Source organism: Mustela nigripes, chromosome 13, assembly GCF_022355385.1.
Source record: "Mustela nigripes isolate SB6536 chromosome 13, MUSNIG.SB6536, whole genome shotgun sequence".
Classification (NCBI taxonomy): domain Eukaryota; kingdom Metazoa; phylum Chordata; class Mammalia; order Carnivora; family Mustelidae; genus Mustela; species Mustela nigripes.
Genome location: NC_081569.1, coordinates 1,457,036 through 1,567,045, shown reverse-complemented (window position 1 = coordinate 1,567,045; position 110,010 = coordinate 1,457,036). Strand labels below are relative to the sequence as shown.

Below are 110,010 nucleotides of genomic sequence, written 5' to 3'. Positions count from 1 at the left end.
GTGGCCTCCTCGTGGTCCCGCGTGCTGGGGACCCGTGACGCTCCGGTTCTGTGGAGCCTCCGCGTGGCCTCCTCGTGGTCCCGCGTGCTGGGGACCCGTGACGCTCCGGTTCTGTGGAGCCTCCGCGTGGCCTCCTCGTGGTCCCGCGTGCTGGGGACCCTTGCATTCCCACAGGTGAGGGGACCCGGAGGTACTGAGTCGAGGCTCCCAGGCTCCTAGGGGTGGAGGATGAGTGGCTCAAGGAGCAAGGCGCATTGAACAAAGCCTCCAAACCAGGGCCCCAGATCTCAGCGACAATCCAGGCCTTCCAAAACTGCCTTCAAGTTCACCGGCCAGGTGACCACACAGCCACTCAGGATGGAGAGACAGGGATCCCGTTGCATGATGTGCAAGGATCCCAGGGACCCTGTCCCTCATCAGCCCCCCCCACCCAGACACCTCCCTGAAGAGGGGGTGGCGGGATACAGGCCTCGGGAGGACCCTGCATCCCGTCTGAAGGAGACCACCGTCTGCGCAGGAGATCCTGTCCATGTCAAGGTGAGAGTCTAGTTGGTTCAAGGAGTCTGGGATGAGTGGATTTCTGCCCCCACACGTGGCACAAAGGGACATTCCGAAGTCAGAACATGACGGACACACACGTCTACGGTGAAAATGCCCACAGGCGCGAACTTCCTCCCTGGAGAATCCATCCCCGGGAGCTGCTCTCGGGCGAGAAGAACCCGGCATCCTACGACCTGGGCTTCTTCAGGCATGGGTGTGGCAGGTGCCTGTCCCAGGCGGGGTCTCAGGCTTTCTCGGTCGCCGGCGGCATGCCGGTGGCCTTCTCGACCGCGTGGAGCTCTGTAAACCGCACTCTCAGATCGTGGCCTCGGGAGCCACACGGCCCGTGTGCGAACACTGTGTTCACCTGCCGCGTGGCTCCATCTCTGTGCCTCAGTTTCCTCGTCTGTGAAACAGGGAGAAAACAGTACTCACCCCACAGGGGTTTTGTGAGAACTAAGGGAGCTAACGTTCGAGAAAGGCTTCGAACACGATTTCGCATGTGGTTGGCAAGATGTATTTGCTGATACTGGCTGTTATCCAAGAGGGAAGGTTCAGGAGCCAAGGATGAAAGGGAGCACATTTGGGGAGAAAAAAGGAATCCAAACCCACCGCGACTGACAGTTGGGAAAATAGCGTCGAGACGACCGCACCTCAGAAGCTATCCCCAGAGAAACCGTCACAGCCGCAAATACTTTTATTAAACAGGCATCGATGCAAACAAGTGAGCCCCGTTCCGGTTAAAATGGCAGAGGCTGTCGGTAAGGACTTACCGCTTTGCGCCTGAGAACGCTGCAGCTCAATGCGGTGCCCACAGAAGACTCCTAAGAGTGAAGGACACAAACACAGTCACACTTCAGGAGAACTGAACCCTGCCTCTGAGCGTCGCCAGGGCTCACTGCGCCTGTCTTCTCTCCTAGTCACCCCCACCACCTGCCTCCACGTGGGGAAGACCCAGCTCCGGACAAGGAGAGTCGGCACAGTCTCTGGCTCCCACGTGTGGAGAGGGGCTCTGTCTCTTCTTGCAGTAGAGTTCAAGGCTGGGGCTGCCCTGGCTTCGATGCCCACCCCCGGGATCAACCGTCCCATGGGTCAGTGACCACGTCCCCTCTCGGGATGGGAGACGCAGTCATATAAGAAGAAAGCGCCTCCCGGTGGGAGCCTGTGGCTCCAGAGAACAGGGACAGTGTCCTATTCTTTAACGTAAGGCTGTTTCCACAGATGGCCACTACGACCAGGGGAAAAAATGATCCGAGATAAATGCGGAGACTGACATCGCAAGAAGTCAGAAATGTTTATTAGAAATAAAAAGAAGCACCTGTGAGTTAGTCCAAGGGCGGGTCTTTGGAAAGGAGCGCCACGTACCCACCAGCCCCCGCCCTCCCCACCAGCCACGGCGCTCTAATAAAGTCCAGCTCTGTCGTCTCCGACACACGAGGCACACCGCGGTACCTCCTTTCCCCAAGATGCCCTTCTCCCCGTGGGCTTCTGCTTCCTCAGGAACCGTCCATCGCCGATTGCCTCCTCTCTTCCGGCGGAAACTGGGGAGCTTCCCCTATGAAGGGGCTCTGTGTCCCCGCTGTCCCCTTACTCTGCCACGTGCCCACTGTGCTGGGATCTGTTTCCTGTGTATGCGCATTTCATGAAGTTGTGAGCTTGGGCTTTCATATTTGTGTCTCCTCCCTGGTGCCCAGCTCCTATCCCGAGCCACAGGAGATATTCTAGTGTGATGGAGTGAGTGGGGGGCGGGATGCGGGGAAGGCGACCGTCTCACCGGACCACAGTGCTCGCAGGGCCCACCGCGCCTCTGGCCCGTGTCCTCCGCGGTAGGACACACAGTGAACGCTGCCGAGGGTGCGTCCCCGCACGTCCCTCACAACACCTCCTGGCTGGGCTTTCATTGTCTTTCCTGCTATCATCCGGATCGTGTTATAGTAAAAGCTGCATCAGTCTCTCTTGGGGAACAAGAGGGAAGGAGCATGAGTAAGGGCCACTCCGAGCTTGGCGCCCTCCTCGGGGGGCAGTCCTCCTGCTCCCCCGGTGAGTGAGGAGGAGCTCCGTGGCTCTGTCTCCAGCGGCGACCGCATCCCCCGCTCCCCGACGCTCAGCTCTCTAGGACTTCCAGTCGCCTCACTCTGTAGCTTCCTGGCTTGGGCATTTTTGAGTTGGCCTTGTTCGTGGCGAAATGCCACCGTGTGCATTTACTCAGATTTCTTAGGTAGCCACGTTCCCGTTTTATTAATCCATTTTGGAAACTACCCTCACCGATGGCAATCTTTTTTTTTTCCAGCTTAATAAGATTGTCTAACCGTCTTAGAGGGTGATTCTAAAGAGGTGCCTTTGGGCTCATGTTGTTCGTAAAGAGTCGTTACTGCTTAAAAATGCCGCACGAGTAATGGCGCTGGTGAACGATCACTGTCTGCGGGTGATCCTCAGCATTCCGCTGGCGCCCACACGGCGCTCCCAGAGCGCATGCCCAGGCCGAGCTCGTTATCCAGACAGCTCGTCTGCGACTGCTCCGTCATTAGCCCGCGTGTGGCCACACACGGGACGGGTGACGAGGGCTCCCTCCCCGCAGGTCACACTGACGGGGGAGATAAGCGCGTTTCTGTCGAAGAACGTTTAGTTTGAGCCCACGGAGTCGAGCTCCTGGAGGGCTGAGATTTTGGTCTTCGGAATATCTCCCTATTTTAAACACAGTCTTGGGACTTTAGAATTGAACTTTAAAAAAAAACCCATCTCAAACGTAAGTTAGAGGCGAACCTTAGAAACTCGCCAGCTGTCCCTGCTTGCGTCTCCATCAGGGACCGAAGTTAGAGGGGGACCAGCTCTGGGCTGCGCCGTCAGCATCCCTGGTGAGGTGGGGGTTGCTGGGGAGGCGGGTCCATTTCCGTGGCTCCATTGCTGTGTCTCAGAGGGTGACATGAACACCGCCTCTCCCCATTAGCAGGGGATCTAGTCTTCCACAAGGTTTCCAGCCCCCCCGGTGCCTCCTGGGGCTCTCCAGGGATCTGAACGTCCCACGGGCCTCACCACTGCAGCCGGCCGCCTCTTCGTGTCAGCCGCTCCAGACCTCTCTTCTGCTCGGCACCTGTGTCTCCTGGGGATCCCGTTAGGAGGATCTGCTCTTCTGGGCACCGTTGCCCATAGCAGGGCTGCCGTCTGGGCCGACCCGAGGGCCTCTGCTCTCATCCCCAAAGGGCGTTTCTCTTCTTCTCAGCACCTGTGAGCAGGACCAGAACCCCCCCGGGGTCTGCAGCTGCGGGGCCAGGTGCTGACGGCCCCAGAAACTGGCCACTCCACGTGCTGCTGACCCATCTGCCTCTTGCACTCAAAACCCACTTGTTGTCATCGGAACACGGAGCCACACCACGGAACAGGCTGTGTCAGTGCCACCGGCCTGCTGCTCCCGTGCCCCACCCCCACCCCATGTGCTCTAGCCTCCCCTGATTCTTCAAGTCCAGAGCCCTGGTTTGCTCGAGCTCCCAGAGAGAGGGGAGATCCCTCCCTTGGCTAACTAGTTTACGGTCACCAACTCCCTGAGAGTATGGAAAGGAGGGACCCGCCTTTCCTTCATGCCCCAACCGGCATGAAGGGTCTCTGCCCCTGCGGTCTCTGCCTTCCGCTCTCTGCCCCTGCGGTCTCGACAAGACGGTGGTGAGGCTGGCAGTGGTACCCTTCCCTACGCCTGGGCTCCTCGAGCTTAACGTATGATTACAAAGCAAATTTCCCGTTATATAGAAAGATCAGTGCAGGTTGGGGAAGGGGGTGGCCAGCATGGGGTTATTCCGTCATTCCCATCACCTTTCGGTGAGCTGTAACCAACGGCATCACTGAGCGGAGACGAGCGAGAAAATGCTCGGGAGAAAGCACAGATCTTCGCGTGTCTCTGTGTCATCTCTCAAGCTTCTAAACTTGTGACTTGGGGCGCCTGGGGGGGCTCCGTGGGTTAAAGCCTCTGCGTTCAGCTCTGGTCATGATCTATGGGTCCTGGGATCAAGTCCCGAGTTGGGCTCTCTGTTCAGCAGGGAGCCTGCTTCCCCTTATCTCTCTCTGCCTACTTGTCATCTCTGTCTGTCAAATAAATAAATAAAATCTATAAATAGATAGATAAATAAATAAATAAATAAAATTGTGATTTAAGCAGAAGGTTCGTTGACCAAATCATCTTTGGTTTTATGATCTTGAAGGGAAACGTAATAATAGTCAAAGTAATCATAACTTTTATTATTTAATCATTAATAGATTTAATTTAATAATGAAAATATTTGCTGCGAGAACCGTCTGCCTGACCGCCCCCACACCCCCCGAGGCTTGCTTTGGTCACACACCTCACAAGGATTTGCTCAGACGGGGACCCCGCCCGCGAGACCCCAGCCGCCTGGCCGGGGGTGACGCATCCCAGACGCTGTTAGTGGAAGGTGTCCTGAAACCCTCATGATCTCTTCTTTCCCGGGGATGGGTGTGTTCCTCGTTGGGAGATGCCCTCGTAACTCTCTCGGTGCCCACAGAGAAGAGCCCTTCGCCGGGTTGGCGCGGCTGTTTCTGAGCGACTGAAAATTGAAGTCAGGACCCTGGGTTGGGACTGAGCTCAGGGCTCAGCTCGGAGGCGGGAAGCCAACCCGAAAGCAACAGACACGTCCAAGACAGATGTCGACTCGAAAGCTCTTTCTTCCCTCACAAGCAGAAAGAACCGGAACCGAGAATCTGAGTATTGCCCTGAAGATCAATATATATTTGACGAAAGAGGAGGAGGTCGGGAGGAGGAGGAAGAGAAGTTGCAACTGACAGTCAAAACAGAAACCCAGGACGCCTGGGTGGCTCAATGGGTTAAGCTGCTGACTTCGGCTCGGGTCATGATTCCAGCGTCCTGGGATCGAGTCCCGCATCGGGCTCCTTGCTCTGCAGGAAGTCTGCTCCTCCCTCTGCCTCTGCCTGCCTCTCTGTCTGCCTGTGCTCGCTCTCTCTGACAAATAAATAAATAAAATCTTTATAAAAAGAAACAGAAAACCAAACAGAAAATGGATATAATCAATGACTCCTTTGTGGATAGGAAGCCGTGGTCTGTGTCAAGGAAGCAACGTGTGTCCAGGGCTCCCGTGGAACCCGTCCACGTGGCTGGCTCCTCCCCTCGGCGGGGGATGCATTTGTCTATCGTGACTTAGTGACACTGGCCACGAGGCCAGCTGTCCCGTCTGCCGTCACCCCCCACACACCCCTCTCCTTCCCTGGTATCATCCGGTTACTGAAGGAGGTTTGCTGTGAGGAGGTCATGAGCTGGTCAGCCCACAGGAGCTGTTGTACTTTCTATTTTTGTTCCCATTAAAAATAAATTGGCATTTGGTCAGTTCAGTCCGTCTCTCAAGGTCTGATAAGTCTGCTTGTGGTTAAAAAAAAAAAAAAAAAAAAAAGAATGTTCCAGACCATGCACGAAGGTCACACCCCAGGCTGGTGCTGAGAACCTCGTGGCTGCCCTGGAGGGCACTGTGGTCTTGCTGGTTTCCAGCTTTAATCAAAATGATCTAAATAACGACTTTATCACGTGTGTAATTATGTGAATATGCAGGCTTGTATCTATACATATATTATATCTACATAAAATGCCTGAAAGATTCAAAATTATTTTTGTATGTATTTTATTTAACCCTTTGTAACTTTTAAAAAATATTTTATTTTATTCTATTTATTTATTTAAGAGACAGAGAACACGAGCAGGGGGAGGAGCAGAGGCAGAGGAACAAGCAGACTCTGTGCCGAGCACAGACCCCGACTCAGGGTTCAACCCCACAACGCTGAGATCGGGACCTGATCTGAAATGAAAAGTCAGACGCTGAACCGACTTGAGTCACCCAGGTGTCCCACCCTTTGTAACTCTTTAGTTCACTTATTCTCTTTCTCATTTCACAGGTCTGGTGAGTGATATTCAGAGAGGTTGAGTGACTTGCCCAAGGTCACACAGCGAATGAGTTCCAGAGCTAAGTATATGAACCCAGACTGGTCTGTATCCAAAGTGTTTGTTTCCTCAATCTCCGAGTATTAATTAATGCAAAAAAAAGAAAAAAAAGAGGCAGCCCACTGATAGACGCTATCTCATTTTAACACGCACACTTGAAATGTAGCTTCCTGGATTAACTTCATGAGGTAACTTGAAATACGATGTAGGAGGCTAGAAACTGTGGAAACAAGTAGTGTGAGCAAGTGTGAGAAGATACAATGGTTCTCGTGCCCGGGGTGAGGTCAGGCCCCTGTGGCGGGAGCCTGGAGGCTGAGTGCTCTGAGGGCTGGTCGCCTGGTCCCGCTGGTCACCTGGTCAACATACCCTGTGAGGAGCGTGTTGTTCCTGGTGCTGCTGGTGGTTTTGGTTGTCCAGACACGTCCCCCAGCTGTGCTGGATGTTTGGGTGAAATCGGAAGCAAACTGACCTAACTTCTCTAAAGCATAAAGTTGTGTTTCCAGAGGTCTGTGCCTGCACATCCTGTTTGTAGCATCAGCGACAGGGTGAGGAGGTCTTCTCTTGGTGGTGGCTGAGTCCCCAAACACAGAGATGCAGGGGGAGACGCGGGGGAGAGCTAGAACGTAGGGCCTCTTCAGAATGAGTTTCATACCTCTTAGGTTCCTTTTAGTTCATTTAAAGTGGTTTACTTCCCCACTCTTCTATTTCAAAATAATTTCAGACTCCCAGTAACGTTGTAAAAATAATAGAAAGAATGATCATACGCATTTCACCCCAACTGCTAACATTGTACAACACTGGCTTTACTGCTTCCTCTCCAGGGATCTTCACGTTATCTTTTTTCTGAACATCTGAGAATATCAGAGACACCGTAGCCCTTTCTGCCACACTCCAGTGTGCGTGTCCTAAGAGTAAGGGCTCACTTTTACGTCACCACAGTATCACGATTACAATCAAGAAATTATCAAAAAAAGAAGTGATCAGGATGCAGTGTAATTATCTAAGCTGCAAATATTATTCATTTTTCCCAATTATCCAAAAAAAATGTTCTTTATGGAAAAAAGGAATTCTGGTTCAAGAGCCTGATCCCAAATTATACATACTCATGTCTCTAGAGTCTTCTTTAATCTAGAAATGTTGCTACTTTTCCCCTTAGAGCACCTTATTTTTGTAGAACACTTTAAGGGTCACAGAAAAATCCCAAATGTCCCCTGCACCTACATGCACCATCTCCCCCTCCACCAACGTCCTGCACGACAGTGGGACATTTGTTCCATCGATGAATGGGTGATGTTGACACATTATAATCCCTCCATAGTCCATAGTTTACACCTGGGTTCACTTTGGGTGTTGTACATTCTGTGGGTTTTGACAAATGTTTAATGACTCTTATCCACCAGGTATACAAATCGTTTCACTGCCCTCAAGATACCCCGTTCTCACCTGCCCGTCTCTGCCCTGCTCTGAACCCCTGGCAAGCCCTCATCTTTCTACTGCTTCCACATCTTCGCCTCTTGCAGAAGGTCATCACGTCGGAATCCTACAGTAGGTGGCCTTTTCAGACTGGCTTCTCTAAGTGAGGTCCCTCCAGTCTTCGCATGGCTAGACCGCTCACTTGTTTTTAGTGCTGAATGGTAATCCCGTTGTCTGGGTGGACCACAGTGTGCTTATCCCCTCCCCTCCAGAAGGACGTCTGGGTTGCTTCCTCGTTTGGGTGATGATGAACAAAACTGCTGCTAGAGACATCCACGGGCAGATTTTGCACGGGCACGGGTGCCATTCCGAGATTCCATTGCTGGTTTTCTCAGAAGAGTCTGGGGAGGAAATTTCTAGAGCGGTACTTCGTGGGTTCTGGACGCATACGTCCCAAAACAGGGTTTGCCTTAGAGTCACTGGGCTTCACAACCATTGTCATGTAGATGCCATAGGGATTCCCTTTCCATGCGAAACTTGGACAAAAAAACCTTTTGTTGGTCCTTTCTAGGAAGAGCCAGAAAGTACAGCATCGAGACTTGCAGAATGTCCTGAAGACACCAGTGAACGCTTGTGTAAGAAATGCTGCCCTTTTCCAGCATCTTGATGGTCCAGAGGACAACAGCACAAGGAGACACAGGGGCGCTGACAAGTCTGAGTTGAACATGATTCCGAAGAAGAGCTCTGAACGTTTCCAACTTTTAGGACAAGAGGAACTAATGTGTGCATAACAGAGATACACGAATGCAAACCACAACGGTGATGAGATCCCACTGCACACCCGTCAGAAGGGCTAAAATCAACAACACAGGGAACAACAGACCTTGGCGAGGAGGCAGAGGAAGGAGAGCCCCGTGCACGGTGGGTGGGAACGCGAGCTATGCATAACTCTGCAAAACAGTATGGAGGCTCCTCAAAAAGTTAAAAATAGAATTACCATGTGATGCAGGAATTCTACCCGCGGGTATTTACCTAAAGCATAAAAAATACTAAGTCAAAGGGCTATAGGCCCCCCAATATTTATAGCAGCGATGTCCACAAGAGCCAAATTATGGAAAGAGCCCAATGTCCATCAACTGATGAGTGGATAAAGAAGATGTGGTAGACACACACACACGCGCGCGCACACACACACACCTCACACACTGGAATACTACACAGCCATCAAAAGAATGAAATTTTGCCTTTTGCAATGAAGCGGATGGAGCCAGAGGGTATTATGCTGAGCGAAATAAGCCCTTCAGAGAAACTCAAAGACCCCGTGATTTCCCTCCCATGTGGAATTTAGGAAACAAAATAAATGACAGAGACAAACCAAGAACCAGACTGTTAACCATGGATCACACAGGAATGGTGACCGGAGGGGAGCTGTGGGGAAACGGTGGGCAGAGGGGCCGGGCTGGGGAGTGCGCTGATGCTGGGCGCGGAGCACTGCACGGAAGCGTTGAGTCGCACACGGCACACCTACAACTAAAATCTCACCGTCTGTGAACTATGCTGGAATTTCTTTAAAAGAATGGTGTATGATGAAAAAAGCTCTCCAGATACATCTAGATACATCTAAAAGAACTCTTCCAATAATATGAAAGAAAGATTTAGGTATGAAGGACGTACGTCAGTGCTGTTTTTCCTTTTGTTTTGCTGCCTAGGCCAGCGACGGACGGCATAGTCGTCGGTGTCTCTGAGACACACGTTTGTTCCCCTGCCCGGACGTGAGGCAGAGACAGAGGCGAGGTATTCACTCAGGCTGGTCCGACTCCACACCCCGGCTCTTAGCACTTTTCAAAGCGGCATTTCCGACGGGACGGCAGCGGCTCCATCTGCCGTGGGAGCCCCCCGGAGCGCCGAGTGTGAGCGCAGGGATGCGGGGAGGCTGCGGGAGCTCCCGGCAGGCCCTCGGGCCTCTCCCTGTGATCTGGGGGTCGGGGAACCAGCATTCCTGGGGCCATTTGCAAATTGAAAATGCCCTGCGCGGGCCTTCTGGAGCTGCACAGCGACCTCAGAAGCGGTTATGACGGGCAGGACGGTGAAAATCTCTGCGTAAGTCGGGTCAGGGAATAAAGAGAACAGGATATAGCTTCGAGTCAAACGTGGCGTTGGGGGCAACCTAAGGGGGGGTAGCCTGTGCTCTTCCTCCCCGCAGCGCACCCCCAACACCGAGACCCCCGTACCAGCAGGGCCGCCGTGGCCGTGGCGCCAGTGGGCCGGGCCGGGCACCTGCACCGTGTGAGTCCTCCTTTATTTGCTTCCAGTGCCTCATAAATACGGGGGGTTGTTCCCACTAACTTGTACCGGAGCCCGCTCAGCCTCCCGGGTGAACGTTTCCGGCTCCCACAGGGCCTTTTCGCTCTTCGTCCCAGAGCGCGTCCAAGGAGAGCGCAGTCCAGGACATCGGTCTTCCTTTGCTGAAAGCAGAGCGTACAACACAGGACCTCACGCTTAATTAGCGCATTAACATAATCACATCAAGGACAGGCAGAGCGCTGACAATAGGAAATTGGATACATCGATGCAAATGACTCCAGCCTCTGCTTTATAATTAGACCAAAAAAAAAAAAAAAACAGTCTGGCGTAGACGCTGTTGGACGCACTTCCTGTAGCTGTTTCCCATACGCGACGCGAGAGTCGTTGACACCAAAGACCGCTGATCTGTCTTCGCAATTAAAGGAGCCGAAAGTGTGAGCACGTGTTTTCCGACGCGCCGGCTCCTTTTTGACCTCCTGCACGAAACGTAGATGCTCTTTTGCTTTCCACACGGCTGCCAAAGCTCTCGCGCTTCTCTGAGGAATTTTGCAAACGAAAACGGGGAACCCGGCCGATTTCAAGGGCTCGGGATGCAAAAAGGCCTAAAGCGGGCAGAGGCATAGCCAGAACGAGGTCAAGGCGGTCCCCCAGGGCCCCGAGGAGCTCCGCCCGGCCGGCCCGTGTGGAGGGTCGCACCATCACCGGCGTAGAACCTCCGAAGCGGTCGTTCCCAGAGCGTGTTCTGAGCCGCCTGCCTCCGGTCATCCCTGCCCCCACATCCTGTTTCTGGAACCCGAGGGTGCTGCGATGACCCAAGCCTTCCCCTGCTCCTCGGGTGTGGCTTCCTTTCAGTCTCTAGCGGCTGAAGCGTCCCTTCAGTTCCCGCCGTATCTCCATGTCTCCTGTCCCTTCCCGACCGGCTGTCACACCTTCTCCGGGCGGGACCCCCCACCACACTTGGTCTATACCGCCCTTGCCATGCGAGTTACATTTTGACGTTTCCACCGCTGTCCGTGCAATGTGTGTGCCTCTCGCTGGACGGTCAGCTTCCTCAAGGCAAAGGCCGCATCCCCGCTCGTGTCCCAGCCTAGTGGTTACCCAGCGACTCCCCTTCGCCAAGGACGCTGCTCGCCGGCTGAGGGCCCGGTCCCTGCCCTGTTGTTCTAGAAGCTCCGCTAGGCTGCTACCGTGGTTTCCATTCAGAAAGACCCTTAACCGCTATGGGCAGCCGTCTTCCGCCTGTGCCTGGGAAGGCGGACAGGAGAAAGACAGGAGAGAGGCGGCCACTCCGGGAGGGAGGTTGGGGAGAGCTGTTTGGGGGGCTGAGGGCAGGGGGCTTTGGGATCCTCACGTGCTCCCCCAGGTGCTCTAGAAGCCGTCCCGAGCCACGTCCGCTGCTAGGCCTGAACTCATTTTCAGTTTCCCTTCTGTTGTCCCCCTTCCCGCAGCCCAACAGGGTGACTGTGACGCGTACACACTCCGCAGAAGTTTGGACTGCTTCGTGCAAGAGCTACGCCTGAGTCACGAAATCAGATGTGAGTGCTGGGACACGACGGTGCCGTGCCGAGACCGGGTCTTCTCCCGGCATTGCCCAAGCTCGTCTTTTACGCTCGGTGGCGTCCCTCCTGCTCTGCCGTGTGTTCAGTGTTCACGTGCCCGTGGACCCCAGCCGGCAGAGGGTTCTGGGAGACAGGAGCCCTGCTGACTCCTCGCTACAACCTGGATGTCGGTGGAGGGCGATGGGGGGGGGGGTCCACTTCTCGGCCCACCCGTGCCTGCCAAATGGGCAGCTTTGGGGTCCGCACACTTGGAGGTTTGATGTGTCTGATGCTGCCCAGATCGTCTTCGGAGGGCACGTGCCGGCTACGGAAGAGAAGGCTGTTCTCTGAAACAGCATCGAAAGAGGGGACGGGGTCTGCTTTCCCATTATTTTAGGGTTTTGGGGAATTCCCCAGCACTGTCTGCCTTGCAAAGGGCGAGAGCATGGCAATCTTCAATGAGTGATAACTGATGATTTAAAAACCCTTACCATCACTGCTGTGGAATGAGAGACCATACCGGTCCACGACAAGAGACCAGATTCCCGTTCACCCTGGGTGGGGCACAGCGCAAGCTCCCCGTGCTTTCGTTTCAGGGCAAATGTGGACAGAAAACATAACTTTCCCAGCACAGTCTAAAATAGGTTCTAAAACACGGATGCTGGACGCTGAGGACATACGCAGGCTCTGACCAAAGTTTCACATATAGCGTTCTGGGGGGATCCCGAGAACAAGCGTACACGTGTACGGGGCGTCCACTCTGCTCCCGGGACTTGATATGATAAGTGCAAACACTCCCAAACCCAGAGGAAGGGTTTTGTTACCACCCTTCAGTGTCTGGCGGATGGAAGCCTGCACGAGGTAGCACAGCTGCAGCATGAAATCGCCTCCAATGTATGTACACCACAGGGACCGGTAACGCACCACATCCGGGTGTCCCCCAGACGTCTCCTCATTAGCCCTCTGCCGACCCTTCCGCCGCACACCTCTGGCTGCCAAGCCCCTCGGCTCCAGCAGCTTGAAATCCCAATGGCCTGAAAGGTCCAACCCACACGTCAGCTAAACCGCCGAGCCCCCGCCCACCCGCTGTGCTCTGCAGGTGCTGCTGTGTGAGAGCATCTTGGAGGAAACACCGTCTGCCCCACAGCCCCGAGGTGAGGGCTCCCTGTGAGAGAGAAGCCTGGACAAGCCTTCTCCAAGGACATCCCAAATCGGAAGCATCAACATCACTTGGGAATGTGCTAGAATTTCAAACTCTGGGGTGTCCGGGAGGCTCAGTCGGTTAAGCATCCAGCTCTTGATTTCGGCTCGGGCCGTGATCATGGGGTCATGGGATCGAGCCCCGCATCGGGCTCCATGCTCCACACGGGGTCTGCGTGGGATTCTCTCTCCCTCTGCCTCTCACACTCACGCTCTCGCTCCGTCTAAAATAAACATATACATCTTCAAAAGAAATCCAAATCCTCGAGCTCTTCCCCAGACCATCTGAATAAGACGTTCTCGGTGGGTGAGACCCAGAAATGCGCGTTTGAACCAGCCCTCTAGGGGATCCTAATGCTTGCTGGACTCTGACCACCACCAGGCTGGGCAGTGGTCACGACGGCTGTGTCCAGTCTGTGACAAGAGACACAGCCTGAATCAGGAGACGCTGTGTCGGGGGGGGGGGGCAGGGCGGCTGCGACTGGAGCACAGGATATGGCAGAGCCTTGAGCTCTGGGCAGCCCCGGCTGGCTCCGTGATGGCGATGGAGGAGCAGATTACATTCTCGCCCACTGGTCTACACCACGTGGCAGTGGGCACGCAACTCTCCCTCTACCCGCCATGTTCCGACACGGTCATGCCTCCACGGTCATCTGGAGGTGGACGGAAGTCAGTCACCACCCCAAATCCTAAACAGCTCCTGCTTTTGTCGGGGAACAGTGACCTGAGGCACGTGTGAGCAAGCGTCACCTGAACCCGGAAGAGGCAGGGAGCCCCTCGCCTCCCTGTGCTGGCCAGGCGAGCTTTCCTTGAAATGACACCGTTCGCTTCTTGCAAGCAACCCGACGGGCCACGATTCTCTCCATTATCTGGAGAAGGAAATAAAAGCTCGGGGAGGTGGAATGACGCTTCCGAAGACACACAGCCTTTAACCAAAGAGCAGGGCCAGGCGTGGGTCCAGGCTTCCCAGAGCTGATCGCGATTCCCTGCACCCCGCCCCCCGCCGCCCCGTGCAGCTGGGCCTTTGCCTGGTGTGCTGTGGCTTGTGGCATTAATATTAATAGACAGCCCAGAAGACCGTGCCCGGCCTTTCATTTCTGTTTGAGCTTCCCTTAGGAGAACAGCACTGTTTCTCCCGAAAGCAGCAGTCCGCTTTTTGGAAAAATACAAAGAGAGGATGAGACTTGCTTTTCCAAATTAAATCCGCACTTTGTAATAAGTCATCATAAATTCCCTCCTCTGACCCGTGGGTAGCCTGGCGCTCGTTCCCAGGGCCTGGCTTCTCTGCGAAGCCGTGGGCGGCCTCCTGCCTGTGTTTCTTGGTGATGAGCCCGGCTTCCAAGACCCAGGGAAACTTATCACTACACAATGGCACTCTCGAATGGTAGAATTTTGTATTCTACCATTCTATCAAATGTAGGAGAGATTTTGTTCCATTAGAACTTTTCTTTCTTTCTTTCTTTTTAGATTTTATTTATTTATATGCCAGAGAGAGAGAGAGCACAAGCAGGGGTAGCGGCGAGCTTGATGGGCTTGGTGCTGGACAGCTCCTCGCCCCACCGTGGCGACGGCCGCCCGGCCTGCTCAGTCGAACGAGTGTGCGACTCTCGATCTCGGGGTCATGAGTTCAAGCTGTAGAGATGATGTAAGGCTAAAAATCTTAAAAAACAAGAGAAAGAGTTTCTGCGGCTAATCCGTTGCCAGTAAGAGGCCCCGGCTAGATCGCAGAGACCCTGAGGGAGACCGGACTCGAAGGAGTTCATGCAAAATCAACATCTTCAGCTGTTTGCTGGCCCAGGTGTGTGTCGGGCACGACCGGGGATGGCCTGCGCGTGAGTCCCAGCTTGAACCTCCGTCCAGCCGGGTCATCTTGGGCCCGCAAAGTGGACGGGCTCACGGCAGTCCTGGGAATTTCCCGGCGGGCTCGCAGGACTCACTGTGGGTAGAGCTGGGCTCACACTCGCTTGGCACCGGGCCTCCCGGCAGGCCTCTCCTCCGTCAGGGCCTCGTCCCCTTCTTACAGGTTTGTGGAAATGCCTGGGACTGGACCCTCCACAGACCCTGCTCTGCCCCCTGCCCCGGCCTCCCCCGCTGGCGTCTTCCAACCCACCCCCCGGCTTCCCCGCTTTCTCCTGCGCAGACACACCGCACTCGGCTGCGGCCATGCCGGGGAATGTGGCTCCGCAAGAAATGAGTGAAATCAGAACCCTTCCGGTGCTGGGTTTCAGAGACCCTCCTTGTTGTTTGCAGACTGAAAGGGTAGATACCGGTTGATCTATCGGATCGACGGGGCACTGGGAAGGGGCCGTGGACTCGGCACAAAGACCAGCCGGGCCAGTGTGGTCGGGAAGCTGACCGTTCCTCTTCCTTAACTACAGAGAGACAGGCCCGATCGATGCCCAAACCCCAGGGGCAGGGGAGAGGACACAGCGTATGCTTCTGTGTCACAGAGAAACGTGATTAAGCTTTCTGAGTGAGAACTTAATAAAAATGCCTTTGCTGTCGGTCTCCATGGTTGTGGGATGGGGGGAGCGAATACATTTCCAGGCGCACAAAAGGCCGTCTGGGAGCTGGGCATCATGGAGGCCGTATTCTTCCTACTATCCCCTCCTACGACCGTCCTGCGGTGGAGTCCGGGAGGTGCTGGGGGAGCGTTGGCTTTCCAGGTCCTGAGCAGGTGGGAGCTTCTTCCCGAGCAAGGAGGAGACCTGACCTCGAGGAAGACTGGATTCCGGTCGACCCTGTTTACTGCGGCTTCCGGGACAGCTGGCCTGGGGGACGGGACAGAGGCTGTCCCAGCTCCCAGCTCTTAGGAGCCCTTCTCATTCCAGAGGTCTGTGGCCCCGGGAAAGCCCCACGCTGATCCCACTTCTCTTTCCGCGTCCAGGTAGACAGGTGTCGCCCACGCCCCGCAGCGGAGGAGGACACGGCAGAAGGGGTAGAACCCGTGGCAGGTGAGGCAGCCACGTGGCTCCAGGAAAAGGTGGAGCCGTGGGACCCGAACGCAAGGTCCACCTGTGACTCGGGTCCCAGGGCCACTTCTGTGATCCGGCCGACGTCTCCAGCGACTGGCCGCGGACAACTTTCCTACTCCCACCTGCTCCGTGGTGAGTCACCTCCCCTTGTCCTGAGAGGTGCCCGGCTCAGAGTTCCTGCTCACATGGCCTCTCCCTGCCTGTTTCCCCATCTGTAAAACGGGTATAGAGTCCGCTCTGTGGGGTGTCATCAGGGCTAACCGTTAATACGTTGATATTAACCCGAGACCTCCAGCGCCATGTGACGTCTTCACTATAATCCAAAAGCCTTCGTCACCGGTGACCCCTCCTCCCAAATCCGCCCCGTCCCAGCAGGTCCTCCTGTGGCCCAGTGGCGGCTGGGCTCCCCCCAGCCGGCGTGGAGACCCTGCCTCCTGTCTCGTGCTCACACCCCACCTCCGGCCCCTCAGTCACGGCTCCTGTCGCGACCGCCGTCCGTGCTCCAGGCCACCAGCACGCGTCACCTGCACCGCCACAAGTCCCCTTCCCGCCTCCCGGCCTTCATCACAGCCTCTTCATGACAAGCAGAGGGACACTTCCAAGTTAAAAGTGGTCTCATGGGGCCAGGCTGTCACCTTCCCAGGGGCAGGAGCCGTCATCCTCACACCACCCCAAATCCTGCCTGTCTGGCCTCGGACCGCCACGCCGCCCCCGTGCTCCCTCTCTTGCTTGCTCTGCCTCCCCCATCCGGGCCCCAAATGCCCCCCGACCCCCGCCCAGCACAGAAGGCCCCTGGCACCCCACAGTGCCACAGGGTCCCAGCCCCTCGCGGCTCTGGCCCCCAGCACGCCCTCCTGCAAAGCGGCCCCCCGCCTCGCCGCCCCGTGTTGTTTTCCTCTTCTCTCTGGACCCAGCGTTTGCTGCTCGTCTTGCGCACGAGGCCGGCAGGGCGTGAGGGCAGTGCTCGCGTCCTATTCTCTGGTCTGCCTGTAACTCCCAACTAAAGCCCTAACACACGGCAGGGGCGGAGGGACCCCGACTCCCGCGCGGGGAGCGCTAGCTGCCATCACCAGTAGGAGTCGCAGGTGCATCTTGGGTTTCCCGGGGAGTGGGGAATGCCCTTGCTCCTTGTCACAGACTGTCCCTCACTGAGTGGGCAGCGTATCGGCAGCCTGAACCTCCACTCCCCGGCCTTGTGAGGAAGTTTGGGGGTCCCGCTTTGCAGGTGCAGGAATGCTAGGCGGACGTCCAATTCCCGCCCGGCCCAGGGCTCTGGTGATGGGACGGAGGCACACCTTGCAGCCCTAGATCCGTGCTCCACCCCCCCACGCCCTGGAGGCGGCTCGGGGCTCTCCCTTCTCAGGATGCCTGGGCTCCCTGCAGCACATTTGAGGGAAGGCTCGATGCATCCCCGAGGCTGGCAGCCCGAGTCCCAGAAAGTCGGGGGTGGGGGTGGGGGTACAATGGAAAGTTTCCTAAGGGGGAACCAAGATGAAGAGCTTATACCATGAACAAGGGCCGTCCTCTGGTTTATGATGTCTCTGGGTCTGGAATATCAGTAGAAATTAGGATCCAATTAAAGATTTCCACTATGATCGCTCAGCATTAAGTGGTTTTTGTATTGAAGCCCACCAGCTTCTCTCCGATATTAACACGGGGTTAAAAACTTGCCGTGTTTTCCATCTGGGGCTGTCACTGTGGCCTCGCGGCCCCTCCACTACTTGCTTCTGGTATTAGAAAAGATCATTGTATTAATTATTTTATTTCTTTATATCCTTATGTTATTGCGTTAATTAAAGGTATTTAATTAAATATGATTTTGCTTCTGACCATGATAGTTGTATCACTCAGTTTCACAAAACCTGAAACTCGTTGTCGGTGGGATCGCCGTTTTGCTGTACGTGGACTGGAGCTACTCACAGAGTGGTCAGAAGTGAAGCCCGTTCAGAGAAAGAGAAAGGTGATTTTCAGGTATATTTGCTCGTCAGCTTTCAAACAGCACCTGCACGTTGTCTGAGGGTTTGAGTTTTACGAATTAGTTGGGTAACGATATCAGTTTGATATTTTAATATTTCTGCCTGTTTTCCTTCGATAAGGGACCATTTCAGCATCACAAAATTCTCTGCATTTTTTTAAGGTTTACCTTGTCCACCTAACCGTGTCGGAATCTCTCCTGTCCGCTTGGAATCTTACTAGAAGTATCTTTGTTTCCTTCACGCTATCAAATGCAGGCTAGGACGGCGCGACTTCTCAACTCTGTCACGAGCAGCGTCTGCTCCCTGTTTGCTATGTGTGCTACCGTGTACGGCAACCACAGTTTGTTGTTTTTTTTTAAATTGCATCACAGAGTACAAAGGATGATGTGGTATAGGTAGGTTTAAATGCTTTCAAAATGATGTCACAGTTTACTGTGCAGAATGATATACAGTTTAGGGGCGCCTGGGTGGCTCAGTGGGTTAAGCCTCTGCCTTCGACTTAGGTCATGATCCCAGGGTCCTGGGATCGAGCCCCGCATCGAGCTCTCTGCTCAGCAGGGAGCCTGCTTCCTCCTCTCTCTCTGCCTGCTGCTCTGCCTACTTGTGATCTCTGTCCAATAATTTTTTTTTAAATCTTAAAAAAAGAATGATATACACTTTATGTGGGTATGTTTAATTTTAACAGAAGGAAATGTTAATTTAAATGTAGGTTAGCATCCAGTGCACATAGAGCTACAGAGAACGACTGAAGCACACTCTGGAGAATCCCCGCACACTGCCTCAGAGTCAGACACCCCCGGCAGGAATAGCTATAAAGGCTGCAGAGAGGTTGGGTACAATCGACAAATTCATTTTCACTAATAAATGCGGATTCTCACGCCCTTTGAAGAAGGGCTGGTTTTACCATCAACACACATATCCCCACAGGAAAGGATGGTTTCCTGTTTTCTTTCCATTTTGTTTTTTAAGTAAATTGTTTTATGTACTGCAGCTCACGTTTGCCCTTCACTTTTGGACTTGAACTGGTTCGCCATCGGACGTCTATTAATGGCAATGAAGAATGCTCTGTTCACTGTTGCTCTATGACAAATCACCCCAACTTAGTCGCATCCAAGAAAAAAGAAACTCTGTTACGCTTACAGACTCTGCGGGTCAGACGTTTGGAAAAGGCACAGCAAGCCTTGCTGCTCTCTGGCCCCTGCTAACCGCTGGCTGGAAGAGCTGGCTGGGGGGACCCTCTCTGCTTCACTCGCTCTGGGGTGGGCTGGGCTGGCCATGGGTGGGATGCCTGGGGGGGGGCTTCTCGTGAGGTTTGGGGGGTGTTGGGTTATGAGACAGAACATCCGGGGAGCACAGCTTCAGAAAATGAGCTTTCCAAGGAAACCAGGAGGAAGCTGCTGGCCTTTTCTAACTTGGCCATGGAAGTCACACCTGTCACTTCTGCCCTAATGGACTGGCTACGAGCAAATTCTAAAGCTGTCCCAGAGTCAAGGGGAGCGAGCCGCCCCCTTACAGCCAGAGGCGTGGGGAGGAATTCGTGCCACAAAGAATAAATATCACTTTTTTTTTTTTTAAGTAGGCTCCATGTCCAGTGGGGAGCCCAGCACAGGACTTGAACTCACGACCCTGAGATCAAGACGTGAGCTGAGATCAAGAGTCAGACACGTAATTGACTGAGCCACCCAGGAACCCCAACAAATAGACCTTGGAAGAAAGTTTGACTCACAATGGCAAACTCACTAAAGATGTTTGAGATCTTCTAGAAAAGGACTTAAATCTTTCTTGGAAAATATAAGGTCACCCTTGGTAAACGGAGAATTAGATCATGTTCTTGAATGGAAAAATTTCAGTTACTTAAAGATGACAGTTTTGCCAAAATTAATCTACAAACTCAATGCTGTGCCGATCTGAAGCCCAGAAGAACTCCTTGGGGACCTAAGAAGCTGACTCCTGTGTATAAGTGAGAAAAACAAAAGACCAAAAGACGCTAGGAAAATGTTACCAAAAAACAAAAACAACAACAAAAAAAATGTTTGAGGGGCGCCTGGGTAGCTCAGTGGGTTAAGCCTCTGCCTTTGGCTTGGGTCATGATCTCAGGGTCCTGGGATCAAGCCCTGCATGGGGCTCTCTGCTCAGCAGGGAGCCTGCTTCCTCCTCTCTCTCTCTGCCTGCCTCTCTGCCTACTTGTGATCTCTCTCTGTCAAATAAATAAATAAAATCTTTAAAAAACAAACAAACAAACAAACAAACAAACCCCTTTGATTTGCCCAACTAGAAGCCAACGTTTTTTAAAGCTGTAATAACTAAGAAGTAAGATTGGCAGAGGAATAGACAAACAAAGGAAACAGAAGAGAAAGCTGACGCATGCAGGACGGACAGTCTACTCTATGGTACGGGGGTCAGTACCCGGCGGGGGTGGGGAGCAGACAGGGATTGACGTATTGATGGTGGGATTACTGGCTATCCCGTTATCTTCTCCATCTCACTCCGTACTCAAAGATCACTTCCAGGTGGATTGAAAACGAATAACATGATAAGCAAGCAAAAAAAAAAAAAAAAAAAAAAAAAAAGGACACAAATACAGAAGAATATGCTCGCATCCCAGGAATGACCAAGGCTTTTTTGCTTTGTTTTGTTTTGGGTTTTGAGAAGACCAGAAAGTGTAAACCTTTAAGGAAGATTCTGATAAATTTGATTGTATTAAAACTTTAGCCCCATCACAGCCCTCCAGGAGCAAAAAAAAAAAAAAAAAGAAAGAAAGAAAAAGAAAATCCTGAAATCCATGAGTAAATGTTCCTATCTGTGTAACTAACCAAGGGTAAGTATCGAGACTCTATGAGAGCATTCTTACTCATCAATCAGATTAAAAACATCAACCCAATAAAAATAATGGATAAATAGTGTAAGAAGCATTTTATGGAAGAAAAAGGAGTTCCATCAACATGAAAATATTCTGAACATCTCTAATTATCAGTGACACATATGTTTTTGAAATATTGTGTTACTGTTTTATACCTATCATATTAAAAAAGATTTTGAAGTTTGACAATCCCAGGTCTTAGGTGGAAGTATGATTTAGTAAGACCACTTGAAGACCGTCTGATGATATCTGTACCAGGGTAACATCTGGAATAAGTGATGGGTAAGCCTGTTCCTCCCTTCCTTTCTTCCTTCCTTCCTAAGATTTCATCCATTTATTTGACAGAGGGAGAATGAGAGAACACAAGCAGGGAGAGCGGCAGAGGGAGAGGGAGAGACAGGGAGTCCGATGCGGGGCTCCATCTCAGGACCCAGGATCATGACCTGAGCCAAAGGCAGATGCTTAACGGATTGAGCCACCCGGGTGCCCCAAACCTGTCTTTTCCAAAATGGGAAAGAGCCATGGGGAATGCAGGAGCTCTCTTGGGCAGAGGAGTCTTAGGTGAGAAAGGGAACGGGAAGCAGGGAAGTGTAGCACCTTTAGAAGATCCACACCCGCACTCTGGCCAGAAGGACTTTCCTCCCCAACAAACAGTTAGAAGCGCAGTGCTCCACGATTGTTTATTGGGTCAGAATGTGTCGTTCAGGACAACGTGAGCATCTTGTCTGCCCAGATCTATTTGCCACGTAAGTCCCTAATCAGACTCTGGTCGGTCCCTGTGTGTCCCCGGTGACCTCTGTTCCATGTATGTCCTTCTGTCTGTCTGTCTGTGTCTGAGCCAGCAGGACGGGAGTCAGACTAGGAACATGAGTGTGTCGCTGAAACAGTATTGTTATTTTGTCACTTGTGGTCATTCCGTCTCTCACGGGGAGCCTCGGAGCTGACAGGACGCGGAGAAGGGCTGCGCGACGAGGGAGGGAGAGGAGCTGCCCACAGAAGGACAAGGACTGTCAGACTTGGGGACCCGGAGATGAACGCAATTCCCAGAGGCTCAGCTTGTGGAAAGAAATGTGTGTTTCTGTTCGTAAACAGAATTATTTTGTTCATACACTTATTCTCATCATTTAAGGTAAACCCATTTATTTGAATGCACAGCCCATGTACACGATTCAGACTCAAACAGCGTAAATTCGAGGTCGAATGCCCTCCTCCGCTCTTTGTCCGGGTTCTCCAGAGGAGCGGGAACTAGTGGGACACAAACTAGACACTGGACACTACTGGGAGGAGCCCGCTCACGTGGTCATGGAGCTGAGAAGTCCCAGTCCGCAAGCCGGGGTCCCGGGAGGGCCAGTGGTTGGCTCCGGTCCAAGTCCGAGGAGAAGCAGGAGATTGAGTCTGGATCGGAGGCAGGAGCCGACCGGGATCCCAGCTGGACGACAGGTGGGCAGGGAAAGGGGGGGTCTCTCTTACTCAGCCTTTTGTTAGTTAGTGTATGAGGGCCACCCAGGGTGGGGGAGGCCAACCTGCTCTCCCCGGGTGACCCCCTCACGGGTCACTGTCATCCGGAAACGGCCTCCCAGCCGCACAGAGAGAGTGTGGAACCCCATATCTGGGTGCCCCACGTCCCAGTCAAGGGGGCACATAAGGTTAATCACTGCAGCTCCCAGTCCACTCCCCGGAGGACATCCAGGAGAGACGCTCCTATGCGCGCCCCCCAAGGACGCACACCGGTTCCTCCTTATTCCTCTTCCTTCCAGAACGGAATCGCACCGCGCACGCGTCTACACCGAGCCTCCCTCACTTAGCGAAATAGCAAGGAGACCTTCCCATACAAGCACGTGAAGACGCCCTCGGCCCGTCTCGCGGCTGCCTTGTACCCTACTCGCCGTCGACACCGTGTGTCACCAGCCTCTTTGACCGCTGCCAGCCCACCGGGAGCCGCGCTCTGCATTTCTGAGATTATGGGGGAGGCTGAGCGCCTGCCCAGCCAATCACCCTCTTTTTTTTTTTTTTTTTTTTTTTTTTGTAAATTGTTTCTATCTTTTGCCCGTTTACTAAAACCTACTTTTTGCTTTGTCAAAGCGACATACGCACTCAGTTTGAAGGTAAATCGGCTGAGTCCGCAGGGCTTGCTGAGGAAAACAGAAGTTCCGTCCCCACGTGATTTTTCCCGCTTCTAGATGCCGGCAACTCCCAACGCCTTTGTGGGCTTCTCTCCTCAACCACCTCTATCTCCAAGTACTTAGAGCAGCGCGCTGGAGGAAGAGAGTCCTTCAACACACGGGGCTGGGAAGGTGAGACCTCCACACGCAGAAGAGTGAACCCAACACAGACCTCAGGCCCTTCACAGAAGCTAGAAGATGGATTCCACACCCAAATGTAAAATACAAACAGTGAAATTCTCAGAAGACAATATAAGAAAAATATATAAGAAAAAATCATTAAGAACATAAGTAACTTTCAGATACAACACCAAAGACACAGTCTATGAAAAAAATACTCGATATGCTGGACTTCACTAAAATAAAAATGTATTTTTAAAAAAAACTTCTCTGTAAAAGACAATGTCAAGAGAATGATAAGAAAAAGCCACAGACTGGGAGAAAGTATTTGCAAAAGACACATCTGATAAAGAACTGTTACCAAAATATACAAAGAGCTCTGAAGATTCAACAATAAGAGAACAAACCGGCCCAATTAAAATGGGACAAAGACCTTAGCAGATCACCTCGTCGAAGAAGATATCACAGATCCCAAATAACCCCATGACAAGATGTCAAGGATACTTTGAGATGTGGACGGAACTCGAGGGTGTTGTGCTAAGAGAAATAAGTCAGAGAAAGACAAATACCACATGATTTCACTCGTATGTGGAACTTAAGAAAACAGATGAACATAGGGGAAGGGAAGGAAAAATTTCGTCCGATGAAAACAGAAGGAGACAAACCAGAAGAGACTCTGAATCACAGGAAACACACTGAGGGTCGCTGGAGGGCGGTGGGGGATGGGGCCGTTGGGGGATGGGCACCAAGGAAGGCGCGTGAGGTGATGAGCACTTGGCGTTGTCTACGACTGATGAACCACCTCTGAAGCTGATAATAGAGTAAATGTTCATTAAATGGAATTAAATAAGAATTTAAAAAGCAGCAACAACACAGAGACACGACTACAGCCGTGTTAGTGCGGCTAAAATCCAGAGCACGGAAAACACCAAGCGCTGGTGAGGTGGTGGGACATTAGCTCGTTGGCTGCTGCGGGGAGTGCCCCGTGGTGTGGCCACGTCAGAGCACAGCCTGCAGTCCTCGCAGACCTGAAATACCCTTACCAGCGACGTCGTCCCCACGGAAACCAGCACGTCCGGCGCACTCATCCTCCCCCAAACGTGGGAGCCGGCGACACGTCCTTCGGCGGGGTGATGGGTCATTCAGTTGTGGTGTGCGCCCAGACAATGGGATATTTCCAACACGGAAAGTATGAAGGAGCTATGGAGCCATGAAAAGACATGAAGAACTCTTAAAAAGCTGTTGCTAAGGGGAGGGACACACACTGAAAAGGCCACATGATGTGTGGTTGCAGCTACAGGACGTTCTGGGAACCCTCGCAGATGGAGCGCCGGCCTCTGCAGCCGAGCTGCCGTGCCGAGAGTGCATCCCGCTCTCTCCCCCTGCTGAGCCGAGTCTTGAGTCCGGGGAGTCCTGCAGACCAAGCCTCTCTCTGCAGACACAGGAGCCCGTGCAGCGGAGGGCCGCTGGCCCTGGCCCGGACCAGGAGAACCCAAACTGCCACACGCTAAGCCCTGAGCTCAGCAAACGGTGGTGATTTGACACATTCCATTTCGTCGCTGCTTGTTATGCAGCAGGTACGTGTGTCCACAGGCAGACCGCGAGGAACCTTTCAATCTTTTCTAAATTCAAGCGGTTCTGGAGTGTCGGACACACAGCCACAATGTAGTGCATCCAGGCGGCCGAACAGTGACTGGAGCCAGGCTACACACAGACGAACCCGCAGGGCGTGAGCTCCCCACGAAGGCACACACATGAGTGTGTCTCTCCGCGGGGTCAGCTGTCTTTGCTCGTCTTGCAAAGTTCACTGCAATTGTACAGCAGGTTCAGGATTCCAAACGCAATGACGGTTCCCCACGGGGTGAAATGTGGCTTCTCACACAGCCCATGGAGCAGGACAGAAGACAAGCCACACAGCAGACGAGGCAACGGAAGGGGGCGGGAGGCACCGAACCAAAAGTCAAATCGGTCTCCGGCACGTGGCTGAGATGCTCTCGGCCCTGACGGCTTCTGGCGTCCACACAGGGAAGGATCCCGGTCTTGTTCAGAGACCCATCGGGCAGAGCCTGGGGGGCAGTTACCTCTCTGAAGGGGTCAGACAGAGAAGGGTCAGGTCTGCAGACTCTGACAGTTTGCTGCCCCAATCCCCCCCTTTTTAAAGGGATTTAATTGGTCCCGGAGCCCCACAGACCTGCTCTGGTTCTGCGGGTTCCCGGTTCTTGGGTGTCTGCTGACGTTGGTCCCGGCCATGTCTCCCAGCCGTGGTACCCCTGCTTGCGTCACGGCTTGGCCTGGGCTCCTGCTTGACCCGAGAAGCTCCTTCTGGCTGTTGACACTGCGTGGACATGTTAGAAAGGCATTATTTCAGGTATTTCTTTATATAAACTCAATCTTCCTCAGACACTGCGCCTCCCAAGTTGATGATGATGACCCCCACGCTGTGTCAGGTGCCCCTCTATGAGTTGTGCAGTGGTCTGTAGGGTCCAATGAGGAGCCCCGGGGCATGGGAGAGGGGCCTCAGTACACCCGAGGTCCAGCCCGCGTGGTGTCTTGAGACGGGCTGGGTGGCCTCCGCCCCCCACCGGGGTGTGGCTCCCAGCACCCTGAGCTGGGAGCCCCTCGACGGGCTTTGTCCCCTGCTACAACACACTCCGTTTGCAGCGTTGGCTTAAGAGAAAACTTTCAAAGTGAAACAAGTTCCCTTGAGCCTCGTGGAATGAAAAATCATGGGGACTGTGTGTATTTGACAACATTCGCTGGTAAGAGTGTATGCGCCCCAAGAAATCTATACTCACGAAAGTCATTTCATGGCAAGCGTGCGGGGGAACCGGGGACCCCATCCAGTGCTGGTGTGAACGGAAAACGGCAAAACCACCTCGGCAAATGGTTTGGCCCTTTATAAAATTGTTAAGCCGGCATCTGCCGTAAAACCCACCAATCACACGGCTAAGTATTTACCCAAAATAAGTAAAAGCATAATTCTACGAAGCCCATTCATGCAGACGTTTACAGCAGGTCCATTTAGGGCCAAAAGCTAAAACGAGCCCCACACTCAGCAACAGGGGAACGGACGCACGAATCTGCCGCATTCGTACTGTGGCCCGGTACCAGCGGTGGGAAGGCGTAAGCCCTCGGTCAGAGTCCAGACAACGAAGAGTTCGTGTTGGATAACTCCGTTTGTGAAAAATCCGGAAAATGCAAACCAATCTGTGGTGCGCGGAAAGCAAGTCAGAGGTCGCCCGGATGGTAGGAGGGAGGGGCTGAGGGTCACAGGAAGGAGGAATCCAAAGGTGCAAAGAAGAGCCCTTGGCGGGGCCGTCCGTTCATTATCTTGATGGTGCGACGGTTTCACGCGTGGGCGCGTGTCAGACTCCTCTGACTCTGTGCTTGAAAACGTGCCGCTTGGTGTTAGTCAGTTGCGCGTCGCCAAAGCGGCCACAGTTTAAGTCCAATAACAAACAGTGACCCTACGCCTTTGGTGGCGCTCACGGGTCCGGCACTGTGAGCCCCAAGAAAACACACATTCGTGAAAATCACGACCGTGCCTTCTCAGCCTCTGACTGCTCTTGTTCTAGTAAATCGCCCTCGACCTCCCCCCCACCCCCGCACAGCGGTGCTTATCTGATGCGTAAACCACTAGCCTGAGCATACAGGTGGATACGCTCTGGAAGTGACTTAAAATAGCGTGGTTGGTTTCCGTAAACGAAGGCTACTTCTGATGATTAAAAATTTCTCACCATGTGTTTTACACATCTTTTAGTTTGCCGCCAAAGACAGCACAGGCCACCCCAAATATGGACATTTTCCTACTGTTTGGTTCTCCGGGCGGCTTCCCAATAGCAAATTATCCATTTATTATACCTCCAGCAAGTAAGCAGAGACAAGTACGCACGGCTAAACAAAATCATAAAAACAGAGTAATTCCCTTCCGTTTTAGTTTTGTGGTTCCAGGGAACTAATTTCCAAGAAAACACTGGTGTGAGTCTGATCTCGGGTTCACGGGTGCCCGGTGAAATCCCAGGTCTCCGCGCCGATTGCTAAGCTGGGTTTTCATTTAATGTCGTTCGCACACGGCTAAAGCCTTTCTTCCTGAGATCAAAATGTAAAAAGTCAGTGTATCGGTTTCAAAAGGCACATCAAGCCACATCTGCGTAATGAAAGGAGAGAGAAAGTGCACTTATGGGTTCTCCGTTCACTAAATCCTAAGCAGCTTAATTAGACAATAAAGAGGCGTTTGTAACGGGTGAGATGGGCTTTGCTGAGCACGGCCGCATTGGAAAGGTAACTTCTGGCTGGAACAGCACTGAGAGGTTTGAAAACCAGAGGAAACTTCCAGTCCAGTGGCTCCCCAACTCAGCCTTTGCACTGGTATGTGCCTTTGGAGATACAGATATTAGTCCCTAAAGAGAGAGTGAAAAGACAATGCAGTACTATTTCATAAAAGTAAATGATTCAGTTTAAAGTCAAAGGTCAAACCAATACATAACACAAAATTGGGCATAAGGCACTCCTTTAGGACGTGTGCTTATGATCTCTGTCACTGGCACAGACAGATTGCCAAGACGGTGCCCAGGGCCCCCACTCCTGGAGTCACACAGTGATGGGATCCCTTCCCCAGAGTGGGGGCTGCACTTAGTGACCTGTTTCTGGTGAATAGAGTAGAAGAGGCAGTGACGTGTGGCTCCTCGCAGATTCAAGCGTGAACGGCCATGACCTCCCCCTTGGCCAGCACTCCTTCTCGCCTCATGGAGAGGCCTGTGAGGCAAGGACCTGAGGCAGCCCTGCGAGCGTGTAGCAGACCCTGTCCCGTCCACCAGGCGGTCACGGGAGCGCAGCCAACAGCAGGATCACAGCCTTGGGGGAGACCCAGAACCCAGGCACCCAGCAAAGCCACACCGAGAGCCCCGTCCCACACAAAAAAACAGGGTCACTGTTACTTAAGCCACAGAAAATCTTTCCTGCTGCTCTGAGCGCAGCTCATCGCTTCTGTGCGTGTCGTTGTGCCAAGACAATAAATCAGAAGTGAGAAGAGGCAGGATAAACACTTTCGTTTTCAAGATAATTCTGTTTTAATTTTACACGGCGCGCGATACAGAATTCAAAACAACCCGCTTGTATTTCGCAGAGGAAACTGTATATTATAAATTCAGCAGACAAACGGTAGACTGGGAAAAAATTCAACTCCTAGGGAAGAGAAAAGAATCAGTTATCTGTAACGTCCAAATTAATTTTAAAAGGATAAGAATCGGCAATTAACAGAGAAGAGCCTGGTGTCCAAAAAGCCCGTGAACAGACACTCGACGTCCTCTGAAGTCTGCAAACTGCCAAATAAATAATGCATCGAGTCGGGCCCATCAGACTGACAGAATGAAAATAAATGGTAAACTCTCCCTCTGGTAAGCTTTCAGGAAGAAGAAGCTGCTGACATCCAGGATGGAAATGGGAAAGTTTTCAGAGCATTGGGAGACAGTCTGGCAGGGAGTTCTTCAGTGAAAATCACAGTCCTTGATGCTCTGGTCTCTCTCCTGGGACCAGAGGGGAGAAAGGACCAAACACCCAAGACGTCATGTGCAAGGGTGTTTACTACCACAAAGAGTGACCCGACCCGGGAACCAGGGGCGTGTGTGTCCGGAAAGGAGACGGTGACAAGGCAGGACACCCTGCCCTCCTGGCAGGTGTGCACCTAACAGGGAGCTGTGCGCCCGAGCCCGCGGACCCAGGACAGGGGGGGCACGGAGGCGTGCGTGAGGCGGTCTCATCACCCAAATCAAGCCCCCCCAGTCCAAGTCTGCTTGCAGATAGGCAGGGGGACGGTAGGTCGATAGATGGACGGATGGACGGATGGATGGCAGACAGACAGATGGTAGGGGGCCGGGCGTAGGAATGGAGAGAGAGGAATGGAAAACACCCATTAGGTTCTTCCCATATGCGGGGACAGGGTTAGACAGGGAGGCAGAGCAGACGGGAGAAGAGGAGGAGCAGGCGGAACAAACGGAGAACTTCAGAAAGCACTTGAAAGGGCGTCTTCGGTAAATGCAGTGTAATTGAGTGTGTGAGAGTGTGTGAGAGTGTGTGTGAGTGTGTGTGTGTGTGTAGGTGTGGAGCTGGACACAAGGATGATGACAGAGAAGGCGACAGTGACTCTCAGGCCTGATTTCAGGGACTTCCATCCTCTGCACCTGAGGCTGTGGCAGAAGGGGCTTCTTCCATCTGGTTGGAAGAAGGAAACATGGCCTCTTTGGGGCTCCGTTCTTCCTGGGAGAAGCCCTGTGAATCCTCAGGCTTCCTCTCTCCTCCGGTTGCTTCCTAGTGTTGCCTTAAAAAACACCCGGAGGCGGTGGGGTGGACAGCAGGTGCATTCCTGCCGGTTCCCAGGGTCCAAGCCACCACCTCCAGGCAGTCCTAAGCAATCCTGCGACGCGGGGTGAGGTCGGTCATACCTGCACCGTGGGGCAAAGCGAACAACAAAGGCACTGAGGACGCCTCTCTGGACTCTCTGACCGTTTAGAACGGGGCGAGCCGTGGGGCTCTCCCAGGGCTGGGCGAGCAGTGGGGCGCACGGACAGACAGACAGTTCACAGAGTTCCCAGGAAAAGGCCTTCCGGGGCTGGGCGGGCGGATTCACCGGAGGCATTCCGATCCGAAACGGTGTCAGACCGAGAGGCAGGAGCCCGCGGGGCTGAAGACTACGGAGAGACTCGTCCAAAGACCAGAAATGCGGGCCCACCCCGAGGGCCAAGAGCACAAGGAAAGATGCTCCCCCACCGCATGGCGGGGACAGACCAGGGACCCGCGGGTGCATGAGTAATGGATCCTTGTGCCACGGGCCAGGCTGACGAGGATTTCGCTTAGCTCACAATTTTTCAATCAACTCCGAGAACCGGCGGCGGAATAATTCCCGACGGCACGGTGCCCGGCAGACTGTAATATCCTCCGTGTGCTTCGAGCGTCCCCGGAGCTATTTGTCTCAGGGTAAAGACACTAAATCCATGCTTGAGGGCATCCAAGGAAGACAAACGGCCTCGGGGGACAAGCGACGCTGAAAGGGAGATTCATCTTGAATCGCCGAAACGTCGCATCTTCCAACCGTCTCCGGGGTGGGGTGACAGCCCCGTTCCGGGGAGACGCTTGTCGCTTCTGTTGGAGCGCCTGACCTGCGTCTCCTGTTCGCGCCGGCCCCGGAGAGCGGGGTCGCCTGCGCGTCTCCCCCGGGCCCCATCTTTGGTCGCCGCGTGACGCGTCTCAGCCGCGCGTTTGCAGATCATTGATCCGGAATTGGCGAGGAAGGCGGGAGCCCCCGCAGGTGTGCCCTGCCCCGCCCGACGCCGAGCCCGGCCGGCTGATTTAAAGAAGGAGACGCTTTAGCTCAAGAGAATGCATCCAAGCTCTCCCTTCACGTGATTAAAAGATAAATGTCACCGTCTGAGTTCTCTTAAATTCGGTTTATTAAGCTGCAGACCACGCGCCGGGTGCATACTAATGTGTCCCCTTCGGTTTTGTTTAATATCACGAGGAATGAATGTCCTATCAGTTCACGGCCCGGGAATGAGATTAGGTGAGCTCGCTGGAAATTAAAAACGAAACAGCAGCCCATGAATCCCTCCTATGTGGACACAAATCGTTGCTCCTGAATTTCCCATTTTCCTGCTCAACCACTTTGCGTGTATCACTCTGATTCGGAAGTCGCTGCTCTAGAAGACTGCGGCTTCTTAGCCCACAGCCTCTGGCCTGCCGTCATCTGTCACTCTGTGCCTATAGAAGCTGCCTTCCCCGGCCGTGGAAGTAGGGAGCTCCGTGGGGAGGTGCACTGTCTGGGGACATAGCTGGGCCTGTCCTCGTCGGGAGGGCCTGTCTCTGGAAGGGCACGTGGTTGAGACCCACAGCGAGACACGGGTCCAACTTGCGTAACTGCCGGGTTTTTTTGTGTCACTCACGCATGGATTCATTGACGATACAGAAGACCCGCTCCCCCTGGGCTCCGTGAACTCCAAGATGAGGACGGGTCCCTGCCTTCGAGGGCCAGAGGCCAGTGGAACTCCATCCTGCAGGGGAGACCTCCTTTCCCGTTGCTCTGGTCCCCGTGGTTCTCTGTTCCTGCCGCGACAGAACTTCGAGAACTTTAGTTTCCCCCTCTGCCTTCCCCTTGGGTGATGCCACCTGCCAGCCTGCCCCCGGGTGCCCTCAAGCTACGGTACCTGCTCAAGGTCCCCCACCACCAAGATAGTGCTGCACACGTCGAAGGCCTCGCTACGTATCTGTTGGTTATTTCTGGGCTAGACGACGTGACTGCGTGACTGCCAAGGTTATACTCGCGGCCGGGGCATGGCACAGAGTCAGGTGACCCTGTGGTTGGAGGCGCAGCGTTCAGGTCACAGAGACCCTTGATGACGGGTGCCCGGTGCGGGTCCGGGGAGATGCTATTTAATCCGGTGGGTCAAACCCACAGCCGCAGGTGTAACAGTCGGGAAATGAGACACGGAACGGCGACACACAGCATTGGAACACAACATTTTGGGATACGAAGAGGCTCGAAAATCTTGCACGTTGCCTAAATCAGAGTGGGTGCTTGAAACATGTATCACGAGGGCCTTCTCAGCAGATTTCCAGAATCCCGGCTGGGCTTGTAGTCCACTTGGCGTGGCTGTAGCTGCGGCTCTCGGTGGGAGAGCGGGCCCAGGACACTGGTTTTGAGAGCACAGGCACGCAGCCAGGTGGGTTTTTACGTCGCGGGTGCGTGTCTCCGGAAGGTGCTGGGAGCTGCTGGCTGATCTCGGTCTCGGTGCAGAAACGGACGCCTCTTCCACGTTCGCCTGCGCTGCCCTTGGGACTGAGAGACTGAACCCAGCGCTCTCTTGCACAGCCGGTAAACAAGTAACCTGGAAACCTTGTTTGAATAAAGACTGAACCAGTAGAATCGTGGGTGTATTATGACTCTGTGTGTGCGTGCGTGTGTGTGTGTGTGTGTGTACACACTAATACATACGAAACCCTGGGCCCCGCAGGAAACTGTACCATCAAGTCACAGTTCATCATTTAGAAACACAGATCTTCAACTTGATCTGAAAGTAGGGGTCTGAGGAGCCACTGCCCGCGCTCGGGAGTCCCTGAACAACGAGCGGCAAAGCCAAAGCAGGGACCAGGTCGGCGGCGAGGCGCCTCCTCCGAAGCTGCCAGACGTGTCCCCCAGAGCTGCGTCCTCTCCGACATGGGACCAGGTAGAGCAGGGAGACCCAGCCGCGTCACAGCTCCGCAGGACGCCTCAGCTGTCGTCACAGCCGCAAGGTCTCACGGGCGGGAAACACACAGCCGTGCGCGACGGAACAACACGTGCACAATTTGAGACGTTCTAGCAGCCGGGTACCACCGGGGGAAACAATGCGACGTAGCCCAGCGTGTCAAAAGTACTAATTCAACAGGTAATCGATACGGATGACTATTAAGGAGATTTTTGCATTTTACGTTTTCCATGCTGAGTCTTCAACCTCCCGGGTGAGATTATACCGGGGACACGTCTCTGTCCGGACAAGCGCACATCCAAGGGCTCAGCCCCCCGGGGCAGGGAGCTACTCTGTTTTAGCACAGATACGTTTCCTAAAGACGACCCTAAGATGTTGTGTCTTCTCGGGAAGGAGAATCTCATTTTTTCTTTCATGATTTCCTTAATCTTCTAAATTTCCCAGGATGAGCATATATTTCTTCCTAAATAATGATAAAACAGCAAGAAGCGTGTCACGGCGGCTCCTCCAGGAGCGTGTTCCGTACGTGATAATGGAGGGGGATGGGAGACCCTGCCTTGTCCGCCACAGAGATCTGGCTTTGACATTCGCTGCTCCATGATGTGGGATTTGGGGATGTGTGTGTGTGTGTGTGTGTGTGTGTGTGTGTGTGTGTGTGACCAGAATCGGGACCTGTGGTTCTGACTATTCACATCTGCCATCATGGTGATACCGAAAGCCTTGAGAGCTACGCAGGTGCCAACGGCAGAAGCCAAAATAATGTCCGCAGCCTGGAATGATGGCTCGAATCTAACAGAACGAAACGTGCCCTTGAAACAAGGTACTGTGTCCTTGCGTGGAGAATTGTGGGTGTGGTAGATCAGTGAGGTCGTTCCTCAAAGGAACGGAAGGTTAGACTGACCCCAAACATAACAGCGTCAGTAGTTGGGGAGGCGTTCAAAAGTGGATGGGGTCGGGCACAGGGGGCTCAGCCCTTCAGCGTCTGCCTTCGGCTCAGGTCACGATCTCAGGGTCCCGGGATCCAGCCCCGCGTCGGACTCTGCTCAGGGGACGTCTGCGTCTCCCTCTGCCCCTCGTCCCACGTGTTCTCTCTCTCTCTCAAATACATAAATAACATCTTTTTTTCAAACAAATGGATGCTGAGGTGGTGTTCACGGAAGCAGAGGGTCCAGACCAGGGAGAAGCTGGTCTTGGGCTTCGCTCCTGGCTCGGCCGTGGGAGCGCATCACCGGGGGGAGAGATGTATCGGGTGAGGCTCCCCTGGAAGGAAGCCAGCAGCGGGGACGACTAGAAGAACGGAGGGACCGGGCCGGGGCCGGAGAGCGAGCAGAAGCGTGAGGGGCTCTTCTGCACAGAAATGCTCAGCCTCACGGGGGACGAGACGGGCGCGATGTAAGCCCGCACTGAGGCACCACGGCCAGGGGCTGGCGAGGCCGCGTGCTACGGTGCGGTGACAGAGCCCACCGTGAGCTTTCCGGGGTCCCCGTACACGGGGGTGGGGTGGTGGCGGAGGAAACAGCAGAGGCGCACAGACACCCAGAGCAGACCGTACTCCACAGCCCTCCCCTCGCGAGGAGTTATTCTCAGGGAATGAGAACAAACACGGAGTTATCATGTCCAGAAAGAAACGCAGTCATTTTTTCTTTTCTTGGACTTGCCACACATAATACATCACCAGCAAAAAAAAACAGAAAAAAACAGCAAAAAGACCAAAAGGCACATAAAATAACATGACCACTGCAGTTTTAAAAAAATGACCTAATGCTTCTTTATGTCATTAACTTTTTTTTTTTAAATCTACATATTGGTCTGTACCAGTAACAAATAATAATACGCACTTACTTTTTTTTTTTTAAGATTTTGTTTATTGATTTGACAGGCAGAGATCACAGGTAGGCAGAGAGGCAGGCAGAGAGAGAGGAAGCAGGCTCCCTGCTGAGCAGAGAGCCCGATGTGGGGCTCAAACCCAGGACCCTGAGATCATGACCTGAGCTGAAGGCAGAGGCTTTAACCCACTGAGCCACCCAGGTGCCCCAGTAATATGCAGTTACTTTTGAGTTTTAAGACTAAATTCTGCAAATTTGTAAGGTTTAAATGCAAATAGCAGATTTAAGGGATCACACAGAAAGATCGATTTGAAGTAACTCCAGTCCATGTGCAGGCATGTGCAGGGCGGGGGCAGTGGGCAGGGCTATACTGGTAGTGAGCCTCCCGACACGCTCCCGCTGCCTCCAGGAACATTCTCTCTCAATCCCTGTAGACAGGAGGCCAGGATCACATGTAGGGGCGCCTGTGGGGCTCAGTCAGTGAAGCCTCTGCCTTCAGCTCGGGTCGTGATCCCAGGGTCCTGGGATGGAGTCCCGCGTCGGGCTCCCTGCACGGCGGGGAGCCTGCTTCTCCCTCTGCTGCTCCCCCTGCTTGTGTTCTCTTGCTCTCTCTGTCAAGTGAATAAATATCTTAAAAAAAAAAAAATCTCTTGTAGATGTTGAATACCCAGCAGTCACTGCAATGATCCTGAAGAAGTTAGAGCAACCGAAGATCTTTGCAGGGAGGATTTTATCACTGACTGTAGACCTTCCAAGTCATGGTGTCAAAACATAGCACACCAATTCTTACTTGGTTTTATGATCGGTTTTTAAGTTTTGTACAGACAATGCATCCCTTGCTGCCTTCATGGGGGGGAGGGAAGACGCTGCCCCCTCCCTGCCTCAGTGTGGCACTGGGGGGGGCAGAGATTGGCCAACGCCCCCCGGCCCCCGGTGGGGGAGGATGTACGGCTCTCTACCCCGATTACGCTGCCTTTGCTCCGTCATCCGCCAATTCCACGCTTCTGCGAGAGGTCCCCGTAGCACACCTACAAAACAACGTACGCGCCACATTAGTCATTGTGGCCTTAAGTTTAAAAGATTAAAAAATGACCCAAATATCCATCAGAGGAAAACTGGTGAATGGACTTGTCTCTCCTGATGAGTTCAGGGGAGGGGACTCTGTTTTCTCGCAAAATCAGAGCGTCATGAAGCTAACAACGGTGTGCAGAACAGTGCGACTGTGTGCCGCCTTCTACTTCGAGCAGAGAGGACGTGAGCTTAAATTCGTGTTTGGAGAGACAGGTAGGTCAGGAATGGATGACTGTGGGTGTGGGGGTGAGGGGACCGGGGGCTGGAGGGACGGACAGAAAAGGGAGGAGGGGGATCGAAAAAAGGGCGTCTCAGAGGGGACAGGAGGAGCCCTCACATCCGTGCAAGGCTATTCATGTCCCAGCTGCCCCCGGTGTCTCCAGGGCCTGGAGGGGGCCCCTGGAGTTAGAAGAGCCATGGTGATGGCCCTTGGCTCCCTGTCTGGAAGGAGCATGGGGAGGAGGGCAGGGGGAAGGTGAGAGTCAATTTGAGTAGGAGTTTGGACGCTCAGGGGATGGAGCTCCAAGCTGGAGCTTTCTAGAGGGGGTGCACTAGGCTTCCCCCCACACACCAGCACCCCACCCAGCTCCCCAGGCCGGAAGTCAAGTAACAACCCCCATCCGGGCTTCCTCTGTGCAAAACTTGACAAGGTCCACGTGAGCACATGACCACTTTGCTAGAAGGCTCGCCTGCTCAGGAACGTGTCTCTGAGCGCCCTTTTCCAGCGAGTTTATAACTTTAGTGAATAACCCATTCTGTTGGTCTCTCTAAGTGTCTTGCCATAAGCTTGGCGAGGTCTCTGGGGACCTCCCAGAAATCATTTCTGATGAGCTGCGTCCCGACGCTGAAAGGGGAGAGGGGAAGTTCCTTCTTGACACCTCACTTGACACCAGAAATCGCTCCTCGGGACGCGGGAGCATCAGTATTCTCCTCAGACCGGGGGCACGGGTGGGCATCCATTACGGGTAATTCACGCTGGTGTTGTCTCCCGGCCCGTCCAGCTGGCCGAGGCTAATTGCGTCTCATCTGTCCATCTGCACACGCCGCACGCGCACCCGACGTTGCCAGAAAGAGAAGCAGGCGCGCGGGGGTGGGAGACGAGCCCGTGGCAGTTCACGCGCCCGGCTATGCCCACATGCAGCTGAAGGAAAATGCAGCATCTCGCCTCTCTGCCCGGAGGACAGAGACAGTCCTTGGACGGGAAGAGTCCAGAGGCTGCAAATTTATTATTAGAATCTTTGGAGAGTGTCCACCAGTAGGACATGCACTGAAAGTAGAGGAACCTGGTCTCCCCGCTGAGTACGGTGGCGATTTCAGAACGGTCTATTATTCAGTTCGTAGTAACTGCTCCCTTATCCTGTAAAGGAACATTTCGTTGGAATGAAAAGCACCGTGGCTTTTGCTTCTGCATTTTCTTCCAAGGGTCTTTCTTCAAATGCATGAATTTGGGGGGCAGGGGGTCACAGATATTTAGAGCACAGCGTAAGACAGCCATGATCGGACGCGGCCGGTAAGTTCTGACTTGCGTCTCTGCTACAGCAGAGTGGATTTGACTGGAAAGTAAAGTCTATTTTTTTTTTTCTAGAGAAATCGTAGAGGAAGACTGTGAGAAGGGATCTCATCCTAGCAGACAAAGTAAACTGGGGGAAAGGAGCACGAGATCGTACACACAAGCCCTCTCCATGCGTAAAATTCTATCGTATTTCTGCACCCTGGCGCTCAGAAATGAAACCGAGAAACCGCTCCGGTCACAGGAACACTAAAAAGACTCGAATACGTAGGAATACATGCAACCAAGGTACAGAGCTTGGACGCTGAAACCCACAAAGCAATGCTGAAGTGCACCGAAGGAGATTCGCATAGACGGGAAGACAATCCCCGCTGATGCCCGGAAGACCGACGGCCGTCGTTAAAATGGCCGCCCACCCCCGCACGGTCACCACCAAACCTCCAACTGACTTCTCTGCACACGTGGACAAGTTCATCCCTAAATGTCTACGAAATTGCAAGGGGTCCTGAGCGGCCAAAGCAGCCCTGAGGAACAAGAACAGTCCGAAGATCCGCACTTCCTAACTGTGACACTCCCCGCGGAGCTACGGCGATGGCGACAGTGCGGCACGGGCACAGAGGTCCAGATCCGCGGAACAGAGATGGAAGTCCAGAAATAAGCCTCCCGTTCACATCAGCCAGTCTTGGGCAAGCACTTTTAATGAGGAGAGGACAGTCTTTCCCACCACGTGCTGGGACCACTGCATGTTCCCCTGCAGAAGAAGGAAGCCAGGCCTCTTCCCCGCACCATCTAGAAAACAAGTCAAAGACCTCAGTGTCAGGCTGATGTACAGCTCTGCAGCAGGATGGCGCAAGCACTCTTCTTTGTGACTCAGATTAGCAGGGGATTTCTGACTCTCATCCCCTCTGTCATCTGTGCACACGGGTCCCCAGATATCCCCTCTTCTGGATTCCTGACTTGCTTATGGAACCGCCAACCCAACATGCCCCCGTGGAGATGCCCTGGGTCTCTCGTGCCACACACGCCCAAACCTGAACTCAAGATCCGTGCCCACACTTCCACCTGCCCCCTCGTCTCTCTGCCCGGGGTCAGTGCCAGCCTAGGAGACCCAGCCATGAGCACATCACGTCCTCCGCCACGCGATATAACTGAAAGTCACCAGAGAGATGGAGAGCATATCTAATTTACACCTGCCTGTCCCACATCCTGCACTGGTGGGGCTTGTTTTATGCAGAACATAAAAGTGGAGAAGACACAGAAATAAAGGCCGTGGCCGCGAGACCCCTATTATGAGTGACAGAGCCTTGACACATCAAGATTGTCAACGTGACACATGGGAATCAGATGGAGTTTAGGATAACAGAGACAGAGGAAGGTCTTTCTTCTGTCCAGCGCGCGCACACACACACACACACACACACTTTCCAAAAATGGAATCCTGTTGTGAAGGATATCATCACGTGTAGGTATTTAAAGAAACATAGAAGCAATATTTTCCTTTTGTTCTAGAAACCATAAGACCGCGCCACCAACGGGGAAATAAGAAGGAAGGCCAGTGAAAGGGGAGGCCTGAGCCCAGGTCTTGATGTCTTGGGACCCCCAGGTCACTTCTTCCCAGTGAGCGCCTTAGGGGGCTGGATGGTGTGGGGCAGGGGGCGGTTGCTGACACCATACGTGCAATGATGCAAAGTCATATGGAACCCAGCACTGGGGGTGGGGGGGCTTGTCATCTGGTTCCCCCGGCATCGCAGGGAAGGTCTCTCGTGGGAGGAGAGAAGCCACGGTGCCCAGCCGCTGCGTTCACGTGTGGGGAAACAGGCTGCTGGGACCCCAGAGCCTACGAGCGCCTGCAGAAGGACGAAAGCGCTGGGCGGAAGGGGCGGGAGCACGGGAAGACAGCGCAGAAAACCTGGCCCGCGGTCGCACGGGGAGGACGAAGTGAACCCAAGCCTTGGGGCTTCAACATCCGTCTCTGTCGAGCGGGCACAGAGGGTGGGAGCGGGGCCAAGTGGTTCTCGGATGCCCTCCAGCACACGGGTGCAGGGAAGGTCCAGCAGAAACCTCAATCCCCACTGCTCTTCCAGAAAGAATGTCCCCAGTGTCCATCACGACGGTGCCCCCCGTCGCCCAGCTATGGAAAGAGCCCAGACGTCTGTCGACGGATGAACGGATAAAGATGAAGATGGATGTATCCATACATCATAATGGAATACTACGCAGCCATCCAAAAGAATAAAACTTTACCTTTTGCAGTGACGCGGATGGAACTAGAGGGTATTATGCGAAGAGAAATAAGTCAGCCAGAGAAAGACAATCATCATATGATCTCCCTCATATGCGGGATTGAAGACACGAGATAGAGGATCCTAGGGGAAGGGAGGGGAAATAAAATAAGACAGAAACATAGAGGGAGAAAACCGTGAGACTTTTAAATCTAGGAACTAGACTGAGGGTTGCTGGAGGAGAGAGGCGTGGGGGATGGGGTAGCTGGGGGTTGGGCACGGAGGAGGGCATGTGACGTCGTGAGCACTGGGTGTTACATGCAACTGATGAATCACTAAACTCTACCCCTGAAACTAATAAAAAAAAAAAAAAAAAAAAAGGAGGGAAGGAAGGAAAAAACAGCATTAAAGAAGTTTATTCAAGACCAATACTGTCAGAGGCAGAAAGGGAGAACCAGTCAAATCTACAATGGGGGGGCGCCTGGGTGGCTCAGTGGGTTAAAGCCGCTGCCTTCGGCTCAGGTCATGATCCCAGGGTCCTGGGATCGAGCCCCGCATCGGGCTCTCTGCTCAGCAGGGAGCCTGCTTCCTCCTCTCTCTCTGCCTGCCTCTCTGCCTGCTTGTGATCTCTGTCTGTCAAATAAATAAATAAAAAATCTTTAAAAAAAAGAATCTACAATGGGAAGAGAATCTGTGACGTGGTACATCCCTTAATTCTCTTGCTACTGACAAGTTTATTCTCATTTTAAAAGTAGGAGTCGAGGAATAACTCAGCGTGGCATGAAGTTAAACCGGTCCCTGGGGCCAGGAGTCCTCAGGCAGGAGGAATGATATGGGGGTTGGACAAGAATGTTCTGGAGAACTAGCCTGGTTCCCGCCCTGGGGTCTCTTGTAAACAGGCTTGGGGGGAGGCAGGTGAAGGAGGTAGCAGGTCGGGTCCCCACTCCTCAGGGAGACTTGGGTGGGGAAGCCTCAGCCCTTCTCCTGACAGCCCCGGGCACTTGCGCCCCAGGACGGCCCGTCCAGACGGCTCCCAGGCCCCTGGAAGCTTCTTCAGTGTCCGTCTCTCCTTCTCTTCCTTAGATGAGGAACAGCTCTGGCAGCTCTGGCAGGTCCATCCAATTCTTTCTTTTCATCCCAGAACTGTTTTTCCTAATCACACGCATTTTATTGCATAAATCATAGGCAATTTAGAAATTTACAGGAAAGCAAACAGAAGACGAACATCATTCCTAATTCCACTGTGCAGAGAGAAGGCTCCTTCCTGTCCAATCTATCTGAATACTTTATCAATTTAATTTTTACAAAAGCGGAATAGGATTCAGCATGGGCATTGAGTTCCCTTTATACTGAAAGAGTTGTCTTGGCCATTTTTCTGGAGCAGTACGTGTCTGCGATGCAAGTTTACCGCAGTGTATATCATCAATAAACGTAGGGGCCTTTGGTGACCCGTTTCCTCCCGTGCTGACCGTTAGCTCTTCGGGCACAGCCACGAGTAGGTAAACTGCAAAGAGAGTGCTGGCTGAGATGATTTGCACAAGGACACATCTCGGTGGCCTTTTATAGACCACAGGGTCGCTGTCCAGGACGGGGGTCTCCCCCTCCGGCCGGCGCCTGAGATCCCGAGGCCCGGGGACTCCAGTAACGCTTGTTACCTTCAGCACCGCTGGTGCCACCCTCATTCCGTTTGTGTCCAAGAACGGTGCGCGCCCTCGCCCGTCAACCACCACCTCCACACTTCTTCGAGAACTGCTGCTTTTTCCCCAGGGAGGACCGGTGATTTCCAAATGTTCGTCCGACATGGAAAAATACTGTTCCTTCACTGCACGTGCGGCAAATCCCTTTTCCCGTGGGCACTGGAATTTTTAGGTTTTGTTGTTTTGTTGTTTTAAAAGCGGCGGAAGCTGCAGGGCCGCGTGCGGTGAGGCGTTCCCATCGATCCTGCCCGCAAGCACAGCTGGGCTGGAGCCGCGGGGCCAGGGCGCCGGCCGAGGACCCTGCATTCCAGAGGCCGTCCTGCACACAGCAGCCCCTCCCCACTGTGTCTGGGGCTTTGTTCCTAACCCTCTTATTACTCTCACGTGTAAGTACTTCGTCCGCCTGGCGTTAACTTCGGGATAAATACCCGAGGTTCCCACTTTTTATTTTTATTTAAATCTGCACATCCCTTTTTGACCCTTCCTAAGTATCCCTTATTACTATGATCAAGTTAAATGCATGTTTGAGGGGTTTTTTTGCATTTGGGGGGGATAATCGGACTCTCAGCCTGCGTCCTTGGGCTGATCATGGAAACAAGCCGACTTACAGCAGAATTCCACGGAGCCGCACTTGAGGCCCACAGCCACGTTCATTCATTTGTTCGTTCATTGATTCGGCATGTGCTTGCGTGCACCCGCTCTGTGCCGGGGACTCCGTGGCACCTGTCACCCACAGACGAACTGCCAGGAGCCCAAGGCCCGTCCAGGCGGCCCCACCAGGAAGATGCCGCCGGAGGCCCCCCCATTCCCACAGCTCGTATCTGAGGCTTCAGCCGTTTCCCCCATACCCGAGCCTTTCTGCAGCTTCTTCCTGTCCATTGACTTTGACCCCCTCCATCCTCCCCCTCCCCAACCTCCGGTGTGCTCTCCGGGCCGGTGAGCTTGGCTTCCGTGTGCTGGTTCCGAGATCCCAATGCAAGTGAGCTCACGGGACGTCTGTCGTGCTCGGATCTACCTCACCAAGCATGATGCCTGGAGGTCCGTCCGTGCGGTCACACACAGCAGGATTTCATCTCCTGAGGCGGAGAAATATTCCCTTGTGTACACACCCCGCGTCTTCCTCGTCCTCCATCAGTCCACGGACACGGCTGCTTCCACATCCTGGCTGCTCCAAATAGGGCTGTAACGGACACTGGCGCGCTCAGGCCTTTCTGAGTTAGTGCTTTCATTTTTTCGGGTGAACACCTAAGATCGATATTCCTGGATGATACAATAATTCTATTTTTTAATTTGGCGGGGAGCTCTGCACTGTTTCCCACAGTGGCCACACCCATCTGCATTCCGGCCAACAGTCAGATATTTTACTGTAAAAAATGAATATTAAAAAGAGGGGCCTGGCTCTCTGCCCTGGAGGAGCGCGCAGCTCTTGATCTCCGTCAAGGTCACGGGTTCGAGCCCACGTCGGGTGTGGAGATGACGGAAATACATGAATAAACTTTAAAAAAAAGAACATTATTTCACCCAGTGCTACAAAGTGCCATCTTCACCATATCTCAATTTTTTAAAAAAATATTTGGTTTCTTTTCTCCCCATCTGGTTATTCCTGAACCGGACGGTTCGCACCGTCATTGCTTTCAGCCAACACTCGGAGCACAACACGGACGTCAGTAATTCTACTTCCTCCAGCGACGTCGTGGCGTCTGTGAGCACCTCTCCTTTCCGTGAACTGAGAATCCACTTGACACGTTCGAAAATGACCTCCTCGCGTCCCCGTTAGAATCACATTCAATGTATGAATTAGTTTCCGGAGAGCCGCCGCCTTGGCGACGGCCCTTCCTTGCATAGATTTTCTCTGCATTTATTCACGTCGACGTTTACGTGCCCCAGTTAAGAAAAATGCTTAAAAATAAAGACCCAGCCAGTTTCTTATTAAGTTTACTCCTAAGTAGTTTATAAACTATCTCGCGCTCTGCTCGTGGAGCCCTGGACCTTTGCCGTGTAATTATTTCAAGGACGATCGAGGACTCGACTATTTACTTTGTGTCCACTTGTCTTGAATTCTGAAGCGATAGGGTTTCTTCCCTCAGCTTTCCAGGTGGGCACATCTTACCCATACGTCTGTCATACTTCCTCCTCTCTTTCCTCACGATGACACTTCCTTCCGGAACCTTCCAGAAGACGCTGCGTGGGTAGCAGTGTGTAACCACCACCTTCATTTGGCTCCCGGCTCAGAGGGACAAGCCTCTCTGGCTGGTCAGGCAACGGTGCCTCACGGGGCCCCAGAGACAGGAAGGAGCTGGGTGGAGGCTGCCTTTTTCGGGGGCCTGTGCTTCTTGAAGGAGCGCCTGGTGATGTCTTCTCAGTCTGACCCCATCTGTCCCCACGCACCCTCAGTGTCCCCACTGCGCCATCTACATGACTGTGTTCATGGGTTGGGTCCTCCTCAGGGGGTCTGCAGACCCCAGGGCATCAGACCTCCGTGGTCACCCCCCCTTCCAACCCGCGTCCCAGGGAGAGCTGACCATGACCCCCTCTCCGGGCCAGCGGCGCATCCTTCCCTCCTCGGTGCTCCGATCCACACGAAGGACCAGCCCCGTCCTCGGCTCCCGAAAGCGTAGCCCGCCTGCCCGCGTGCGCGCATAGCAGACTTCCCGTGAAGATGTGGGGTGCGGAGGGAAGACCCAGCAAGCCCACTGCGGGGTGTGCACGCTGCAGGGTTGACACCGGGATCTCGAAGATGTAGGAGGACCCCCACGTGCGTCCCTGGTCACTCCCAACCGCCAAACGGGGAGACAGTCCATCCATCAGTCAACAGGTGTGCGGATGGAAGAAACGTGGTAAATGCGTACAATGGAATGGGATCTCATTCAGCCTTTCAAGAGACAGAAATCCTGCTCTTCGTGACAACGCGGATTAACCCGGAGGACGTCCGCTGGGTAAAATAAGGCGGGAGCCGAAGGGAAAATTCTACACAATTCCCCTTCTGCGAGGCAGCTAAACTATGAGGGGCAGACAGTAGTGGGGGGTCTGGGGGGCCCCGTGCGTTCCGAGTCTGACTCTTGATTTCGGCTCAGGTCATGATCTCAGAGTCAGGAGATCTAGTCCGGCCTCAGGCTCCGTGCTGGGCGTGGAGCCTGCTGGGGATTCTCTCTCTCTCTCTCCCTCTCATTCTCTCTCTTCCTCTGCTCCCTCCTTTAAAAAAAGGAAGAAAGAAAGAAAGAAAGAAAACGCAGGAGTAGAGTCGGGTTGCCAGGGCTGGGGGGGGAGGCGGAAATAAAGACGAGCTAACCAAGGGGCACACAATTAGTCCTTTAGAGGAAGGAACTGTCGTGCGGGCAGGGGACAGCACTGGGCTCTGCCCTTCAAAATCTGCTGAGAGGGCGGGTGTCCCCCCACGTGTTCCATCCACAACCTAAGTTTTTAAGAAGATGACTTCCTACGAAGAGCAAACACCTGGAACTGAACATTAGCACACTCGCGCTCTTTCCTCCATTAGAATCCCTCCCAGCCTCAGAAGAGCCTCCTCCCACCGCCCCAGGAGCCAGGCGTCCTCAAGCACCTGTTATTTTTTTATTATTATTTTTCGAGTTCGACGTCATCCCTGCTGCTGTACTGGTCAACGCTGGGGATCCTCTGAGGCTTGAGAAGCGGCGGTCCCTCTGCCCGTCTGAGGGTGCGCCCCCGCCCCCGCTCCCTGTCTGGGTTTCTTGGGCAACTCAAGAGAGGCACCCTCTTGAGTCGGACATCAGGAACCAAATTCGGTCCTCGAGTCCCGTTTGCCGACCGAGGAACCGAGGGCTGTTTCAGCCTGGGAGGGCGCCTGCCTCCTGCCCTCGCCTGGCTCGGGGTCCCGGCAAACCTCTGCATGGGCTGCGTGACCTTCTCAGGGATACAAGCCACCGCATCGACTCCAGGGTGCTACTATTTACAAAAGATTTCGTGGCATGGCATGGCCGAGGCGGGTCCCCCGGTATTTGCTCCCTCTTTCCTGGTAGAGTCTGGAGGCTAATATTCCTCAGCCTCGGTGCATGGGCTGGGCTCTGCGGGCTCGTCCCCGGGTGTGCGTCGGGGCGGCTCCGCGGGCTCGTAGCTGATCTGATGCCTTCCCTGGGGCGGCTGGAACGAGTGGGGCTGGCATGGCCTTTCTCTGTCCCCAAGGGAGGCTAGACCCCAGGATAGGGCAGAGGACGCTGCCAGGCCTCCGAAGGGCCGGCTGAGAAATCGCACTAGATTCTACTCGTTAATACAAGTCACAGCCCAAGAGGGTCCGTCTCTTGATAAAACTGAAGAATTCCTATGCATCGGTCACCTACGATTTCCTGACAAATGACCTGGTCAGGTTTGGCTGATCTGGGGGGGATGTGGGCGGACGGCACTGCGTCCTGCTGTAGGTCCATGGGCTGGCGGGGTATTCTGCCTGGGACCAGCGGATGGGCGAGGGCTTCTCGCGCCTGGGGTGGTGGGGCACAGGAGGACTAGCAGAAAAGAGCAAGGACGTTTGAAGGTCAAACTCAGAACTGATATCTTTTTATGTCAGACAACGTACTCCTAGCCAAGACAAGTCACACGACCACCTCCAAAGTCAAGGGCGGGAGAAGGGCACCCCAACCCGGAAGAGTCATGGCACAGTTGTGGGCACGGGGAGGCGTGCTACGGTACCCAGCTCACTCCGTTCCCCCCGACCACCAAAGAAACCAGTCCTGTTAAAATTAGGACTCTAGGAAGAGCAGAGACCAATAATAAAACACGTGATAATAAACCTATGAAATGGGTAGTTAGGTTTAAAAAAATCCCATTAACGTGGGCATTAAGTTAATGCAAACATTACGTACCCACCCCCGCAAGGAGGTTGTAGGAAGAAAAGCTGTTAAGGCTACCGCCATCTAAAAGCCCAGATTATTCCAAGAAAATAGAGTGTTGAATGGGGACAGGAGGAGAGATTTAAAGGCATATTAAATTTCTTGCTTTACTTAGGGAGAGGAGAGTTATTTTTCATTTCAGTAGAGAAACAATTTCAAATTTATGTTTTTTCCTTAAAGGTAATAACTAGTGTAGTCGAGCAAGACCTATAGCTTCTAAAACACGGAAGGGAAGAAGCAGCAGGAGGAAGATTCGCAGCATCACATAGAATGATGGGGGAAAGTTGGGGAAGCGTAAGGACCTAAGCCCAGAGAGTCCCCGCAAGCGCACGCGGAGGGTGGCCCGCTCGGGGCTCAGGGCGCCAACCCCCCAGGTCTAGCACTGCCTCCCTGACCAGGTGCTGCTCTGGGGACCCCAAGGTGTCAGAGTAATGAGTCTGCAAGTTACGGACTAATTAATTCTGCAGCGAGAAAGAGGCAGAGGTGGGACCTGACGTCTCAGCCCTTACGAAAGCGCCGTTTGGAATCGCAGACTTGGGACCCTTGTACGAACTAACCCTGGGCCTGCTTCTCGGGCGCTGTGAGGAAACAGACTCCCAGGTGCCTGGGGGCTCGTCGGTGAAGCCTCTGCCTTCGGCTCAGGCCATGATCCCGGGGTCCTGGGATTAAGTCCCACATAGGGCTCCCTGCCCAGTAGGGAGCCTGCTTCCGCCTCTACTCCCCGCTTGTGCCTTCTCCTGCTCTGTCTCTCTCTTTGTCAAATAAATAAATAAAATCTAAAAGAAAAAGGAAAACAGACTCCCAGGGCCGGTTATAAACAATGACAAATGGTAACAACCAGCCCAGCTCCGGTGTTAACGCGAGACCTTCTCCATCCCTGGGTCCCGTGTACTTTACATCATGGAGACTTCCCGGGGGTCCCCTCTGGCCCATCTGCCCACTGCCAGCCCCCAGCCCCAGTAAACTCCAAATTCCCGGAAGGCAGGGTCACCGATGACTGTATTCGTTCACTGTTGCATCTCCAGACGTAGACACGGAGCCTGGCCCGTGACAGGCACCAGACGCACGTGTGTGTGGGCTCCATGGACGACCTTGCCTGGTGGGGACAGGGGAGAGGAAGACATTCTCCAACCAGCAGGGGTTTGGAAGTGGGAGACGGGCTCCAGAGCAGAGGTGGGGGGCCAGGAGCAGGAGGAGGACACTCAGCCCCTCCTGTGAGGCAGGAGAGCAGAGCACGTGGGTGCCCTGCAGGTTGGTGTTTGCAAGGGGAGGCTGTCCCCGGGAAGCTCCGTATGACCTTCAGAATAATACTTGGACCTCAGCATCTGCAAGTGACATGGGACTCGGGTCCCCAGCGGTCGGAGGACCGCAGTCCGGAGGGACTCACCCGACCCACTGAGCACGCGCACAAGGACTCCTGCGGACGCACAAGCGTCTGGGAGTCCAGCGCCCAGCGTGTCCCCCGCTTGCCCCCACCCCAGCCGCAGGTCACACTCCACAAGCCCTCACGGGACGAGTTAAGACAGGGCATCGCTCTGTGCCAAACCCCTCCTCCCCCTGCCAGGACGAGAGACTGCTGGTCCTGTTTGTGCGCGGAGGTGAGAGCGCAGCCTGGGGCCCCCGCCGGGCCCCCCGGGGCTGCCGTGGCCCACGGAGCAGGGCACAGTGGGAGAGGCTGGAGACGCATCGTGTCCCGGATCTGAGACTTGAAACAACGGGGCCCATATGGGCAGGAAATTATTTTTTAAATGGCTGAAATGTCTAATTTCCATAACCTGCATTTCTTATTCACATTTGCGCGCGGGGGCGTTGGATGAGCCCGGGAAGAGTTGGCGACTCATTCATGAAAGGCGCTCAGGCCTCCCGCTGAGAAGGGTTCCACCCAGGCGTCCAATAAAATATTTTTTAAAAAGAGTTTTGCTTCCTGGCGCATCACAGAGCTGGTTTTACTAACCAAACCTTCGGACCAACCATGTCTCCCTCTGCCCCCCGCGACGGCCTCTCGCCGTGTCTGTGGGGGGTCCTGTGCGGGTGCCGGCAGCTCCCCGCAGGCGCTGATTCCTGGGGGAGGGGAGACGGAGGAGGTGTTCGGCCTCCGTGCACCCCAGCCCCTGAGACAGTCCGACTCCCCTGCCCCCCGCCCCAGCACCAAGCCGCGGGTGTCTACTGGATCGTCTCTGGAGGAGGCAGGAAGGGCTTGCACGGTCCCCAGCCACGTGGCCTCACCGTGGGCAAAGATCACCAAAAGTAAACTTGGCCAAAACGTGACCATACACGCTCCTGCGTTTGAAAACTCACTGGAGTGACTCGCGTGTACAAAGACAAGCCTCTCCCTTCACGCTCGCTGGGGTGTCCACGGCCCGCACAGCCCCGTGCCCTGACGAAGGGGACTTCCCGGCTTGGAGCCCCTCTGCCCCTCCTGCTCCCCACGGCCGGTCGGTGGTCTCCGCAGCCGGGCAGAGCACCCCGTGGACTGGGTCAGAGGACATGCGTCGGGTTTGTGCCGCTTCCCCAGCAGCCGCGCAGATGACCGTGGGACAGAAGTGTGGCAGCCTGTGTCCCTGTGCCGTGTGCCGGACGCGGGCTCCCCAGAAGCAGACTTGGGGCAGGGGTGTGTGTGTGTGACATGTAGCAGGGGAGACTGGACTGCGGGCCTGATGGGCCTCTGGGGCAGCAGGGGGGGGTCTGAGGCGCATCCCCGTGCTAGGGACAGTCCCCACGTGCCCCTGACAGACACAGAGGTGCCTTGTTACAATGTCCTCTCTCCAAGCCAAGTCCCTTCCTCAGCAAGGTGGTCTCACCCCGGCCCTCCCCGGGCGGAGGGAGAGTCTGACGGATCTTCCAGAATGTGCTCTTTGTCCCACGCTCCTTCACCGAGGGCCAAGCCAACTCCTCGGGCCTCGGTCCCCAAGACTGGGGACAGAGCGTGTCCCACGGGACACACAGGGCTTGCCTGTGCCATTGGGTAGTGGAGAGGGGTCTGGTGGGCAGCACCTCCGAAACCCCTCCAGCCCACGGAGCATAAGGGAGTACAGAGGGAGACGAGGCCGGGGATCAGTTCACAGCATCCGTAGGCTTAGCTGAACCCCCAGGCCTCAGGAAGGGCAGAGCCACCTCGATGTCAATGGCCTTGGCCCCGGAAGCCTGTGATCCTCTCAATGTCACTGCCATGGACAGACCCTGCCTGCATGTCTCTGAGCCTCAAAGTCCCAGACGCTCCCACGGAGGGTCAGGGGTGACCAACACACCCATCCATGGGTGGCCGGGACTGGTCGTGGACCCACAGAGCCCTGGGATGTTTCTCCAGGGAGAAGGGCCATGAGCCAGGCCACCTGCCAGACGGTGTCGACGAGTGAAGGGGCAGTGATGACTCGTCTCTGGGACCACGGAGGTTGAATCAGGTTTCATTGCCCGGGAGGCCTTGCCAGCTGGGCCATGGCGGGTGGTGGGAAGCCTGAGACCAGGAAGTTACTCCACTGCCTGAACACAGATGCCGCTAGAACCTCAGCTCGGCTTCCTGCCAATACGTGTCCTTGGTCACCGACGGAATGTCCCCCACCTCCTCCTGCTCCAAATCCACCCTCGGCATCCTGGCTGAGAGCCTCCGGCCCGGGAGGGCACGACTGTCCTGTGTCACCCGTGTCCTCAGGACACTCCCCAGGCCCCCCACATGCCCCTGTCCTCTGTGATGGTCGCCGGTCCCACCGCACACCGTGTCAGCCACACTGTCCTGCTTGCAGTTTCTGTTTGTCTCCATAGCCCTATCAAGACGGAATCTGGGGGCGCCTGGGTGGCTCAGTGGGTTAAAGTCTCTGCCTTCGGCTCGGGTCATGGTCTCGGGGTCCTGGGATCGAGTCCCGCTTCAGGCTCTCTGCTCAGCGGGGAGCCTGCTTCCTCCTCTCTCTCTGCCTGCCTCTCTGCCTACTTGTGATCTCTGTCTGTCAAATAAATAAATAAAATCTTAAAAAAAAAAAAAAAAAGACGGACTCCGCCCGCCACCGCACTCACTTTTTCTTCGAGGTATAAAATCCGGTGTTCGTGTTCACGGAGCTGCACCCACCACCGGGTTTAAGTTCCGCGCAGCCTCATGGCCCCAGAGAGATCCCAGCCCTAGCGGCAGCCACTCCCAGCTCCCCCGTGCCCCCGGCTTCTGGAAACGACTCCTCCACTCCTGCCCCCACGACTCTCCTGCTCCGGATGTCTCCGCTCAGCGGACTCCTCGCATCTTCAGTGCGGCAGGACGTTTCCAGCGTTTCCGTGTGTCGCCGTGTGCATCGGGGTCGGCTTCCTTCCTGCGGCGGGATCCCGCGTCATCGTTCTCCGGCCGGGGGCGGACAGCGCTGCTCTGGACGCCCGTGCGTGAGTTTTGCACGGACTTGTGTTTCCTGCGCTCCCTGGAGTGGAGCTCCCCGCTGCACGTCACCCCTGTGAACCACCTTGTGAGGAGCTGCCCAGGTGTTCATCGAAGTCCCTCCCGCAGTGCCAGGGCCCCCGTTTCGCCCCATCCTCCTGACCCTCCGCACCAGCTCCTTCTCCCGGGAGCCGTCCTGGTGGCTGTGGGGCCTCAGGTTTGCATTTCCCCCACGACGGATGCTGTCAAGCATCTCTTCACATGCTTATCGTCCATCTGAAATACTGTCTTCAGAGACACCTGTTGCCCATTCTTTAATGGGGTTGTTTGTCCTTTTATTGTTGGGTCATGAGAGCTCTTTACATATTCTGGATACAAGTTCCTTATCCAGTGTAGGACTGGCAGAAAGGCCTGAAACTCTTCCTGAGAGACCGTGGCCAGCCGTGTGGCCAGCCCCCCCCCCCCCCCCCCCCCCCCCCCCCCGGGCGCCCCCGGCCCCCCGCGGCCCCCCCCCCCCCCCCCCCCCCGCCCCAGAGACCTGGTCCTCTCTCTGACACCTGCCGCTAACCCTGGTGTCTCTCACATGAAACAAAAGGCCTTGCAGATGGCGCTGCTGAAGAGAGAGTGGTGTGTTCGCCTGTCCGAGGGAAGGATGAGCTCAGACATCAGCAGAGCGTGTACGCGGGGCTTGCGAGAATGTGGCGGGCAGCTGGTCTGGCCCGGCACAGCTCCCCACCCTCCACCCCTCAGCCCGTACTGAGCCCACGGCCTGGGATGGACGGGAGGGATCGTCGCATCCCAGCATCCGCGAGCGATGCCTCCGGAGGGAATGAAGGGATTAGAGCGTCAGCCTTCCCGACGGCTGCAGGTAAAACCCTCCGGGTGCGATCACCCCCTTCAAAGTAATAATAATAATAATAATAATAATAGTGTCCAGAACTCCTCGGGCTACAAGCAAACACCATTCCAAAGGCTGAAACCAGGGAGGCTGCCATCAGAACGGCCTGAGGTCACTTTGGGGACGGGGGTGGGGGATGGGGGGGGCGGGCAGCAAAACCCTTTCTCTGGTCTCCCGTCCGTGTCTTAAAATTCCCTCCAATTAGTTCTGGGACAAAGAAAGGACACAATGGATTTCAGTGGGGTCCCGACGTGCCCCCTGCCCCCCTGCTGTGGCTCAAGCCCGGGGGGGCGGGGGGGGACCGTCTCGAAGCTTCCCGCAGGAGAAAGACGAGCTCTGAGGTGCCTTCTCAGAAGGTCACATCAACCACGCGCTGAAGAGCAGAACGAGGACGGGCGCCCGCAAATAACAAAGGCCGAGGCGAGGGGCTGTGCCGGCGAGGGTGACGGGGCGGAGGGCAGGTCCCGGGGCCGGGAGTCAGGTCTGTGGCGTGAGGACGCAGCGGGCCTCCCGAGCGACTCCCACATCGGACTGGGAAACCGGTGGGACGAGGAGGAGACACACGGGGAGGGGAGTGCGGAGGAGGGAGGCGGTGGGCTGGGCCCCGACGGCGGAGGCCGAGCCGCCCCGTGACGGGAGAGGGGGGCCCGCTGGTCAGGAGGGGCACGGTGATCCCGGAGGAGGGGGACACACCAGCCAACGTGTCACGTGTCTTGCAGGGCAGAGAATGTGGAGGCAGGGGAGGAGGGAGGGCCTGCGGACCCAACGTCTGTGTCTCCCCCAAATTCACGCGTTGCACCCCCATTCCCAATATGGCGGGACGGAGAGGTGGGACCTTGGGGGGTGACTCGGTTCGGATGAGGTCACGAGGGGGAGCCCTGCGCTGGGGTTTGTGCCCTCACGGGAGCAGGAGGAGACAGGAAAGCTTCCTCCTTCCGGCGCGCAAGAGCGGGGCGGCGAAGGGGCGGCCTGAAGCCAGATCGAGGTCCTCCCCGACCCCTGGAGGCCTCCGTCTCGGCCTGCAGCCTGCTTCCCGTGACAGATCCGCCTGGTCTCTGGGCTCCAGCTGTGGCATTGGGTACAGCAGCCCGAGCAGCCCAGGACAGAGGCCGCGCGGCCTGAGCCGAACGCAGGCATCAGGCAGGGAGGGGAAGGATATGTCCAGAGGCGCCCTTGGCATCCGGGGTCCCTCGGAGTCACCTCACCCTCGGGAGCTTTGTGGGGCTCTCGGGGCCCTGTGGAGGGGAAGCCCGACTCGACAAACAGGGGAGCGAGGGCAGCCTGCGACGGCCAGCGGAGACACGTTTGAAGGCCGGGGCAGGGCGGGAGAGAGGTCGCCGGAACCCGTCCAGGAGCTGGCAACGCCCTGCCTTGGGCTCCGCTTCTTGGCTGTCCAGAATTCCGTGCTTGGCTGTTAAACTTGACTTGATTCCGCGTCTGCCTCCCCGAGTGGCCCTTAGACGCCCATCAAACAGGGACAGCCGGCGTCCCTTCTGTGGGCGCCGCGTGGGGGAACTCATCCTGCTCTCTGCCATGTGGCCTGGCGCCGTGATGGCGAGCTCCCTGCAGCCCCAGGATGTACAGGACGTGGGGCAAGTGGGGACAGGAACGCAGCGGGGCAGAGAGGGCCTGGCACCTTGCTCGGCGCGGCCGTGCTTCAGTGGCCCCAGCGGTCCTCCTGCCATTCCCAGGGATGCACTTGCCTCCTTGCCGGTCGAGGTGGTGGGACCTGAGGTCCTGTTCCACCGGCCCAGAACGTCCTTGGAAATGGCACCAGGTCCCTTTGCACCACCACCAGTGACCTTCACGGTCCCCAGGGCAGCAAAGACCATGACCCATCGCCACGTTCTTCTCCTTGGCAGCCGGCAGGACAGAGGACGGCGCCCCGGGTCCGGGAGGGAGACAGACTTGACTCAGCCCTGACTCTGAGCTCGGGTCACACCCAGATGGAGTGGTCACTGGGGGACGGGTTCTCGGTGGACTGGAAGGACATGGCTCCACGCCACGTGTCGGTGCTAACCCTCCCCTGCCCCTCCCCACTCCCTGCTGAACCGGCAGCCGACACACACCACTCTGGCCTCCGAGACCGCCGGTCCCTGACATCAGAGGGTACCATCGGGAGACGGGAGAAGCCTGGAGTCTCCCACGTTGTGAATCTTGGAGCGTACGACAGTCTACCTATTAGAAGGGTAAGTCAAAAGCAAATAGGTTGTGAGGGCAAGGGTTCTAGTAACGTGTTGCAGTTTTTAAGGAAAAGTCAAGGCCAATGTGGCAAAATGTCTGTGTTCATTCAACAAGTGGCAGGGGCTCAGGGTCTGTGATACCAAGCTCTGTACTTGCCTGAGATTGTTTTAAATGTTCTGATGCAGAAGGAAGAGGGTAGCGCAGTGCCAGATGGCAAGGAAGGGGGTAGGCGAGCCGAGGTATGAACTAACTGCCCTTGGTGGCTGGTTGCAGTCGGGAGGTCAGGGAGGCGTGAGTCAGGCTGTAGACCAGCCATGGTGTAGACCGTAGAAATCCGCCTTTGGTACAAGGATTGAGATGAGGAACCTGGGGGAAGTGGGCATGGGAGGGCGAACCTGTGGCTCATGGAGCCTCATTACCCGCCAAACCTTGCTGCTATTCCAAAGGCAAAGCTCAGACAACCACCTCTCAGGGGTAATGTGTCTTCTCTCTTCTGAACCCTGACCACCCCCTCCCTCCTCACTCTGGAGCTTACCCTGGCCTCACTCTTCACAGAGAAGATAGAAAGCAGCAGAAGGCGCCCTCCTCGGCATTCACAAAGTGGCCCTTCTCGGCAGCCAGGCGGCACCTTTCCTCTGACAGGATAGGGGAGGTCAGCCCTCCTCCTGGACCCCACTCTCAGCGTCCCCAGGGCTCGAGAATCGGCCCTTATCCACACCAGCCCCGCTTCTCCCTGCTGTCCTACGAGCATCCAAACCGCTCAAGTCCCTTCCCTCTGGAAAACAATCACAAGCAGTAACAAAGTCCGGCAACGGCCAAAAGCGCGTCTGCCAACCCCACGTGCCGCATGCACCCCCGCCTTCTCTCCTCGCAAGTCCTCTGACCTTGGTCTGACCTCGGTCTCCCCCTCTCGTCCCCTCCTGCCTCCTCCTCGGCCAGTCTGAATCCCCTCCGTGCCCTCGGCCACCCACGTTCCCAGGAAGGTTACCCCAACCCTTGACACGGCCAAGTCCCAGGCTTGCTTTTCAGCCCTCATGGACGTGGTTTCTCGGCTTTCGATATGGGCTTCCATCCAGGAAGGAGCTTCCCTGGGTCAGGAAGCCACTTCTTCCCAGAGGCCCCGCCCCCTCACACGTCTGCGACTGCACTTCCCTCTTCCCAGCGGGGCCGTCCCCGTCTTGCGGGAGGTGAGAGCTGGTAGCCGCGGGTGGGTCCTCCGTCCTCCCGCCTCTGCTTTCTCCCAGGCAGTCCCAGATGCTGTACGACTTCCACTACCCACACATTTCGCGTTTCTTCGTCTGAGCTGGATTCCGCGTACCCAACCGTACTGCAAAATCTCCACTCGAACATCCCCAGACATCCCAGATTCGACACATGAAGTCCCGACCGATGATCGAGTGCCCCCCCACCAATCTGCTTCTCCCCTCAGCAAGTCCCTCACCCTCCAGCCCTACGCTGCCTCGTCCCGCGGCTCATCCTGAGCAACGTCCTGGACAGGGCTCTCTCCCCAGAGTCCTAAAACTAGCAAACTGCCAAGTCCCGTTAGCTCTACCCCCAAATGCGTCTAGCAGTCCCCCTCCCTCTGCGTCATGGGTCCCCACCCTGCCCTGGCCAGGCCCTGGTGGGCATTCACGCACCTGGAGGCCTTCCCCCCACGCTACTCTAAGATGCAAATCTGACCACATCCCTCCCTCCTGAGAACCATCCTCAGGCCAAACATCGCCTCTGAGGTCCTTCACATGCGACCTCTGCCCACCACTCTGGCCTCGCTTCCCGCCAGGCCCGGCCCTCCCCGGCTCTCTTCCGGTTCCTCCTCAGCATCCAGTTCCGTGTTACTTCAGGGACTTTGCACGTAGGCCCTCTTGGTCGGCTTCCCATTCTCCCGCCTTCCCCACCCCTGCTCCTGCTCTAAACCACAGCCCGTGCATCCCCTCCTGCAGGGAGCCTCCCCACTGCCCAGATCCACTCGGGTCTCCTCTCCTCGGGGACTTTGGCCTGATGTTTCCGGACTCTGGGCCTCCGTGTCCTGCATCATTTCCCACCCGCTCTGCTCGGCCCGGAAGTGGGGTGACCAGCGTGGCCGCCACGTGAGAACGGGCTGTGGACACCCCCAGCTGGGCCGGCCCACAGGCCCCGCCCCTCCCCTTGAGCCTCTGCTCTCAGGACTCGGTCGCCCCTCAGCCCTCCCCAAAATGCTAAAGGGGGATGGGCTGTCGCCGAAGTCTGCCCCCGCCCGCTGCCTTCCCGGCTCACCGAGAGCACGAATGAGCCCGGAGGTCCCGGCCCCGAGGAGCGGGGTGAGCGGGGGAGAAGGATGAGCTGCCCCGCAGTCGTGCTGCGTCATCTGGCAGGAGGCCGGGAGCCCGGAGCACACGCGTCAGCAGCGCCACAAGAGCCCAGAGCTCGATGCAGATGACAGCCAACAGCTGGGGATTTTCCAACAAGCTTTCCCTCAAAAGCCGCCTTGAAGCCCATCCAGGGACGGAGCGGGCAGTGCCAGGGCAGACAGGGTGCCCCGAGCACCACATGCCCAGACCCGGTGGGGAAAAGGAGGCCAGGAAGAGAGAAGGCCGGGTCCAAGGTCATGGGCAGAACCCTGTCCAGGGCCTTCCACCCAGCCCGCCCCTGAGCCGGCCCCCTCGGGCTTTTCTGAGGGTCGTTGGGGGTCTCCTTCCTGGGTCTCCAAGGCAGTGAGCTGGGCTGGACTGGGATGTGGCCCATCAGGCAGAAGCTCCAGCTGCGCTTCCCCACAGTGGAGAACCATCCTGGGAGCCAGCGCCCCACGCCCAGCGCACGCAGCCGAGGCCACAGGCTCCCCTGCTCCGCAAGCCATCCGAGCATCCGTGTCCTAGACTTGGGCCGGTCGTTAAAGACGCAGGATCTAACCAAACCAAGCCCGGCCCACATGGACGGGCACCCCAGTGGAGAGAGACCACGGACATCCCAGTAGGCGTGTGCTCTGGCCGTGGGAGTGAACTGTAGCGGAGACAGAGGCAGAGGGACAGAGTTTCTCCTTTGCCCAGAATGATCACAGAAGTTAGCTGACATTTGAGCCAAAGAAGGAGAGAGAGAGAGAAGCTACTCGTGTTCAGATCTGGAGGAGAGCAGTTAGAAAGTACAGAGACGCAGGGACAGGGGTGACCGGGGATGTCGGGGCTGGAGAAGCCTGGGGGGTGGGGAGCGGGAAGGACTCTGGAGAGGGACCAGCTGATCTCCTGGCACTTGTCACTCATCAAAAGACCTTGGGTTTCACGCTGAGCGAAATGGAAAACCACTGGAGATGTTCAGGCAAAGCAGGAGTCAGGTTTTAAAGGGACAGCTCCGGCCGCCGTGGGGAGGAGTGGTCCAAGGGTTCAGTCACGTTCTTTACAGATGGGGCAACTTCATGAAGCAGGAGTTGTACATGGAGACTCCCAGAAAGAGCCTTAAAACGGACTGCAGGACAGGGGGCGCCTGGGTGGCTCCGTGGGTTAAGCGACTTTGGCTCAGGTCCTGATCTCAGGGTCCTGGGATCGAGCCCTGCATCGGGCTCCATGCTGGTGTGGAGTCTGCTTGAGGTTCCCTCTGCCCCTCCTCCTCCCCCCCCCCCACCCCCCGATGGACACATGCTCTCTCCCTTAAAAAAACAAATAAGTAAAAATTTTTAAAAACTGCAAGCTCGAAATGGAGTTGAAGCCCGCGGCTGACACCTCCCCACATGGGGCAGGGCTGGCCTCTGTAGGTGGGCTCCCTCGGGGGCTCAAGAGAAGGCCGTGGCGGACCCAGGAACCTGCCTGGGACTCTGACCAGCATGACCTCAAGACGCGGCCTCCCCAGCGCGGGGCTGAAAACACTCTGGGGTGCTCACGCTACCAATGGCTTAAGGACTGAAAAAATAAAAAAAAAATTAAACTGGCTCTTGTACTCCGGGGTCCTCTTGGTGAATATCCCCCTGACAGAAAGTGCCCCCTGTTCAGCCAGCACCCACCCCAAGCCGGGTTAGAGCCAGAGACTCTGGAAATATTTTCCCTGAGCTGTCCCTTTGCGAACTTCACCCCTGAAGTAAAGGATCCCTGGACCACCAGCGGGAACTGGGGGTCAGGGAGCTATATGGCCGCTTTGTGATGCCATCGGAGATGTGCGGCAAGCCCCTGGGGACAGATTCTAGGCCCCTGGTGGCATCCCTGGGGCACCAGCTGGTGCCAATGGGGACATCTCCAAGCAGGGAAGAGAGAACAGAGGTAGGGTCGGTGCACCCGCACCTTCCGTCCCTATCACCGAGAAAGCAGGCTGCCCCGTTTGTTGGCAGCAGGGTTCAATGTCCAAGTCGGGTGCAAGTGAGTGACGCTTAACTAATTCTGTTGAAATCAACCTGTTTGGAAGTTTCAAAGTGAGAGGGGAGGTTCCACCATTACAAACTCTGACCGCAGTCGGACCCCCTTCCCCGGGCTCTGCACGGCTTTGCTCCCAGCAGACACGGAGCAGGAGCGGGTGGGCAACGTCCTCTCTTCAAGGGTTAACAGCAGGGCTGAGCCCCCGAGAGACGCTGTGCTGCGTGGCTCACATTTTATGCTGCGCTGGCCCCTGTCACAGCCCCGCGAGGACTGTCCTCTGTGCCACGATGGGGAAGACGTCCCACGCTGCGACTCGGCCACGGCGGAGTAAAAATCCGAACTCAGGGCTTGTCTGACTCCGAGCCCAGCGTTCCCTCCTGTGCCCCCCAGCAGCCCCCAGTGGCCCCTTAAGCCCTTTTCCGGCATCACACGGTCCTCACGCAAGGACCGCTGGGGTCAAGATGGGTGCAGCTCTCTGCTTAGTGTTCCTGTGCCTTCTTCTTTGGGGGGAGACGTGGCAGAACATGTCACCCCTGCCCGTGCCATCAGTGGCTGGGGGGATCGATCCCATATCTGGCTAGGACACCCCATGCGCTGGTGGTGGGGGCGGGATCCCTGCTCTGGGGGAGCTTCCTCCCCACTGACCCCGGGCTCGGCCGTGTGACTTTGCCTGGCAAAGCCCAAGGCTTGCTGTCCTCGCCTTCCCGCTGCCACTAGGACCAAAACGCTCCATCCAGAAACTGCTTCTTCAGCCCCAAATGGGATTCGTGACCTGGAGCCGAGCCACAGCCTGTCCACGATGCGTGCACGGGGACGACACTTGTCCCCAGCTGAGCCGATGAAGCCCTGACTTCATCTTCAAGCTAAGGACCAAGAAAATGAATCTCTTTGGGTGACCAAAGCTGTTACGTGACGCTCAGGAGGCTGCCGTGTTTCTGCGGAGCGAGGAGCAGAGGAAGCCCGTGCCGCAGGGGAGAGGCGGGCACGGATGCCCCGAGAGGAGCAGAGGCAGGGAGGAGAGAGAAGTCTTGGACGCAATGCTCCCCGCAGCTGTGTAGGCTCACACGCGTCTCCGTCCCTTACGCGGCGCTGGTGGCCCTCCTCTGCTGGGATTCCTGGATTCTCTGACCCTTCTGGAGAATACGCCTTACTTCTCAAGCTGGCTTCGCTTGGATTTCTGTCCTCTGCAATGATAACGCTAACTTACCCATGTCATGGTGCAGCAGAGACACCGGGGCCCAGTAGGTGCACAGCATGTCCCCGGGCTCTCCGAGTCCTTTGTGACGGCACCTAGATTTGACCGGAGAGGTCCAAGGTCCACAGTGCCGCCCTCCTCGCTCAGCTAGGGGCCAGGCAGCCGGTGCCGGAGGGACGCCTGGGATTTTCCTGGCGGAGAACTGAGTCCTCAGCCAGGATCCGAGCTCCCAGAATTCTGACGGAGAGACAATGAGCTTGGGAAAACCCTAGAACTTCAAGATCCTGAAGGACTGAATCATAAGACAGGAAGACTTTGTTTTCTGGCTCTTCTCCCCCCACCCCGGATATTTCAGTCATACACGTTCATAATTTAAAAACCTGAGTCATTTAGAAAAGTATCAAGACGAAAGTAAAACATCACCAGAACGCCCATCAGTCAGAAAGAAAGCCGGCTAATACGTCAGTGACCATTCCTCCAGGCTTCCCTCTATGCCTCTACACAGCCATAAGTAAGTATTTTCTATTTTACATAAGTGGGATCATACTAAACCTGATACAACAGATTCCATCAGCTGGGGCGGGGGTGGGGCTTATAAACAGCAGACATTGATTTCTCACTGCTCTGGAGGCTGGAAGGTCCGAGATCAATGTGCCGGGCAAATTCTGTGTCTGGGGAAGACCAGCTTCCGGCTCACAGACGCATCCTCACGTGGCAGGAGGGTGACTGAGCTGTCCGGGGTCCCTTTCCTAAGGGCACAAATCCCACTCAGGAGGTCTCCACCCTCATGACCTGATCCCCTCCCAAAGGCCTCCCCTTCCAGTACCTTCCCATGATGGACTAGGTTTCAGCACAGGAACGTAGGGGGACACAGATATTCAGCCTGTAGCAATGTGTTTTTGGAAACTTCCTTTTTCACTTAACACTGTGCCATGAACGTTTTCTGCGCCAACACCTACAAAGCCGTGTTGTCATTTTGAGGGACCATACAGTCTCCGATCCCATGGATGAGGTCACCGCGGCATGCCGTCCCTGGAGATCCCATCAGGTACCCGGCAGAGAACAGAGCTGACCTTGTGTTCCCTGATGACCAACTACTCCGTTGAAGTCCCCGTCCCCCGCTTCCAGCTGTGGGACCTCAGGCAAGTTGCCTCCCTTCTGTCCTGTCTTCCTGTAACACGGGGACACTCACAGTACCTTCCCACTCGGGGGAAGTGGGGCGTGGGACGGGTCTGTTTTGCTTTTGTGTCTGCAAGAGGTGCTTAGACCAATGCTTGAATCACAGTAAGTTTAGTCATTACGTCATTAGCCTCTCCCCCCATATGGATGTTTGGGTCCTTACGGACTTCTCCCTCTTCTACATCTTTGTGCAAAGTAAAAGCATTGACTTTATGCCTTCCGTCCACTCGTAACATTGTATCTTCAGATAAATTCATGATCGTGGATTTGTTGGGTGGATCTCTCAGCACATAGGGGCTCAGTTGCATGCTTGTTTTCAAACTGCTTTCTGGAAACACTGTGCTAACTGCCACGTTCATCAACAGCGGGAGACAACGCCTGTTTCCCCCGCAAGCCCATACCCGCACCGAACTTTCTCAGTATCTTCAAATTTGCAGTCTAGTGGGGAAAAGCATCGCTTTCTGAGTGTCTTCTCAGCAGCAGGATGGTTCTTTTGTTCGTCTTTTGGACATTAGCATTTCCAGTTGCCTGCATCTCTGTTATTCCTTGCTCTAACGGGAAGGTCATATTTTATAATGATTATAAGCGATCTTTGTGAACTTTCTACCTTCAAATGTTTCTGTAATATCAGGGGTACCAGGGTACCGGTTTCCCTCCTACTCTTAGCTGCGTCCCCCAGTTAAACTTGACTCTCCTATAAATAAGGAACGGGACGTACTTACACTAAAAAAAATTATTTGTTGTCTACCTGAAATTCGAATTCAACGGGTGTTTGTATTTTCATTGGCTGAACTTAGCAATCCCATGTCATATACACAGTTTTTTTTTTTCAGTTTGTCACTTTTTAACTCTGCTCATGTTTCTTTTTTAAACAAAGACGTTTGTTCATGTATTTTATAATCCCAATAATCCTATTGCTCTTCTCCTTTATGGTTTCACAATATACACTAGAGAGTGTCTCACGATCCCGGCTTTGTGACAAATACTTACATCTATTTTTTGGCTTCAGTTTTTTTGCATTCGCTCTTTGATGGATTTGGGGATTTATTTTGCTCCAGAGACCCGGGTAGAAAATCGGCCCCTGCTAATCACCATCTAGTTATTGTTACTGGTTTGTTTTTTGTTTTTTGTTTTTTGATAATAATGTTTTTTTGACATATTCAACCATCCCATCTGCTTGAAGTGTCCCCACAAACACCACTGCTGACTGGTCTCTTCCCCCTTCTGCGCTGAACTCTTGTTGGGCCGAGAACAGGCTGTTTTCAATACCGCTGCTTTGTGAGAAGGCCGTGTGGGGGACAGAGGGCTGGCACAGATGCCGGCTCTGGAAGCAGGGTCCCTCGGGTCCCTGGTCCTCTACGGCTGGCTGCATGACGTCCCTGTGACTTTTACCCTCGGGGCCTGCACTTCCTTACCTGAAAGTGGGAGCAAGACGCAGACGGCCTCACAGGGTTTCCGGGCACCCCTGGCAGGGGTGCGTGTGCTCGTGCTGGAGCAGTAAGACCGAGGGGCTCTGTGCTATTTATTAATCTCTCCATGCCTGCGTGTTCTCCCATCATCTCATCCAGCCCGGCCGGTTTCCCTCCTACTCTTAGCCTCGTCCCCCTGACTGTTGTCTACACTTCACCAGAGACCTAGAATCATCACCGCAAGTCGGAAAGAAAACCCCACTTGGCATCTGAAGGAGGTTGGGCCGAATGCATCAGGACCATGTGATAGGATGATGACGTTCACTTCTTCTGGGCCATGAGTAAGGACTGTGCCCTGGTAGACTCAAGTCTCCTCTAGTCCCCCAGTCAGGAGCAGGTGCTTTGTCTTACAGACTAGACCGTATTCCCTCATCCGACTGCGTCCCAGAGACAGCGGGATTCTCCAGCTCCTCTCCCCACTGGCTGGCGAGCCCCCGAGCGCACTGCTACTGTGACACGTTCCCCTGACCGCGGGCCAGTTCCTTGGAAAGGCTACTGTTTCCATCTGCACTTTGGATTTTCCAGACGAACCATCCCATGCATTGCAAATACCGATCCCTTACCCTGCTTTCCAATTTTTAAAAAGGCAAAAAAAAAAGGGGGGGGGGGAGTTGGCTTTGCAAAGGCAGGATCTGAGATTTTCACACCGTTTTTCTTCCCTTGTCTGATCGCATTGACCGGACTTCTCAAACCGGCCCGGTCTCGCTTCCAACTTCGATGAAAACGTTCGTCTCGCTCTTAAGCATAATGCAGGGGGAGGCTGCGAGAGGCCCCCGCGTCCCCGCCCAGCGAACACCCAAGGCAGCGCGTTGGAGGAGCCCTGAGATCGCCCGGCTCCGCGCACCTGCCAGGGACCCGCCGCCTGCTCCCCACCTCGGGCCCCCTCCCCGCGCCCTCGCCTGGACGCCCCCCACCCTGGCGGGAGCCCGGCGGGAGCCCGCCGACCCCCCGCGCCCCCCGACCTCCCGCCGCCTGCCACCCCCTCGCCTCGACGCCCCCTCCCCGGCGGGAGCCCTCTGCCACCCCCGCGCGCCCCCGTCTGCGCCCCCCGTCCCCGCCGGCCGCCCGCTCCCGCGCCCCCTCCCCGCGCGCCGGCGCCCCGCCCCCACCTCCCCCGGCGCCCCCCGCGGGCCAAGTTTCGCCCTGCGTTTCCGCTTGAACGGCATCCAGCTGCCTCGCCTTTAAAATGCCGGGGCTGCCGCGACTCCGCTCTCAGCCCCTGTCGGCGGCCGGGCCGGGCTCGCCGGCTCCTCCCGGGCGCTGACTCAGCCGCAGCCGCCCGCCGCCCCCGGAGCCGGGCCTGGACTGCGCCCCGCGCCCCCGCCCCGCAGCGGGCGCCCCGCCGGCCCGGGACCCGCGAGCGCACGGGACGGCTTCGCCAGGTAAGGAGCGCGGGGCTCCCCGGGACCCGCCGCAGCGGCGTCCGCGCCGCCGGCCGGGCCGTCCCCGCCGGGCCCCAAAGCCAGCCCGCCGGCCGCGAGCGCGGGTCCGCCCGCCGGGGTCCAGCCGCCGCCGCCGGAGCTGCCCGGGACCCCTCGCGCGGCCTCTGCGCCCGGGGCGCGCCGCGGTCGGCGGGCAGGGCGGGCCCGGGGCGCGGAGGCGGTGGAGCCGCGGCCGGCGAGGAGGCTGCGGGCTCGGGGCTCCTGAGTCGGGAGCTCGCGCGGAGCCGGGGCGCGCCCCCCACCCCCGGACCGAGCCGCCCCTTCCTCTGCATCCGGGCCTCGGCCCTCCGTTCCGGGGGTGGGGAGCCGGAGGGGGTGTGCGTGGAGCTGGATCGAAGTTACAGACGCCTTCGCGTCAAGTTCTGTGTCCCTGCTCGGGGCTGACAGTCACAGCAAACAGACATTTCTCAGTGTGGCTGATGAAGGTCACAACTGATGTAACTTCGGGGAAAAGTTCTGTTGGTGGCAGCTTTTCTGAAATGCCAGGTCTCAGTCGGATTTTGTCCCGATCTACAACGAAAAGCCTGAGGCAATCTCTCAGATCTGTCCCGGGATCCGTGTGCAGAATGCCTCCGGGAGGTGTTTTGGGGAATGTAATATGGAACCGAATTCTGTAAGAGACTCTCTGTTGCCCACTGGGAAAGTTCTGGAAGGGAAAGACTGTCAGGAAGGACCAAAGGGACGCACCTTCTCCCTAGATTCTCAGGTCACGGTGTGGCTTCGGACCCAGAGAGAAGCCCCCCATGCAGGCCTGGCTGGGAACGGTTCTGCTCCCGCCCAGGTCTGCATCAGCGCCTTCCTTCTGTGGGTCTCCCTGGGCCTCCCTGGAGCCCAGCAGAGGACCCGAGTATCCGGCTCGGCCGGGCCATGCCCTCGAACTCTTTTATGTCACGCCTGCGTCCAGGGTCCGGTACTACACCTAGGGGCTGGGGGGCTCAAGCCTGCAAATCCTTCTGCCTCCTGAAGGCTCCCTGGAGAGGAACAGTACGAACCTGACGGTGGCCCTTGCCAGCCTGCAGAAAGACATCATAAAGCCACACATCCGAGCCTGTAAAATGTGACTTACAAACTGGATTCGGGGCCAGGTTCCATGCTGGGGCGACTCCGCAGAAGACCCACTTTGAGGACCCACTAGGAGGGAGGTTGTGCGAGCAAACGCTTATCTCTGGGAACCTGCTCTGAAACCCGTAGCTTCACATTTGTCCAGAAAAGAAATCGAGGGCCAGCTGTTCATTTCTGAAGCGTAAATCTTTGCATGAATGTGCTCTTGTCCTGAACAATTAATTCCCAGTCATTTTTTTCTGGCCGTATTTATTATTTATGAACAATATGCAGGCAACGAATGCATGAGGTATAATGGGTCTCTGAAGTCAGATGAATTTGGAAGATTGTAGAGAACTTCTGCCCGTTACATATTTAAAGTATAAATTTACATTGAGCAAGGTCATGGTGAAATAGAAGCCTTTTTTTTCAATAGGAAGAACCTTAATTAGCCTGGAAAAAAAAAAAAAAGTAACTTGTCTGGATGTTCAGTGACTGCTTGTAAGTTGTGATGTAGAGAAAGGCTCATCTTTCCTGTTTGTTTCCTTCCTGGGCTAATGAGCGAGGCAGCCATTCCGAGTACACTGACTTGCTAGTTAATCTTTCTCCAACAAATATTTACACAACCAGATTGCACTATCATGGCACAGACTGAAAGGCTGTCGTCCTACAGTGGTTTGTGCACGGTATCTTTGAAATTCAACAGTGCTGCCATGATTGGAGTGGAAAATAAAGTGATAGCAAGGAAAGTGTCCTTAAATTCTCCTGTCCGGCCACGCTAGAAAGAACAGTGTTTATAAAATTGACAAGGTTCCAAGACTCTGAGACTAATACTTCCAGTAAGTTCTGGATTGAAGGAAGACCGTAATGGCTCTGAATGTTGGTGTCGAAGGCTCTGGAACGGGTCCATGTCAATGAATTGTTTAGATCACTGAGGTCCACGTGGGAACGTTAGAAGTGACGCTTCCAACTATTTTAATTGTTTGGGGAGAAAATATTCCTCAAGTGCATCCCATGTTCCTACAGTCAGAGAGCTGGCTCACGGGCATTCAGACATTTCCTGACGACTCCGAGTGGGCCCTGGCTCTGGGCTTCGTTCTCCAGGGTCTGCAGGGAAGGATTCTTGAGCTCAGCACTTGCTCCCGGCTCTGCCTTGGTCAGATGACCGTGACAAGTTGCTCTAAAGCCCAGGAGGTCCAGTTTTGCAAGCGCTCGCCGCGGGCTGAGGGCTGTCAGGATGCTGCCGAGTTCCCGGGGCCGCAGTTCTTACCCTTGCTTTCCTGGGAGCAGAGAAGCAACTTCTCTGGGTAAGAAGTCGCCCAAGGTCGGCTCAGGGTAGGGGAGCTGGTATTCCTGACGGAGCTCCTGGGATTGTGAAGTCTGGGTCCTTCTCGCCTGTGCTGCCCCTGTCCTGGGGGAGGACATCCGTGACCGAGAGTCCGCACTCAACACCACCGAGTGCGTTCGCCCGGAGCCGTGATTACCAGTTGCGCTTGGGAGGGGGATGTGTACAGAGGCTGCAGGCAGGGTCCCTCTCTAATCGTCTCTATCATGGCTGGCTGGTGCACGGGAGCTTCTAATTCCTTCTGAGACTCGGATTTCCCATTTGTAAACTGAGAACCCATTTGACTTCTTGGCCACGCTGTGGTGGGAAACATGGCTGAGGACATAGCACATAGTAGGCGTTTGATAAAGGAAGTCCCGTGAGCCGTCCCGTCCGCAGTCGGCCGCATCTTCGCCGTGGACATCAGAGCTCAGGGCAGGGTTCTCTGCATGCTCTTGAACACGTGCCCCGATGGCTGGACATTTCTGGACGGATCCTTGCTGTGCTCCCAAGATCAAGGATGTTTCAAGCCCTTCCAGGCAGAGCCCCTTCGGGGAACTTATTTCAAGGGAAACCTGGAAGGATACTGTCCTTGAGGGGAGGAGATGAGGTTGGGATTCCTAATCCCAGCATCCCCAGCCCACCGCTCACCCCCGGGGCCACACGCTTCCGCGGGGCCCCCGTGGCACAGAGGGGCTTGCACACCAACGAGCTCCCCGGAGGGCACCGGCTGCGCAGCCTCACCCCTGCAGTCCGGTCCTGGCCGGACGCCGCCCAGAACAGCTCTTGCCTCTCGCTTACGGTCCAGTCTGAAAACAGTACATGTGCCTCCCTGGCCCTCTCCTCGGGGCCCACACCGTCACCTTGACCTTCAAGTGTTCACCATCCCGAAGGCAAGGACAGGTGCAGCCGGTGCGTTCCTACTCAGACTAGAGCTCCTTCCGCTTCCCTGCTGAAAACCACTAAAGACCCCCTAAAGGAGTGTGCCCTGGGGCCTCAGTAGAAGGTCTCAAGGCACACATTTCATGTTTGGTTCATAGGACTACACTCTATTTTTATGTTCAACGTTTTAAAAAATCACTTATTTTTTAATTAAAAATTTGTGTTGTTCTACTCCAGAATTTGTCTTGGCTTAATATAAAGCAAGGCAGCCCAGGGACGCCTGGGTGGCTCAGCGGGTTAAACATCCAACTCTTGATTTTGGCCCAGGTCGGGATCTCAGGGTTGTGAGAGGGAGCCCGGCGTCTGGGTCTGTGTTGGGTGTGGAGCTCGCTTAAGATTCTCTCTCCCTCCGCCCCTCCCCAACCAGTGAAGGAAGGGGGGAGGAAAGAGGGAGGAAGCAGGGAGGGAAGCCCAGTAGCCCTCTGAGAGGCATGCCCTTGGCCCCTGGGCCACACTGCTGTCCCCTCAGTGGAGGCGTGCCCCAGGCAGGGAGGCCCAGCCCTTGGCCATCGGTCTTTCTTCTAAAAGATCCGCCTCCTTGTCCCTTGGCCCCACGGAACTCATGGACCCCAAAATGGCATTTCGTCCGTGTCCTTGGGATGGTGTGATGGCAGAGGTCCCCGAGCTCCCCGGAGACTGCGACAGGCTCAGAGAGACAGGAAGTTGTGCCTCTACCCCCACGGTCCAGGCCCGGGGCAGTGGGGACTGAACTGCGTTCTTTCCATGGGCATAAATCGTGCCATGCTCGAGTGGCCACAGTGAGTTGACCGGAGGTCGCAGTCACGCTGACATCTGTTTGCCGTCCAGCGGTTGGCACCGTTGGCCGGGAAGTGGCCCGGGGACTGTTCGGCCTTTAAACCGTGCCCAGCACGCTCTGGCTCCCCTGACTTCTCCTTGGCGCGCGTGGGGCTCCCTGTGTTCTAGAAGACGGCAGATTGATGGTACCCATCTGTCACGCCTCCTTCCCTTGCCCGGAACAGCCTCTGCTCATCAATCATGAGGTTCTTTCCCACGGAGCCGGGATGGGGCCTCAGGGTCTTTCGCAACAATTGCCTGGAGTCGGCTTGTGACCTGGCTTTGAGCTGGGACTGGGGACCATGGGATGACGAGGGGACAGGTGCCCGCCTCTCACCTTTCCCCTTGGCCCCTCCGATAGCCATTGACGACGGTGCAGCTCTGACAACCGGGACACCGTATCAGCTTCCGGGTCCGCCCTAGCCCCGCACCCCAGGCTGGGGGCTGACACACAGGGACGGACCTGGTGACGGCGCTGGCAGCTACACGTCCAGGATCGAGGGGTGGGCAGGGCCGGTTTCTTCTGAGCCCCCTCCTCGGTCTCTCTCTCCTGTCCTCACATGTCCCTCCTCGGGGCCCATCTGTGCCCGCCTCTCTTCTTAGGGACCCCAGTCGGCCGTATGGGGTTGGGACTCGCCCGTCTGACTTCATGTTACCCTACTCACCTCTTTAAAAGACCCTTCTCCCAGGGGCGCCTCGGGGGCTCTGTCGGTGAAGCGTCTGACTCTTGATCTCGGCTCAGGTCTCCGTCTCAGGGTCATGAGTTCAAGCCGTGCGTCGGGCTCTAGGCTGGACGTGAGGCCGACTTAAAAAAAAAAACAATCAAAAACAGCAAACGGCCAGGCCCGTTTGGAGAGTGTGTTCTCCAGTACAGCCGCGCTCTGAGGTATGGGGTGGGGTCGAGCACCCCAGTACAGGGGGCGGGGGGACACCGTTAAGTCCGTGACAACAGCAGATGGAGAAGAACTTGAGCCTGGCCTGCTGGTTGCTGAGAGGGTGTGGTCCAGGCTGACACAGCAGTGAAGCCCCATGCCTGGGGACAGCCTGGGGACAGCTTGGGGACGGCCATAGTACCAAGTCCCTGGAAGGGACATCTATCAGTGGTTTGCCTCAGTAGTGTGGCCGTGCGGCTTCCAAGACGACCGTCCTCTCCTCCTGGAACAGTCCGTTCCCCATCCTATGAACGGATGCTTGAGAGACGCCCTTCCAGCCGTGGGCTGGACAGACGGACATCTGGACTCAACCCCCAGCGTGTGACCCAGGTCCCAGGGCGGTCACAGCGAGGGTCCCCCTTCCCTGCACGCCGGGTCAAAGGCTGCTGCATTCCTTCTTGGTGTCCACAAAAGAATAGAGAACCGTGGCCACTTTTGGTGGACTGAGCTTTGAAAATCCTGCTCTTCCCAGAGCCACATCTGCGGCAGAGCAGGGCCATTGCTGTCCGTGAGTGGGCACGCGCAGGGACAGCTGACTCTCCTAAAATTGTCTTTGTGCTCGACAACGTGTCTGATTCGGAGAACGCTCCTCAGATGCTGGGAGTCTGCGTCCGTGTGGGGAGAGTGGATTTGCACAGTCTCGGGGCCAGACCGCCGCCCAGAACCGACTTCCTCCTCCTGCCGCTCGCAACCCCACCCCCAAGACCACCCCCTTCGGAGCAGGTGTCCCCCACTGTGACTCTGAGGAGAGAGCCTCTCGCTGCTCCGAACACAAAGGCGCCCCTCTTGGAGGAGTCTCAGAAGCAGAGGTGGTGGGAGATGAGGTCTTCCCACATGTGGCATGGGGCCGGGTGGTCAAGAATGACAGTGACCGGGAATCAGTACCTCAGCTGGCTGGAGTCACAGGTTACGGAAGCCTGGAGATACTCTGCCAGGGGCCACGAGGGCCTCTGCCTCCGGATCTTCACTGAGCCGCTCACGGCCATGGGACCCCCGAGAACCAGGCGATGGACGTCCGAGTGCTAACCCCCTAAACCAGGGGGAGAGCTCACGGAGAATAGAGCCCGACGGGACGAGGCACCCTGAACTCGAGAGGCCGAGGCTGGGGAATGGCCAGCCCTGCCTGGAGAGAGGAGGCAGCCGGCGCACTTGCCGGGTTTAAAGGACGCCTCCCTGGACGGCCCCGCCAGCAGGACCCTGTCCCTCCGCGGCTCCGGAGGACGCACGTTAACCCCCCGCTTCCTCCCCCACGGGCCTCCTGGGACACGAGTAGTTCATCAGTTTGCCACGAGAGTCACGACGCAGCGGCCAGAGCCTCGCCGGCCTGTCTGCGCCGGCCCTGCGGCATCACAGGAGGACACACTGTGACCCTGGGGACGGAGAGAAACCCGCTTCTGCGTGTGCTGCGATGGCATCTTTTAATGCTTCTTGTTTCCCCACCAGAAGCCCAGGATTGCTCCATTTTCCGCCAGTGCAGCGCAAGGTCCTCTCCATCCGCCTTTGATCTGTCGTGCGGTATTTTTGTCCCCTTTATTGAGAGTGGACTTTGGAATTAGAGACAGGTTGCTCCTTTGGAGGACAAAGATTTTAAGAGCTTAATAGCCAAGGGCTTTGGATTCAGGGCAAGAAGCGCCAGCCATCTATTTTTAAAGTGTCCTCCTCCCAGCAAAATATTTTTCTAATGATTCAAGTTATAGATGGACTTTGTAGAAGTTTCAGGAAATTCTGAAAAATGTTGCAGAAGGAAATGTCTCCTACCTACGACCCCAGGCACGCAACAAACCTTTCCATGCTTCCCGCAGGTTCTCCCCGCGCTGGACCATTTCTGGGGCGGCTGCCCAGCTGCTCGTCCTCCTCAGCGGACTCCGTGGGGATGAGACCCGGTGAATCATGGTCGCGGGAACACAGGAGGCTCGGGGGCAGCCGGAGGCAGAGAGGGTGCCCAGGGCTTGGGACAGCGGGCAGGATTGACGTGATGGGGGCCAGCAGGTGGCATTTCAGGTAGAGCAGGTGGCAGAAGGGAATCAGGAAGAAGCCTCGGAGCCTCGGGGTGGTTTTAAACACGCCTGTGGTCTCCTCACCCTCACCCCGCCACACGTGCCATCCCCGGAGCCCCCGCCTGAGCCCGGCTGGAAGCTGCGGCCACCTCAGTGAGTGAAACGGGGCTGGAAGCGACGCTTCTGCCTTCCACATCCCAGGCTGGTCTCTCTCTGGGGACCCTCTGTGCTGCCCTGGAGTCTCCGTGCCCCGGGACAAAGCCCCACCGAGGCTCCCCACCGAGCCGTCACCCTCCAGATTCAGAAACAGCGAGAGTGGTTTTCGAATAAATCACGAGAGCCTGCCCAGGAGCAGGGTGTGTTTCCGTCTGGAGGGGAACATGAGGCCCCACAGGCAGCGGGAGGCAGGCTGGGGGCAGAGCCTAGAAGGGCCTTGATGACCAGGGCCCGACCCGCAGGTGCTCGACCAGGCTCCTCCCGAAGAAGGGATACACTCACTTGCAGCGGCTGAAGATAGACTATCTTGTGGCCGGACGGAGACCTGGCTCCAAACCCAGGTTCCATTCTTTGATGTTGAAAATCAATATCTGAGAGACAAGAGAGAAAGCTTTCTGTATTCAGGGAGCTGGCCACCTGGGAAGACGGGGGACTGACGTCTCAAAGACCAACCTCCTGCCCAGGCAGAGCTGGCAGGTTTCAAAGGGGAAAGTGTGGGAAGAGGGAGGGGGCTACGAGCAGGGGAAGCAGGTGCCGGGGCCGTTAGTCGGGTGCCGACCTGACCCTGCACGGGCCTGACCATGCACAGACTTGCTGGCATCCGGGCTGCTGTTTGGGAAAGTCTGGGTGCTCCCTGTGCAGGCCAGGGTCTACAGATCTCCAGGAGAGCAGGTGAACCTGCCGCAGACCAAGGCACTTAGTCGGGGAGCAAGGAGTGTCCGAGCTTGCGGCCGTCTGCCTTCAGCCCGCTGCAGTGCCATCAGCATCTCCGCGCTCTGCACGAGACTCCGGGAGGCCAGGGCCCTCCTCACCGCCCCTGCTCTGCCCCTGGGGAAACGGAGCCACAGGTTAAGCCAACCACCCAGGCTGCCGGCGAGTCAACAGGATTTGGGCTGGGATTCCAAGCCCCGCTCTCGGCCCTGAACCTCTCTCCCTGTCCACGGAGGCCGCTAGAATTCACCTGGCATTGTGGGGCTGCAGGTGTAGGGCCTGATCATGTGAGGACCCAGGCCTCAGGGCTCCCAGACCAGCAGCAGCAGAGCACCTGCTGGGAGCATAGCCCCCATCCCTGGGGTCACCGTCACCCGCCCTGCGGAGGGCGGCCTCATTCAGTCTGTCCGACAGCCACAACTGCGCAAAGTACCCGCCCACCTGACTCCCTCGGCGGGGGCCCTTCTGCCCCGACTCGGAGGGTCTGTCCCAGCCTCCCCACGGGCGATCTCCCCTCTTCCTGCAGTGGAGGCCTCTCTCTACGCCGCAGGTGCTCCAGAGAGTGGGGTCTGGCTGTGCTCAGCCCTCGTCTCAGCCGGGAGGCGGCATCTGCCAGCCCAGTTCCCACGGCCCACCCTGATCAGGCTGCCCCTCCCGACGGCTGCATTTATCAGGAATAATAAAAGGACGATCCTAACACGTGGGATTTCAACACTCCCTTCCCCAGGGGATCCCTGCTGTCCTGAACTCCCGCCTTTGCCATAAATTCTCTGTCTCATCTGTTCCTTCGCTGGCCGGGCTCAGAGGAAAGACGACGTTAGCAGAGGACGAGAAGACGGCGTTAAGTTCAGCAGAAAACCAGCCGACGCTTCCGAGTACGCTAGACAAGGGAAGGCGGTTAATCACGGGGGGCGGGGGGCCCCTCTCGTCTCCCACAGCCTTGGTGACGGGAACAGGACACCAGCCGGGTCCCTCTGGCAGGCTCTGCGCAAAGGCACCGAGAGGTGGCCCAGGAGCAGGGATGGCGGGGCCCGTGCATGGTGGCGGACGCCCCCGGGGCCCCACTGCCTCCTGCTCCCAGCAGGTGTGATGCGTCCCGAGCCTGCAGACCCACGGCTCTGTCCACTTGCGCGGACACGTTCGTACGCGTTCACCGCTCCACCGACGCCGTCCACCCCGAGAGAGGGAGGTCGCTGCCCCAGCCCGGGAAGAGGCACAAAGAACCCCAGTGACCGGCGAGCTGAGCTCTTTCTGAGACTGGGCGGCATCTTCCTGGCGCTCAGCCGGGAGGCACTATGAACACGTGGGGGCAAGGAGAGACACTTCTGTACCGGGAACTTGACGAGAAAAAAGAAAAAACCTTGACAATAACGCCAAACCCCCTACGGCTCGGCACTACCCGCCTTGCCTGATTGAACAGCTCTGGCCTTGGGTGCCGGGCATTTGCCACAGCTGCCGTCCCCCATCCCAGGGACTCTGCCAGGACAATGTGCCACCCACCCCCGGCCCCCATCACTCACCCCCGAGTGGCTACGCAGACCTCCTTTCAAGGCTTCTCCAGAAAGCTCGCCGACATGACAGCAGGCAGGGGACCGCCTGGCTGGTCACGCGTCTTGGTACGTCCTTGGACAGGGCTGACCTTGCACTCAGCAGGCCGGGCTTGCTCACCCCAGTCCCCAGTCCCCAGCCGCAGAGGCCGCTCTCGAGGCTCCCGGGGCCCGGCCTCATTGCCGTGCTGACCTGTAGCCATCCGGGCGGTGAGGCCAGGGAGCAGGGCAGGTGCGGTCGGCCCAGCCTCCTTCCTGAGGAGGGGGCGGTGGTGGAGGCAAATCCAAGGATTGGCAGGTGGGGGCAGGGATCATGTGACCGCAGATCGATGGGGCCAAGGCTCTTGACCTCCCCGTGTAGCCCGGGGACACGGGCTGGGACAGCACAATCAGTTGTGAGCACAGGCAGGCAGGCGACAGGGTGCGTGGGGAGGAACCAGGGGAACGACCCCCATGACCATCGGGGGTGGGGCACTGGCCGCCGACCCCGCGGCACCCGCCAAGCAGAGAGGGCGGCACTGGGCTCCCGGCTCTCACTGCCTCGCGGGAGCCGAAATGCCCAGTTGCACCTAACGGCTGCAAGGGGCCAAGCTTGAAAAATTAAAACAAAATCAAACTGGAAGTCAGTCTGTCAGCCAAAGGGAACATACCTGCCCAAGGCTGCCGGAGGACCCTGCGTTGTGAGCTCCGGAGGAGACGCTGCCGCGGCATCACTGTGTGGTGGCCTGGGAGGCCTGCTGGGAACACAGTCTGCCCCAGGGTTCTGAGGAGGACGAGCCAGAGGAGCTGCCCTGCCGGCCCCAGATTGCGGGGACCTGAGACCGTCTTCTACTCTGACTTCTCCCCCAGGCTCACAGGAGCCCCCCGCGGGCCCCGAGAGTTCCTTCAGGCTTCGCAGGAGCCCCGGGTGCCCCCACATCCAAGCCCGAAGACAAGGAGTGCAGGACGTCTCGGGGCCTGGAGCCACTTTGGGGCCCCTGCCTGCCTCCTGCTTCTCCGCAGAGGGGACAGGCCCTCTTCAGAGTGACCACGATGCGGTCAGAGCGCTCCGTCTGCTGGGCTGGAGGGGCTGGGCTGGTGCCGAGGACGGCATCTGGCCCGGGGGGTTGAGGTGCCCGCGGGGTCTCCCCCTGTGCAGGTCTGTTCAGCGCCCCCGCCCGCCCCAGGACGGAAGTCTGTCCTCACCGCGCACGTCCACGAACACCCACGTCCACAGGCAGAGACGCGGAGGCAACGGGGGCGGGTCCCTGCCTTCAAGGGGGGAAGAGGAGGGGGACGTGGGCTCCCAGCAGCTGAAGCCGTTCCGTGTTTGAGCACAGCACACGCTTGGCACCGAGGGTGACAACCCGATAGGGGGTCTTCAGATCCGAGGGGGTGACGTCTGAGCTTGACCCGAAGGGTTTCCTAAGAGGAGTGGACTCTCCCGGCAGAGGGTCTGCGTGAACAAAGGCCTGGAAGTGGGAAAAACCCCCGTAATGTCTTTGAGAAACAGGGAGACGATGGGAACATAACGCAGGGAGGGGAGGGGAGGGGCAGGAGGGCAGGGGAAGCGGGGGGGGGGGGGGGGGGGGGGGGGGGGGGGGGGGGGGGGGGGGGGGGGGGGGGGGGGGGGGGGGGGGGGGGGAGCAGAGGTTGACCCGTCTGCCTGGGGAGCCCAGGGCCTTGGGGAGTCTCCTCTGAAGACAGGAATGTGTTTCTGGCTAACCCCGCCCCCACCACCCCAAATCCACTCCAGGCCCTGGGGAGGGGGTGGGCAGGGGGCTACACGGGGGAGGCTTTCTCAGAAGCCCTCCCTGTGGACTGCTCCTGCCCGGGGCACTGGGGAGTGGGGCCCAGGGGCTGGGCTGCCCAGAGAGGACGGGTCCGCGCCCACCTGCCGTCCTCACCTTGGTTGCTGTTTCTGAAGCAGGGGTGTGTGACTTCCGTCCCAAGGCCTCGGCGAGGATGCGGCGAGCGCGCGCCGGGAGGCACGATGCCAGGGTAAAGGTCCTGGGCCCGGCAGCTGACGTTTGCCGTGTTTGGGTACTTCTCCCACCGGGGGTCTCGTCTCCCCAGCAGGACGCCCTCGGGGCCTGGCACCGAACAGGACAGAAAGGCAAAGGAAGCTGGCTCTCCCGGGACCTCTCATGTCCCAGGAGGTCCCAGTGCCTTGATTTCTGATCCCCACGCCGCCTGCTTCAGAACAGACGAGTCCCTCTTCAACGGCCGCTTGCGCTTCTGTTCCTCGCGCGCTTTTTGTTCCGTTCAAACATGACATTTGCCGCTGATTTGTGTATCTTGTACAAAGTGTCTCCAATAAGCAGAAGCATTTTAAAGAGTTCCAATCAACGCATCGGGGAACAAATCGGCGTCTAAAATCCCGTCCCCTTAACAGATGTCTGGGACTTCCAGAAGGGAGTCTTCGCGGGGGAACCTTGACGGCGCACAGCCATCCGGAGTGGATCTCGTCGCGTCGCCGGGAGAGTCTTGCATCGGGACGGGCGGCGGGTGTTGGCGGGGAATGTGACCCTCAGCGGATGGGCGGCTCTGTCCCACCGCAGAAGCTCACGGGTCAGCTTATGATGGGGTCCGAGCCGCGTCCACCTGGGTCGTCCGGCGGAACAGGCACAGCACGAGGAAGGTCTAGAGATGGAGAAACTAGTCCCCTCAGGGGGTGAAGGACAGGGCCAGACCCAAGCTTTGGGGCCCAAAGTGGGAAGCCTCCTTAACAAAGTGATACAAAATCATGAAAACAAAATGTGTCTTGTGAGGTCCGCTTGGTCCCCGTAACTGTCCGTGTAGCACGTCGGACCGTCAGGACACCAGTCAGACGCGCACCGAGGATGGGGCTGGACGTCTTCTGGCCGACGGGGCGGGGAGGTGGGGGGAGGGGCTGAAAGACGAGCCTGCCTTTCACTAGCGAACCGAGGGCCTGACCGTGAGCCTCCAAGCGTATGAGGGCAATAAAGCGCATTCTTTTTTTTTTAGATTTTTTTTTTTTTTAAGATTTTACTTATTTGAGAGGGAGCTGGACGTGGGACTCGATCCCAGGACCCCAGGATCGTGACCCGAGCTGAAGGCAGACGCTTCACCGACTGGGCCCCCCAGGCGCCCCCGGTAGAATGAATTCTGAAGAGCCAACAAGCCCGACAGACTTAGGTCTGAATCTTTCCTACGACCCGGCAGCCGGTGAAGCCCTCACTGCGGTCCGCGCCGAGACTAGTAGACGGTTGTGCGCTAACCACCTGGGATTCGGACAAAACTGGACACTAGAGATCTGTGCGTAGCCTCTCCGTGCAGAAGCAGCTGTGGCCCGCGGAACCGCCCCCTGAATCCAACCTAGATGTACTCCCGACTGAACTTTGTCTTGGCCTGGAGGGGGAGCGAGCCCAGAGGAGGGGAGGTGTCCCAGAGGAGCGGCTGGGCTTCGTCTGCAAAGCGCGCACTGTCGGAGCGCTCGCCTCTTACGGTCGTGGGAAGAACCCACTCGAATGAGGGGCCCTGAAACTCGAGCCCCTTTTGCTTTATGGTAAATACACCTCTGATGGGGGACCCAGAAGGTCTGGGAAGGCTTCCTGGAGGAAGTGGCAGGTGAGCCAGGCCTAAGAGACTTTGGTCAACGAGGGTGGGCCCTTTGAGTACAGTGGACAAAGGCTGGGGTGAGTCAGGAGCAGTGGGGAGTCGCGGCTCGGCTGTAGGGGCTCACAGAGCGGGGGAGGCCGGGAGGTCAGGACGGGCCGGGTCAAGGCGGTGATGAATGCCGGGCTGAAGGGCTGGGGACTAACATGGTCGTTTGGGATGGTTAGTCTGGCCGTGGGCCCCGGACAAAGAGGGGGACAGTGGGAGACATGGGGGCCTGGGTGCAGAGTGCTCGGGCCTGCGGAGAACCCAGAAGGACCGAGCTCCATGGGGGAGGGTGGTCGGAGGGACAGGCTCCAGGGCTGGGTTGCGGGAGAGGCACGTCGACGGTCAGGGACAGCTCTGAGGCCGTGTGCTCTCCCCGGGTCATGGCTCAGATCCTGAACGGGCGTCACTTGAAGGAGAAGGCCCGATGAGAGCAAATACGTGGAGGGCAGGCTGGGAGGCAGCTGAGCTGCGTCTCGGAGCCCCGTCCCTGGGAGCAGCACACGTGTCCCACGGAGCGCCGGCCGGGATGGACTCGGGGCTCCACGGGCCTGCGCTCCCGCAGCCGACACCCCGCTCTGCCGACACCACGGGCGCGAGGAGACATGCCCGAGTTCCAGGGCACCGCACGGTGCGCACTGCCGGCTCTCGGATGATTGTCACCTCTCATGATTTCCGTTTGTTTCAACTATTTGCAAATGCTGAAACCACGCTTGTCTCGTGGGCCCCACGAGAAAAGGCAGTAGGCGGTGGTCAGCCGGCGTTCCCGCACCTGTGGGAGCCCAGTGGGCACATCCCAGAAGGGCCAGGGCGGAGGGGGCTTCCCACGCAGCTGGACCCCAACCCTGTTCTGTACAACACTTTCCGGAACCGTCGTGCTGAGAGTGTGAATCTCCGGGACTCGGGATGGTTCCCAGCTGCTCTCTGAGTGTCCCCCTGCCCCCGATGCGTATGCTGAAATCCTAACCCCCAGGGGAGGGTGTGAGGCAGTAGGGTCCCTGCATAGGGTCAGTGCCCTGATAGGACCCCGCAGAGCTCCCTTGTGGCTTCCAACACATGAGGACGCCGGCGGTCTGCACCCTGACCTCGGGTCCTCACCGCCACCCTATGGGGCCCCATTATGCAGACAAGCAAGCTGAGGTTGGGAAGGTTGAGCCGTTGGCTGCAGGCCATCAGCGTGGAGGGGGCTGGCTGTGTGGGCAGCGCTGGGGGCTGGGGAGGGTCTGAGCTGCAGAGCTCCGCGGTAGTGACCCTGTGGGGCCAGGAGCGGGCCTCCCCGGACATCCCGGTGCAGATCCCAGTGCAAGACTGGTCCTCGGCCGTGAAGTCTGGCTAAACTGGGAAACTGTCTCTTGGCTACTCCTGCAGCCCTCCCAGGGGGCGCTGCTGGGACGCCGAGCCCTCCAGCAGGATTCCGGAGCCCTGCACATGGCTCTACAGGGCCAGCTGGGCAGTGGTGGGGTGGGGGTTGGGAGGAAGGTTTGCGGCGCTCTAGATGAACCAGCACAGGGCCCCTTCCCCTGCCTCGCTGCCTCGCTGTGGCCCTCTGGAGAAGAGCAGGTGCGGGGCAAGGGGAAGACTGTGGTCGCCCAGCACAGAGAGGTGGCTAGACCATCTCAGCCGCACACAGCGCCGGAGGGGCAGAGCATTACCCTGGCTCTGGGGCTGCCCCTCGGCCTGCTGCTCTCAGCACGTCCCTGCTCCCGCCTCGTTGGGGAGGACCCCAGTCAAGAAGCAGGTTCGAGTTCAGACCGACCCCGGGTGACCGCACACTGTGGGACTTCCGGGGGCTGGGAGACCATCCGTGCAGGGTTGTGACCAGGGGGACGTTTTGACAGGTGGTTCACCGAGACCCCTTCTAAGGAGCACGGCCGAAGGGCGGGGCCGCAGCTTTCTTCCCAGAGGCACAGCAGGAGGCCGTCTCCGCGCCTCGTCTCCTGCCCCAGTTCTCAGGCACCCGACCCTCATCCGGCCTCTAACTCAGCACATGGCTTCGTTTACAAAAACGTCCAGTGATTTCTCATCCCTGATCTCAGAGGAGCAGCCTCCCGCCTGTCAAGTCTCCAGAATGTGACCCTCCCCTCCGGAGGTCTGCCGAGGCACTGGGGTGACAAAGCCGGGGGTTCCTTGTCATCTGTGTTCGGCACGGTGCCCTGCCCACAAGGACCGAGCCCTCCAGGACAGTCTGCTCCTTCCGCGGCCCAGGACACCAGGTTCGGCGCCGGGCTCAAGGTCACTCAGCGTCTCTACGGCAGGCCGGCTCCTGCTCGCAGGGACACTCTTTTCCTCTGTCTCTGGGGATGAAGGAGGTAGCACGAAACCCTGCAGTGGGGACTCCATTCCTGAGCACTTGCAGAACCCACAGCCGGCCCTGTGGGTCCCTGACCAGCGTCTTCGCTTCTGCAGCCCAGTCCCGCAGCTTGGAGCAGCACAGCCTCTGCGGCTGCCTGCCTTGGAGGGACCATTAATTTCAGGGAGACTCATCGGTCTCGAGGACAGCCAAGCCAATCCCTTGCAGCTCTCCCCTGCTGCTGTGAGTTACTGTGGGGGAAGCAAGCACGTAGGGCTCCCCCGAGCCCCGTGTAGCTGCAGATGCAGCTCCCAACCCTCTGATCTCCCTTTGGGTGGAGGGCAGTGTCCCCAGGGGACTCATCATTTGTGGGGCGGCCCCCTGTCAGAGGACACCAAGTCCTACTGTGTCATTGGCCATGTTCTGGGGAAGCCGGCACCGAGAGCCAGGTGGAGGTTTGTGGGCCAAAGACAGGAGCATCTCGTCCTTCTGCGGACAGCTTGGGGGACCGAGCCCTGGGGAGGGAAGCCATCAAAACAGAAAGAAATGCAATAGCCAGTTCTTCCACTGCCCGCTTACTCGGTGTCCGATGCTGGGCGTCTACTACGGGCCTCCGTCTTTGTTCTTTCTCAGATCCGGGAGGTGCGTGGGGACGGGACTACCCTGTGTTAAAGATACAGAGGCTGAAGTTCTGTCGCTCGTCTGGTGTCACATGGCGGAGCACGGTGGGAGCCTGGACACTGTGTCCCAGGACGTGCACTCCAGCACGTCCAGCTCTCCAGCCCTCCGGACGAGCGAGCTTTCTGATTTCACCTGGGCGGGCGCTGGGCAGCACGCGTGCCTGTGTCGTGGAAGGAGCTTCCTGCTGAGGCTTCTGGGTTGTATTTGGGGGAGGAGGGGGCGCAGGGAGCGGGAGCGGGTCCAGGGAATCCTGTGCCGGAGGCAGCTGCGAGGGCTTTCACAGGCTGGGAAGGCGGCTGGACAGAGTTGCCCACATGCCCTCCCCAGACTGCATTCCGTTGTTTGAAGAGGGTTGATTCTTTCCATGTAAAAACTCTGCTAGAGGCTCCTTGCCCCTGGGTTAGCAAAATGTGGAAGGTCAGTCATTACATTGGGGCACGAATGGAACTGTCATCAAATTAGAAACATTAGCTCCGTTTCCTGGAAATGTCTCTGGCCACCTGTCTGGAGGAGAACAAGCAAACGAGAGCCTGGACCCTCCTAGATCTAGGGAGGGGGCGGGACCCAGGAGCCAGGCCCCGCCCCTCCTGCTCCCGTAGCCCCGCCCACGAGCCCCCTCTTTCCCGCCACCATCTCAGCTCCCAGCCGGGGCACCTGGCTGCTGGCCAACTGTGCGTCTGGGCCTTTGATATCACGGTCAGATTTCACCATTCCTCCAGCCTGGCCGTTCCCACGCCCACCCCGCCCCCGTCCCTCCAGACAGAGGAACCCGCGCTCCCCAGCACCGCGGCGGATCCCATGCCCAGGTCCCACTGCGGTCCCAAAACTCCACAGCATCCCATGCCTGACTGACTGGGAAGCCACGTAGCTCGGTAACCATGGCAACCACACGGTTCCTGCTTCCCCGGTGCCATGAATGGAAACCCTTTTCCAAAATTCAAATTGCACACAGGTATCCGCAGCTGCCGCTCTCCTCGTGCACAGAACTTTCTCTTGTAAGGTGGGGAATACTTTTACAAAGCGAGTGGGCCTTTCTCGTTCCTGTTCCTGGGTGTGTGACCTTCACCTCATTCATCCTAAGCACCGATCTGCCCGGCAGGAGATTAGAATGCTACAGGAAGCAGGCGGCAAGAAAGGCCATACTACTATTCAGGTCCTGACAATCAAAAATATGATTATGCAGCAGAATAATAGCCTTGCAACTCAGGCTATTTTCTTGAGAAGAGATTTTCCAAATTCCCTTATTTCCTTTTTTATTCAGCATATCACAAACTGACTTGGAGGTGTTGGCACATGAATCTCTCCCACGGAGCTTTGCCTCTGTCCTTACTGAGATACTAGCTGCATTCAACAAGGTAGCACTGGCCCAGGGGAAGGAAAAACAAGGCAGGATGAAAACGGCAGAGGGTGGTGAGAAAGAGAAAAGGCAGTGAGATGCGTGTCTTCCCATTTTTCTTCTAGCTGAGGCCTGAAGGAGCAAAGTGCTTCAGACCCATTGAAGGGACAGTGCGGTCTGGGGTCCTTGCCCCTTAGGGATGAGAGAGCTTTGCTGGAGACTGTGTGGCAGACCTGGGGCAGTAGGGCTCAGACAATCACACAGTGATAACTGGTAACTACGCAAACATTGAAAACTACCCGCAGGTCACAGACGAAATCACAATGTAACTCAGAGACTGCGTTGAACTTCGGGTTGCAGCTAACTCAGTGCTAAAGGGCGGGGGTAGCTCTCAGCGCATCGGTGAGGAAAGAAGGCGGGTCCAGCATCAGCCATGTGTGCTGCCAACAGAACCAACCAGAAAAAGAAAGGCAAGTTAAACCCAAAGAAAACCAGAGGGAAAGAAGAGTCAAAGTGAGGGTAGAAATCAATTGAATCGAAAGTAAACACACAACCAAGCTGAGAGTTAGATTTTTGCAAGTATTGATGAAACCTATGAACTAGTGAAGAAAAGGAAAGAAAAGGAATGCAGATCGCCAACATCAGCAATTAGAAGACTGCATCACTTCAGATTCTTGGACATTAAAAACGGTCGGGGAGCAGCACCCACAACTTGATGGGGCCAGTTGGACCGTTTAGATGGAACGCACACATTTCTTTAAAACCTCTGTTCCCGGGGCGCCTGGGTGGCTCAGTGGGTTAAGCCGCTGCCTTCGGCTCAGGTCATGATCTCAGGGTCCTGGGATCGAGTCCCGCATCGGGCTCTCTGCTCAGCAGGGAGCCTGCCTCCCTCTCTCTCTCTCTGCCTGCCTCTCCATCTACTTGTGATTTCTCTCTGTCAAATAAATAAATAAAATCTTTAAAAAAAAAAAAAAAAAAAAAAACCTCTGTTCCCCAGAAGCCGTGGCCTCTGAGATCCAGGGAGGGGAGGCTCTGCCCTCTGAGACTCCTGGCTTTCTCTGTAGCCCATGAGCCAGGCCCGTGGCGGGGACACGAGGGCACAGGTGCTGCAGCCAGGAGAGCAGGTGAGAAGCCGTGTCAGTCACAGAACCAAAAGCAAACCCCGAGGCACACAGTCCCCAGCCTGTGCCAAGGAGCGCCATGGGGCGCATAGAACAGCAGACCAGTGACCTTGCCCTGGAGACCAGGGCACGGGGGCCACCGGCGCACCCGCGGGCGTCTTCCCCAGGACCCGGGGCACACCACCCATGTACACAATGTGTTTTCCCTCGGATTGCCTCATGGTGCTGGGATAAATCACTGGGTCAGATAAATTCCAAACCATATGTAACATTCAGAAAAAGATGACTTAAATCACAGGTAAAATAAAGACCCTGCGTTTTCTCTGCACGTCAGCGTCCCCGTGGGAATGATTGTCCATTTTGTTGTCTGGTTCCCAAGGGGACCACAGAAGTGTCCAAGTATGATTTCAGAAAGTTGGAATCTCAACTCTCATGAAAACACGTGGAGTGAACAGTGAGTTCTTTAATCCATGAACGACGGGACCATCGCCGTGGAAAATCAGCTCTAAGAGAGTTGGAAAAGGGACTCACTCTTTAAGAAAACCCTTGAGAGAGACGGCTCATTGACACGGGAACTTCTCGGTGTTCTATAGAGCAACGAAACTGTCACCTTGGGGGTGGCCTTTGCTGCCGGACAAAGTTCCCTGCCCTGCCGTTGGGAAGGAATAATATGAATTATTACTGGTTTCCTGCCAAGGCCTCTCAGCCCACCATGTGGAAGGAGAATGGAGAAGGGTTGTATTTTGGAAGCTTATTTGAGCCTCAGCAGAACGGTCTTGCCTTGAGATACAAATGCAAGAGAAACTATAAAGTCTGTGTAGGTATCACTCGTGTTTTTGTGCCCCTAACCTTCTCCCCCGATCAACCGAAAGCACATGACAACGGGACTGCAAACAGAATGGCCCGTTCAGCTTCTGACTTTGTTCGCCAAGTCGATACAGAATCCCTGGGGAGCAGAGGACGCCCTCACACCCTCTGATTTCCATTAGACTGTCGAGGTCACACAGTTCTTCCGTCCTATGGACAGGAGGGTCCCGCAGCCCCGTGTGCAGCCAGGGGCCAAGGCTGGAGGCCCCAGGACAGAAAGGGACTGTGAGGGAGAGCAGGGCTTCGCAGAATAGCCGGCTGGTTTCCCGTCTACATTTCTAATCTGTCCCGGACCCAGCCGTGGTCTTGTGCATGATCCGTGCTCAGCACGGACCGCGTGACTCAACCGTCTGCGTGCCGTTCTGAGGAGAGTCTGTTATCACCTTTGGATGTCACTGCAATGTCACCTCGCTATGAACGTTTCCTAGCACGGCCTCTGAACGCCCGTGCTTCTCCCGGCGTGAACCGGAAATTTCAAGGGCGGGCGTGGAGCACACGTGCAGAGGAAGCAGCGAACCGGATGGTCCCTCTGGCCCAGGAGACTTTGGGAAGGAGAAAGGGGACAAGGAGGCTGAGCGTGTCCGGGGACGGGCTCTCGGGTCCCAGCCTGTCCTCACCTCAGCCTAGGGGCTCTCGGAGCGCACGGTTACACATCAGGGACTTGGGAACACTGACCCAGGAGCTCACTGCTGGGGGTGACCTGAGGGAAGAGGCAGGACCCCACCGTGAGCCCACCCCTGGCCGGCACATGCAGGACAAGTAGCGCAGAGGGGGCAGGACGACAGGCTCCCGCTTCCGGCCGTCTATGCACCCAGACATCCCACGTGTCCCTGGACATGAACAGGACAGGGACGAAGGTCCAGCATTGGGAGAGAGGGGTTCCGCGGACAGACTCCTGGAAACAGGCAGAGGGCCGGCAGTCATCCTTTGGGGAACAGAAGCCGGGGAGGATCCTGAGGACCGTCGGGGCCGACCGCCAGGGATGTCTGCCAGGGGAGGCGGGAGCAGGCACGCCTTCACCTCCGGATCCAGGAACCGGCCACCGGCATCATCCCTGGGGACTGGGAAGTGGGACACGAATGCTGAACCTCGAAGCAGATGTTTTAACGTCGAAGGACGCTGTGGATTTACTTCCATCCGTCAGATCGGTGTCCAAAAAAGACATTTTTTTCTTGAAAACTTTTTTCTTTCATTCCTTCATTTATTCAGCTGTAATTAATGTAGTCGAATTAGTGTGAAGCGCGTGCTGTAATGATTTAGCAATTCTATACTTAACAACATGTTAAATGACATCATTCAGTTTACTTTTCTCAGTAATTACGCCTAGATTTCCCATGAAAACCTCAAGCAACCTCGAAGTCAGTGCCCCTCCCAGAGCAGTTCTCTTTTTTGGAAAAATACGTTCTGTAACAGGGATGACATCAACGTACCGAAGTGTCGGTAAACCCAGGCAGAATAAAAATTTTAATGCTGATCGATTTAGAAGATAAGTGTGAAACAGCGGAAAGTGGGAGCCGTGGTACAGGTAACCAATGCGGGGCCCCTCCTGCTCCCGGGGCGGGAGCCTCTGCAGGACACTGCATCTGCCCCAAGAAGCAGAGCACGTTTCCTCTACACGTCCAGGTTACCGTGTTTGTTTTGTTTTTGTAACATTAAGGAAGAAGCTGAAATTTAAAAGTCAGGGGAAACGTGTAGGAAAAGATGGACTGCACAAAACAGAGGTAAACTTTTTGAAGATTTTACTTCTTTATTTTTGAGAAAGAGAGAGACAGAGAGAGCACGCACAACAGGGGGGGAGGCCGGCAGAGGGAGAAGAAGCAGGCTCCCTGCTGAGCAGAGAGCCCGACGTGGGGCTCGATCCCAGGACCCTGAGATCACGACCTGAGCCGAAGGCAGAGGCTTAACCCCCTGAGCTCCCCAGGCGCCCGACAACCATATTCCAACCTTCTTTTTGCCTTCACTGGAGGTGTTCACTTGTTTCCCGCTAAAACATTCTTCAATCCTACCCCAAACACACTCATAAAACCTTGAGAGCATTGGGCATTGGAGAACCAACAAAGGGAGTTCAAGGTCTCTACCCTGAGCCCCGCACGGAGCTTCTGCTAATGCAGGACGTCTCCCCCAATCCTGCTGGAGTGGCTACAGTTGAGGACTTGTTTCCCATCTTACCCTGTTGGGGGGGAGGGGGAGGGTTAATCTGCATCAGTCTCCGCCCTGACCATCCCTGCCTTGCGAACCCCCTCCCGCCCCGGCACCAAGTGGACTCTGCTCCTACAGCAGCTGGCTCAGGGGCCAAACCAGGGCAGCGGTGGAAGGACCCATCAGCCACCAACCCAGACGCACCAGCTCCTCCATCCTCCGTCCCAACACCACGAGCAGTTAGAAGACATGGTCCTTAAATTAAAAAAAAAAAAAGAAAGAAAGAAAAGAAAAGGCAGTGAGGGAACAGGAGGAAGAATGAAACATTAGTGGATGTCCTCAGGAAGCCTGATTTATGAAGCAGAAGTACCACTTCATAACGGAAGAGCAAGCTACTCTCACCTGAGGACAGTATGAGAAGCGGGGAACGTCTTTGAAATTCAAAGGACGCTAGACAAACCAGAAGGGTTAACAGGGGCCGTGAGGAACGGGGTCAACCCGGCTGGAAACCAGGTCACCAATGGAAAAGACCCCCCAGAGCGGCCTTCGGGGTCACTAGTGTGGAGCAAGGGATCACCTGCCGGACCGCCAGAGGCGCAGAGGACAGAGCCCCGAAGTCAGTATCCGCATAATAAAACCATGAAGGTAGAGTCCAGAGGATGTGGAAAGGAAAAAAGTAGGAAAAAATTTCTCAGAGCTGAAGAAAGGCTTGAACTTGAACTTGAGAGAGTAAATCTTCAAAGTCCTCATCACGAGAAAATAATTCTGCAGCTCTGTCTCGTGACAGATGCTCCGCTCGACAATTTGTGGTGACCGTTTTGCTATAGACAGACACCGGATCTCTGTTATACACTCAGTAAAAATGTTTTCTTACTTTTAAAAAAAGTGCCCAACTCAAGGAAAAGAATATGGAAAAAAAAGACACACTCATTAATAATCTTTTTGTAGAACCTTTCAAATGTTAGGAACAAAGGTTAAATCCTATAAAACTTCCGGACCAGAAATTAGCATATTTGTTGCCAACAATGGAAAGAAAAATTAGATGTCTCACTTCTTTGTTTTTTTAAATGGGCTCCATGGAGCCCATAATGGGGCTTGAACTCACCACCCTGACCCCAAGACCTGAGCTGAGATCAAGGGTTGGGCACTTAACTGAGCCACCGAGGCGCCCCGAGGTGCCCCGAGGTGCCTCATTTCTAACCTTAAGTGCTACAATGTCAGACCGTAATCAAGCAGTGTCTTTAAAGTTCTGAGAAAGGACCCCCTTAAGCCTAGAAATCTGCGTTCAGCAAAACAACAGTCTGGGAAAGGCAAAAGACAGTTATTTGAGACATGCAGGAAACTTCAGTCGGTGCTCAGAGGAAATGAAGCCTCAGAGAACTAGAGCTCTGCCGCGTGCGCGGTCGGGACACGCAATGCTGTGAAGACACTGATGGTCTCCCGTGGACCCCGATGGGCCCGGTCCAGGGCGAAATCCCGGCGGGTGTATTTCTGTGCAAATCGATGAGCTGATTCCAACATTTACGCACGCAGGAACAGAACCAGGAAAATCCGAGACAATCTTGAGAACACGTTAGGAGAACGGACCCCAGCAGATGTCAAGACTCACGCTACAGTTGGCACGGAGAAAACGGTGTTGGTAAAAAGAAAAGAGGGTTTTTCTTAGACAACAGGCCAGAGGAGCGCCGGTACGGGCTGTCCTGGCCATCGACTGCTGTGTAATGGACCACCCCGATCTTGGCTTAAAACAGTAAACGTTTATTTTGTTCACGCAGATGGGGGTTACGTGGGGGCAACTAACAGCTAGTCAGGGGCTCTCAGTGGCCGAAGGCAGGGGGTGGCTGGGGCTGGGGTCCACGGGAAGCCGTCCTCGCCCACACGTGGGGCGCCGAAGCTGGGGAGGACGTGCTGACCGGGCAGGACCCCCAGGGTCTCCCGCGCCCTCCCCAGGGCTCCATCTCCCTGAAACCTGAAAGAGGCTGTGTTTTCTGGCCACAATGCAATGAAACTAAAAATTAATACATTTCTTAAAATAACTAAAAATTTCTAACTATCTAATCATTTTCGAGAAATCACACTTCCAGACAACCTTTAAATCAAAATAAAAACCAGAGACTATGTAAAAATCGATAGCAGTGAGGAAAACGATCTATAAAATCCACGAACCATAACACATTTTTCCATGCATGCAGCAAAAAATTGTATTCAAAAAATCCAGAGCTTTAAAAATTATCGTTATATTTCACAAGAAAGATTGGAAATGAATGTATCAAACTGTCGTCTTGTGAAGCTAAAAAAAGATCAACAAAAACTAAAAAAAGAGAACAAGGTAAGATAAAGGTGAAATCAGACCTAGAAATCCCATCGTTTTTATGATGAAAGATTAGATATATTCCCTTTGAAATAAGGAACAAGACAAGGGCGCCCACGGTCCCCCCCATAGTTGGCCATTTTGCTCACGATAAATTCGACAGAAGAGGAAAAGCAATCGTGTGCAAAGAAAGACACTGTTCCTGGCAGACACTGATTTTCTTTCTTTCTTTTTTTTTTTGTTTTTGTTTTAAAGACTTTATTTATTATTTTAGCAAGAGAGAGAGCAGGAGGAGGACCAGAGAGCGAGCGACAAGAGGGCTCTGAGCTGAGCTGAGCACGGAGCCCGAGGCGGGGCTCGATCCCACGACCCTGAGATCATGACCTGAGCTGTAATCAAGAGTCCGGCGCTTCACCGACTGAGCCCCCTGGGCGCCCTGACTGATTTTCTAAACAGAAGTCAAACGCATTATTAACAGAGCTTGGGAAGTCGGTGGGGTTTAAAATTCATATATAAAAAGTCTCTGCCGTTCATTTATGCAGAAGACGGCCAAACAGAAAATGCAAACAGGAACGCTATCGCAAACCACAGAGAACCAGGACTAGACAGACAGACAGACAGACAGACAGCAGCCACAGGAAGGGAAGAGTGACGAGGGCACTGAAATGTAAATCCCTAAACAAGAATAAGTAAGATTCTTTGAGCAAATTAATAGACAAACCTCAAACTGGGGGGAAATTTTCTGAAGCACGAGACCAGGGAAGCGATGATTCTTAGAACAGGATGAAGTCCAAACAACAAACATGGATGAGACCCAAGACCCACAGGAAATAGAGCCCAGTGCAGGGTACGGACACCTGTTCCTACAGTAAGAATACAAGAACGGGGCACGGGCCTTCGTTAAAATATGTAATTGACTCTGTTTTGTTTATTTTTGAAAAAAGGTAAGGAACGTGGCAAAACGTCAATATTGGTTAAAGCTGGGCAGTACAGACATTCGTCCTAGTCTCTCTCTCATTTTCAGAGGGTGACCTGTTTCACAGAAAATAGCGACAGGGAGAAATGCCACAGATGGTAATGACTTAAAAAGGTAAAATATGCGTGAGGAGGGTAATGCATTGGGAAGCAGGAGGAATCACACAGTTGATCTGCAGCGTCAGTGATTGTTAAATACCAGCAAAGTGGAGACATTGTGGAAGTTCTAACCAAGAGAAAACACAGCTAAGTAATGCATACAATAAGAAATTAGCATAGGGACGCCTGGGTGGCTCAGTGGGTTAAGCCTCTGCCTTCGGCTCAGGTCATGATCTCAGGGTCCTGGGACCGAGCCCAGCATCGGGCTCTCTGCTCAGGGGGGAGCCTGCTTCCCCATCTCTTTGCCTGCTATTCTGCCTACTTGTGATCTCTGTCTAATAAATAAATAAAATATTTTTTTAAAAAGAAAGAAATTAGCAAATAATTGCAACTAAGAATGACACACAAAATAATAAGAGAATATTGTATACACTTTTGTGTCACTGGAGTTCAGAATGTACATAATAGGAACAATTTCTAAAAAAAAAATAATAAATTTCCCAAATTGCTGTAAGAAGAGGTAGAATATCTGAAAACACTCTCATTGAACAGTGTTGTTCATCTCCTGTTTCCCTGCAAAATGACCCCGGTCACGGGCTGAGTTCAAAACCCTTCTAAAAGGAGTGCCTGGGTGGCTCAGTGGGTTAAAGCCTCTGCCTTCGGCTCAGGTCATGATCTCGGGGTCCTGGGATCGAGCCCCGCATCTGGCTCCCTGCTCAGTGGGGATCCTGCTTCCTCCTCTCTCTCTGCTGCTCCCCTGCCTGTGCTCTTTCTCTCTTGCAAATAAATAAATAATAAAAAACTTAAGGACTAGATAATTCGTCTTCCTTGAGCCACTAAAGAGCACAGAATCACAAAGAAATCCCCCCAATGTGTGCTTAGAAGTCAGCACAACCTTGATGCAAAAGAATGTAACAGGACGGCACACGCGAAGGCGTCAGCGGGTCCCGTCTTACTCCGTAATGGTTGTAATCGCCCCAGATGAAACATTCACATTCAGATCCAGCCGTGTGTTAAAAGGGAAGTCGGCGAGTAGGATTTGTCTCAGGAAATGGATCTGGAGCAACGGGAAGGTGTCGGTTGGGAGACGGAGGAGGAGACACAGGTTCGCCTTGGGAAATCTGGAAATCCATGAGCATCCTGGGATTCGTAAAAATGACTCATTTTGTCACGTGTTTACTGTGTGTCGGGCCCCGTGTTAGCAGCCGCGTGTGCTTTCTCCAATCCCGACAACGACGTTTTGAGCCCCGTATCCTCATGCCCCCTTCTCCGTAGGAGGTACTAACGCTGAGAGATGGTAAGCCCTTTGTCCCGGCGACGGAGAAGATGCCCGCAGCTTGGTTAAGATTCTTCACCAGAAACCGGCAGCCAACGTCGTCGTCGTCGGACTAGGCTTCCAACCCACTGCCCGCGTGGATCTCCACCAGACCCCATCCTTGGCAGTCTGGTCTCGTTTCCTGAGCTTTCTCCAGCTCCCCGAGGAGCTGTGCTACATGCAGCCCAGCTTATCACTGGCACGACCAAAACACAAGATGAGCTTTCTCCCCCGTGTCCTGGCATCGGAGCCCAGCTTCTGCCCCTGGAAGCAGCTCAAGGACACCAGAGAGCCCAGTTGGAGGTAGCATGATGACGTCAAGGCCCTCGCTGCCTCCACAAGTCGAGGGCTTGCGTCCCCTATGAGGATCCTGGATCCCACTTGCCTCGCCGAGCTTCAGGCTTCCTAATTCTGAATACAGGCTCCGGACTGAGGGACCTCTGAAACCCTCACTTCTGATTCTGTATGAAGACGGAAGATCCAAGCCCAGGCTCCAGTGAGGGAGGGGTCTGCCGTCAGCCCCCCACCCCCACCCCGCTGGAGGATACGTGCGAGCTGGCCAGAAAGGGAATGTGAGTGTGTCCATCGTGGCTGGGACCAAACGAAGTGCATTCTTCGGAAAAGACCTCTCCTCCCTGGCTCTCAGAACTGCGGGCTTAGGTCCGTTCACCCTTCAAACACAGGAAATCGATCTGTGCAGCTTGCAAAGGGGATGTGCACTAATTTGGAGGAAATACTATGAAAAGAAAAGTGTCCCTTTTTGCCACACGCCTAACATATGCCAAGACAGCAGACATATGCTCCGTGGGTTGGCTGGAGCCCCAGCCCGGGGGAAGCGGGGTACAGCCTTCGGTTTCCCAATGATACAGACATTTACAAATGTCGTGTGGGTTCTGTCGCAGGGTAGTCGAAAGGGGGAAGTCAGCGTTTCTTCCTGGGACACGCACTGCCGGTGAGCAGACCCGGGGAGATGCCTGGGAGAGGCTGGCGTCCTGGCCAGGAGCCCGGGAGCCTCCGGAAGGGAAACGGATGGGGACTCTACCTACCTCCCTGTAAGATGCAATTAAACCTGCTTCAGTAGATCCCGGTTTCCCTAAATGATGCCCAGAGGAAGGAAGGAGGAATGAAGCCCCTGAAATAAAAGCCTCATGGGGACAAGGGCATTAGGCTTGGGGGCAGGACCCTGCCCGGAGTTGGGTTCTCTTGAGAGAGGAGCGGCTCCAAACCCTGACGTTCAGGGAGCCCAGGTCAGTCCCGGTCCGGTCATCCCGGAGGCCGGCTCCTGCCCCGGGGCATGGCCCACCTGTGGGGGTGTCTAGGAACTCCTGGCAGAGCACTGAGGAATGCAGGGAAAGTCCCCTGAACGACAATGGAGGGGAACAGTCACCACGGACACTGGAGTAGACGCGCTGTGTCCACCGGCTGCCCCCTTGGTCATAAATAAGCACCTTGGGGACTTCGGAATCACAAGAAACACATGCCAAGGAGAGGGTCCCAGAGCTGGAGCCGGGAAGTATCCACAGGACATGTGTCGTCTGGTGGCCCCTGCCTACGTGGCGAGAACGGATGCGTGCCAGGGAAGGAGGAGCGTGATGGTGCCCGCCAGGCTGCCCCCGGCTCTCCGGCCAGGAGCAGGTCCTCCCATCCAGGGGACCTCCAGGGCTCGCCGTGACGGTCGCGCTGGACCCCGCTCGGCTGCCGGACACCAGACCAGCTCACGCCAAGTCGACGCTCTCCACAAGCCTTCCCGGACGCCGTGTTCGGGCTTCCGGTCACACTCTGGGTCCGATGTGACCGTTCACATTCCAGAAAACATATCATTGAATTTTGTATGTACTTTCTTAGCTTTGGGTTTTTAAAATGAATCGGCGGAATCTCACAGAGCCCCGCCTGGACTCGTTAATCGATTTCCTTCCTCCCCGGGGCCGCGTCCCTGTCCTTGTTCCCGAAGATGATGCCGGCCCTTTTCTCTCTCTTCCTGGAATGAACCCACCAGGCGTTTGTCCAAGCTCAGACTATTCCAGAGAACCTTTGTTCATGATTTACTTTTAACTCTGCTGGTTTTCCGTTCTTGGGTATTATCCGTTTTTGCCCTTAATTTTATTGATCGCATCTTCTGGATTTTCTCGCTGCTGCGAGTGTCTCCGTGGGTTCCGCATCGCTGTATTTCGTTGTGTTCAGTCGTGAAAAGTACACGTTTGCCCCGGAGGACGGGGGACAGCTGCCGCGCACCTCACCCCAGAACTCTCAATAGGCGGCATTCTCATTAGAATGATTTTCTAAATGTGCCGTAACTGCAGCTTAAATTTTTAATGAACTCGGATTTTTATTTTTCATGCGTTTTTTTAAAAAAATCAAGTGGCTTGTGGTTGGTTTGTTTGCTTAATTTGTTGTGGTCAGAGAATACAGCCTATAAAATTTCCACCTTTAAAAACACGCAGACAGTTTTCCTTGTAAATTTATATTAAGTCCGTTTTCGTCCATGCCCCGTGAACGTGTGAAAATAATGTGTATTCCCTGAAGGCAGGGAATAGGTCCACTCGGCTTCTCAATCACACCCTCCAGATATTCCGTGTCGTTCTCCCGGTGCCGGCTTTCAGTGATCAGACACACACCCGTTCCTTCCCCATCAACAGTAAAGTAGTATTTACCGACGTTGCCCAAACAATGTAAAAAATGCATCGTGTTCTGATTTCCTTCCACCGCTACCCTACTCCTTTTCATTGAACTACTGTGGAATTCTGGCTGCACGTTGTATTTTTAAAGCCTTTGTGTTTTCATAACTTCTGTTTCAGATTTCAACGTTTGCGTTGTTTTGTATTTGTCCTGATTGTGCTGTAGACGATCGCCTTATTGGTCTTCTCCTCCGTCTGACTCCCTCCCCCCAATTCCTCCCTCTGATCATTTCACGGTGGCCGCGATGACTTTCCAAGCAATCGTATTTTGCTTGAAGGGCTTGTGGTTGACCTGCATTCATCTCGGAGTTTCTGTATTTGAGGGATACAGAAGTTTCCCTTCAATATTTCCTGGAAGCCTGGGAATGTGGGGGCATCCGAGGGGCACGGGATGTGGACGGGCCCGGACTCCTCCTCCCAGGGGTCTGGGGTGTCGTGGGCTGGCATGGCGGGGTGGGGGACTCACAGTGGAAGGCACAGACTGGGTCACCGAGGGGCGGCTACCAGAGTCTGTTGTCACCTGTGGGGACAAGCGGTGAGACCCCAGGCCCAGCTGGGGCAGGGAGTAAGGGGCACAGGAAGCCGAGGGGCCTCACCCCGGCCCAGCACACGTCAGGTGGCCTGGAGTCCATATCCGCGTTTGCACACGGGAGCCACGGGCAGAGCACGTGACGGGGAACACAGTGGTGGATCAGCCAAGGGGGCTCCATAAGCAACCTCAGTCCAGGCAGCCTCAGGTCCATACCTGGGGAGATCAGAGAAGAGGCAGGCTCTTAGCTGGCCAGGCATCGGCGAAGGCCTCCGAGCGTGCTGTGTCCAAGGGAAGGATGGGGCCCCGGGGAGAATGGCTCTTTCAGGGGCCCCGAGGACACCCCCAAGGACCCACGTTCGTGGCTGCGTCTCACAGGCCCGGGCGCCGGGCTGCATGGGACAGGGTCGTCAGGCTGCTCCCGCCAGCAAACGGCACACCCAGGGCCGGAACCCACATCCACAATCTCCGGAGTCCAGGCTTCCTCCTGACGCTGCCGTGCCTTCCAGTACGGAGGACATTGTGGATGCTCCCTCCTCTTGTTGGAGCCCGTTCCTCCAGCACCCCTCCTGGCACCGTCCAGTGGGTGCCCTGCCTTCCAGAAGTGATGGTGCTTGTTCGAGGTGTTTCCTCCCGGAGAGGGATTTTACGAGGACCAGAAGTTCACCAAGGTCACCTCCAAGAACAGATCTTCTCGCGTAAGGACAGGAAGCAGCCTTGCCTGGTGCCCCTCGCCGTGCCTCCTGGGGTCTCCACCGACGCTGCTGCTCCGACCTCAGGCTGCTGGTGCGCGGCGGTCCGCAGGTTCAGGGGAGCCGGGCTCCAGAGCACCAGGGCCCCGGCCTCGGCCTCACCAGCGGAGCACCCCGTGTCTTTGCACCGTGTCCCCGCCCCCGTCCCCGGCTCTGCCGCCTTGTCCCCCTGCGTCAGCGCCCCATTCTGGCTGTTGGATCCCTTTTAAGGAAACTTCTTTTCCTGCCGGTCTGCCACTGAGTCACTCCCCGTCTGCCCGCCAGACGGCATGTTCTTGGCTTGCCCTTGGTTGGTTTGTCTCCGTTTCTCCGATCCTGGAGAAAGAAAGCAAACAGCCTGATGCCTTTCAGAGATGGGACGTGAGCGTCCACACTGGCTTCTCCTTGCCCGTGTACCCGGCGGCCGCAGACCGAGGTGGTTTGTCCTCAGCCAGCCTCCTGCTCCTTCATTGGAACCCAGAGGCGTGGGCTTCTCTGGTTCTGGAGGTCGGAAGTGGGGAGCAGCACGGTGTTGGCAAGGCCCTTCCTTCTGGTGACTGCAGGAGAGAGCTTGCTCTGACCTCCGGGCCTCCCACGGTCCCCTTCCTCCCCCACCGAGCCGTGCCCCCCCCCGCCCCCGCCTGACGCTCACAACACAGCCGCTGCGGTTCCACGTGGCCCTCGGCCTGAAAACCCAGGCGCGCGGCCCCATCGCAAGATCCGTAACTCCATCACCTTGAGAAGCTCCTTTTACTCTGCACGATACTGTCCTCAGGTTCGAAAGCTTCCCTGTGGGTTTCTTGTGTGTGTGTGTGTGTGTGTGTGTGTGTGCGGGGGGGGGGGTCATTCTTCACCCTCCCCCAGCCCCCTCTCTGGCCTCCAAAGTTCCTGTCTCTCCTCTACACCATCAGCCCAGAGGCCCAAGTCCCATCTGAGTTGTCTAAACTAGGCACTGCTGACCTCTACATGTGCTCCATCCTGGGCAAAATCCCTCTCCGCCTGGGGGGACCGGGAAAAAGATGTTACCTGCTCGAAAAATACAGCGGAGGGACAGGCATAGCGTAACAGTTACGCACTTTCCCCTTCAAAGGAGGAAACATGAAAGAAACGGGGCGAGGGTCCCAAGCAATTCCTAAACTCCACCGGGAAACCTCCCTCAGTTTCCAGGCCTGGGGCCGGTCTGTGGCTCAAGGCTCCGCCCGCTGCGTCCACCTCCACCCACTGCCCAGGCTGAGGCTGTTTCCTGAGAGTCGGCCTCTGTGTTCCTGAAGGATGGGACATGTTCACGGCGACAGTCCCCACCAGCCTGTTTCCTGCATGCGGAGACTCGGCAGCGGCGAGCCCCTCTCTTGGTGGACGTGTCGCCTCGCCTGTTACCCGGACGGTGCTGCTCTCCGGCCGCTCTGCTCCGGGAGGGTCTCCAGAGCTCAGAGACACGTCCGCATCGCAGGACATCGCGTCCCAGCTGCGACAGCCCGTGAATGCCTTCCCCTCCCTGCCTCTCCCGGGCCCTGGAAGGCGTCGCGGTCTCGGTCACCTCTGCTCGCTGGCCAGCTGCTAATTGCGCTGACGAAGAGTGAGGCCACCGAGAGGGGTCCCACAGGACAGTGTGGCGGGTGTGAGGCCGAGACACTGCCCACCGTTTCCGCCCCGAGCAAACGCCCTCTGGGGCAGGCATCGGGTGGATTCACAACGGCTGTGCTGCTATTTATAGCTGCAGCCGACAAGGGTGCGGGACCCGCTCTGGCCTTTGACCTGTGAGTGACTTTACCGTGTCCACACAACCCATTGTCCAGCCCCATGGTAACAAGTGGCACGCTTTTTCGGTCACCTCTTCTTCTTACTCGCGGTGTCTGGAGGGCCACGGCCAAGCTCTGGTCCTCGTCTCGACATTCACTGTGCGCCCATGAGGGACAGGCCAGCCCTAGCCCCAGAGTGGCCCTGCGCCACTCTGAAGGGTCAGACTCAGACCCTTCTCCCGGGGAACTCGCACGTTGCCGCGAACTGACCTGTGTCCCCGCCGACTTCATCGGTTGAAGTCCCGAGAGCCGGGGTGATCGTATTCAGAGAGAGGGCTATTAGGAGGTCAGATGAAGTCATAGGGTCAGGGTCTTACTCTGCTGAGACTGGTGACCTTATACGAAGAAGAGGAGGGCGTGATGTCTCCCTCCTGGCTTGCTCGCACGCTGAGGCAAGGTCACGGTGAGAAGGGGACCGTGTGCACACCAGGAAGAGACCCTGTGCTGGGTGTTAACCCGGGACTTCCAGCCTCCAGAACTACGGGAGGCGGGAGGACATCCTGATGCCGCAGCCACCCCTCGCAGCCTGGGACACACTTAGGGACAAAAAAAAAGAAACCCGTCAGCTCGGAAAGCGGGGACCTGAGCACCGCCCCCAGCCCTGGAGTAGGACACACACCGACACCCACGTCCTGCATCTGCGCGCCCTTCTGGCCGGTTCTCCCCAAAGTCCCCCCGAGGTACTGGTTCCCGGGCCCTGTGTGTGGACTGTGGCTTTGGGCAGGACTTCTCTCCGCTGGGATCCGATCCGCTACCCCTCAGCCCTAAAACTGTGCTCCGGGGAGTGTGCCAGGTTCCCTGAGGGTTGTTCACCACCCAGCATCCCTGACTCGGAGGCAAGGTCGCCTCCAGCCTCCCCAGGAAGTGGCCGGTGGGGCCCCCAGCTTGGCCACTGCGGCAGGAGAGCTCCGAGATGCAAGATGCCGCATGCCCCCGCCCCCCACCGAGCAGGCCTCCGGGAAGCCCCGCCCCTCCCCAGAGACAGCAGCTAAGGTCTGTGTCGCAGTGTCTCCTGGGTGTCGTGTCCTTGCTCTGCAGCAGAGCTGGACGGCCCCGTGCCTGCCCGCTAATCAAGGTTAATGAGGCTCCCCATCTGGAGGGCGGAAAGGCGAATCTGTTTTTTTGAGTCCACATCCTTGGCATCCCTCCCGGCCGGAAGGATCCAGAAAACACGGACGGTCTTCTTCTGGGGCCCGTGCTAAGGTTATAGAGCCCAATCCTGGCCCCAGACCAGACAGGGGGAGTCAGGTGGCAATTTTGCTGAGGTCTGACCTCTATCGGCTCTGCAGGAATCCGTAATAACTTAGGGCAGACCCTGCGCCTGGGATTTCTGAGTCTGTGCCCGTGAGGCCAGACTGAGTCCCGCTGTGACGGTCTGGTACATTCGTCCTTCCCCGAGAGCCACCGACAACCATGACACACCAGCGCCACGAGGCCCGTGTGGCCCAGGCTCCGCTCTGCCGTTGCTCTGAGATCTGTAGCAAACGCCTTCTCCCTCCTCCCAGTCTCTGTCTGCGAGGCGCAGGTGTTTCCAAAGTATGGCTCCCGGGACCCTCGGATCTGCACGGACGCCAGAGCGGAAGCTACGCGCCACGCTTGGAATCACCTGCAGGAGCGGGTCTCGACCTAGCAGGGCGCAGGGCGCTAACCCCTCACCCCAACACGTGCATGTGTATGTACGGATATTTCAAAGTTCTCTTTATTTTATTTTATTTTAAAATGTATTTATTTATTTTGGAGAGTGACCGTGAGCGGGAAGAGAGCAGGAGACAAGCTCTCAAGCAGACCGTGCTGAGCAGGGAGCCCGACTCACGACTCCATCCCGGGACCCTGAGAAACCGCTCTGAGGCGAAACCACGGCTCAGATGCTTAACGGACTGAGCCCCCCAGGCGCCCCAGAGCTGGAACTTTTTTAAAGGATCCAGTGGAAATTATACAACTGGGAAGTGTGATTTAAGTGGAAATTGGAATCGACAGATTAGCAGCTAATTGCACAGAACGGGCGCGGAGATTACTGGGCGGCAGCCGCTTCCGAGGAAAGCATTCAGACCACAGCATGGAAAGGAAAAAAAATACAGAAATAAAGATTCACAGACGAATCAACTCAACCAGAAGGTCTGCGTGCGTTTGGAGAACCAGAAAGGGCAAAGAGAGAGAATGGGACGGGCGCATGCTTGAAGAGGGGAAGAGCCCAACGTCTGCAAAACTCACGGGACGGGAAGCGAGACTCCAGGAGGAAAACGCAGAGAGAACCGCACCCCACGGCCAGGCTCGTCTGCGGGAGAAGCAAAGATGAAGAGGAAGTCTGCAGGGCGGTCCGAGAAAAAGGCGCATTTCCTTCAAAGAAGCCAACAGGTGAGGCCTCAGGGAATATGACTCCCACGAGCCCCTCCTTCCCAAAAGTCAGTGCTGGAGAACCCGTGAGCTCGCAGGAAAACCCCAGCGGCTGGACCAGTGGGGACTGAATGGGCCCAACGGGAAAACCGAGGCTAAATCAACACACAGAGGCCATGGGCTCTCACCGCGGGAAAATGACGGAACCGGTGGAAAGGTGAAGACTGGGGGGAAAGGCAGAAATTAGAGTGAGCTCCCTCGATTCCTCGTCTGCGCTGACGATTCGAATTACAGAAACAGAAATGCATCTAAAAGAACGAAGAACCCCTCAGAGAGCTCATTCTAGTGACTCCAACTTGGTGGGGGAGGAGAGAGAACTAGGAGAAGGAATCCGGGAAAAAGAAACCATGACAAACGGAAGAAAATAAAAATCAGATGAACAAGTACAATTCACAGACTGATCTCAACCCTCTGCCTCCAAGGCCAGAAAGGAGACCCCAAAGCCAAGAGAAAAATAGATAAAAGATGTAAACTGACTTTTTTCCTTCACAAAAAGGAAACACCAAAGAATCTTGAGATGTTTAACTTCCTTCGTGAACAGAAATGAAACAGGAATGTGCTTCCAAGAGTTACACAGGCACACGCTCTTGCCGGGTCCCAGCAATGGCCCTTGAGATCCGAGCATCTCACCGTCGGTGAGTTTTACTTTTCAGAAAGCTTTAAGCAGGTATTGAATCCTAACTACTGACGTGGACCCGAGATGTCTTCAGTGACGCGTGCTAACCCCTGCCTCCTTCTCTGACCGGCGTCCGAGACACGAGGACGGAGAGACCAACCCGATGAAGTGAAATAAACACAGCAGAGTGTCAACCGTGGTAGAGCCGGGGGCGGGGGGCTCTATGTCCGTTCACTCTGTAGTTTTCTCAGATCCAGGAAAAAATATCTCTGGATCACCTTTCCCCACTAAATTGGCAAAAACGGAAAAACTTGTGTTTTCAAGGTGGCAGGACCGTAGGAGACGCTGACGTAGGCACAGACTTGGGGAGAGAGGAATTCCGGTTGGAATTCAAACGGCCGTCCCTCAGGGAGGGCGGTTGTGCCCAACAGAATGTAGGTTGCGGTGTCGTCGGACGTGTACGGAGCGACACGAATGCCACCGCTGCCTGATATACAACAGAGGAGAAATCGCCCAGACGTCTACCCAACACAAGAACGGCAAAGTGTGCTCTAACACACCCAAGCAAGAGACGTGACATGGGTGCGAACAAGAAACAGGCAACCCTTGTCGTGTCGAGGCGCAGTCCTCTCCCAGGTCAGGTATGTGAAAAGTAAGACGGGGACAGTTTCTGTGACAGACTCACAGTTGTGCAAATAACAGATCAAGATCTCCGTGCGCACGGAGCAGACCTTCAGATCAGAAGGCGCTCGGACCTGGGGCCGTCTCCCCCCAGAGGAGCGGGGCTGGAGGAAGCTTCCACTGTTTCTACTCGTGGTTTTTGAATTTTGAACTGTGCACAAGCATTATTTGAACAAAAATGTTAAATTTAGGCCTTGGGGCACCTGGGTGGCTCAGTCAAGCCTCTGCCTTCGGCTGAGGTCATGATCTCAGGGTCCTGGGATTGAGCCCTGCATCGGGCTCTCTGCTCAGCAGGGAGCCTGCTTCCCCCTCTCTTTCTGCCCTGCCCCCTGCTCCTGTTCTGTCCCTCAAAGAGATAAAATCTTAAAAAAAAAATTTAGTCCTCAAAAAACTAAAAATAGAATAACATGGACCCAGCCATTGGGCGTTAGGATTGAAGCAGCTCTCACAGACGTATCTACACACTCACAGTCTCGGTGGCACCGTCTGCAACAGCCAGGGGGTGGAGACCACCCACGTGTCCAGCCGAGGACGGACGGAGAGACCAGACGTGGCGCACACGTGCCCGAGAACACTACTCAGCCCGAACGGGAAGAGCTCCCGACACCGGCTACAACCTGGACGGACCCGGGGGACACCGCGCCCGGCGGAGTAAGCCAGTCACCGAGGGACAGATACTGCAGGAGTCCACTCGCATGAGGTCCCCAGAGGAGTCCGGTTCATAGAAGCGGGAAGGAGGTGGTGGGCCAGGGCCCGGCTGTTGAATGGGGACCAAGTTTCAGTTTTGCAGGACCAAGAGCTCGGGGGCGGACGCTGGGGACGGCTGCCCGGCAGTGTGGGTGTCCTTAGGGCGGCTGACGCGGGCAGCAACGGGGGCGGCGGCAAAGTTCCTGTCACGCGTCTTTACAAGAATAAAATAAGACGCTATGGTTTGTAAAGGAAGGAAGGAAAGAATAAAGCCTCCGGGCCCTACCGCCATGCCTGGGGAGGAGCCCAGTCGAGGCTGGGGCGTCCGGTTGAGGCTGGGGCTGCGTGTCTTGGGAAGTAACCGCCTCGGTCTCTCGTCTCGTTTCAGCGGCCGCCTGCACAGGTGCCTGCGCTCTGACTGGGAGGCTCTTAGCGACGGTGACATCCGGCCTCTCGCCTGCCCCCCGGGAGCAGCCTGACCCAGAGTGGGAGCCGCCCGGTGGCCCTTATGACGTGCTGACCACTCCCAGCGGCAGGTCAGTGCCCCCTGGGGAGGGGCGGGAGAGATCAGAGCGAGGGGACAGCGTGGTCACCGGTGGTCACAGATATGCCAGGACCGGCTCACCCAAGGCTTGCCGCATTGTCCTCCTGAGGGCCCAGGCGGGGTGGGGGGCACAGAGCCCACCAGCCTCCACCCGCGGAGGGAGAGGCCTGCGGAGCTGGTGGCGCCTCATTCCCGTCTGGGCCTCGGTCGTCCCATTGATAAGATGGGCCCATGGCTAACCGGGGATTGGCCCCGGATGCCAAGGGACAAATACAGCTCCAGTGCTGGGGAGGTCCAGGGGGACGGGGAGGATGGTCACGGGCATGGGGGGGGGCGGCAGCGGCCCTCGTCCTGCTGCAGGCGGCTTCCCGCTCCGCGCAGAGCCCTTCCCCACCTGCGGGCCAGGAGCCACGCCGGCCACACTGCTGCTGCCTCCCCACCCCCGCGGACTGGCACCTGCGTGCTGTCACCGCCCTCTGCGGGGAAGCGCAGGGGGGTCCATGGGGTCACCACCCGGGACTGCGGGGCAAGGCCTTGCCGGGCGGAGATGGGGTCCCTGCGGCTGCCCAAACCCATCTTCCCCTCACACCTGTGCTTTCCAAACCCTGTGGCGGGGGCTTAGCAGACGCCCCCGGGGAGGCCCCGAGGTCCCCGTGGTGGGGAGGGGATGCAGACCGTCCTTCCCCAACCGCAGTGTCCCCACAGCCCGTCACTACCCACCGCTCCAGTCCGGCGTCTGCTGTCTCCCGAATCTACTCCTGACGGAATCTGGTTAGCGCTCTGCCGTCACCCGGGGGGAGGCTTGGCGGAGCTGAAAGCATCCTGAGACCGTCCTTCCTGAGGCTCTGGGGCAGGTGGAGGCCAAGTGCGGGAGCTCCATCCCTAGGAGGCCTCCGCTTGCACCCAGCCCCGCCCCCGCTGGCACCCCTCCCTCACCTTTCCCCCACCATGCCCCCAAGACACAGGCTGGGGGTCCCACGTGGCTCAGGGCAGGGTCCCTCAGGAGGGGCTGGGCCCCACGCTGTCCCCCAGGAGCCTGTGTCCCCACCCCAGGCGGGGGTGTGGCCCTGCCTCCCCACGGCCTGGCTCTCTGCAGGGGTGGAAAATGGTACCAGTCAACCCGGAGCCGGAGGAGCCCGCCGCCGCCGCCGCCCTGACATGGAGGAGCCCACGCCTGAGCCCGTCCACGTGGATGTGGACAAGGGGCTGACCCTGGCCTGCTTCGTCTTCCTCTGCCTCTTCCTCGTGGTGATGATCATTCGCTGTGCCAAGGTCATCATGGACCCCTACAGCGCCATCCCCACGTCCACCTGGGAGGAGCAGCACCTGGACGACTGAGGTGGGGTGGGGCGGGGCGGGGCGGGGCCTCCGTGTCCCCCAGCCACCGGCCAGCCAGCCCGCAGAGCTGAGGATGCTCCCCCGACTCCGGGCATCACAGTCAGGGGCCGTGGGGGCTCCGCCGTGGGCTGGCCTGGAGATGAGAGCCCTTGGCCCGGAGTCAGGAGGCCGGTCCGCGCTGGGCAGTCCCTGTGGGATGATGGGGGGGGTCCCCTTCCCCGGCTCCTGTGCACCTTCAGGGACTGGGCCCAGGGCAGAACCCCTCCGTCACACGACAGTGCTCTTGCACTGAGGACGCCGTCTGCCCTTAAAATGCAAAGCAGCACAAGCAGGGCCCGCAGCTCCCCGCACAGACAGCATGGACATCCCGAGCCCGCAGCAGGGGGTGTCGACGGAGGACAGAAGGAGCCACACCCAACCCTTGCACAAGGCACAAGCCTGCTTCCCAGCTGCGTTTCTTAAACTAAGACATAGAGGGGGTCTGTCTTCCCGTCATCAGTGACATGTGCATTTTGGGGATGGGGGAACATACAGAAAAGGAAGGAGAGGGAGAAAAAGACAGAACCCCACCCCCCGGAAGCCGCCGTTTTGACCCATCTCCCCCAGACTTTTCTTACGCGTCTCCTTTTAAAGGTCACCTTTGTCCCATACGCGCGACGTGGCACCACTTGGTCGTAGGGCCCGGACGCTCTCCGGTCCCGTCATGTCCCGTCACCTCAGTGGGCAGGGAGGCTCTATCGGTGCCGCCCTCGGCCGCAGGCTTCGGTGGGGTCGGTGACGTCCCCGCACACGACCTTCTTCCACGCGGTACCGTCTCGGACACGCGCACGCTGTGGGGGGAGCCCTGGACCAGGGGCCCTGGGTCTCGTCCTCAGTCACCCAAAGTCGGTGTGACCATGAGCGAGTCCCACCCCCTGTGCCGGCCTCTGTCCCCTCACATCACCAGGGGCGGGGGTGGGGGAGGAGAAGCCTGGCCCTCCTGGTTTTGTGCGAGGCTCCTGCGGCTGAAGGACAGGAGGGCTGGTGGGGGCCAGGGACAGGTTGCTGATAGTGACTGTTCTGGGGCCTCCCCCTCCCCCATCACCTCTGTCTGTGATCTTGAGCAAGAACGCAGGCCCCCAGCGCAGGTCCCACGTCCCAGCTCCCCTGCATGCCGCTGTGCCACCCCAAATAACTCACTCAGCCTCTCTGAGCCCCAGCTCCCTCCTCCATAGCTCGAGGGAACCACGTCTACCTCACAAGGTTGTTAGGTTGTTGTGAGGACGGAAGAAAGGAGACATCGGTGTCCTTCCTTGACTCCACCCCCTGGGAGAAGTCAGGGGTCTGAGCCCCTCCCCCTCCCAGCAGAGCCCGGAACCCCAGGACGTTCCTCAACCTCCCAGGACCCCTTCCCGGGCCAGCTCTCCCAGCCAGGACCCCTGGTCAGAGGGACGCTCACAGCAACCTCTCCTAGCACCTGACCTCAAGGGATAGGGTGCCTGTCCCTTTACACCACTGTCATCTGTTGAACCACACAGCGTACCCCTCGCTCCGAGGCATGACCTGCCCTCCCCATCAGGAGAGACCTGCACCTGTGAAGAAGGGCCACGCTCCCTTCCAGCCCCTGCGTCCCAGCCCTGGGTCCCACCCCAACCCGGGCACCGGGACAACAGGTTTCCAAAGCACTATCACCACTCACTGACCCTACACGTGAGCAAGGCCACAGCTGTTTAGGCACATTCCAGGCCCTATGGGTCCAGCGGTCCCCCCCCACCGCACACACAAGCACACACCCACTCTGTGGGAGGCACAAAGGGGCGGCTGGCAAGGGCAGCAGACCGCGATGCACTGGACTCTGGAGGAAGGACGGATCTAGAGCAACGACCCTGGGCATCGCCTCAGGCCCAGCAGCAGCCTTGGCTCTGCAGCCTACCTCAGAGACCCCCAGCACTGCTGTGAAAACCCAGCGGTGTGGGTTACCGTGGGAATCAGCAGTCGCTGGAGGTCCGTTAGTGACAGATCCCAAGAACGGGAGGGGAGACCTCTCCCGGAGATACTCTGGGGTCCTCTGGAGGGAAGGACGTGCCCCAGGGTCACATCGGCAGTGGTGAGGAGTTCGCTGCAAATCCAGGATCCTGGGCCCCATCCCGACCTCCAGGGTCCCGGTCTCGGGGGACGGTGCCCGGGGAAGCTGCCGGGGAGAGCCACCAAGCGGCGGGTGAGTGTCCTGGCGTTTGAGAACCACGGCTCTGGGGGTCCCGGGGTCCCACTTCATTCTTTTCCACACTTAGATTTGCTGATATTTCTCTGGACTTTTTTCTTTTTTTTTTTCTTTTTGGTGGCAAGGGGAAATAACATTTCAGAAAAGATGCAAAATTAAAAAAATCACCCCCCACCCGAGCCTCTAGCGGAACAGGGATTTCCACTGTGTACGCACGCACTCTCTTCTAATCCTTGTCCAAATGCAAGATATATTTTTTATAAACGTCATCGGTCACATCACTGAGAGCCACAGTCCCTCCTGGTATCATGTCGTGCGCGTTTCTGCCACTCCTGTCTGTTGGGCATCTGAGTGGCTACGGGACGTGCCGTCCGGCGTGTGCGTTCTCCACACCCCCGTGATGACTCGAGGCTTTCGTCTTCCCCCTTACACGTGCACCACGAGACCAAAGAAGGGTGGAGACAGATAGGACGGACGCTGGGTGTGGGCTCAGACAGTGGGGAGAGACTCTTACACCCCAGCCCGTCGGCCTGAGACACACGTAGCCTCTGATCGCGTGAAAGGGCGTGGGGAGCTTCTGTGGCAGCTCTCCGGGGCTCGGGATGGAGGCGTGCGCTTCTGTTCAGTTCCTGGCGGGCCAGGTGTGGTGCGGGGCTGTGGACGGAGGGAGAAACTGTCCATCGAAAGAAATGAACAGAATTTTTGAAGCCTGGAAGCCGGCAGAGAAGCAGTGGGAGGATTCAGTGAGAACGGTCTGCCCCAGTCCAAGCCTCCAGGGAAAAGACAACCAGAAAGTCCCCGCTGCAGAGAAAGGACGGAGGACATTCCAGACGGTGGTGTCCGGTGGCCGCTCCGGGCTGCCATCCGCACTGTGCTTGGCTCAGCCCCCTGGCTCCCTCCAGACCCTCAGGAGAGTCAGCTCCCCGTTCCTTCCACAGCGGTGTGGCATCTGGGGACAACAGCGGCATCTGGGCGCCGGGCTGTGGGAGGGAATGCGGACTGGAAAGGGACAGGTGGGCAGCCCACGCAGGCCGGCAGTCGAGGGCAGCCCCCGAGAACGCCCCCCAGACAGGCCGATGGGAGAAACAGGACACGCGCCTCACCGGCCTAGAGTATCAATTCCCACCGTCTCTTGTTGTTTCCAACCAGTTGCTCAAATGTCGACCAAGGTTTTGTCGAACTGAAAAGGCCCACGTCTCCCTCGCCCATGACACTGTCCCCGAACTCCAGGGGCCAGCTCCCGAGGATGCTTCGAAAAGCCAGCCGGAGAGAACTCCACGGCCGCTGCGTCCACGGCTGGGGTTCCGCGTCCCACGGTCTCCTGTTGAAGAGCGGGCAGCCACCCGGGAAGGCGGACGAGGTGCATGGACTCTGCATGGGCTTCTCCGGCCCTGTCTGCTGAGAGGCGCCCTCCCCGGGTCCCCACCAGCATTTCCAGCCATTCTGTCCAAGCACAGGTTGTCTGCGTCCAATGGGGCCGACGGCCCCCACTACCCCAGATCCTCGTGTCCTCGATGCCCCCAGCCAAGGCTCTCCCTCCCTCCTGTGGAGCTTCTCTTCAGGACCTGAGTCAGTCAGCCTCCTAGCAGAACAGGGAAGGCTCGCCCAAAGCGTTCCATGCTTTGAGGGCGTCCCCAAAGGGTACTAAGGGGCCAGGCAGGCCCAAGGGAAACAACACGACTTGGAAAAGTGGCCCACGGTGGGAGACGGCGGCCTCTCAGGACCCAGCAGGACGGCAGCAGTGGAAGAGGACTCACCCACGGGGGCCGCCGCCACAGGGAGAGGACAGAACTCCTGCCCAGACCTCAGCCCAGCAGGGACCACGTTGGGTCCCCCATCGGCTGAAACAACAGATCCCCGTAGTCGGGGGAACCTGGGCAGAGCGGTTCCGCTGTCAGCATTCTGGGGCGAACCAGACGTAACCAGGACAAGCGGCCCCGTCAGCACTCAGTACGCGTCCGTGAACTTCGGTTGGATGGGAACAAGTGTATACGCACCTCGCACAGGGCAGACATCAAGGTCTGTCACTCAGCACGTGTCTGGTGGAGGGGGACCGTGCCGGTGCAGTCCCGCTCCCAGCTGGGCTGAGCCACCTCCAGGTCAGTAAATGAACAATTCCTACACGGCACGGCCGCCAGCCCCCTCCCTTCCGTGGCCGGCCACCAGCCCAGCTCGATGACCACCACGTCGTTCCTCCGCACTCACGCCACATCCCCACCACCCGCCAGCATTCCCGTGGCTGCTGGAGTACTTTCCCCCGGCGGAATGTCCTGTTCTTGGTGTTCTGTCTTCACTGGGCTGCCGGTTTCTACCACCCACAAAGAACATGAAGAGTGTTTCAAGGCCTCTCCTGCTCAGAGAGAACAGGAGCCCTGGGACAGTGTCACTCCAGCTACGGTCTCAGGATGGGCAACATCGGCATCACCGGGGCGTGTGGGATGGGCAACATCGGCATCACCTGGGGCGTTCCCCAGGGAACCTCTGGGTTCCAGAACAAGTCCCCCTGCTCCCCGCCCCCACTGCAAAGCAGCACCCCACTTCCCACTGGCCCTTGGAACAGATCAGTCTGACCGTGCAGTCATCTCCTCCTCTGCCCCCCAGGTCAGGAAGAGGAAGACGCAGGGACCACACGGAGAGCCCCCGCGGCACGCCGGTCACAAACGAGCTCTTTGGCGGAAGGTCATGTTGCTGAGACGCACGAGATGAATGAAACCCTGCACGTGCTGCGGACGTGGGTGCGGCAAGTCCGCAGCCAGAACGTGGAGCTCGCCCACCTCCCTCCGTGACAGAAGGGGTCCCGGGGACATCAGCCCACCCCCAAGCAGCTGGCCGGTTCCCACAGCCCGCTCCTGGGGAATGGGGTCCCACCGGGGCCGAACGTGAGCCTCGCTCATTGGCAGGTTGCAGATCTAGAAATGACAGCAACAGAGGAGGCTTAGTGGGGGACAGCCCCACTGCCGAGCCCCTAAACGGCCCCATCCGTCCACTGTGGCCGCTGTGTTCCCGCCACTGAGCAAGAACCAGGTGGGTGAGGGGAGGGCCGACCTCCGCGGCTGATTGCCGAGAGCCTTCCGCAGCGTGGGTGTCTTCTGGTGGGCACTCTGTTGGCACATGAGTGTCTCTGTTCAAGACCCGTTCAAAGACGTGCTTCCACGTGCGTCTCCCAGGATGGCCCTGAAACCTCTTTTCCAGAACCTTCCACAGCTGGGCTCCCGGGTTCTCCTGCCGGGGTGGTTAGAAGGTTGCACCATACCCCTGTCGGCCGCAGACCCTTCCTGCAGCACGTGGCTCCTCCCGGCCCGCGGGACCCCATCATCACGTGGCGCTGACCTCGGGGAACCTCATCCCTCACCACTGTCCCCGCCCCGAGCGAGAGCTGTCCCAGCACCCGTCCCCTCACTCACGCTTTCCTAATGTCTTTGCCATGGCATCGGCCTCAGGTTCCCCCGGAGAGGCTGGTTTTGGGGGTGACTGACCCAGGCAGTCGCGCGGAATGGCCTCACTCCAGCGTCCCACCTCCCTGAGCCGCAGACCCCTCACCTGGCGCCGCTCCCGGGAAAGTGCGGACGTCCTCCCCGACGGTCCTTCGTGCACGCAGAGGATACCCGAGGTGGGGCTTCGTTTAGGGACCATTTCCAGAAGCGTAGGCAGGCTTAGAGAGCCAGCAAGGGACAGAGAATAACCCAGGTTCGATGCCGACCAGAAGCCACCATCAGCCCTTGCTTGGGGGTGGGGCGGGGGGCCCCCCCACAGGAGCTGTGAGCCACAGCTAGAGGGACCCAGCGGGACGCGCCTCCCCAGACAGCCCGGAAGGGAGGGGTGAGGAGACGAGGAGGCCCAGCTTCCGTCCCTTCCGCCTGAGCCTCTGCCGCCCCGTCTCAGCCAGCAGCCCGAGGCCCTGGGCCTGGGCACCGTCATCCCCAGAGGTCAGCCCCTCGCCCGCGGGGCACAGCAGGGCAGGGAAGGATGGAGAAGAGATCTGGGGAGGTGAACGGAGCGTCACTGGCGGCGTCGGGCCTTGGAGTTCTTCCCTGACAACAGATGTGAGGCTTGGCCCAGCAGGGCACGGTGTTCTCACTGAACATTCGGGAAGGAGGAGGCAGCAGCCGTCCTCACTGCCCCCTGGGCTTCTCGTGCAGTTTCGTCCTCTCCCTGTCTGTCTCGCTCTCCAGCCGGCTGCCCCAAAGCCAGGGCACCCTGGCTGAGTGCTGCTCTACTGCTTTCTCCGTAGTCCAGAGGGACCACGGGACCGGGAACCCTGCAGCCCAACCACACAGGGAAGTGGCTGGTCACTAACCCCCCCCACCCCGATCATCCCGCCCGATATGAGAAGCCAGCCCCGGCACGCAGCAGTTACCCGAGAAGGGGGCTCCCTCAGCAGGGCTGTGGGGACATCCCGGGACCGGTCGAGCACTTCTCGGATCTGAGAGACGAGCCTGGCGTGGCGCTCACAGCCACGAAGCAGGGGGCTTGGTGAGACAGAGCCGCCCACACTTAGGAGTGGCTCCCTGGAGACAGGGCTTGGCACACAAACTAGCGGTCAAGGGCAAAGTTCCAACCCCCATACCATAATCTGCTGGCCAGGGATTAGGGCCGCCTCGAGGCTCCACGTTCCGGAGCCTGTCTCAGCCCCCCACTCAGGTGTGTGGAAAGTCAAGTGTCTTCGTTGCACAAAAAATATCAGAAACCACGTGGGGCTCAGAGGGGGAGGCAGGGCGGCCGTGCTGCTCTCGATCCTGGGTAAGGGCGCCCTTCCTCGGGGTGCATGCTTCAGGGGGCCCAGCATGCTACAGACAGACACGCACACATTCACGTAAGGGTCACAGAGTCCCCTCTGTCCCTCGAGGGTCTGCCTGCACACCACGTGCCCCTCCCTTGAGTGACGCTGGCCGGGCCCCAGGCACAGCCTCTCCCCATGCCTGCATGCCGTCCAAAGAAACTGGCCTGAGTGCCGCGCAGCTCTGCGGTGGGTCGCAGCCACCGTGGGAGGGGGGCCTGTCCCCAGGTGCAGGGGAGGCGGGGCAGCAGTGGAGAGAAAGTGAGCAAAGGCGAGACGGTGGTCAGCGGCTGTCAACACTCCCAGCACGAACACGGCCGCGTCAGGCCCACACCAGGGCCCTTCCCAGATGCGCCCACCATCGTTTCCTGGTCTCTGTCCAACTCGTGCTTCCAAGACACAGAGTAGCCTTGTAGTCAGGACAGCAGCAGGGGCGATCAGGACACATTTTGCAACACTAACGGGTTCGGACTCATTTGTATAAGTCGAGCCTCGTCTCGGCACACGAAGAGTGTTACTAAGTATTCCCTGTGGCCACTAGACAAACACCGAATGCTAGGCTAGCAAATCGTGTTATTTTTACGGAAAGTATATAAAACACTTAATGAAGTTTTTTAAAAATAAATTTAAACATTTCAGCTTGATTTAGATAACTTTGATATGCGATGTTAATGTTCTTCAATTATAATTTGTACCTTGCCTTTAACTCTAAGGGAGATTTTGAATCTTATCAAAGAAAAATGACTGAAAAGTGCATATAAAATAAATTTAATTTTGCAACTTTGAACACTAGTTTTGTGAGACTGCTCATATTTTGCACATTTTGAGTATAATTCACTTTACTTCCTCGTCATGTCGTCTCTCAGTAAAACCCGAGTTATGTCAAAAGCTTGGTTATGACAAAATAACTAGCTGTTCTAATGAAATTAAGGCAAGAACGATACGTTTTAAATTTTAAAATTTTATTCAAAACTATTTTTAGAACTCACGAACTTGTAGGTCTCTCATGCTCTGTCCAAACTGTCCCCCAGCTCTGCTCACGCACAGTGACAGGACTGCTCCGCTGCCAGGAGGCCGGCCGGATGGTCCGAGGGCCGCAAGGGGGGGTCGGGGTGGCCCAGAGGCGGGGATCAAGAGGACCCCCATCGTGACGGGCACAGGGGAGGTGGGCCAGCGCTGGGTCTCTATGCTCTACACCCGAAACTGACAGAACCCTGTGTGTTCATGAGTGAACCCTGTGTGTAACCTTCAGTTACACAAAGAAAACCAAGCAAACTGCTGTGGTTGATGTCACACCAGTTTTCAATCCCACAAACACCACAGACAGTTTTGCAACTACTTCTGTGTCGTTATGAAAACATGCCACGTCGAGGCAGGAGCACAGGAGGACTTCTATTTCACACCTCTTAAATACGGAGGCAGAAGTGGGTCTCCGGGTGTCTCTGGGTTGGGGCAGATGTGGGAATCAGACGTAGCCCGCCCCTGTGATCTCCCAGAGGCTCATCCGTTCATTAAGCAGACAGATGCTGAGCTGGGCAGGCCCTGTGGGAGCTCGTGGGGAAGCTTTGCCGAGTGGCAGCTCACTGCCCTTAGGAGCTCAGCCTCTGCAGAAGGCAGGCATGGCTCGAATGATCAGACTACACCAGTCAGCGACACGAGATGCTCCATCCCGATCCTGCTGCAGGGACGGACCCTCTGCTCCAGCTGCTGGCTCAGTCTCGGAATAATCCTGGCCCCAGTCTTGGTCTCTGAGAGCACGAGAAACCAAACCCAACAAACGGAACAGCAGACTCTGCCAGGAAGCCCTGCCTGCTGCCACCTCCCTCAGGTCAGCGGCCCCTCTGAGCCCTTCCTGCCTCTCCCCAGGCCTGGGGGTCCTGCCGAGGGGACAGGAAAAGGCAGATACAGGAGATAGAGTCGTGCTTTGGAAGGCAACCCTGTCTCGGTAATTTTTCCCAACGGTGTTAAAAATACATGCTTCCAAACTAAAGAAAGAAAAACATAACCACTTTTGAGATCCATTTTGTGTCCAGAATCTTTGAGATAAAATCAATAAGGTACCTGAAATCCTAAAGCTCCCTTGTCCCCAAAAATTCGGTCTTGGCCCGAGGCTAGCCTCATCCTTGGACCAGCCCCTAGATCTGCCAACCCCATCCACAGGCTCAAAAAGCCTTTAGTTCATGCCAGACCTTTGTTAAAGAAAGAATATTTGGCCATCTGAGCGATACAGGATTGCCACTGAAATCAGCCAAGACTGGAGACTCTGGCCCAGGGCTCGGCTCTGTCAGAGTCAGCTGCGCAAGC

General features: G+C 56.5%; 1 protein-coding gene and 2 long non-coding RNA genes across 6 annotated transcripts in view; 2 read left to right on the top strand and 1 right to left on the bottom strand.

The window, feature by feature from the left end:
• LOC131998980 (uncharacterized) overlaps positions 1 to 8,036 on the top strand; it is a 9,845-nt gene extending 1,809 nt beyond the window's left edge. Inside the window, exons 2-3 of the long non-coding RNA XR_009398968.1 lie at positions 6,448 to 6,537; positions 7,894 to 8,036. This is a non-coding gene — a long non-coding RNA (uncharacterized LOC131998980). The remainder of the gene's footprint in view (positions 1 to 6,447; positions 6,538 to 7,893) is intronic.
• A 26,912-nt stretch (positions 8,037 to 34,948) lies between these two features.
• LOC131998978 (uncharacterized) lies at positions 34,949 to 72,197 on the bottom strand. Of its 2 annotated transcripts, none has more exons than XR_009398966.1 (3): positions 71,972 to 72,197; positions 70,023 to 70,111; positions 34,949 to 35,131 (listed from the first exon to the last, which is right to left on the bottom strand). It is a non-coding gene; the product is annotated as an uncharacterized LOC131998978 (long non-coding RNA). The 2 variants fall into 2 exon arrangements; XR_009398967.1 differs by lacking the exon at positions 34,949 to 35,131 and adding an exon at positions 69,409 to 69,475.
• On the top strand, positions 62,378 to 108,493 carry CTXND1 (cortexin domain containing 1). 3 transcript variants are annotated; one of them, XM_059371426.1, is made up of 5 exons: positions 62,378 to 62,433; positions 99,236 to 99,383; positions 100,086 to 100,162; positions 100,488 to 100,730; positions 105,531 to 108,493. In XM_059371426.1, the coding sequence occupies exon 4, from the start codon at positions 100,550 to 100,552 to the stop codon at positions 100,727 to 100,729; it is 180 nt and encodes a 59-aa protein (XP_059227409.1). In that variant the 5' UTR covers positions 62,378 to 62,433; positions 99,236 to 99,383; positions 100,086 to 100,162; positions 100,488 to 100,549; the 3' UTR covers position 100,730; positions 105,531 to 108,493. The 3 variants fall into 3 exon arrangements, with proteins under 3 accessions (XP_059227409.1, XP_059227408.1, XP_059227407.1); XM_059371425.1 differs by lacking the exon at positions 62,378 to 62,433 and having other exon boundaries at positions 99,293 to 99,383; positions 100,097 to 100,162; XM_059371424.1 differs by lacking the exons at positions 62,378 to 62,433; positions 100,086 to 100,162 and having other exon boundaries at positions 99,294 to 99,383.
• The last annotated feature ends 1,517 nt before the right edge of the window (positions 108,494 to 110,010 follow it).

Coding starts and splice junctions, on each gene's coding strand:
- CTXND1 (XM_059371426.1), top strand. CDS start 100,550: ATGGAGGAGCCCACGCCTGAGCCCGTCCACGTGGATGTGGACAAGGGG.